This window comes from Suncus etruscus, chromosome 6 (assembly GCF_024139225.1).
Source record: "Suncus etruscus isolate mSunEtr1 chromosome 6, mSunEtr1.pri.cur, whole genome shotgun sequence".
Classification (NCBI taxonomy): domain Eukaryota; kingdom Metazoa; phylum Chordata; class Mammalia; order Eulipotyphla; family Soricidae; genus Suncus; species Suncus etruscus.
This window is the reverse complement of record NC_064853.1, coordinates 67012866-67155545: the sequence shown is the minus strand read 5'-3', so window position 1 is coordinate 67155545 and position 142680 is coordinate 67012866. Positions and strand designations below refer to the sequence as shown.

Below are 142680 nucleotides of genomic sequence, written 5' to 3'. Positions count from 1 at the left end.
ATGAGTGCAATCAGTGAAACAGAGAGAGAGAGAGAGAGAGAGAGAGAGAGAGAGAGAGAAAGAGAGAGACTCAGGGAGAGAGAGAGATTCAGGGAGAGACACACAGAGAAAGAATTCTAGCAGTTATATGTGGAAAATAAAAAAATAATACCAGAATAGAATAGAATAGAAATGATAGGTGGACAGTAAGTTAATACAGAGACATAATAACTATGACAATTAGTGTTGGAAATAATCACTCTGGAATAAAAACAGGGCATTGTAAGAGAAGTAATGTACTATGTATGTTATACCTACTACAATAATAAAAGAATAAAGAGAGACTACAGGAATAAAAGAATAAAGAGAGAAAGAGAGATATAAAAAGTAAAGGAAAAGTATCTGCCATAGAGGAGGAATGGGTATAGGGATGAGGTAGGATGACAGAGAGGAACTGGGGAAATGAATGTCAGGAAATAAGCAATGGTGAATGGATGGGTATTGGGATATTGTAGGACAAAAATAATCAAGTATCAACTACTTTAATTATATTTATCTCAAAGTGATTTAATAAAATAATTTTGAATTAGAATAATATACCAAGAATATCTATGACTAGATATTATTCATTCTAGAATGATAGGGTTCTTCCCAGGAAGCTCCTCATCAAAAGGGATGACACATTTAGTTATTTTATTTTATTTATTTATTTTTGGTTTTGGGGCCACACCCAACAGTGCTCAAGGGTTACTCTTGGCTCTGTGCTCAGAAATCTCTCCTGGCAGGCTCAGGGGACCGACCATATGGGATGCCAGGGATTGAACCCAGGCATTTCTGGGATCAGCCGCATGTATGGCAAATGCCCTACCACTGTGCTATCACTCCAGCCCAAGGATGGAACATTTAAATGGCTGATGAGACACCTCTGTGGAGCAGCAAATAGGTCACACAGGCAGAAACCCATACTTGATCCCTAAAACATCCATGCCCATACCCACAGATCAAGGTGTACCTCTAGTGGTGACAAACAACACTAGACCTCCATAATATTTGGTGCACTGTCTCAAGAAAGCACTCAACTTCAACCCAGCTAGCAAACAAACACCACTGGGAGTAGCCACCAGGTCCATGAGCATTTCTCAGAACACTAATGGGAAAAGGGGAGACAATGATCACAGTCAATAGTGGTGGGACCCAACTGGATCCCCTACATGGCTTACACAAGATCAACTGTAAAGGGGCACAGGAATATATGTGGGAGCATTGTTCAAGGCAAACTGAAGAAATAAACATCATCAAAGGTGAGTCGTGGAGATGGGGGTAAAATGGAATAGGCAGAGGAACTTCTAAAGAATTCAATGACATTCAAATTGAAGATGGTTTGATCTCTCATATGATCCAGCTATATTACTCCTAAGGATATACCCTGGGAACACAAAAACACAATACAAAAATGCCTTCTGTATGCCTATATTCATTGGAGAGCTATTTACAATAGTCAAAATCTTGAAAAAATCCAGATACCCAACAACAGATGAGTGACTAAAGAAACTGTGGTACACATACACAATGGAATACTATGCAGCTGTCAGGAAAAATAAAGTCATGAAATTCTCCTATACATGGATGGTCATGAAAATTATTATGCTGAGTGAAATGAGTCAGAGGGAGAGAGATAGAAACAGAGTAGTCTCACTCATCTGTGGTATTTAAGAAAAATAAAAGACAATATGATAATAATACCCAGAAACAATAGAGATGAAGTTTGAAAGGACCAGCCCGTGATATAAAGCTTACCACAAAGATTAGTGAGTGCAGTTAGAGAACTAATCACACCAGCAATTATCATGACAATGTTAGTGAGTGAGAGAAATAGAATTCCTGTCTCAAATACAGGGGAGAAGCTGGGGGAAGGGGATGGTGACCATTGGTGGTGGCAATGTTGCACTGGTGAAGGAGGGGTGTTTTTTTATGACTGAAACCCAAATACAAGCATGTTTGTAATCATGGTGCTTAAATAAAGGAAAAAATGAATCTGGCATTAATAATCTTAGATTTTTTTCAATCCTAATCAGTTCCTTTTAAAAGTAGAATCGCTTTGTACTTTGAGTAGCCAGTAGAGGGCGATCAAATCCTAGTCATTTGGCATGAACAGTTGGGGAAAAAAAAAAGTGAAGATAAAATGGAGTGGCTAATGTGGAACCACATAGCTCCTAATGAAAATTAGAAAATTTTTCTTATTTTAATGTAAATTCATGAAGCAGATTTAAAAATCAAAGTCGTTTTCAATAGTTAGAAAATGTATAATTATTTTATATAACAGCAGACTGTGCCATTCAGACAAATGTCTTATAAGCAAATATAGAATAAAGCAAAGCAATGAATTTCTCAAAAGGATTGAAAGTCATAGCCGTGATTTTGAAATGGCTACCCGAGTATCAATTTTAAAGTCAGGGTCCTTTTGGGTAATAGGGTCCTTTTGGCTTCACTGATTTGTGACATACCTGGTGGCCCTTTAGGACTTTTGCATAGCTGTTCGTTCCAGGATTTCCATTGGCTGGGCTTAGGGGACAAGGTGGAATGCCAGGGATAGAGATCAGGTTGGGCATGTGCAAGGAAAGCCTTAAACACTATGTTATCACTTCAGACCCTGATAAAAAGTAGTTCTAAGTAATAGTAAATGAAGGTGGGATCATTGTATACAGGACTCAATAGATAGATCCATGGCAGATGAGAAGAATAAAAGAATAAAGAAGAATAAAAGAGTGCATGGCTTGATGTGCCAGGAAGCAACAGGTGTTTCAGTCCTGAAAAGGTCAAAGGTAAGGTCAGAGTAAATCACATTCACTATGTACCAAAAGCTTGGACACAGTTAGTGGCTTAGGAAGCAGATCATGATTCAGAGTGAACTGATAGACCTGATGATTTTCAAAGTCATCTGGAAGGAATAGAGATGCGTACACATTTCTGGGGATGCATGGATGGACGGATCAATGAGAGGATGGTGGATGAATAAATAGAAGGACCCAAAACTATCAGGTGCTGACATTGGGATACACTCACCACTAATACGAACATAACTTATTCTCTACCCATTTCCCAAAAAGGTATTAGGTATCACAATGAACAGGTTTGAGAGTAACTCATAAGTCTTTGAACTAGTGAATAAGTTGTTCTCAGTTCTAAAATCGGTGTAAGGAACTACCACGGCTTATGAGTCAACATGTGAAATGTACAAGTAGACCAAAATTTTCCTTGGCTTGTATTAGGAGTTTCAACAATTCAGCATTGCTTAGGGGATAGTCCTGGCTTAGTTGAACTCTACCATGCCCCTCCAGAAACACCTGAAATAATTTTTATAGTGGTAAAAACGCTACAATAAAAAACATGCTTGAGAAATGGAGAGTGAGCTGGTATCACTTCAGGATCTTCACAGCAGGATGGCAGGATCAAACACAGTGTGGACAGAGCTATAAATGGCTACTCATAGCACCAACATGGGAACCTTCCATTCTACTAAATCTTCAATCAAAAATTTTTTTTTGATTTTTCGGGCCACACTCGTTTGATGCTCAGGGGTTATTACTGGCTTCACGCTCAGAAATTGCCCCTGGCTTGGGGGGGGACCATATCAGACGCTGGGGGATCGAACCATGGTCCTTTCCTTGGCTAGCGCTTGCAAGGCAGACACCTTACCTCTAGCGCCACCTCACTGGCCCCCAATCAAATATTTTTCATCTAAAATAGGAAACACAGCAAATCTGTGATAAGCATCAATCCTAGGGGGAACTGAAATCAAAAATCCCTTCAGAAATCTGCACACACATCCTGACAGCACATGGAATGACGGTGCCAAAAATCGCACATGCTCCTTTTCCTGATAAAGTCTTAACACAGAAATGTGCCTTACCTACATTTTACTGGATGCTAAAATGGAAGATGGCAAAGAACAACTTGTAAGAACCAAGAAGATGTTGTTTATATTCAGAAGCCAACCCCAGAACACACAGTAGGTAAGGAATCTAGAATAGACTATTAAGGGAGCAAAAAATGTTATGGCAAAACAACATGGCAAGGTCTGTGGGATGTGTGTGTGGTGGTGGTGGGGTGTTAAATTACATATTTAATATTCATTAATAGATTAAATATTAAGTTACAAATCAAAAATTTAAAGGACAAAAAAAATCTATTTTGCTTTGGCTGGTTTGGCAGTGAAGACACCACCAATACTCTGGGACAGCATCTAGACCTGGGTGGGCTCAGAATCATGGAGTTAGTGCTTCGGATGAATACTAAGTCCTATGCAAATAGAGTGTGACTCCGGGTCACAGATCTGCCTGTACAGACTGCCATTCACTTGTTTAAAATAAAAAACTAGGGGCCAGAGTGATAGCTAAATGGTAGGGCATTTGTCTTGCACATGGCTGACCCAGGACGGACCCGGGTTTGATTCCCAGTATCCCATATGGTCCCTGAGCCTGCCAGAAGTGATTTCTGAGCGCAGAGCCAGGAGTAACACCTGAGAGCTGCTGGGTGTGGCCCCAAAAAATTAAAAAGAAATTTTAATCAAAGGATTAGAGAAATACAGTGAAAAGACTGAAGCAAGGAGTTGGGCACAGGCCTTGCACACACAAGATCCAGAGCAAAGTCGCTGTCACTTAGGTCCTCACCACAGCAATGTAATAAGCAACCCTGGTAGTCCCTGACAGGCACTCACTGTGTTGGTAAGTAATGCATGCCCTAAGGGATACCGTGAACCCATCTTCAACACAATATGGCACCAGAAATACGCGGATCATGACTTAGGAGATATTTCTGAACAACACCCACGGGATCTCCATGACTAACCCTGTCATTATGAACTTAGCTAGAAGGAAAATCAGGATCAAGATTTTCATGGACCGAGACGCCCTCATGTGGCCACCCTTGGTATTGCACCCACCACCTTTCTGAGGCTCTATGGAGGCAAAGGGAAGAGACAAATCCCAGGGCCTCACTGCAGCCTCACTGGCCGCCTTCATCCACACACAGACGTGCAGGGCCCTAAGTTCCTGGATCCTTCTGGGGTTCCTGGAACTGTTCTCCCCCTATGTTGGCTTTATTTTATTTTATTTTGTTTTGTTTATTTTATTTTATTTATTTTATTATTTTATTTTATTTATTTTATTATTTTATATTATTTTATTTTTTATTTTATTTTATTTTATTTTATTTTAAAAAATAAAACAGTGGGGCCCGGAGAGATAGCACAGCGGCGTTTGCCTTGCAAGCAGCCGATCCAGGACCAAAGGTGGTTGGTTCGAATCCCGGTGTCCCATATGGTCCCCTGTGCCTGCCAGGAGCTATTTCTGAGCAGACAGCCAGGAGTCACCCCTGAGCACCGCCGGGTGTGGTCCCAAAACCAAAATAAAATAAATAAATAAATAAATAAATAAAACAGTGCTAGGAGTCAATGCAGGGGACTACAGAGGTGAGACACGTGCTCTACCACTGACCTACATTCATTTCAATTTCTTAGGCCACTCCCAAGTTGCTTGCTATTGGCTCTGAATTCAGGTTTACTGAGTCCTGGCTCTAAGCTCAGGAATCAGTTTTGGTGGGAGACCCACATGGAGTGAAGGGCATAAAAACTCCGACAGTGGCATGTACGGCAATTAGCTATCCAGCTGTACTATAGCTCAGACCCCAAAAGACCAGAACAAATTCAAAGGAAGAGGTTGGGGGAATGATTCTAAAGACTGAAGTTTGCATACTAGAGTCCCAGGTTCCATCCACTGCATCATAGGTACCCCGAGCACCACTTCTTGTGACACAAAAAAGAAAAATTATTCTTAGAACTCTTTGCCCCTAAAATGCAAAGGATGCTCTGAGTCCCATGCGCCGACGTGTGGCTGGGCGCCCTTGTGTGGCCATACTCGGAATTGCACCCGTCGCCCTTCTCAGCCCAGATGGAAGCAAAGGGAAGAGACAGATTCCAGGCCTGTTCTCAGCAGCCTCACTGGCTGCCTTCACCCTCACGGACACGTGTGGGGTTCTCAGTTCCAGAGTCCCCCTGCGCTTCCTGGAATTGTCCTCTCCCCTGGTTGTCTTCATCGAGGTTTCCAAAGAGGTTTTGTTTTATATATTTTAACAGAATCTGTAGAGGCTTACAAGGGTGGGATATGTGCCAGACCCATGAGCATGTCCAATCCGTGTTCTCTCTGGAACACGTTTCTTGTTCTCTTTTCCCTCCCATCTCTCTCAACTTCATAGAAAATAATTTGCAAAAAAACTCCAGCATCGGAAACTTCTGTCTCTGGATAGCCACTGCAATTAGACTGATTAAAAGGACCTGTAGTCCGAAGAAAAACATCCTCCCAGGAAAGGGGCCAGCAGAAAATCCTCCCCCATGGACTCAAAGGTAAGCTCAAGGCCAAGATGAGGCCAAACCAGAAGGGCAAGAGACACAGGAAGGGGGCAGAGAGGTCAGGGAGTGAGAACACAAGCAGAGGACATGGAGAAACAGACATGTGGATGGCCTGGATGTAGCACCAGTTTCCCATAAGCCAGGAGTGTGCCTGCAAAGGGTGGGTCAGTCAGGAGTAATTCCTCAGTTTGGAGCCAGAAATAGGCTGAGAAATTCGAAGTGTGATATCCCTTACTCCTCCCCCACCCACCCACCCCCACACACAAATAAATGTATTTGGAGGCCCACAAAGAAATATCAGTGGGCCTCATACGCTCAGGATATGCAGAACACTATTGGTATCTGTGGCTTGATTTCTTTCCATTCAATCGCTTCCCTTTTTCCTTTCACTCTTCCCTTTTTTGTTTATGGGACAAACTCTACATGCTCAAGGGAATTTCCTTGCTCTCTATTCATGAGTCAGTCATGACACTGTTCAGGGGACTGTATATGGTGTAAGACAAGTATCTCTCCAACTACACTATAGCTCAAGCTTTCTTCCTTCCTTCCTTCCTTCCTTCCTTCCTTCCTTCCTTCCTTCCTTCCTTCCTTCCTTCTTTTCTTTCTTTCTTTCTTTCTTTCTTTCTTTCTCTCTCTCTCTCTCTTTCTTTCTTTCTTTCTTTCTTTCTTTCTTTCTTTCTTTCTTTCTTTCTTTCTTTCTTTCTTCTTTCTTCCTCTTTCCCATCCTTTCCCCTCCTCTCTCTCCCTTCATTTATAAAAATAAGATGCACATGTACAAGGCAAAAACTCTACCAATAAGTAAAATCTCAGGCATAAATCATTGAATCTTCAACACCCCCCCCCCAATAGCACTGAGGAGGCAGAACTTGGAGACAATGTCTACAGACTTCTGACTGCAGAGACAGAGCCCTGAGCAGCACAAGTTATGAACCCAATGCAAAAACAAACAACAAAATTATCAGACCACAATGCAAACAAGGACTGAATGGTAAAAGTTACAAAAGGGAGGTTAATTAAAATCAACCTAATGAAACACGGAAGAAAAAAAAACTGGGTCTGAAGTGATCTGGGTGAGTTCATTTTAGGCAGGATCACTTTCCTCAGAAAGGGCACTTGTACTAGATTGGGGGAGAGGGGCTTGACATGTGTGGAGTAGAATCAGGATCACAGTCGCCATTACAACAGATTCCTTTTGAGGTAGAGGTCAGCCAGCAGTACTCCTGGCTCTGCACTCAGTAATGACTCCTGCCAGTGCTCAGGAGACCATACACGGTGAAGGGATCAAACCTGGGTTAGTACACAAAAGGAAAAATGCTGTGTCTGCTGTACTATGGCTCTGGCCCCACCAGGAATGATTCTACAAAGCCAGAGGCCAGCCCTGAGATGTGGGTGTTGTCTCCCCAAAAATCAGGTCACTTGATAGTGCCAAACTGATAATGCAAGGTCCAGAGTGCTTGACTTGCACACAGCTGACCTGGATTGCATCCCCACAGCCCATAGGGTGTACCATGCAAAGCCAGGACAGATGACCGAGTACAGAGCCAGAGGTTAGCTTTGAGCATAAACAGGATGCCCCCATAAAAATGTCATTTGACTGATAGAAAAAATAGTAGAGTGGAATTGGAGAAATTATGGGGATAAAATGTGACTCAAAGAAATAGGCTGCCTTGCACTAAAGATTGCAGATGAGTGGAAGTGTGTAACATTGAGTCAGCTTAGGAGCACCACTTTCTGCCATGAAGGTCCTACTACTACCTACAAAATGGAGTGAAAAGATGGCACAGACATCTGCTTCAGCTCTAGGTGCTCAATCTTTGACATTGACAAAACACGTTTTTGGTTTTTTAATAATTTTTATTGGTTTTTGGTTTTTGGATCACACCCAGCAGCGCTCAGGGGTTCCTCCTGGCTCTATGCTCAGAAATCGCTCCTGGCAGGCTCGGGGGACAATATGGGATGCCAGGATTTGAACCACTGACCTTCTGCATGCAAGGTAAATGCCTTACCTCCATGCTATCTCTCAGGCCCCAATAATTTTTATTGTGACCAATGTGAATAACAAGTCTTTCACAGTGATATTTAAGGTACATAGTGACAATAAATCAGGGCCTTTCCCACCACCAGTGTTGTCCTCCCTCCAACCCTGTTCCCAGCATCCCCCTCCTTTGCTCCCCAGATTGCTAGTATAACTGGTACCCTCTGTGTATAGCTTGTTGAAGATTGGCTATCGATTCTGTTGTCATTGACTTTGGGTTTGGTGTTTAAGTCTGATAATTTTTTCTTTCTACTCAATGTTCATATGACTGTTTGATTCTGGTACCATCCATTTTCCCCCCTCAATTTTTGAGGCAGAACAAGATGATTCAAATTATGTGGTTCTGTCTGAAAAAAATAGAAAAGAAGAAAATGAAAAAAGAAGAAAAACAAAAATGAAAAATAAAAAATAAAAAACCAAACAAAAAAACAGGAGTCCATATAGAGGTTATAAATATCAATTTAAAAAGAAGAAAGGGGAAAAAAGAAAAAAAGCATAACCAAAAAAACCAACCAAACAAAAAACTCAACAACAGAAAAATAAACAAAACAAAAATTAAAAGACCAAAACCAGCAACTACCAAAAAAGCATCAAAGCAATAAATACAATAACCAAACAAAAACTACGAGATCGATAGAAAAAATAAAAAGAAAGAAAAAGGAGGGACCGGAGAGATAGCATAAAGGTAGGGCGTTTTGCCTTGCATGCAAAAGGTTGGTGGTTCGAGTCATGGCATTCTATATGGTCCCCTGAGCCTGCCAGGGGCAATTTCTGTTTTTGTTTTTGTTTTTGGGCCACACCTGGCGGTGCTCAGGGTTACTCCTGGCTGTCTGCTCAGAAATAGCTCCTGGCAGGCACAGGGGACCATATGGGACACCGGGATTCGAACCAACCACCTTTGTTCCTGGATCGGCTGCTTGCAAGGCAAACGCCGCTGTGCTATCTCTCCAGGCCCAAGTTTACCTTTCTTAATAACAATACCATGTGCTTAAATTGTCCATTTTGTAATGTCCCCTCACAGATTCTTGTTTCTTGTTTTTAAGGATCTAAATTTAAGGGGCTCTGAATGATAGTTTGATTATTTTAATATGAATTCCATATTTGTCCTTTAAACCTACACAAATTAGCTTTTTCATATCAAATGGGCATTTTGGAATAATACACAGTTTAGGGAAGTTTTAAAGTTTGGTTTATTAGAAAGGAATTTCCTTAGTGCTTGTAAAGAGAGAACACTCTGGTGATTATTTTCAGAGAGGTGGGACAGGGTTCCTTTAATTTTTTTTTGGGGGGGGGGCCACACCCGGCGGTGCTCAGGGGTTTCTCCTGGCTGTCTGCTCAGAAATAGCTTCTGGCAGGCATGGGGGACCAACCACCTTTGTTCCTGGATCGGCTGCTTGCAAGGCAAACCGCTGCTGTTCTATCTCTCCGGGCCCTAGGGGCAACATTGCCAGGTGTGACCCAAAAACAAAAACAAAAAAAAAAAAAAAAAAAAGGAAGGAGGGCTGGTGTGGCAGGGTTTTATTGGTTTGTTTTGTTTTGCATAGGCACAGTAAATATTGGGGAGATTAGAAGGGGAATTCCCTTGGCCTAAGAGATAAAGGGTCTCTCCGCCCTTGAAGCATACTGCCATGGGAACAACTACAGGTTCCATGCACGTTCCTTTTCACACCCCCAAGGAATTTTTATGATGCCAGGAATCTTTTTGATTAGTTGTGGCTGATAGAATCAGGCCTCTAACTAGAGATCTTGCTATTTACACTAGTCATAGGATGAAGCCTAGGATAGCATTCTTTCTTTACAGTTCTAGCAGTTCTGTTCTTTCACTGTTGTTGTAATCAGTCTTCTGTAATTGGTGACAAAACACGTTTTCTTTTTAATTAAATTTATTTATTTTTTAATTGTTATTGTGACCAAAGTGCATTACAAATCTTTCACTGCATCATTTATGGTACATAGTGACAATGAATGAGGGGCATTCCCACTACCAGTGCTGTCCTCCCTCCACCCCTGTTCCCAGCATGTATCCCATATCTCCTCCCTCCATTACCCCCCAGAATGCTAGTACAACTGGTCTCCACTTTACAGCTTGTTGTAGATTGAGCATCCATTCCACCGTCATTGGAGATAAAAAGGATAAGAAAAAAGGGAGAAAAAAAATTTGGTAACAACTACCAAAAAAAGAAAGAGAGAAAAAAAAAAAAGAAAATGGAAGAAAAAAAGAGAAAAAATGCACCTGGAAATTAAAAATAAAAATAAATCACCACATAATAACCACAAGAGTGAAAAAGAAAGAGAAAAGTGGAAGAAAAAAGAGACGGAAAATAAAGTAAAAAACTAACAAATTGAAACAAAACAAGAGAAAGTAGGGGTGCTAGAGTGGCAGAGTTTGGCTTTCCCCCCACTTTTTTAAAATTTTATTTAAACACCTTGATTACATACATGATTGTGTTTGGGTTTCAGTCATGTAAAGAACACCACCCATCACCAGTGCAACATTCCCATCACCAATGTCCCAAATCTCCCTCCTCCCCACCCGACCCCCGCCTGTACTCTAAACAGGCTCTCCATTTCCCTCATACATTCTCATTATTAGGACAGTTCAAAATGTAGTTATTTCTCTAACTAAACTCATCACTCTTTGTGGTGAGCTTCCTGAGGTGAGCTGGAACTTCCAGCTCTTTTCTCTTTTGTGTCTGAAAATTATTATTGCAAGAATGTCTTTCATTTTTCTTAAAACCCATAGATGAATGACACCATTCTGCATTTTTTTTCTATCTCTCTGACTTATTTCACTCAGCATAATAGATTCCGTGTACATCCATGTATAGGAAAATTTCATGACTTCATCTCTCCTGACAGCTGCATAATATTCCATTGTGTATATGTACCACAGTTTCTTTAGCCATTCGTCTGTTGAAGGGCATCTTGGTTGTTTCCAGAGTCTTGCTATGGTAAATAGTGCTGCAATGAATATAGGTGTAAGGAAGGGGTTTTTGTATTGTATTTTTGTGTTCCTAGGGTATATTCCTAGGAGTGGTATAGCTGGATCGTATGGGAGCTCGATTTCCAGTTTTTGTAGGAATATCCATATCGCTTTCCATAAAGGTTGAACTAGACGGCATTCCCACCAGCAGTGGATAAGAGTTCCTTTCTCTCCACATCCCCGCCAACACTGTTTATTCTCATTCTTTGTGATGTGTGCCATTCTCTGTGGTGTGAGGTGGTATCTCATCATTGTTTTGATTTGCATCTCCCTGATGATTAGTGATGTGGAGCATTTTTTCATGTGTCTTTTGGCCATGCGTATTTCTTCTTTGTCAAAGTGTCTGTTCATTTCTTCTCCACATTTTTTGATGGGATTAGATGTTTTTTTCTTGTAAAGTTCTGTCAGTGCCTTGTATATTTTGGAGATTAGCCCCTTATCTGATGGGTATTGGGTGAATAGTTTCTCCCACTCAGTGGGTGGCTCTTGTATCCTGGGCACTATTTCCTTTGAGGTGCAGAAGCTTCTCAACTTAATATATTCCCATCTGTTAATCTCTGCTTTCACTAGCTTGGAGAGTGCAGTTTCCTCCTTGAAGATGCCTGTAGTCTTAATGTCCTGGAGTGTTTTGCCTATGTGTTGTTCTATATATCTTATGGTTTTGGATCTGATATCGAGGTCTTTAATCCATTTGGATTTTACCTTCGTACATGACATTAGCTGGGGGTCTAAGTTCAATTTTTTGCAAGTGGCTATCCAGTTGTGCCAACACCATTTGTTGAAGAAGCTTTCCCTGCTCCATTTAGGATTTCCTGCTCCTTTATCAAAAATTAGGTGATTGTATGTCTGGGGACATTTTCTGAGTATTCAAGCCTATTCCACTGATCTGAGGGTCTGTCCTTATTCCAATACCATGCTGTTTTGATAACTATTGCTTTGTAGTAAAGTTTAAAGTTGGGGAAAGTAATTCCTCCCATATTCTTTTTCCCAATGATTGCTTTAGCTATTCTAGGGTGTTTATTGTTCCAAACGAATTTCAAAAGTGCCTGATCCACTTCTTTGAAGAATGTCATGGGTATCTTTAGAGGGATAGCATTAAATCTGTATAATGCCTTGGGGAGTATTGCCATTTTGATGATGTTAATCCTGCCAATCCATGAGCAGGGTAAGCGTTTCCATTTCCATGTGTCCTCTCTTATTTCTTGGAGCAGAGTTTTATAGTTTTCTTTGTATAGGTCCTTGACATTTTTAGTCAAGTTGATTCCAAGATATTTGAGTTTGTGTGGCACTATTGTGAATGGGGTTGTTTCCTTTTTTTGTTTTGTTTTGTTTTGTTTTGTTTTTGGGCCACACCCGGCGGTGCTCAGGGGTTACTCCTGGCTGTCTGCTCAGAAATAGCTCCTGGCAGGCACGGGGGACCATATGGGACACCGGGATTTGAACCAACCACCTTTGGTCCTAGATTGGCTGCTTGCAAGGCAAACGCCGCTGTGCTATCTCTCCGGGCCCAGGGTTGTTTTCTTAATGTCCATTTCTTCCTTATTACTATTGGTGTATAGAAAGGCCATTGATTTTTGTGTGTTAATTTTGTAGCCTGCCACCTTGCTATATGAGTCTATTGTTTCTAGAAACTTTTTGGTAGAGTCTTTAGGGTTTTCTAAGTAGAGTATCATGTCATCTGCAAACAGTGAGAGCTTGACTTCTTCCTTTCCTATCTGGATTCCCTTGATATCCTTTTCTTGCCTAATTGCTATAGCAAGTACTTCCAGGGCTATGTTGAATAGGAGTGGTGAGAGAGGACAGCCTTGTCTTGTGCCAGAATTTAGAGGGAAGGCTTTTAGTTTTTCTCCATTGAGGATAATATTTGCCACTGGCTTGTGGTAGATGGCTTAACTATATTGAGAAAGGTTATTTCCATTCCCATCTTGCTGAGAGTTTTGATCAAGAATGGGTGTTGGACCTTATCAAATGCTTTCTCTGCATCTATTGATATGATCATGTGGTTTTTATTTTTCTTGTTGTTAATGTTGTGTATTATGTTGATAGATTTACAGATGTTAAACCATCCTTACATTCCTGGGATGAAACCTACTTGATCATAGTGGATGATCTTCTTAATGAGGCATTGAATCCTATTTGCCAGGATTTTGTTGAGGATCTTTGCATCTGTATTCATCAGCGATATTGGTCTGTAATTTTCTTTTTTCGTAGCATCTCTGTTTGGTTTAGGTATCAAGGTGATGTTGGCTTCATAAAAGCTATTTGGAAGTGTTTCCATTTGTTCAATTTCATTAAAGAGTCTTGTCAGGATTGGTAGTAGTTCCTCTTGGAAAGTTTGAAAGAATTAATTAGTGAATCCATCTGGGCCTGGGCTTTTGTTTTGGGGCAGACATTTGATTATCGTTTTAATTTCATCGATGGTGATGGGGGTGTTTAGATATGCTACATTCCTCTTCCTTCAACCATGGAAGATTATAAGAGTCCAAGAATTTATCCATTTCTTCCAGGTTCTCATTTTTAGTGGCGTAGAGTTTCTCAAAGTAGTTTCTGATTACCCTTTGAATCTCTGTCATATCAGTAGTTATCTCTTCTTTTTCATTCCTAATACGAGTTATCAAGTTTCTCTCTCTCTCTTTCTTTGTTAGGTTTGCCAGTGGTCTATCAATCTTGTTTATTTTTTCAAAGAACCAACTTCTGCTTTCGTTGATCTTTCGGATTGTTTTTTGGGTTTCCACTTCGTTGATTTCTGCTCTCAGCTTTGTTATTTCCTTCTGTCTTCCTATTTTTGGGTCCTTTTGTTGAGCACTTTCTAATTCTATTAGCTGTGTCATTAAGCTACTCAGGTAAGCCCCTTCTTCCTTCCTAATGTGTGCTTGCAAAGCTATAAATTTTCCTCTCAGTACTGCTTTTGCTGTGTCCCATAAGTTCTGATAGTTTGTGTCTTTATTGTCATTTGTTTCCAGGAACCTTTTGATTTCCTCCTTGATTTTATCTTGGACCCACTGGCTATTCAGTATGAGGCTGTTTAACTTCCAGGTGTTAAAGTTTTTCTTCTGAGTCCCTTTGGAATTCACAAAGAATTTCAGAGCCTTGTGGTCAGCGAAGGTAGTCTGCAAAATTTCTATCCTCTTGATCTTATGGAGGTATGTTTTATGTGCTAGCATGTAGTCTATCCTGGAGAATGTCCCATGTACATTGGAGAAGAATGTGTATCCAGGTTTCTGGGGATGGAGTGTCCTATATATATCCACTAGGCCTCTTTCTTCCATTTCTCTCCTCAGGTCTAGTATATTCTTGTTGGGTTTCAGTCTAGTTGACCTATCCAGTGTTGACAAAGCCGTGTTGAGGTCCCCCACAATGATTGTGCTGTTACTGATATTATTTTTCAGATTTGTCAACAGTTGTATTAAATATTTTGCTGGCCCCTCATTCGGTGCATATATGTTTAGGAGAGTTATTTCTTCCTGCTCTACATACCCCTTGATTAATAAAAAAAAATGTCCATCTTTGTCCCTTACAACCTTCCTGAGTATAAAGTTTGCATTATCTGATATTAGTATGGCCACTCCAGCTTTTTTATGGATGTTGTTTGCTTGGATAACTTTTCTCCAGCCTTTTATTTTGAGTCTATGTTTGTTCTGACTATTCAGGTGCGTTTCTTGTAGGCAGCAGAAGGTTGGATTGAGTTTTTTGATCCATTTAGCCCCTCTGTGTCTCTTAACTGGTGCATTTAGTCCATTGACGTTGAGAGAAAGAATTGTCCTGGGATTTAATGCCATCTTTATATTGAAATTTGGTGTGTCTTTTGGTTAGTCTTGTCTTAAATTAGGTCTTTCAGTTTTTCTCTTAAGACTGGTTTTGAGTCTGTAAAGTTTCTGAGCTGTTTTTGTCTGTGAAACCATGTATTCTTCCGTCAAACTGGAAAGTGAGTTTTGCTGGGTACAGTATTCTAGGTGAAGCATTCATTTCATTCAGTCTTGTCACAATATCCCACCACTGCTTTCTGGCATTGAGTGTTTCTGGTGACAGGTCTGCTGTAAATCTCAAGGATGCTTGCTTGAACGTAATTTCCCCTTTTGATCTTGCTGCTTTCAGAATTCTGTCTCTGTGGGATTTGTCATTGTGACTAGGATGTGTCTTGGGGTGGTTTTTCTAGGGTCTCTTTTTGGTTTGTACTCTACGAGCATGCAGGATTTGATCACATATATTCTTTAGCTCTGGAAGTTTCTCTTTAATGATGTTCTTGACCATTGATTCTTCCTGGAAATTTTCTTCCTGGGTCTCTGGGACTCCAATGATTCTTAAGTTGTTTCTGTTGATCTTATCATAGACTTCTATTTTCATCTGTTCCCATTCTTTGACTAATTTTTCCATTGTCTGCTCATTTGCTTTAATATTTTTTCCAATCTCTCCTGCTGTATGAAATTATTATTTATCTCATCTTCCACAGCACCAAGTCTATTCTCAGCTTCTGATACCCTGTCCCAGAGCTTATCCATTTTGTCATTCACTTCGTTTACTGAGTTTTTCAGGCCTGTTAGTTGACATGTTATTTCAGTTTGGAGTTTTGTGATTTCTGTCTTCATATTTTCTTGGTTCTTATTAGTGTTCTGTTCAACTTGCTCCATGGTTTCTTTGAGTTCGTTGCCCCACTTTTTTTTTAACACGTTTTATTACATATGTTGGCTATTACAGTGGGTAAAAGGGGCATGTTTCTAGATCATGGGTTGTACCTTGTGCAGAGAGCACTATACGATTCCAATATGGGCCTTGATCCGAGCCGCCAACACTTTATAACAGACAATGAAATCATTAGCATGGCAGAGATGCCCAGAAACAAATAGCATGTTCACAAAACATGAAAGATGAAGTCTAAGACACATTCTCTCGTAGAATGAGGCTGACATCACTGAGACACTGATGATGCCCTTGATGTCCACAACATGTCAACCATCACCTGTGAAAAAGCCCAAGTGTGGAGGCACAGGAAGCACAACAGTGGGAGTCACCTACCTTCATGCCTGGATACATGGGAAACTATACTTTGGAACATGCATATGGAATAGGGAGCAATGCAACATATTGAATTAGAAGACGCAAACAGGTGAGGATGCTAGTTCCTTCTTTCTTCTTTCTTTTTAAGTTTTTGAAGCAGTGTCATTTTTATTTTATCTTTTTTTTTTTTTTTTTGGTTTTTGGGCCACACCCTGTGACGCTCAGGGGTTACTCCTGGCTATGCGCTCAGAAGTTGCTCCTGGCTTCTTGGGGGACCATATGGGACGCCGGGGGATCGAACCGCGGTCCGTCCTAGGCTAGCGCAGGCAAGGCAGGCACCTTACCTCCAGCGCCACCGCCCGGCCCCTTTTTATTTTATCTTAATTGGAACTCAAGTGCTGGGAGAGAAAAAAACCCAAAATAGCCATCTAAATATAAATATCAAGTTTGTCATAGAATAAACATTTCTAAAATTGAACTTCAATAAGTGGTGCTAGAAAAGCTGGTCAGATACATGCAAAAAAGCGAGCTCAGACTTCTATTTAATGTCATGCACAAAGATCAAGTCAAGAGGATATCAGACATATCAGACATGAAACCATAAGGAAAATGTAGGCAGAACACTCCATGACATTGAAGCTAAAGGCATCTTCAAGGAGGAAAACATCACTGGCAAGTGGAAGCAAAGATAAACAAATGGGATTACATTAAACTAAGAAACTACTGCATCTCAAAGTAAATGGTGACTAGGATACAAAGGCCACCCACAGAATGGGAGAAACTGTTCACCCAATACCCATTTGATAAGGGGTTAATATTCTAAGATAGACCAGGTACTGGTAGAATTCAGCAAGAAAATAATGTTTGGGTTTTTTGTTTGTTTGTTTGTTTTTAGGTCACACCTGATAGCACTCAGAGGTTATTCCTGACTCTACGTTCAGAAATTGCTCCTGGCAGGTTGGGGGATCATATGGGATGCCGGGATTCAAACCACCTTCCTTCTGCATGCAAGGCAAATGCCCTACCTCCATGCTATCTCTCCAGCCTCAAGAAAAAAAATTAATCCCATCCAGAAATGGAGAGGAAAAAATGAACAGATATTTCCTCAAAGAAGAAATACAGATGGCCAAAAGGCAAATGACAAAATGCTCCACATCACTAATCAACAGTAAATGAGAATCCCTTTCTCCCTGAATGCCTGCCAGCACTGGTTGTTCCTGTTCTTTGTGATGTGTGCCAATCTCTGTGGTATGACATGATACCTCATTGTTGTTTTGATTTGCATCTCCCTGATTAGTGATGTGAAGCATTTTCTCATGTGCCTTTTGGCCATCTGTATTTCTTCTTTGAGGAAATGTCTGTTCATTTCTTCTCCCCATTTTTGAATAGGGTTAGATTTCTTTTCCTTACTAAATTCTATTAGTATCTTGCATATCTTAGATATTAACCCTTTGTTTGATGGGTAAATAGTTTGTTTAGTGAATAGTTTGTGAATAGTTTCTTCCATTCCAATGGTAGTCTTTGTATCCTAGTCATGGTTTACTTTTAAGTGCAGAAACTTCTCAGTTTAATATAGTTTTATTTGTTTATCTTTGCTTCCAATTGCTTGGACAGTGTTGTTTCATTTTTTAAGATGCATTTCAGTTTCAATATAATGGAATGTTCTGCCTTCGTTCCACTATGTATCTTATGGTTTCAGGCTGCCAAATTAATACACAAAAATCCATGGCTTTTTAATATACAAATAATGAAAAAGAAGAAAGACATTAAAAACACTGGCCCACTTGGGGCCAGAGAGATAGCATTGAGGTAGGGCATTTGCCTTGCATGTAGAAGGATGGTGGTTCAAATCCCGGCATCTTATTTGGTCCCCCAAGCCTGCTAGAAGCGATTTCTGAGCATAGAGACAGGAGTAACCCCTAGAGCACTGCCAGGTGTGACCCAAAAACAAAACAAACAAACAAACAAAAACAATCCCACTTATAATTGTGCCTCAGAAAATCACGTAGAGGGGCCTGAGAGATAGCATGGAGGTAAGGTATTTGCCTTGCATGCAGAAGGATGGTGGTTTGAATCCTGGCATCCCATATGGTCCCCGGAACCTGCCAGGAGTGATTCCTGAGCATAGAGCCAGGAGTAACCCCTGAGTACTGCCAGGTGTGATCCAAAAACAAAAACAAAAACAAAAACAAAAAAAATAAAGAAAATCAAGTAGCTTGGAGTCAATTTAACGAAAGAGGTGAAAAGACCTATCAAAGAAAACTACAAAACACTGCTTCAAGAAATGAAAGAGGACACAAGAAAATGGAGATATATACCCTGCTCCTGGATTGGGAGGATTGAGATAATTAAATTTTCAATACTTCCCAAATCATTGTACAGATTGAATGCAATCTGTGACGTTTTTCAAAGTACCAAACAGTCTTGACATTCATATGGAAATATAAACCTCTGTGAATAGCTAAAGCAATCACAATGCTAAAGCAATAGATGCCTCCCATTCCCCAACTTTAAGCTGTCCTATAAAGCAGTAGTTATTAAAAAAAAAAAAACAGCATGATATTGGAATTTTATTTATTGGAATTTTATGTAGTTTGAGGATGAATACATTTGTGTTATGATAATCACTCTGGTAACACCTTTCGCCTCAAGTAAGATCCTTGCTTTTTGTTTTTAGGGTTTTTTTTTGTTTTTGTTTTTTTTTTTTGGCCACACCCAGTGACGCTCAGGGGTTACTCCTGTTATGTGCTCAGAAATCGCTCCTGGCTTGGGGGGACCATATGGCACGCCAGGGAATTGAACCAAGGTCCGACCTAGGTTAGCGCATGCAAGGCAAATGCCCTAATCCTTGCGCCACTGCTCCGGCCCCAGATCACTCGTTTTTAGTACATGAAACTGCACTTATGTTGTATATTGCATTCTATTAGCACCTTATGCTCTCAAACTAGGATCATTTCTTTCTAGGCCTGGGCATCCCATTGAAAACAATGGGAAATTGTACTTTTATATCAACTTTGTTTTCTGCAAGAAACAATCAAGTAGAATTTTCCCAAATTAAATTTGGTGTTTACTTGAAATCTATAATGGTGCTGTGGAAAGCATACTTATATCACCTTTTACTCTCAAAATAGTATCGCTAGTTGCAGGACTGGAGGGATAGCACAGCAGTAGGGTGTTTGCAGATGACCTTGGATGGTCCCAGGTTCAATCTCCAGCATCCCATATGGTCCCCAGTGCCTGAGTGATTTCTGAGCACAGAGCCAGAAGCTCTGAGTACTGCCAGGTGTGACCCAAAAGCAAAATATATATATTTGATTTGTAGGACATCAGAGCACCTGACCTGCACTGGTGTAATCTAATTGCCGGGATTAGGAGCAGTGTGGCCCTACACAACTACAGCCTGATTGCAGGGCCTAGGAGAGGCCTGGCCCCATACAGATTTGGCCTCAGGGCCAGGACTAGAGGCAGCGTGGTCTTGCAAAGGTATGGCCGGATTGTCAGGATTAGGAGCAGGTTGGTCCCCACAGTTGAAGACTGATTCTCAGGACCAGAGACAACCTGGTCTTACACAGGTGCAACCTGATACCCAGTCCTAGTTGCCTGCACAACTGGTGATGGTTGCTGGACCTAGTAGCAGACTATTCCTATACAAGTACAATCTATTTGCCCGGCCTCTATGCATCCTGGCCCTGCACAGCTACAGCCTAAAGATCTGGCCCAGTCCAATTGTGATCTGTTTGCCAGGCCTAATAGTGGACTGATCCTATACAGGCGCAGTCTGATTGGCAGATCTATGAATAGTGAAGCCATCCAAAGGTGAAGCCTGATTGTTGAGCCTAGGAATGACCTGGCCCCACACAGGGGAAGACTGATTGCTGGGCTACAAAATGGCTTGGCCTGCCTGATTGTTGGGCCTACGTGTGGTCTGGACCTGCACATCTGCAGACTAATTGCTGAGACTAGGAATAGCCTGACCCCACAGAGGTGCAGCCTGATTGCTGGGCCTAGAAGCAACCTATTCCAACAGAGATGCATCCTGACAGCTTGGCCTGGCAAAGATTCAACTAGATTTCTGGACCCAGGAGAGGCCCTGCTCTGTACATTTGTAAGCTGATGCCAAGACAAGTATAATCTATTTGCCTGGCCTCTGTACACTGTAGGAACAGCCTGATTGCCATCTAGGATAAGCCTGGACCCATATAGGTATAGCCTGATTACCTGCTGTAGGAGTGGCTTGGACCTGGATAGGTAGTTCGTGATTGATTGCCAGGCTATGCTTAGACAGGCCCCTGCACATGTGCTTCCTGATTGCTGTGCCTGGCGAGGCCTGGCCCTGCACCTGTATGGCCTGATTACAAAGCTTAGGAGTAGACAGGCCCACAAAGGTGCAGCCTAATTGCCTGGCCTGGGAGTAGCCTATTCCTACACAGGTGTGGCCTGATTTCCGGGCTTAGGAGCGTCCTGTCCTGCCCCTGTGTGGCTTGGTTGCTGGGACTAGGAGCAACCTAACTCTAACAAGGTATAACCTGATTGCTGGATATTGGAGTGGCCTGGCCAGAACAGGGTCCTCCTGAGGATCTGGTTGGACACAGGTGCAACCAATTGCTGTGCCTAGGAGCAGCCTTGACCCAGCACAGGTAATAGCCTTGCTGTAATAGCCTTGCTGTGCACAGGTACAGCCTTATTGGTGGGTCTAGGAGAATCCTGACCCACAAAGGTACAGCCTGATATCTGGGCCTAGGATTAACATTGTCACATAGGTACATCATTATCATTGGCCCTAGAAGCAGTCTGGCCCCAGAAAGGTTAAGTTTGACTGCAGGGCCAAGGAGCCTTCTGGCCCCACACAAGTACAACCCAATTGCCAGGCCTAAGAGTGGCCTAGCCACACACAGATATAGCCTGATTGCTCTACTGAGATTTGGCCTTGACCTACACAGGTGCAGCCAGATTGCTGGGTCTTGGAATGACCTGACCCCAATCAGGTACAGCCTGATGACCTAGCCTAGCCTGACATAGGTGCAACCAATCAGCCATACCTAGGAGTGGACTGATCTGCACAGGTGTAGCCTGATTGCAAGGTGTAGAGCAGCCTGGACTGAACAGATGTAGCCTGATTGCCAGGCCTTGATATGGTCTGGTACCACACTTGTGCATTCTGTTTGCAGGCCCAAGGATGGGCATAGGCCTAGGCAGATGATGCCTGATTGCAAGCCTTAGAGAAGACTGATCTCACCCAGGTACAACCTGATAATCTAGCTGGGCACAGGTGCAACCAGATTGTTGAACCTAGAAGCAGCTGGCCTTGTTGAGATGTAGACAGGTTGCCAAGTCTAGGTGCTGCCTGGCAGAGAGAAGGTGCACCTCCTGTGCCTAGGAGGAGCCTGGTGCTACACAGGTACAGCCTGACGGCCTTACTTGGCACAGGTGCCACCAGATTTCCAGGTCTAGAAATGGCTAGGCCCTTAACAGATGAAATCTTATTGCCCAGTCTAAGAATGAATGGCTGGAAACTGGTACACTATGAGGGTCAGGCCGAGGAAAGGTGTGGCCCTGCACAGGTGAGCCTGATCTAAGGAATGGCCTGGCCCTGCATTGCCAGACCAAGGGTCAGCTGGCCTCACACAGGTGCAGCCTGATTGCCAGTCCTAGGAATGACCTGGATTCACATAAGTATAGCCTGATTGACAGATCATAGAGCAGCCTGATCTCACTCAGGTAAGTGCAGCCTGACAGCCTAGCATGGCACAGGTATGAAGAGGCCTGGCCCTGCACAGGTACAACATTACGGGAATCATTAGCATCCTGGTGTCACACAGGTATATCCTGATTGCTGGGCCATGGAGCATCCTGGCCCCGCACAGATACAAACTGATTTTTTAAAATAACTTCTTTATTTAAACATCATGATTACAAACATAATTGTAGTTGGGTTTCGGTCTTAACAGGAACACCCCCTTCACCATGCAACCTTCCCTTTACCAAAGCCCTCATCTCTTCCCTTCCCAGACCCCACCTGTATTCGAGACAGGCTTTCTACATCCCTCACTCACTGACATTGTTATGATAGTTCTAAGCATAGTTATTTCTCTAACTGCACCATTACTCTTTGTGGTGAGCTTCATATCTTGAGCTGGTCCTTCTGACCCTCATCTCTGGAATTATTTCAATGTCTTTAATTTTTCTTAAAACTCATAGATGAGTGAGACTAATCTGTGTCTTTCTCTCTTCCTCTGACTAATTTCACTCAGCATAATATATTCCATGTACATCCATGTATAGGAAAATTTCATGACTTCATCTCTCCTGACAGCTGCTTAATATTCCAATGTGTATATTATGTATATGTACCCCAGTTTCTTTAGCCATTCATCTGTTGAAGAACATCTTGGTTGTTTTCAGAGTCTGGCTATAGTAAAAAGTGCTGCGATGAATATAGATGTGAGGAAGGGATTTTTGTATTAGATTTTTGTGTTCCTAGGATATATCCCTAGGAGTGGTATAGCTGGATCAAATGGGAGCTCAATTTCCAGTTTTTTGAGGAATCTCCATATTGTTTTCTATAAGGGCTGGACTAGACAATATTCCCACTAGCAGTGAATGAGAATTCCTTTCTCTCTACATCCCCGCCAGCATTGGTTGTTCTTGTTCTTTGCAATCAAACTGATTGTTGGCCCTCAGAGAGACCTGTCTCGAACTAGTGTAGCCTGATTGCCTGGCTTAGGAAATCCTGCTTCCAAATAGATAGGGCCTGATTGCCCACAGTAGGAGCATCCTGGCCCCCTGCCAGGTGCAGTCTGATTGCTGGGTGATGGAGCGGCCTGATCTCACTCTTATGCAACCTGACAGCCAGGCTTAGACAGCATGCAGTGATGAGCTTATCACACCAGCCTATGGGAATGCACGGTCAGTCCTGGAGCATGAGGGAGGGAAAATCACACTAAGGGAGAGATGGGGTTGAACTGTCACAAGCATCTTTGCAAATCATGGGGCCTAGATGAAATGTCAGGCTGAGGCACATGCCTAGAAAACCAATGACCCTGTTCCACTCCTGGCTCTATATAGGGTTCGTACATCAGCAAATGACCTAGTGCAATTATGCACAAAGATGGACTGTGTCCTCACAAGCATTCCCTCAGCAGTAACTTTCCCACCTGGTCCATGATATTTAGGATGCAAGGGGATGATCTTGTCTAGTGGTGTTTGGGAGCCTTATCACACTAGGGATTGAACTCAGGGCCTCACATATACTATGCAAATTTTCATCAGCAGAGCAATCTCCTGGGTGATATTTTATAAAAAACCAAGTGGTTATTTCAATTCATTGAACTAATAGGAGTTAAATGCAGAGATTAGGGATGTAAATTAATAATTGTTTAACATTTTCCATCTCAATCAGCATTTCAATGTAATAACAGTGTAAAGCAACATTAAATACCAAGTAAATTAATCATGTTAAAGATGCTGATTGAAATGCTAAAAGAATTTACTTGGATTCACTTCTCAAGAACAGCTGGTATTTTCAGGGCAGGAATTTGAAAATGTTTTCCTGAGCACACTTCAAGCCTTTAAACTAATTCCTTTCAGTGATAATCTTCTCAAATGTAGTATTAGAGAAAAGCTCAATTGCTTTGTATAGAGGAAGATGCAATCATTCCTATTTAATTGAGAGAAACAAACTCTCAGAAGTTCTTTGGAGGACTTTTTGGACTGGCTCAAAGGGCTGAGCAGAGACGTAGCATACAGGAGTCCCAAGTTTGATCTCCGGAATTCCGCATGGTTCCCTGATCCTCACCAGTGCCAACACCTGACCCCAGAGCCAGTAGTCAGTCCAGAGCACAGAGCCAGGAGCAACGCCTGAACAGAGAGCCAAGAAGTTGCCCCAAACACAGAGCCAGGAGTGATTCATGAGCACAGAGCCTGGAGTCAATCTCAAGAACAGAGTCAGGAGTCAGCTTTGAACACAGAGCCAGGAGTAATCACTGACTACACAGCCAAGAGCAAGTCCTGACTGAGCACAGAGTCAGGAGTCATCCCTGAGCACAGAGCAAGAAGTGAGTTCTAGCATGAAGCCAGGAGGGAGCCCTAAGCACAGAGATAGGAGAGTCCTGATCACAGAATTGTGAGTGAGCAATGGACACAAAGCCAGCAGTGGGTCCTGAACACAAAGCTGGGAGTGAGGCCTGAACACAGAAGCAGGAGTGACTCCTGAGAACCACCAGGTGCGACCCCAAAACTAAGAACAAAATGCAGAATTTGGGCCTGTCATGTCATGACCACACACCCATCATGGAGAAGTCTAAGAGATCTCAGGTCCAACAGAGTGCAGTGGAGGGCTTAGTCAGGCCGAGAGATGTGCAGAGGTATCAGCTCTGAAAGCCTGGGGTGGGACCACACAGGGTTTCCTAGAAGCGCCTTCTCCAAGGCTGAGCCACCTTGGATGGGGTTCACCTCTACTACCCAGTTTCCAACCAGAGTCAGGCCTGGGATCAGGGCTGCTATATGTCCAGGGGTCTGTGTGTGCGGTCTGTGTGCCTGATCATTTCTGTGCGTGCGTGCGTGTGTGTGTGTTTGTGTGTCTGTCTATCTGTCTGTCTGTCTGTCTGTCTGTCTGTGTCTGTGTGTCCGTGTACCCACGGAATGTCTATATGCCTGGGGAAGGGGGTTCCGTCTGCCCAGGCTGCATGTCTACTCTGACCTTGATAAATGGCCTGCCCATTATGTGGGTGTGGGTCCCTAGGATAGAGTCTTTCTTTACTGTTCTAAAAGTTTTATTCCATCATTATTGTTTAAATCAGTGTTCTGTAATAAGTGGTTTTGGTTTTTGCTCAGATCTTAGGCCAAAGCCTAGGTTAGAGTCTTCATTATGGTTGCAGAAGTTTTGATCAGTCTCAGTTGTCAAAGTTGGACCCTGGAATTAGAGATATTGATTTTTGTACAAGACCTAGGCTAAAACCTAGGGTAGGGTCTTTCTTATTGTTCCCAGGATAAGTTATGCCCAGTCAACTGAAGGACAACCTTCAGTTACATCCTACATCTCGGTCCGCTCTGTGGCCTCCTAACCCTGGTGTGTTTGTATTTCTCCTCCCCATACACCCCCTACCCCCGCAGCAGGCCCCAGGCAGGAGTCAACTCAGCCTGTCACTTCCTGTTCCCCTGTGTGACTGAGGGCCCCCCTTCTGACTGTCCTGTCTGCAGACCCAGCAGAGGGCCCAGAGCCAGGTAGAGTAAGTGTTTGGAGCTAGTGCCAGAGGCTCTTTCTAAGCCCCGGGGGCAATGCATAGTCAAGAAGCCTCCGCTCATTCAGGAGCCAGTGAGGCCTTTCTGAGGCAGTGGGAGATTCTTCTAAGAAATTCCCCTAAAAAGAAAGACTCAAAGAAGTCTTTGTTGGTGAAGGAAATAACCCAGTCATTCATTTCTCTGAGCATGCTTTCAAGTGCAGAGAAAATGGAGAACTGTGTGTTCTGCCTGATTCCCAGAGCTTGTCCGCCTCTGCACCAGCCTCTTCTTTCCCACAATCTGTCTGATGGTTCAGGGACTTGAGAAAAGCAGCTGGGAAGAGACAGTTATGGTCTTCACCTCGCCCCAAAATTCACCATGTGTGTGCATACATGTGAATGTGCAGACTCACATATGTGTGCCACATGTGTGCAAAGGTGTGACTGCATGCACCGTGTGTGGCAAATGTGCGTCCACATATGTTAGCCCATGTAAGTACACTCACATGTGTGCAAATTGCATGTCTTATCTATGGCAAAGCACATGGGTATGTATGCACATGTATATCAAGTGCCCACATATGCACCCATATGTGGGAATATAGGAAGTGTGTGTGGAATTGTGGGCTGGGGTGTGCCTGTGTGTGTACATGTGAAGATGTCTGTGTGTGTGGATATCCATGAGTGTTTATGATAATAATATGTTTGTGTGTCCATGTATGTGGATGTCTGTGTGTGTACATGGGTGTCCGTGGGTGTGGATGTCTGTGTGTGTACCAGAAGTGTGTTCTCTGGGTAACAGGATAAACCACAATACTCCTCCTATCTCAATGGAGTGAGGTCTATTAAGCAGAAATACACAGAAATGAACCGCTTAGAGACAGGAGCACTAGCAGGAGGGACCTAAGTGTCTTCAATGGTGGAATAGATTTCACTGCATCAGTGACCTTGTTCATTTCATGAAGATTTCACGATTCCTAACTAAGTATTATCTTTCCTTGCTTCTATTCTTCTCTTGGTAGAAAGCTGTGGCCAGGTAGAAAAGAGAAAAATTAAAAGAGAGAGAGAGAGGGGCCGGCGAGGTGGCACTAGAGGTAAGGTGTCTGCCTTGCAAGCGCTAGCCAAGGAAGGACAGCGGTTGGATCCCCTGGCATCCCATATGGTCCCCCCAAGCCAGGGGCAATTTCTGAATTTCTGACTGCTTAGCCAGGAGTAAACCCTGAGCATCAAATGGGTGTTTGATAAATAATAAAAAAAAGAGAGAGAGAGAGGGAGAAGAGAAGATTCTCAGAGGCCCCAGTTTCTCCAGGGTTATCTCCAGGAACACAACCATGGAGATGTAAGTCCAGCTATCACTGTGGCTTCAAAAAAACACTTCTATGCTGAGGTGGATATGGAGAGAGCAGAAGTAGGATGGCGATGCAGCACATTATCTTATCACCATCACAGAACATTGGTTCTGCTCTGAGCATCCAACTCGGCTCAGAGTGAGGCACGGTGCACGGGACTGATGCAGGAAGCCAGCTCAACCCTGAGCCGATGCCTTACAATTCCCCAGCAACATGCCAGGCTCCATTCTCAGTTTCTCTGAGGACTCAAAACAAGCATCTCCTCAGGCCAAAGAGGCAGAACAGTGGCTAAGACATGTGCCATTGTGTATGGCTGGCTTGAGTCCACTCCTCAGCAACCCAGAATGTACACTGAGTTCTTGAGCACAGAGTTCCTGAGCACAGAGCCTGGAGTGAGTCCTGAGCACCCCCATACAGAACTCGGGGGCTGGAGAGATAGCACAGCAGTAGGGCATTTGCCTTGCATGCAGCAGACCTAGGACGGACTGGTGGTTTGAATCCTGGCATCCCATATGGTCCCCATGTCTGCCAGGGGCGACTTCTGAGTGCAGAGCCAGGAGTAACCCCTGAGTGTCGCCGGATGTGATGAAAAAAAAGTCAGAACTCTTGCCTTGCACACTTGAGACCCCAAGATGGCATAGTCCCCCCAAAACTGCTTCATGTAATCCAGATTCTCTCTAGGCTCAAGTAGCACATATGGCCAGACCTGGGCACTGACCACCTTTCTGAGTGTTTCTGGGAGTGATCCCAGGCTCCCAAGTACTGTCTTGAAGCGCCCCTATTTTCAGAAGAGCACATACACTTTAATACATGATAATAATTGATGAATACAAGATTTACAAACAAAAAGCACGTGAAGTTTTTACTAAATTCTGCAGGTGGAGTAAAATGAAAAGGAAAACTACAAGTGGAATTTCTGGTTTGAATTGTTTGTTCTTCTGTTTTTGGAGAGATTATGTTCTGGGACACTCAGCTGTGGTTTTGAACAGCTTTGTTTCCAAAGGCTAGTACTCCCATTCTGCTGGAAATAGATCCCTGGTAACTGGCCATGATGATGAAGAGAAACTGTAATTTACATTTTGATGGAAAAACTAATTTACAGTTTTTCCCGATGGATTTTTATCAGATTGTTAAGGAAGAGGAGTCAGATCAATGGATGAATGTCAGCAGGATAAATCAGGAAATTGCAATGTGCAGTTCTGACTAGAAACAGCTCCTTGCACACTGGCCTAGGAGGGTCCCTACGCACTGCCCTGATAGTTCCTGAGCATCAGCCCAGGAGGGTCCTCATGTATGGATCCAGGAGACCCCTTCCTGCTGGTCCTTTGAAATGCCTGAAGCCTGTGAACACCTGTTCACATGCTGTAAACACCTGAGCCATCCACCCCTCTAAGGGGGTGTTGGAGTTTTAGGGGCCTGGGGATACTGATAAATGCTGAACTGGAGTTTACAATTGTTGGGGGGAGGGGGCACCAGCTCCAGGGCACTGGGACAACTAAGGGCCCAGCAGAGGCGGATTCTCATGTTTGCATCAGGAAGGTGTCTTGGGTGGAGAGTGACTTCCTGTTTGAGTCCATACCTGAAAGTGCTCAAGGGCCACTCCTGGTCTGTGCTCAGAGGGGACCCTGGTGGTACTTCTGTCACTGTCTCTCTGGCCATGACTGTTCTAGGTAGGGAGCAGAAGCCAGACCCATCTGGACTCTGATACAAACAATGAACTGTCAGACCTCTCAGGAGCTTTGACAGCAGAGATTTGGTATGATACATAAGAAACCAGTCAAGAACATGTGCTGGACCTAAAGATGCCTAGTACCCAGCCTGGGCTGGGGGCTGCATTTCTCCCATTCTGGCACCGCCCCAGAAAGTGGAGAGGACAGTGGTAGCTGAGGTCTCCTCTGAGGGACCCTGTAACATCATGGGCATGTGTGAGGGAGGGAGAACCCCAGACTGGCCTTCCCTTGACCCTGGGAACAAAGGCAGTAATGAGCACCTTCCTGCTTCCTGCTTCTCAGGCCAGGGTGGCCTTGAGATGCTGGAGCCCTAGGAACTCAGGTGAAGGGTTCAGCTCAGAGCTGACTAAAGGCATAGCTGGGAGCTTCCTGCTACAAGGCCTGAGGGAGCAAAGTCCTTAACCCACTCCTGCCCTCACATTCTCCTTCCCTTCCCCTTCTTTTGCCCTTACCCTCCCCTCACACTTTCTTTTTTTTTTTTAATTTACATAATTTATATTTTTCTTTCTTTTTTTTAAATTAATATCTTTTTTTTTTTTGGGTCATACCTCGTGGTGCTCAGGGGTTACTCCTGGCTATCTGCTCAGAAATAGCTCCTGGCAGGCACGGGGGACCATATGGGACACCAGGATTCGAACCAACCACCTTTGGTCCTGGATCGGCTGCTTGCAAGGCAAACGCCACTGTGCTATCTCTCTGGGCCCTAAATTAATATCTTTATTTAAACACCTTGATTACAAATATGATTGTAGTTGGGTTTCAGTCATGTAAAGAACACCCCCCCTTCACTAGTGCAACATTCTCATCACCAATGTCCCAAATCTCCCTCCTCCCCACCTCACCCCACTTCCACCCCACCCCCGCCTGTACTCTAGACAGGCTTTCTACTTCCCTCATTTATTCACATTGTTATGGTAGTTCCCAATGTAGTTATTTCTCTAACTGCACTCATCACTCTTTGTCCGCTCACACTTTCTCCTTCCTGTACCTTACTTTGTCCTGTCCTTCAGATATGGCCCGACACTGTGGTCATCATCGTGTCAGTGTGGATTTGAGCAGAGGTGACTGGATCCATTACCTTCATTTCAGAACAAAGAATCTTGTATCCTCAGGCATGGAGCTTAGAAGAGAAACCTGAAGTGTGCTGGGAGGGGAGCTCATCTGCTAGATGTGAAAAAGCCCACTGTGAACTTCACTTTGCTGGCTGACAGGAAAGAGAGGGAGAGAGGGAGGGAATGAAGGTGAGAGAGAGAGAGAGAGAGAGAGAGAGAGAGAGAGAGAGAGAGAGAGAGAGAGAGAGAGAAGAGGGAGAGAAGAGGGAGAGGGAGGGAGGGAGGGAATGAAGGTGAGAGAGAGAGAGAGAGAGAGAGAGAGAGAGAGAGAGAGAGAGAGAGAGAGAGAGAAAGAAAGAAACAGCAGAAACCCATCAGCTTCAGGGAGAAAAGCAGAACCTAGGGCAAGAACTCTAGACCCATTATGCAGAGAGTCAGCCAGGTACCCAGGGCCCTTCTGAGTCACACCGGGCATTTAATAGGAGCAGTGGGAGGAGGAAACACATCAGTCTCTGGGGGCAGTAGAGGGGCCAAATTGGGGGTACAGGGACTAGAAGGGGAGCTTTTTGATGCCCAGCCAATGCACAGCCCTGCTAAAGGTGCCAGGTCGCAGCACCTGGCACACACAGCTCTTGTGCTTCTAACTTCAGTCTCTGCTCCCCGTTTTTGTGGAAGGGGGTCCTGCCTGCAGGGCTGTCTGTGCCGGTCTTTGAGACTGACTGAAGGAGGCAGTTGAGATGGAGGCTCCAGCTCTTTCCAAGCACGTCCTGTTTCCCAGGGCAACCAAGAGATGCTGCCAAGTGACTTGAATGCAGATTTGGGAAGGGGGTCTCCCAGGGCTTCATTCTCAGGGATGACATGGCAATCACTGGCTGCAACGATGTGGAGGGTTTAGGGGCTGGAGCAGTCTGCCTGGGAACCGAGCAGTGGCTGGAGGGCAGGCTGACTCCCTGCTGCGCACAATGCTGTGCTGTGCAGAGCGCCACCTGCTTCTCAAACCAGAACCAGCAGGCCCTGGGTAAAGAAGTGGAGCCTTTGCCCTTCCAGCCCTGCCACTCTGGTTTGATCCCCTTCACTTCGAAGACCCAGAGTCACAAACAACTAATAAAGAGCAATAAATACAATAGCAAGTGCAAGGGATAAAAACGTAACTGTGAGCCCTTAGGATGCCTCAGGGGAGCTGCACATGCACTGCAGCAGGAAGACAGGGTCCAGGTCTGAGTTCCTGTGGTCCCTGACTGCTGAGCACCCTATTGTAGCTCTCAAACCAAAGCAAGATATTGTAATTATTCAGAAACAGGTGTTACTCTGAAAGCAAGGCAGATTCTGGAAAGCCTGGAGATGCAGAGCTGCTCTAAGAAAAGGCTCTTCATGATTTGCTGATGACACCGGAAGCAAAGAATTTGCAAAGCAGAATATTTATGGATATTTATGGTGGTGAGATGGAAAAGCCAAGCACCGACCCAGCTTCTTCCAAACATGAGTCGGGTTGGAGCTGCCAGGTGGATGATGTGAGCCCTGCACCCTTGCTTTGTCCCCCGCATACCAGCCCCCCTCCCTTGTAGGCGCCTTCAGAACACTCTGTGCTTAGTTAGACATTCTTCCTCCTTCTCCAAATACAGCAAACACATGTGTGAGTCCATCTGGTCGGGAGGGAGGGCCCAAGTGCAGGCTGTGTCCCCCCAGAGAGATGATCCTAAAGGATAACTGAAACAGAGAGGAGAAAAGGGAGACAGAAAGGAGGGAGGGAGAGAGGGAGAGAGAGAGAGAGAAACAGAGAGAGAGAGAATAGAGAGAGATGGAGAAAGGGGGGAGGAAGAGACAGAGTGAGAGAAGAGGAGAAAAAGAGGTAGAGGGAAGAGGGAGAGAAAGACAGAGGGAGAGTATGGAAGGGAGAGAGGGTGGGGAGAGAAAGAAAGAAAGAAGAGTTGAGAGAGTAGGAACACAAGCCTTGATGGTTGCCTCGAGTCGGTGCCAGGCCTTTCCGGTGTGGTGGAAAATGTACCTGGAGAATGACTCACTGGGCAAACTTGGGGCAGCGGCCACTCTGGAAGGAATGTATCTGTGTCAAAACAGTTCTGACCCATCTGGGGCTGGAGGAAGGAAACAATTCAGATCTCAAGAAGAGATAGGCTGATCTGCTGGGATGCCCTGGACAGCTCTCACTGCCTCAGCCCACTCCAGGTGGGTCTGAAGAGAGGGTCTAAGCTGTGTCCTGGGGAGAAATGCGGCAGGGCAAAGGCAAAGCTGTGGGATGGGAGGGGGAGCCAAGACTTCCTCCTCCTCCTCCTCCTCCTCATGTGTCTTCCTTCTACAGCACTTCTGACTTTCTAAGGACAGAAAACAGGCCAGCACTTGGAAAACAGCCTCTCTGCTCCCTCGAAACTTTCAGTGCCAAGTGCAAACTGGAATCCACACTGACTATGAGAGAAACAAGCAGGATGGGGGCAGAAAGCAGGTGTGTGTGCTCAATGTCCAAGAAGAAAAGCAAAGAAGGCAGGGAGATAGAGCAAAGGTGACAACAGGAAGGATAGTAAAGTTTATGATCCCTACAGGGATGTACTCCAGCAGTAATGTTTGCACAAGCAATACACCCCACAGCCAGGGCAATACACTCCACACTCTGTTTTCAAATGTCTGCTTGGCTGCTGGGGTCTTGGGAGATGTGGGGACACTCACTTATTGCCTTGGAAAGGGCTTGGTGCAGACATGGTGTCCACCACCCTCTGCCTCGGAGCCCTTATCCTAGCTGGAGAAGGCAGGCCCTGTCCACCTTGCCTGGCCCCAGGGCCACTCACAAGCTGAGTGCTGAGTGGGGCCCGCTGGGAGTCCCAGTCTCTTCTAGATCCTTTGGACTGAATCTGTCAATGGCTCAGACCCATCTTCCCAACTGCACTCCCAGGGTCCTGCTTGGCTGCCCATCCCTGAGAAACAGAATAGATGAGGGATGGAAGGAGAGACAAGATGCTGGAAGTCAGCGTAAAGGGTGTCCCCAGTAGGTTCCCCTCATTCAAGCTTGTCTATATGTATAATGCAGCTAAAGGTACATGTGAACCTAATATTAACTATTTTATTTGAGGCATGTGGTTTACCAAGCTGTCCATGCCAGGCTGTCAGAGTGCACAATTTCTTTTTGTTTTGTTTTGTTATGTTTTTTTGTTTTTATTTTTGGATTACACCTGGCCACGCTCAGGGGTTACTCCTGGCTCTACACTCAGAAGTCGCTCCTGGCAAGGTCAGGGGACCATATGGGATGCCAGGATTAGAACCACCGACCTTCTGCTTGCAAGGCAAATGCTTACCTCCATACTATCTCTCCGGACCTCACAGTGCACAATTTCCCCACCCCACATCCCCACTAGAGCACCTGATTCCATCAGACTCAGAGCCCTCCTGGCACCTCTGGGAAAATTCACATCAGGAACAGTTCCCAGGTCTTCTTGCCTTTAGTCATTGGTTACTTTCTACTCATGTTTTTCCTAACGCAGGTTTGGAATAAAAAGAAATAGATGGATATGCAGAGTATTATGCTGAATGAAATGAATCAGGTAGAGATACAGACATAGAATAATCCCACTCATTTGTGGTATATTGTAGAATAACAGCCCTGGATAGGGCTGGGTGATGGTGAGTTGTATGGAGAGGCCTTTCTCCTCTAGCCCTGGCCACGCGCCAGCAACTCTCTCCAGTCGGCGGGCCTTAGGGTGGCAGCGAGGAGGAAACCATTTATAGGCAGTCAGGTTTTAGGAGACATCAGCTATATTCAGGCCCTAGCCAACCCATGTGGCTCCTAAGCTTAAACCTTTTACGCTGGGTCCATAGTCAGCCCTGACATCTCAACCTCTTTCTGCCACCTCTCCTCCTCCTGTTGCTTCTTCCATCTTCCTTGCTCACTCCTCCAATTAATCCTCTTCCTGCCCCTGAGGCAAACCTTTTGATACCTCCCAAAGACCCCTCCCAGAAATGGGCAGCTCTTACTATCAGGTAAGGTTACATAGGAAGATGGGGGTGGGGTGACAGTATATAAGAAAAATAATCTCTACCTGGAGAAGCAGGACCCAGGTCTTGCTCTGCAGTGTGCCTCATCAAGTGCTCCTGGGTTTTGCTGCAATGTAGCCAAAGCCTGCACTTTCATTCTGTCCTGTAGTTTGCTACAGAGAAGGGTCTTCCTGGACACATTTTGCTACAGCTCCTTGAGGGAACTTCTGGCTTGAGCCACAGGCTGCTCTCAGGTGCCAGTGCAGGGTGGGTGGAGAGTGAGGGTGGGATGGGGTGGAGAAGGCAAGATGATGAACCTCTGGGCTGCAGGGCCTTGCTCTGGAGAAGCTAAAGGCCCAGAAGTGAGCGGGATGCAGAACCAAGGCACAGGAGCTTCTAATTCTCTCCAGCTCATACATCGATGTAGCATCATGCATGCTATGATTTGTGTGCAAATCATATATAATACAGTATATTATATATTATAATTTAATAGTGGAAATCTGATCCCAGGGTGGAAAAGCAGCTCATGAGTGGCTATGCCCTTTGTAGTCCCATATCATTGACCTTTTCATGCCACCACCCTTTCCTGCAAGGAATTATTGATGGGTCAAGGTCAGCTTTGCATGTGGCTGACCCTGGTTCCATTCCCTGCACCACACATGGTCCCTAAGCACAGGCAGATGTGACCAAAAGTAGCTAAATAAATAAGTAAATGAGGGGCCGGCGAGATAGCATGGAGGTAAGGCATTTGCCTTCCATGCAGAAGGACGGTGGTTTGAATCCCGGCATCCCATATGGTCCCCCGTGCCTGCCAGGGGCAATTTCTGAGCATAGAGCCAGGAGTAACCCTGAGCACTGCCAGGTGTGACCCCCCCCCCCAAATTAAGTAAATGAATAAGTGAATAAGCTAAAGATAAAGGAAGCTTATTGGTCCAGGTTGCTATTGATTAACCAGTAAGTTCTCAGGCCCAGCTCTCTGGAACATAAGCCAATGGCAAGAGACAAGACCTTCATCTAACAAGTCTGCTGTAAGGAGCCTCTGGCATTAGAGGGAAGGGAACTGACCTGACAAACTAATGGGTCTGGTAAATGTGTGGGGTTCCTCACAGTGTGAAATAATCTTCCACCTCCACCCTGTGATTTATCCTGTGAGCCCTTCCCCTGCATGATGATGCTTCCCCTTGCCTAAAAAGCCCTGGAGCACCTTTCCCAGATGGTCAAGAGCTGTGGGTCCATCCCAGAGTGTCAGAAGTGGTGGGTCCATTCTAGAGGATTAGAAGTCTGACGCCCAGGATGGCTCACACAAATGGGAATGCTTCTGGGTATCTGTATGTATCTAACTAGTCCTAGTCTAGTTGCAGAATTGTTTCCTAGGGATGTTGACTTGTGTCCTGCAGGTGTTGACCTATGTTTCAGGGTGCTGACTTGTGTCCTGTTGGTACTTCTGTTTTCCATGGTTGTTGACTTGTATCCTGAGGGACCTGACCTGCATTCTGGGACTCTGTGGGTTTCTAAGATGGGAGGAGAGTCCGGGAATGTCCGGCTCCCCCCTACAGGCAGCAAGGGCAGGAGGGAGGATTGAACTGGGCATTGCCAGGCCAGAGCTTGCTGCTTGGAGCTGAGGACAGTTTCATGCTGTATGGAGGGTTTAGTGTACCCTACAGGGGCCACAGGCTATACCCCACCTCCCAGTCCATCTCAGAGGAGGCTGCTATCCCTCTCCTGGATTTTTGCCTCCTACAACCTGTGGCTGGTTCTACCCCCCTCCCCACATAGCTCCCTTCTTTGGGTGCACTGGGGGTGAGTTTGGGAAGCTTTGATCCACAGAAGATCTCCCAGGCAGCCTGGGAAAGACTCTATTTGGCATTTGCTGTAGGCATCTGTGAGTGCCTCCACTCTGCGGTATCAACAGGCCCAGGGTTTCATAGATGCAAGCTCATGCCCAGTTCATCTGAATTGCAGATAAACTAGGAAGTACATTTTAGTAGGTTTGGTGCAATCTTTAATCTGTCTTTGATCTGGCAATCGCATTTCAAAACCAGTTGAGCAGTGAAATGAAACAAGCCTCTAAGAACAAAGTCCTTCATTCCACCCAACCGCCCCCCCCCCCAGCACCATGAAATGCCCACCCAGCTCAGAGCTGCCTTCCTAGCAATCTTTGGGGCCAGAGGCCCCTCAGAGCATTGCTAGGCAGCAGCCCTTGACTCTGGAAGCATTTTTCAGATTCTGTTACCAGCGCCAGCGAGGGCTGCTTGATTTTGGGCCCGGGCATGCGTGGCTGTGAATGCTCTGCTCTATTGCCATGTTTTACTTCCAACTTCAAATCTATGGCCAACCTGAGTTTAAATAACACTTCTGAAAAGTTTTGTCTTTTAGCCAAGAGCCAGAATGTCTAGGTAAACAGTGCTCCAAGCACTCATGGGTTTGATTTATTTCAACTATTTTCCCCTGCTGAATTTCTGAGATAGGTTAAGACTGGATTTCTTCCAAGAGACTCCAGGCAGGAGAGAACTTGAAAGAGTCAGGCAGTTTTAAGTATCTGCACATGAATTCTGATCTGATTTTACCTGGGAGCTGAGTCCTCACTTTCCCCTTGTCCTCTCCCAACCCCAAATTCTCTCACAAGTTCACCACAAAATTACCATGTGGTCCTTTACTCACTTCTCTTGTCCAACCCCAGACATATGTGAGGGATGAGTTGATCCCACATTCTCAGAAATGTGCAGAAAGAACAGGAAAAGACCTAAGTAGAAGGAAGAACTAGATTCAAAAATGATCCCAAAGAATAGATGTGCCCAGCCCAGCCCCCACAGAGGCAGAACGCTGCTTAGATCTCAACTTTCTGCTTATTTTGATTATTTGTTTGCTTTTTGGGCACACTCAACAGTGCTCAGAGCTCTGAGCTCAGGACACCTGGCTTTGAACTCAGGACTCACTCCTGGGTCTGTGCTCAGGAATCACCCCAGATCTATGCCAAAGACCAGCCCCCGGTGAATGGGCCTGAAGTAGGGGCACTGCAAGGATAAAGAAAACAAGACATGGGCCCGGAGAGATAGCACAGCGGCGTTTGCCTTGCAAGCAGCTGATCCAGGACCAAAGGTGGTTGGTTCGAATCCCGGTGTCCCATATGGTCCCCCGTGCCTGCCAGGAGCTATTTCTGAGCAGACATCCAGGAGTAACCCCTGAGCATCGCCAGGTGTGGCCCAAAAACCATAAAAGAGAAAAACTTGAAGTCGAACCTTGTGGACTGAGAGCCCAGACTGTCATCTTTCACATACAGTATTTATGATTGAGAACTAGTAAACACAGGAAGAAGAGAAAATATGAATAGACAGCTGCCTATCTATGTTAATAAATCCTTGTTAGGCCTTTACATGCAAGTCTCTGGATTGTCTTCTTCTGGGAGTGGAGGCAGATACAAGAGGGAATATAGAATCTTCACCAATAGGGCGATCCAGTAATTAGTAACTACGGGTCTTTATATTGCCTGTCAGATCCTCTCCTCAGGCTATCATCTCTCTAAGAGTATTTCTTTCTTTCTTTCTTTCTTTCTTTCTTTCTTTCTTTCTTTCTTTCTTTCTTTCTTTCTTTCTTTCTTTCTTTCTTTCTTTCTTTCTTTCTTTCTTTCTTTCTTTCTTTCTTTCTTTCTTTCCTTCCTTCCTTCCTTCCTTCCTTCCTTCTCCTTCTCCTTCTCCTTCTCCTTCTCCTTCTCCTTCTCCTTCTCCTTCTCCTTCTCCTTCTCCTTCTCCTTCTCCTTCTCCTTCTCCTTCTCCTTCTCCTTCTCCTTCTCCTTCTTCTTCTTCTTCTTTGGTTTTTGGGTCACACTCAGCAGCGCTCAGGGGTTACTCCTGGCTCTATGCTCAGAAATCCCTCCTGGCAGGTTCCTTACCTCCATGCTATCTCTCCGGCTTCAATTACTTATTTCTTAGATGTCTATATTTTCTTTTCTTTTCTTTTCTTTTCTTTTTTTGGTTTTTGGGCCACACCCGGCGGTGCTCAGGGGTTACTCCTGGCTGTCTGCTCAGAAATAGCTCCTGGCAGGCATGGGGAACTATATGGGACATCGGGATTCGAACCAACCACCTTTGGTCCTGAATCAGCTGCTTGCAAGACAAACACTGCTGTGCAATCTCTCCGGACCCAGATGTCTATATTTTCAATAGCTCTGTGCTCAACATAATTTCTGGCCAATGTTCAGGGATTTCCCAGTATTGTTCAGGGGACCTTATGAGGCATCAGGGATGTAGCTGGATTGAAGCAAGAGTTTTACCCCTGACTGTCTCTCTGGTCTTCAATATCATATTTTTAATCAGATTCATTAATATTCTATTCTTCCAATATGAGAAGAGCATGCTACGGCCATAGAGGGAACTCAGAGGGCTGGAGCACATACCAGGCAAGCATAGCACCCCCTACTCCATCTTTGGTATATCTTGGCTCCTGAGTACTGTTGGATGAGGCTCAGCTACTCTGCACTGCTGGGGAGTGACCTTCAAAACCAGACAAAGAAAGACCAGGCTGGAATGGAGGACAAGCTGTAGTGAAAAGTGGATGTATATAGCCTGTGATCAATTCTGCTAGCCAAAATATTTAAATTTCTTAGAATTTTCAAATAAGATGGAAGTGACATGCATTCAGGGATGGGCATTTGGACTAAGGACACAAAAAAGGCATCCTGGGTCCTGCCCAGAGAAGACACCTGAGCTATTCCAATGTGGCTAGGACAGTTTTTGGGGAAGTGAGGTAGACCCCCACCTCCAACCCGCCTGTATTTCCACAAGAGATAAATCGTTCACACATGGTCACATCCTGTCTGTCTCCTGCAAAGGGAGGGATGACCCAGCCCTGCTCCAGCTCCTTAGCCATTCCCTCTGCTAACCGAGAAGGTAGGTGGGGCTGTGAACACACCTCACAGCTGGGAACCTTGTAAACATAAGCACCAACCAGTCACAGAACTAGTCACAGTACGCTGGGCAAGAGTGCAGATGAAGAAAGGAGCCGTGAGCAGGAAACGCACAGCTCAGAGGAGAGCTGGGTAGGAAGGGAGCAACCCAGAGGCAGATTCTGAGTGTCACAGGTGAACCTGTCTGGCCTGAGTGGCAGAGGATGGCAATCCTGATCTCGGAAGCCCACGTACATCTGGAAACTGGTGCATTGGATTTGCCATTTCAATGGCCCATCTTTACTAGTTACAGGATAGAAATAATGCACTTTCCGCAGAATGAAAACTCTTCAGCCCTCCATGAGATGCAGAAGGGCCTCAGCCCCTAGCACTCCACTCTCCAACAAACCAAGATATTTGAAGCTTTGAGGTTTGGACTTTGGGGTTCTAGAAATTAGAGTGGACCAGGCTGCCCGCTAACACCCCACGCTCCCACATTCATTCCTGACCTGCCAGGAGGCTCCCGTACCATGCTCAGCAGCAAGAGATTAGTATTGGCCTGGCAATGCCAGAAGGAGCCCAGGCCCACGGGGCGGGTTAAACCGGAGGAAGGGCTGGACCAATATAGGGGCGGGGTACCTCTGGGGGCAGGCCCGAGAGTATGGATGGGTTCCCGGGGAAGGATGCGGGCGGGGCGGGCCTGGGGCGGGACCTGGTTCGGGGAGTGGCTTCTGGAGACTGGGCCGCGCGGGCGGAGCTTCTGTTTCCCGGGCCCGTCCGCCCGGCAGCGCTCCCGCCTCCCGCGGCGTCCCGCACCGGCCACCCACGGGGGTCCCTGCACCGCAGTGGATCAGCTCGCGCGGGCACCGACACCGGACCACGCCGCTTGGCCTCCTGAGCTTTGGGTGTCCCGGAGCGCATCGCGAAAGTGGCGGGACCGTGCGGCGACCCTCCAGGGCACGGTCGAGCGGCCACTAGGTCCGGGCCCGCCGCCTGCGGCCCGGCGGAGACTCATGTCCACTCAGCAGCCGCTGCTCTAGAGGGGAGCTCCCCGGGCCCGACCTGGACATGCACGGCGGCCGAGGCGCCCTGGACTCCGCGGGACGCAGCTCCGTGCTCCCCGAGTCGCCGCCGCGGACCGGGAACAGTTTGAGGCCGCAGTCCTACCTGAACCCACGCGGGGTTCTGGTCACAGATTTCCCGGTGCACGACGGCCCCGCGCAGGTGCCTGTCGGGGGCCTCGACGGCGGCCGCGCAAAGCCGCGGGACTCCGCTGGGGAGGGAGACCCGGAGAGCCCGTGCGCGCCGGCGGCTCTCGCAGACGCCCAGTCTAAGCGCTGTCTCCCGCGCACTCCGGGCTCCCCGAACCCCGGGGCTGCCCCTTGGGAGGCAGAGACCCCCGAGTCTCCCGAGCCAGCGACGGTCGCGCCGAGCTCGCCCAGCCGGGGCCAGCAGCAGCAGCAGCAGCTTATCCCCAGGGCTCTGGCGTCTGAGACCAAGGCCAGGCCGGAGCCCCACCGGCGGCTGCAGAAGGTGCGCAGCCTGGTGGACACGCTGAGCGCCCTGGGCGCCGCCGACGAGGCCCCGCGCGCACACGCCGACCCCGAGTTGGACAGCCCCGGCTCGCTGCGCAGGGGCCTGCGATCCACGTCCTACCGCAGGGCCGTGGTCAGCGGCCTGGACCTCGACAGCCCCAGCACCTCTAAGAAGAAGAACCGCATGTCGCAGCCCGCCCTGAAGGTGCTAGCGGAGGACAGGGAGAGATTTGCCAGCCTGGGGAGGATCAAGGTGAGGGGGCCTGTCTTCTGGCCCTCCCGGGGCTCGCCCAGGGCTGGAGCTCACGACTGGACCCCACTCCTGCCCTCCAGGAGGCGGTGTGCATGGAACCAGCAGGAGGAACTTTGGGGGAAATAGAAGCAGAAACAGCGCTAACTAGTTGATGGCCTGTGAGTCTTGAGCATTTCCAATGTGGGGTGCAAGACCATGCTGCCCCTTGCTGGCAGTCTCACTGCCAGCACTCACAGGCAACCCCGAGTGAACCTGGCTTTCTTGGCTTTTTGGTTCACATGAGCTGTCCTCGGGGCTTACTCCTGGTTCTGTACTCAAGGGCTGTCTCCCTACTCTTTGTTCAGGACTCCTTGTTCCAGGCTCTTGTGTTTAGGAACCACTCCTGGCTCAGTGCTCAGGGCTCATTCCCGGTTCTGTGCTCAGGGATTACTTACTCCCAGTTTTGTGCCCAGGGATGGCTTCTGGCATGGCTCAAGACCCTCTGTCATGCACTCGCTGGAATCCGGGTTACCTGGTGCAAGTAAGCGCTTTCTCCCGTGGCTATCACTCTTGGCCTTAATAGCCGGCTTGGATGACACACTTTTTAAAAACGTATTTTAGAATAAGTTTGTCGGCAATGTTTGATTTGCAGACCTATTTTATAGAACCAGAGCTTACAACAAAATTTCTCATGTCAAAAATGGGTCACAAGTGGAAAAGCTGAAGTGCTGGCCCAGACAGGCACCTGCATCACTAGGTGATGGTTTGGGGGTGGTGTCTGGTGAAATGAGAACTTAGGCGGCAGAGTTTAGACTGGGTTTATTGCCAGCATCCCACAGGGTTCCCTGGAAGGCTGTGTTTGATGCCTATCTGGGTCCCCAGTGTGCAGTGCATGGCAGTGCATTGGTAAGGCAGCATGCAGGCTTCACTGAGTAGGACTCTGGGTTTTGGTTCTGGGCATGACTCAAGGAAGCCCTCATCAGCACAGCATGTCCAAGAGCTAGCAGACACTGGGGATGGGGGTGGGGCCTGTTTTGTCTTCCCCAGAAAGCATGACCTTCTGGGGGATTTCATACCTGCAACTACAGAACTCTAGTGCAGCAAACAAGGCTTGATCTCTAAGAGGGTGGAGACAGGGACACAGTCTGCTCTGTCCGCACCCAGCTCAGCCTACTAGTTTTCTGACCCCAGGAGGGAGAAGGGGACACTGCCCATGTAGGGTCCTCTCCCTTTGGACAGAGAGGGGGTCTGTTCATTCCCTTTCACTGACTTAAAGGAGCCACATGTGTGTCCTTCCCCATCCCTCGTGCTCATGGTTTTGGAGACAGTGACTCTCACAACCACAAAAAGTGCCTTTTCTTCCCTCCCCTCTTAAATTGCTGTATTTTTCCATTTGACTCATTCATACATGGTTCCCCCCCCCCTTTTTTTTTTTGTTTTGCTTTTCTCATTTCCTAGAAAAAATTGCTGAAAGGATCAGGAGCATTTGATGTGGAAGGTAAGTGTCTTAATTTCCAGACTTTTACTTCTATGTCAATGTGGAATATCACTTATAAATTGAAATCTGACTGCAGTAACAATACTTAGAATGAGAAAAACGTCCAACGAGTCCCAAATTACACAGTGCAAAGATGTGCATGTGTGTGGAGCTGAATTTCCAGGGAGGGCATGGGAAGTCATGGCAGTTCATCTGCAGGCAGCTCAGACAGCCCTTGGTAGAAATGAAGATTCATTTTTTTCTCTTCTGCCCTGTGTGCTCTTTCACAAAGTTTGGCCAGTGAGTGTGAGTGGGCCAGCCTGAAGTGGAGAGTTAGGGATTTTGGTCTGAAGTCATCTTTTCTTGGCTCCATCATTCTTTCTCCTGTATTCCCACATTTCCAGTGTCATTTCTGTTTTCCTGTTTCTCACGTGAAGGCACTAACTGTCTCCCATCCACAGAAGCAGCGGCCCACAACCTTGTAATCGATATATATTTTTTTTGGATTAGGAAAAGAAAGCCACTTTGCCAAGCGCTCAGATCAGCAGATGCCCTGTTTAGAAGTGGGTCATGCCTCCAGCTGGAGGAACTCCTGTAGGTTGGGACGGGGACTTTCCTTCCTGTTCTGGAAAACCAGGGTTGCTCACCTCTGCTGACCAGTGAAGAAGGTCATGTCCCCTTATACTTGAGTCAGATGTGGGACCACCTGTAATCATCATTCAAATTGCTTCCTCTACAGTTCGATTGGTTAGTTGGGTTGGGAGCCGCACCCGGCTGGGCGGCTCAAGAATCACTCCTGGTGGTGCTTGGGGGATTATATGAGATGCTGTGGATTGAATCTGGGCCAATGATCTCCCTCTATACAATCGCTCCAATCCCTACTGTTTTGTTTCGCTACCCTTCCCCTCTCATTGTGGCTAACATATGTGCTTCATTATAGTGTTAACAGGGGCTCACACACGGGCTCATGTGTTAGTACATTCTGCCATGGTGCCTGCGAGGGGACACCCCTCAGGTGTGATGTTGGCCGAGCTGCTGGTTGGGGTGATGGGAGCTGTGCTATCCACTCCCCTACAGTGTTGTGGTGCTTTCTGAGGTTCTGCTTTAGTCATGGTGCTTTCACAGCCCCAGGTGGGGTCAGCATGAGGTCGTGTGAAATGATCCACAGGCAGTCAGGTGAAGTTTCAGAAGACATCCAGCTTTATTACAAGGCCCTAACTGCCATGTGTGTATTTCTCACATGGCCTCTAAGCTAAGACCCCTACATCCGACCTGTCATCTCTCCTTGCAGCATCTGCCCCTCACCCTTCCACCCCCCCCCCGCCCCCCCACCACTCTTAATTACCAGCCACAGACCTCTCCCAGCTGTGGGAGGGTCTCACCATCCAGGTAAGATTAGCTTTGGGGAGGCTATGGGGAGGAATAACAGTCCTGCACACTTCTACCTGGAGTCCTAGGTGCCAGGACCTTTGGATCAGGCATGAGCATGTGGGTGGCATTAGGGATGAAATTCCAGGGTTTGACAGATGCACTCTCAAGCCACCGCCGAGCTCTCCCCGGCCCTCCTCATACAGTTCCTAAAGACCCAGTTCCCTGATGTGAACTTGATTCTTGTGTTAGTGTTTTGGTTTGAACCCCTACCAGCGCTCAGGAGACCATATTCGGTGGTAGCCTCTTATATCCCACTGAGTGTTTGGACTGACCCACATCCTAGATCCCATATTTACGTGGTGTGGCTGAGATCATGCCTGATGTCGTGAGTGAGGTCTAGGGTGCAGTTTTGCCAAGTCTCTTGTCTCAGTAAGACAATTCTCGGGGGGAGATCTGGCTTCAGGTTTCCTGGGGCCGGCGGCATGAATAGATGGACTCCTTCCTGTCTCCTGGAATCACTTGTGCCTTCTGATATGTGCCGCTGAATTTCAACTAAGTATAAAGATTTGAGTTTTCTCCAGGTCAGAACACAGCTCAGAGCTTAGGAGAGGGGAGCGGTCTCCTTTCATGCGGTATTCCTGGCTCTCTCTTGTATCTGGTGCAAATGTGATAAGTTTGGAATCCCCTTGCACCTGTTTACACCTGAGGAATGCCGCTTGCCTTCTTCCAAGCAGGTGGTGGGGCAGGCTTGGGATGGGAACCTGGCTGCCTTCCCGGAGGCGGGACCTAGCTGCCTCAGGGCTGGACTGGAGCTGGAACTAAATGCTTGCCTTGGAGTGGGACCTGTATCTGCTCCAGCTGCGGGGCCTGCTGTCTATACCACCTTTGCCTCAGCTGGCTATAACTTGCTTGTGTGGGTTGCCAATATGCCTTCGCTACGGATATCCACATAGATGGTGGGCCATCCAGGGGAGCAACAGTAGGGGATCACCCATCCTCCTGGTGTGGAAAAGGCCTTTCAAATCCATAGGGTCACCCCATTGAACTAAGTCCTTCCCCTGCACCCTGCCAGGCCTTCTTGCCCAACACCCATACAGGCAGACTGCTCGGCAGAGCCAGCCCCAGGGCCTTTGCACTAGCTTCTTTCCCATCAGACCATGATGCCTAATCATTGGGACCTTCCTCACTTCTGCCCAGTGCTGTCCCTGCTCTTCTTGGGTCCTTTTTATTTCTCACTCTGAGTGATTGTTTCTCTGTCCACTTCTCAATGCGGTTGACTCCCAGAGAAGTTCATTCGCATCCTTAATGAAGATCACACCCCAGGGCCTGCCCACTGCCCATGCACGAGGCAGCATTGAAACACTAGCTTCAGGGACCCGAGGATGAAGAATGGGTTATATTTTTCTTGTGATGGTTTGGCTCATTTCTCTACAAAATGTCTTAGTTTCATGCCCAGGGTTCAACCCTGGGCCTAGTGTAGGGAAGTGTGATGCAGGGAGGGCAGGAAGTGAGGGGAAGTGTGCATGTAACAGCAGCTCAGCCCCATCAATGAGCTAGAGATTAAGATGTGTGAGAGTGACAGTCTGGGTGGTTGCGAACTCCCATCCACAGGTTACCAGGCAGCCTCGTGGCAGGTAGTGACTTTTGCTTCTGCAGAAAATGCTGTCCTGTACCAGAACTATAAGGAAAAGGCCCTGGACGTGGACTCTGAGGAAGAGTCAGAGCCGAAAGAGCAGAAGGTAGACAAGAAGCCTGTGCCGTGCTCCTGGAGCCAACTGTCTGCTGTGAGTTCCCCTGGGCCCTGGGATGTGGAAGTAAGGGGTGGGCTTCTCAAGAATTGGATGTGCTGCTTGGAAGTTGGCAGTCCTGGGCGAGGGCATGAACTCAGGTTCTGGGGAGCAGGCTGCTCCCCAATTCCAGAAGCTTTTCCTTGTCGGTGGTTTCTCTGGCTCTTTCCATAGCACAGAGGTGGACTTGACTATAGTCCCGGCTGTGTGTGTTTAAGGGCATGTGCTGCTCTTTCTCACCAGCTGCATATGAGTGTGTGGGGGCCAGGACAGATGACCCAACCCCTGCCTTGGCAGGCGGCAGGTAGTAGGCATGCTCTGGGCAGTGCTGAGTGAAGTCCTGCCATCATCAACATCACTATGTCCCTCCCACTCAACTTCTTCTGCCCCCCGCCCGGTCATGAGGGTACAGGGATGTCCAGAGTTTAGACCCTCAAAAGCAGTGTTGATGTGTGTGTGATGGTTTGGGAGAGGGGGACCTGTTTGACATACAGTCCCTGGAGCATGAGTTACACCTTTCTATGAGCCTGGCCTTGCATGTGACCAATCCAGATTCCACCCCCAGCACCCCATATGGTTTCCCAAGCACTGCTAGGTGTGTACCCCCAAAGATAAGTGAGAGAGTTGAACCCCTACCCTGGCTGATATTTGGAGAAACTTACATTTTAGCAGTACCAGGCAGTGGATATTTGATTTAAAGCACAGCCTTTAGCTTGAATTCTTCATCTGTGAAGTTATTTACAATCATTGTTGTTTGAATTAGAGTTCCATCGCTAAATTTTAGCATTGGTAGAATACATGCTTTGTTTGTGACCCTGGATTCTATTCCAGTACCCCAGAATGAATGACTGGATGGATGGAGGGATGATGGATGGAAGGATGGAGGGATGACTGATGGGCAAGAATAGATGATGGATAATGATGATGATGAAGGGGTAATAATTGGGGAACATCCAGTACCAAGACTGGAACACTTGGGCCTGGAGAGATAGCGTAGCGGCATTTGCCTTGCAAGCAGCCGATCCAGAACCGAAGATGGTTGGTTCGAATCCCGGTGTCCCATATGGTCCCCTGTGCCTGCCAGGAGCTATTTCTGAGCAGACAACAGGAGTCCCCCTGAGCACTGCCAGGTGTGGCCCAAAAACCAAAAAAAAAAAAAAAAAAAAAAAAAGACTGGAATACTCTGGCCACATCTGATTCTACCTCATTCCAGATTCTTTTTAGTTTCTTTTGACTTGTCCACAGGGTTGAGGGTTCACATGAGGCTATGGGGCATGTGTGAGTGGAAGTGATCCAGGCCATGGCCCTGGGCTGGGACTGGCCACCCTGAGCTCACAGCTGTGCTCTTCAGGTGAGAAGAAATGGACTGTCCCAGACTGCAAGCCAGGAAGAGAGAAAGAGGCAGGAGGTAGGTCCTAGAGGATTTGGGTGCTTGATCCAGGCAAACCCTCCACACTCCCCTTGGAAAACTTTCCACCCTGTTTTGTACACAGACTGGGTGAAGTCTTGGTCAGTAAGAGCAGCTGTCACCCAGGAAGAACATTTGCTGGACCCCACCACTTGGTTATTTCATTTTATTCTCAGTTGAATTTGTTTTTCCAGCCATAGCAGTGGCTTCCTGTTGGTTCTGTGTGGGGTGATTCTTTGGGGTGTTGGAGATGGGACCCCATATCACTAATTATCCTTCTGACCCCTGATGCCACCATACCACATGCATGCATGGCCCCATTCCCCAGAGGGATCGCTCTGGGTTTTCTGAGTTTGGGAACCAGGAACTTCCTAGTGTTGGTATCCACTGTCCTGGGGATAGGCCAGGGTGGGTACACGATCTCTCATCTGTGGTTTTAAAAGATAAAACCATCATGAAGCATCCACTTTGCTTCTCCTCTTCCCTGTTTCTGAGGAGCCTTGTGTCCCTGCTTTGTGTGTGAGGTCAGTGGTGCCTCTCCTAAATTCAGATGCTGTTTGTTGATAGCTTTGGGGTGCTGCAGCTTAGTGGAAGACCCAGGATGTGCTTGGACTATGGAACTTACAAATGGGGCCTCCAGACTGGCATCACAATTACAATTGGGTCGCAGTGGGGGCTAGTCAGGGGATTACAGCAGGAGGTGATAGGGTTTTTATACAATTGGAAGCATCTGATCAGGGTCAGAGTTGGGGTTACAATTGGTGGTCACTGTCATTGGTTATAAACTGAGGTCACAGCAGGGGCATAGTTGGCAGAGGAACTATGAGGCATCTTTGATGGCTGTGACAAACCCTTAGTTTCTGGCAGTGACAAGACTGCTTAGACGCTGACTTCCACACAGCCCACTTCTTCGACTCCCTTCATCCATCTGCACCCTGCTCTGTGTGGAAGCAGCTCAGGGATGTCCCGATGCTGCTCTCTTGCTCTGTGTGGGCTCAGGGGTGTCCCTGCTCTGGGATCAGTGGTTCCTCCCCTGAATCCAGGTGCTGTTTGTTGACAGCTTTGGGGGGCTGAAGCTTCTTGGGAGTTCTGGGCCCCAAAGCTCTCTGCTTTCTATCCATGGTGGAAGGACAGATGTCTCCTCTCTGCCCTCTCTCAGGCCATCTTGGAGGTCATCTCATCAGAGCACTCATACCTGGCCAGCCTGCATACACTCATCCGCATGTTCAAGAACTCCCCGGAGCTGGGCCGGACCATGACCAGCACTGAGAGGCATCACCTCTTCTCCAACATCAGTGATGTGTGCGAAGCCAGTGAGAAGTGAGTGCTAGCTAGTGCTGCAGTGAGTGCTGGGCCGAGGCTGGGATGAGACCATGTCAGGGTCCTAGTCTGAGTGCTGCTCTGAGTGCCTGTCCGAGTGCTGACTGAGGGGTTGTGCTTCCTCAGACGACCTCACCTCTTCTCCCTTTCACCTCACCCAGGCTCATGCTGCTCTCTTTCTTCTAGTGCCCCACCGCTCCATCCAGCTCCATGTATTTCTGTTCTTATTTCCAGCTTTGTCTTGCACATGGTGATTATTTCTGAAATTGTAGTCATGTGACCAGCATAATTTTTTTTCCTAGGCTTTTAAAATTTTTTTTGGATCACACTCAGGGCTTTACTCCTGGCTCTGCACTCAGGAATCATTCTTGGCAAGGCTCAGGGAACTATATGGGATTTTAAGAATTGAACTGGGACCGCTCGTGTGCAAGGCAAATGCCTTCCTTGCTGTACTACTGCTCAGGGTCTTTTCTAGGCTTTCTTGATTTAAAATGTCGTGGGCACTAGTAGAAGAGATTTTGTTCTTGTTAATTGAAGGTATCCTTAATTGTGCTTAGGGTTTCAGCCCCTCCTGGCAACGCTTCTGGATCTGTCAAATGCTTCCTTGCTAGGCACAGGTTCGGACTGTTCTGGCTGGGTTCTGCACCTGCCCCCCCATTATTTTTTACAGAGACCCTGAAGCTCATTTGTTTCCTGTGCTGTGGGCCTGGGCTGTGGGTACAAGCTGAGCAACAGTCTGGGTGGTGGTGGAAATGATTTGATTCTGTTTCCACAGTCAGAGGACCAGGCCACAGCTGCATCACGACATCTCAACCAGTATTTGGTTCTGGCTTGTGGGTTGTTTTTTTTTTTTTTTTTTTGGTTTTTGGGCCACACCCTGCGGTGCTCAGGTGTTACTCCTGGCTATCTGCTCAGAAATAGCTCTTGGCAGGCACAGGGGACCATATGGGACCCCGGGATTCAAACCAATCACCTTGGGTCCTGGATCGGCTGCTTGCAAGGCAAACGCCGATGTGCTATCTCTCTGGCCTCATGGCTTGTGGGTTTTAGGATACATACGAGGCTCCCTCCCTGAGGTTGATTGGACATGTGGTAGGTAGTCTGGCCTTGGCCACATCAAAGGAGAGTAGGCCTCTCAGAGTGCCAGGTTCTCCTCTGCATCCACCTGCCTACCCTTCCTCTGAGAGGTCCTTCCGCCCATCCTGAAGCTGCAGTGACATCTCTTTAACACCCACATTCTCGGGACAAACATCCAAGCTTTGGTGTATACAGTCGCTGTGGGAAGGAACGCTGAGGGCCATGGTCTGCCCTGCCCTTGAGGGGTGTGTCAGCTGGAACCCTTGAGTGGAGGGTACACTTAGGCGACAGCCCCACAGTATAGCCCCACAGGCTACACGAGCCTAGCCCTGCACCCACTCCTGAGTTTGACTCTTGCTCCCAGGAGCCAGCTTCCTTTGGGGTCATTCTTAGGTGGTTAATCCGATCACAATCACAGGTCGGGCCACTTGGGTTTGCTTGTGCAAAACAATGAGATGTAATTTACGTTTAAATTTGAGGGATTTTTAGTAAAAGGCTGACAGTAGGAAAGAAAATGCTTATAGGCAAAAAAAAATGCTTATAGGCTGGGGAGATAGGATGGAGTAGGGGCACTTTCCTGACTAAATACTCATCCCCTCAAAAGCTCTGAAAGGGTTGAAGAAATCTCTTAGTATAGTGGGAAAGGCGTTTTGCTTTGCTTTGGCTATTTGAACCCAGATTTGATCCCTGGCATCCTATATTGTCCCCAAGCCCACCAGAAATAATTTCTGAGAGCAGAGCCAGGAATAATCCCTGAGCACCACCAGGTGTGGCCCAAAACAGAGAAAGAGATAGATAGATAGATAGATAGATAGATAGATAGATAGATAGATAGATAGATAGATAGAGAGAGAGAGAGAGAGAGAGAGGAAGAAAGGAAAGAGAGAGAGAGAGAGAGAAAGAAAGAAAGAAAGAAAGAAAGAAAGAAAGAAAGAAAGAAATAAATAAAGAAAGAAAGAAAGAAAGAAAGAAAGAAGAAAGAAAGAAAGAAAGAAAGAAAGAAAGAAAGAAAGAAAGAAAGAAAGAAAGAAAGAAAGAAAAGAAAGAGAGAGAGAGAGAGAAAGAAAGAAAGAAAGAAAGAAGGAAGGAAGGAAGGAAGGAAGGAAGAAAGAAAGAAAGAAAGAAAGAAAGAAAGAAAGAAAGAAAGAAAGAAAGAAAGAAAGAAAGAAAGAAAGAAGGAAGGAAGAAAAGGAAGGAAAGGAAGGAAGGAAGGAAAGAAGGAAGGAAGGAAGGAAGGAAGGAAGGAAGGAAGGAAGGAAGGAAGGAAGGAAGGAAGGAAGGAAGAAAACAAGAAAACCCTCTTTTGTCTCAGACTCCCCATCAGTCTGGGTCTCAGTGCTCCATCTTGAGTCAGGATCTGTGTGTTCAGATGTTTGCTGAAAAGGACCTAGAAGATCTTCAGCCAGTCCCCAGCTCTGGACTGTCCCACTGCCTAGCTGAGCTCTGCTCAGGGGCGCCCATTGGTGTTTACAGAAACAAGAGCGGCTGTGTCAATGCAGGCAGCTCTTTCTCGAGCCATCACAGCTCAAAAGCTGTGTTCCTAAGGAGAGGGTGGAGACGGACCATCCTGCTTAGCAGAGAACAGGGTGCTCCTGAACCTCCAGGCACTTCTGAGCCCCAAAGGGAGCTGGATTCATCCCACCAGGAAGCCCAGCTGGGACCCTGTTTGGCTCCAGCAACCCTCAGGAAAAGCCAACTGTAGAACAGGGACCCCAAGGACTCAGCTACAATAGGTTCCATCTTACATGTACTCATGTACATGTAAGAGGAAGTGTCATGGAGGCAGACCTGTCTGGAATATACAGGCTTTTGGTTTATTTTAGGAAGTGACTTCTTCAATCTCTCGGCTCTGCTGTCGATGCCCTGTTAGACTAATGCTGTGCTATTTGGGGACAGGGATTCCACCAGGGTCTCTTGCTCTTCAGGGACCTGATAACACTTCTACATCCTTTCCCATCAGTTTGCTTTTTTTGGGAGCCATACCTGGCACAGCTCAGGGGCCCACTCCCAGCTCTGTGCTCAGGACTCCCTCCTGGCTCCCTAATCAGGAAGTACTCCTGGCTGAGCTTGCTGATCACTCATGATGGGCTACAGGGGACCCTATGCACTGCAGGGGATATCACGCAGTTGACTGCTTGCAAGGCAAGTGCTTTATTCAATCCCTGTGTTACTCTCCAGCAGTGGTCCTCAAACTATGGCCCGCGGGCCACATATTGTATTTGTATCTGTTTTGTTTCTTCATTGCAAAATAAGATATATGCAGTGTGCATAAGAATTCGTTCGTTCGGGCCCAGAGAGATAGCACAGCGGCGTTTGCCTTGCAAGCAGCCGATCCAGGACCAAAGGTGGTTGGTTCAAATCCTGGTGTCCCATATGGTCCCCTGTGCCTGCCAGGAGCTATTTCTGAGCAGACAGCCAGGAGTAACCCCTGAGCACTGCCAGATGTGGCCCAAAAACCAAAAAAAAAAAAAAAAAAAAAAAAAAGAATTTGTTCGTTCATAAGTTTTGTTTTTACTATAGTCAGACCCTCCAATGGTCTGAGGGACAGTGAACTGGCCCCCTGTTTAAAAAGTTTGAGGACCCCTGCACTCCAGGTTCCTGATCTATTTTTGGCTATTTGGACCCAAACCCACAGTACTGAGGGGTCACTTCCAGGTCAGTGCTAGGAGGTTCCCCCATGGCAGTACTCAAAACCCTGCAATGCCAAGGATGGAACCCAGGTTCCTATGTACAAAGCCTTCATTTAGGCTGCTCTTCCTCTCTCTGGTCTTTGAGAATTGGCTGAAGAACACTCTTTCTCGGATGCTCTCTCTGGACTCTGGATTCCCTGTAACAGAGAGGGAGGAGTCTCAGTCTCAGGCTGCCAGGATGGGACATGATCACAGTGGGGTTCTGAAGAATTGCTCTGACTCCCCTCAGAGGTCCAACTCCAGAAGTTGATGAGGAGGCCAAGTGTGGAGGTTTCCTTGGAGACAGAGGCACCTGCCGTGGGTGGGGCAAAGAAATGTGCAGAAAAGGGCTTTGGGTTTGGGAGCTGGTCTCTGTTGGTGTCCTGGGGCTAGGCTGGGGCTGTAGTGGGGCTTTCATATCCGCAGCTTCTCCCCCTCACTTCATCTGCTCCCCTGTGAACGTGGGGCTCAGCTGGGGTAAAGCTCTATCTAATGGGGCAGCATCTTAGCCCCATGCGAGGCCCAGAAACTTTTCCTAAACCTCAGGCCCAGCTCAGTCTTCCCTCCTGCCCTGCTGCTGGACTCCCTCCCAGTCTTGGGAAGGTAGGCAGTTCAGGGGTGGATCCCCAGGACCAGAGTTCCCCTGCCCTGTTGAAGCTTTGCTCATGCCTGGTCTCCAGCTTGCTTTATGCAGTCACTGAGCCAAGTCTGTCCTTTTGGCATTGCCTTAGCAAACTCCTGTCATGGTGGGCTCCAGCCCATCCACAGAGACTTAAAGGAAAACAGCAGCCATGTCAGGCCCCAGGGAGGAGCCAGTTCACCAGCCCTTCACTCTCACCAGCAGCTTTGTGGAAAGGGAACAGACTTTGGGAGAGTCACAGCAGGGAGGCGGCTGTGGAGCATTTTCCCCCTCTGCCTTTGCAGTGTGGAGCGGGACCACGTAGTTCCTGGTTGAGCAGATGGTTTCAATAGAAACCTGTGATGCCGCCAAGTCTCGGTGCAGGGAAGAAGGCGGGTGAACGAAGCTGCAGACACAGCTCCTGGGGCCACTGGCTGGCCAGCTCTTTCTTTGGAATCTGAGATGCGCACCTAGAAGGGCCCTTAGCTGCAGTGTGGTGGGGTTGCCATGGGGGAGGCACATGTGGGCTGAGACTGGAAGGAACTCTACTCTGGTCGCTCCAAGTTCTCTGAGCCCGGCTGCTTCTGTCCTGAGGGTGGCTTGGTGTCTCCCTCAGTCCCACCGCCTGCTTGGGCAGGGGTGTTTAGCTCTGAAAAGAGGCACCTCTGAGTGCAGTAAGCCTGCTCCTCTCCCAACAGCTCTGTAGTACCCTCAGATGCCCCTGTCTTGGAGCCAGTCTTGTGCCTCCCTTGTCAGATCATATGGAGTTATCCAGAAAGAAGAGAATCAGTGCGTGATGGCTGACGGAGCATTGCATAGCTGCACTCACAAATCTAGGCAGCCTTCACAGTGTCTCCTGCATGCTCAGTGATCACTGAAGACAGGCCATGGTGCTAGGATGATCTGAATGTGCCAAATACTCTCCCAGCAAATCAGTTTGTTCTCCTTGAATGCAAGAATTCATTTTTGGAACCAGAGCTATAGCACAGTGGGTAGGGTGTTTGTCTTGCACATCGCCAACTCAGGTTTGATCCCTGGCAACCCATATGGTCCCTTAGCCTGCCAGGAGTGATTTCTGAGTGCAGAAAAGGAGTAATCCCTGTGCACTGCCAGGTGTGACTCCTCAAAAAAATAATTCCTTTTTGGGGAAAGGACACACTCAGTTGTTCTCAGGGCTCATTCCTGGTAGGGCTCAATGAAACTCATATAGTGGCAGGGATGGAAACGGGGCTGTCTATATATGTACAGTGAGCACCTTCACCCCTGTACTGTATCTCTCATGATGCTTCAATGCAAGAACTCTGGGTGCCATTGGTAGCAGCAAGAAAGCCGAGCGACCCCACAGCAAATATCTGGTGTGTGTTGAATGAAGCTGAGAGCTCACAGGTTTCTGTAAAACTGAAGCTCTGGTGTGTGTGGAGCTGGTTGAGGCTGCCTATTAGCAGCTGTCACCGCACTGTCACCAGGCCAGGCCTGATGGGGTTACTTGGGAATGATTTGAGTGAAACCCTATGAGACTTTGGCCTTTGGTTCTGCAGGCGTTTTTATTGGGAACAGCAGGAGGAAATGAGGGTGGCATGTGCAGTGGTTCAGGCTTATCTCTGAGGTGTTGTTTTGGGGTTTGAGAGTAGCTTCGGGAAATGGTCTAAACTCAGGGAAAATGAGGTGAAAAGGCTCCATGGAAACCCAGGGATAGCGGGAAGCAGCCTCGTCAGTGGCTGGATGCAGACAAAGGACCCTTTGTGACTGGTGCCGTCTGCTCGGCAGTTCATGGGCACTGTGCTGTGCAGGAAACAAGGGCCATGTCTGTCTTGGTGCCACCCTGTGTGTAAAGGGTCGGTGGGAACCAGCTTCCAGGCAATCTTCCCCTCCTTGCAGTGCCCCAAGCACAGAGACCCTGTGAGCCCTCTGCACTGGCATTGTCACACTTCCTGTTCCTTGTATGGGTGTGGGTGTGGGTGTGTGGTGGTGGTGGTGGTGGTGATGGTGGTGTGGGTTGTCCTACATTTTGAGAGCAGGACAGGCGGAGCTGAGGAGAAGTGGGGCTGGGAGGGGCAGGACTAGGGAGGATATAGGGCTTTGGAGAGGGTGGAGGGTGAGGGTTTTGGAAAGTTCTGATGCCTTTGCTATCCCTTTGTCTCCCTGAAAAGCAAATACTTCCTGTCAGATCCCTGCTGTGACCAGGGATGTGTGCCCTGTCCCCTCAGTCTTCCTAGTCCCTTCCCCCCCATCATCATCACTGTTGTGTTCTGGAGTGTGTGTGTCTTGGGGGTATCACTGTGAGGGATGAACAGGTGTGTTGTACATCATCACTGCTACAATCAGATGTATATGTGTGCTTATGTCATCCTTACTACAACTAGACTATTGGTTAGTGCCAACCAGAGTGCTCCTTCCTCAGTTTCTAGGGCACCCCCTGCTGGTTTACTTGTTGCTCTCAGATGGGGAGGGGGTGAATCAGACTATTGCTCAGATGTCAGGACTCTCCAGGAGGGAAGCTGACATTAGAGACCCCTCTGGATGTTGTGGAGCCCTGGGTGAGAACTGGGAGGGACCAGGTACCCTAAGATGGGAATAAATGCCTCAGGTCCTGGATATACAGCTTGCAGAGCCTGACCGGATGAAGCAATCCATGAGCCGCATCTGCCAGGGTCACTGCTGCAGAGCAGGGGTTGGCCCAGGCCCCAGGACTAGTGGCCATGTGGGGTCGATCCCTTATCCTCACACCTACCACTCAGGTGCTGTGTCTGCACAGTTGGAACTGTGGCCTTTTCTCAGCTGTACTCCTCCTTCTCAGAGGCCTTGTAGGAGAGAGGTTGTTGTTGTTTTTTTTTTTTTTTTTTGGTTGGTTGGTTAGTTTTGGTTTTGGAGCCACACCCGTTTGATGCTCAGGGGTTACTCCTGGCTATGCACTCAGAAATCGCTTCTGGCTTGGGGGGACCATATGGGATGCTGGGGATCGAACCCATGGTCTGTCCTAGACTAGCGCTTGCAAGGCAGACACCTTCTAGCACCACCGCTCCGACCCCAAGAGAGAAGTTGTTAAGAGCCACCACAGTACTGGAGCCTTACTTTGTGCTCAGGGTCCTGTTCTGGGGCAGGGTGTCCCTGGTCAGGAGTCTGGGAAGAGAGGGGCTTCACTAAGAATATGAAGTCTTGGGGTTCCACATGTTCCCGAACCTCCACTGCCTTATACCCCTGACAGAGGCTTAAACTGTCCTTGACAGTCATGCCACTGGCTGCCCCCATCTGGGAAGATCAGGGGATGCCACTGAGGGAGGGATGAAGGATGTGAGTGAAGTTCAGTTCTGAGCACCCCAGGCTCAGGTCATCCTGGTTACTGTGTCCTTCGCTTCTCTATACAATTTGGGGAGCCTGAGGGCCACAGAGGCATGGAACCCTCAGAGCTGGGGACGTGTTCAGCAGGTGAACTCTGCAGCCTACCCAAGGCCCATGCCCTCTTCACTATCTAGAACTATACTGGGGCTGACCCTGAGAAATAGGAAGCAGTTTGGGGATATTGTTTGTAGAATAACATGTTAATTATAAAGTCCTGGATGGAGGTGGATGATGGTGAGATGGATGGATGGAGAGTCCTGGGCCACGTGCCTGCAATCCCTTCCAGCCTGCAGGTCTGAGGGTTCAGGATAGCTGCGAGGAAATGATTCACAGGCAGTCAGGTTTCAGGAGACATGAAGCTTTATTCAAGGCCCTAGCCAATACAGGTGGCTCCTAATCTTTAAAAACTTTTAATCCATCTCTATTATTAGCCCTGCATTCAAGCCTGTCTCTTCTCCTTCCATCTCTCTTGCTCCTTCCTTGAATCCCTCTTTTATACCCTTGAGGCAATCCTTTTGTTATCTACCAAAGACCCCCTCCCAGAAATGGGCTGATCAGGTAAGTTTATGCAGGAAGATGGGGGTGAGGTAACATCTACCCCTCTTTGAATAATGAGAAAGGGTAATAAGCTTTTGTTTTCCTGATTTCTGCTGGCCAAAGGCAGGAACCTTAATATTCCCATAGCAGCCAAGTTTAAAGTGTAAAATTAAAATATCAGCCTTTTTCATAAACATAACTTTTCTGCAAAATATACCTGTATCTTAAAATTTCTTTTTTTTTTTTGTTTGTTTTTGTTTTTGCTTTTGGGTCATACCTGGCAGCACTCAGAGGTTACTCCTGGCTCTATGCTCAGAAATCGCTCCTGGCAGGCTCAGGGAACCATATGGGATGCCGGGATTCGAACCACTGACCTTCTGCATGAAGGGCAAACGCCTTACCTCCGTGCTATCTCTCCGGCCCCCAAATTTTCCTTTTTTTTTTTTTTTTTTTTTGGTTTTGGGTTTTGGGCCACACCCGGCAGTGCTCAGGGGTTACTCCTGGCTGTCTGCTCAGAAATAGCTCCTGGCAGGCACGGGGGACCATATGGGACACCGGGATTCGAACCAACCACCTTTGGTCCTGGATCGGCTGCTTGCAAGGCAAACGCCGCTGTGCTATCTCTCCGGGCCCGCCCCAAATTTTCTTAATGCTTATTTACCAAGCACTATCCTGGAATGTCCTTGTTCCTATTAATTAACCTTTCTTAGTTAATGCTATTTAACCAAGCATTTTTTCCTGGAACTTCCTGTTCCTTCTCATTAACCTTTCCTAAACACACAAGAACATTTATACAGAAAATACATTTTGAAAACAGGCCACTACATATACATATACAGGCTATACACAGTAAAACACTATGCAATTGGAAACATTAATTATGGAAAACTATAAAGCACATTTAAATCAGCAAGAAAATGACTTAGATCAAGAGATACACCTGAAACAAAGTTAGATGCAGGTGGTTGTAAATCAAATTTTTCAGCTAGGCTTCACTGTTTTCTCCCATTTTATATATATATATATATATATATATATATATACATACACACATATATATACATATATATACACACATATATGTATGTGTATATATATGTATATGTATATATAATTCCATAACCAAAACCAATTGTCCAAAAGTGAAATTGTGAAAAGTCTGTAGGCTTTAGCTCCATGGAACTCAAACCCCGCAAGCGGGTCCTGGCAGGAGCTGTGAGCACTGTTCCACTTGCCTGGTTCAGATCTTCTACATAGCTGCAGCTTGTCAGGACGCTCAGATGCGTCTAAGCTGCAGCTTGTTGCCTGCCTGGAGACGCTGCTTCTGGCTCTTCTCTGCCCTCCAGGCGGTATTTGGAAGCTGCCAACGTTGCCACAGCTTCTCTGCCCATAGCTTTTTGCCTCTGCAGTCCGCACATCTGGGTTTTTAAAGTTCAAGGTGGTCCGAGCTGAGAGTCTGAAATTTTGAAAGTAGAATCTTTGTTCGGGCTGAGGTCATCATTCAGAAAATTAGTCCTCTATCAATAAAGTCTTTTCTTTCTGGCCTTTTTCCAAGTGGCAAAAATCTCAGTCCTGGGCCTCGGATGGGGGTGATCCAAGTTTTCATCTTCCCTCCTTCACTGGCCCTTCTCCCCTCAGAAGGGAACTCTGCCATGTTTAGCAATGGCTCCATGTGGTGGCAAGGCTATTGGGCTCACTCCAACTGAAAAGAGCAAAATCAAACACAAGAACAAGAATCTCACCATTGTTGTCTTCTTGGATCCAGGGTTCAAATCCGTGTTGGATGCCAATATGTTGTATTAAATATTAATTATTCAAAGAGGGGGAGATGTCACCCCACCCCTATCATCCTGTGTAACCTTACCTGATGGTAAGACCAGCCCATTTTTGTGAGGGTTCTTTGGTAGGGAACAGAAGGATTGCCTCAGGGATGTAGGGGAATTCAAAGATTGATTGACAGAGATTCAAGGAGAAGCAGGATGGAGGGAGAAGAGACAGGTTGAATGTGGGCTGATTATGGAGCCAGCATAAAATGTTATGAGAGAAGCCACACCTGTTGGCTAGGGCCTTGAATAAAACTTCAGATCTTCTGAAACCTGACTGCTGTCTTTTCCTTGTGGCTACCCTGAACCCTCAGATCTACCAACTGGAAGGGGTTGAAGGTGTGCTGGCAGAGAAAGGGCTCTCCATCTATCCCATCACCATCCACCTCCATCCAGGACTCAATAATTAATATTTTTCTATACTGGTAGTCAATGCCAGTACACATTAGAGGAAAAAGAGTAAGGTCGCAGATTCAAGGTTCCCCCAGACTGGACTGAGTTCTAACTAGTGTGTTCTAGGTATGACCTTGGAAAGTTCGATAAGTTTCTTGAAGGTTCTAGAATATTCTGGAAGGATATGGACGTCATGACCAAGAAGAATAGTGTTATTTCCCACTCAACTTTCTTCCTGAACCACTGACTGCCCAAGGCCAAGGGGTGTTGTTTTAATATAATTTAATGGTCCTAGTTTGTTGTGGGGATGGTGAGGCCCTTTTCGGCTCGGTCTGGCTCCTGCAGCCTCTACAGCCTGGCTGGTCTGAAGGTTGTAGGATGAGGGCAGAGATTCACAAAGCAATCAGATGAAGTTCCAGGAGTCAGCCAACTTTATTTCATGGTCCCTACCACATGTACACCTCCTCACATGTCCTCTATATTAAGCCTCTTCCTAGCAGCTACTTCTCTACTCCTTTTAGCTCTCTTGGCCTCTGTCTCCCTTTCAGCTGCTTCTTCAAGCTTCCTTGCTGACTAACTCCCTTTGCTGAAGCTATTGCTGTTGCTTCTTTGATGATGCTCAACTGCTGGTGCTGAATTGCTGATACTGAATCTGATGCTGAATCTCTGTTGAATCTCGCCGTGATTCTTGCTTCTGCCATACTTTTCTCTCTAACTTTCCTTCTTAATCCCTCTCTCCCCCACAAGTGAGCCTCCTCTACCCACCCATTCCAGGTATGGGCAGTTCTGATAATTCAGGTGGAATAAATAAGAAATTGGGGGAGAAATACCCACATTCAAGGAGCTTCCTTGTGGAAAGCCTTTTCTGTTGATGTTGGCCTTGTTCAAGTTTATTCTGCACAAGCCTTTTGGTGCTGGGTCCGAACAGCATCTGAGATCTTAGTTTTTGCTGTTTGTTTATAATATATATTTTATGCTGCAACAGCACCCCCAAGGCCCAGGCTGCTTTTAGTGAGTGGTGACCAGACACTGAGGCTCTTTCCATGGGGATAGCAGTAGCTATGCCATGGGCCCAGCCTCTTCACAGAGCCCTCCCCAGCCCTGAGAGACTCTGGGCACCCCTATACCTCTCTTCTGGAGGTTGGTTCCCCATTTCTGACAGCCTAGCAGACAGCACTCATGTCGGGCCTGAGTTCTTGACCGCTATGGTTGGGGTAGAGGTGAGGGTCTACGTTTCTGCTCTGTTTCATTGTTTCACTCTGCATCTATCTAACTGAGGTCTGGTAGCCCCATCGTGTTAAGCGTAGTGTTAAGTGTTCAATGTGTCATGGAGGATCAGCCACATTGTGTCTGACCACATCAGGAGCATACCAGGTCCAGCTGTCCCCTCGCCCCCGGCCTGATTATGTGTTTGTTCTGTAAGCTCCTGCTGTCCAAAGGTCTGATCCTCACTCTTACACAGTCTTACACATTCAGACTCTCCCACATATACATGCTGACTCACTCACACACACACACAAACATACACACACATTCTCACACCCTCATACTCAATAGCCTTAAGCTGGAATGATGGTCCTTATGCAAACATGCATGTGTATGCCTGGGGAGTGAGTCCATTCTGCAGGAAGGATGGTAATGGGTGGCCAACCACTCCTGCCCATCAGGTACCCAAATTCTTTCCCTGAGCCCTGTTAGGCAGAGTCTGTTTTGAGCTGCCCCAACCCACTGTGTGGAGCCTGATGATCGGTCATTTCAGGTTCTTCAAGGAACTGGAAGCCCGTCACCACAGCAGCAGTTTTGTTCACGATATCAGCGACATTGTGGAGAAACATGCGGCTGGCACCTTCGAGCCCTACGTGCGCTACTGCACCAATGAGGTGTACCAGCAGCGCACGCTGCAGAGGCTGCTGTGAGGGCTGGCTCGGCTGGGGGTGTGGGGGTTCAGCTGGGGGTGCGTGGTCCAGGATGATAGTGTAGGGGCCATGAGATGATGGATGGTATGGGGAGCTGGGATAATGGTAGTGGACACTGGGGTGATAATGGGGGCCCCAGGATGATGGAGTGGGGACCCATATTGGCAGGGTGGGGTTCTGGGCTGGTGATGTGGGGTAGAGGTTGATGTCATAGGGGCCTGGACTGGACAAGAGGTCCAGGGCCTTGCATAGTTTTTCATACCCAGCTGTAGTCACCATAGTCCCCAGCATCCCGGGTGTGGCCCCCTAGACCTAGAGTAGCAGAGCTGACCTATCTCCCCAGAGCCACCAATGCAGCGTTCAAGGAGGCACTGGCCCGCATCGAGGCACACGCAGACTGCCGGAACCTGCCCATGATCTCCTTCCTCATCCTGCCCATGCAGAGGGTCACACGACTGCCACTGCTCATGGATGTGAGTGCCGGGCACCACTGCTACCATCCCACTGCTACCCTGTGGCCTTTCATGTCAGTGCTGTCACTCTCCTCACCCATTTGCAAAGGGGGACTCAGCCTTGGGGGTGCTGGGCAGCTGCCGGGCTGTGATGTCCTCTGGCATGTGTGTGAGACTCTGAGCCCCTGCCCCCACAAGAGCTGTCATCTATACCTCATGATTATATCATGGGCACAAGGAACTGCTCTGCTTCTAGGATGCCCCTAGGGACTGGGCTGGGGCAAACCTGACCAGGAGAGGTAGGTGACAGGGACTGACTCCTGGTTTTTGGGAGTTAATTGGCAGTGCAGTGTCTGTTCCCATTGACCCGACCTTCACCACTCACAACTGAGGATGGAGATTCAGTGTACAGAGGGGAGGAAGCATTTCATTGGTTCGGGGAAGGAGCTTTTCCAAAGCCCCATCTCAGGCACCTGTGCAGGGAGGAAGGGAGGGACAAAAGGAAGGAAGAAATAGAATCTTAGACTCTCAGACTCACGGACTCAGACACTCAGATCCTCAGAATCATTGGCTGACAGGCTGTTTTAGACACACTCTCAGATTCACCTCTTAAACTGACAGACTTGGACTCTCAGAATCACTGATCCACAGACTGACTCATTGAGTCAGGTACTCAGAGTCAGACACTTAGACTCTCAGAGTCACAGACTCTTCACAAACTTTCTGAGTCTCTGACTTGCAGACTTGAGCAGACTCAGGATCTACCAGTGATCCCCAGGAACCACTTTTTGGCCCAGAGACTCCAAATGGAAAGCCCAGAAATTGCGAGCAGATCCTCGGGACTGGACCCATGTGTTCTGCAGCCATGGAGTCCCCTCCCTGACTTTGTCTGCTTGTTTCCCTGGTGTCACTCATGACTATTGGGTAGAACTAACAAGGCTGGGTGAGCCAGGACTACCTTTGTTGTCTTTTCCAGTCACCCGAAATCCCCTTCACATGTGACTATGACCCCCTTTCATACATGAGGAGACATGTGGGTCTACGAGCTAGGGGTGGGATGTGGCATGTGAAATTTCATGCTTCACTCTGAGGTGGCCTGACTGACCTCTCACTTATTCACAGACCATTTGCCAGAAAACCCCTAAAGACAACCCCAAGTATGATGTCTGCAGGCGGGCTCTGAAGGAGGCCAGCAAGGTGGGTGCCTGCCTGCTCCTGACCCAAGTCCACCCCTCCTTCCCTCATTCTGTCTAGTTTCCTTTCTCTCCATTCCCATTCCCACTCCCTCTTTCCCATCTGTCTCTTGTCTTCTGTCTGTCTGTCTGTCTGTCTGTCTGTCTGTCTGTCTGTCTGTCTGTCTGTCTGTCTCCTCTTATTGTGAAGCATACCTTCCCTGGTTGTCCCAATTGTCCAGAGCTGATCTCAGGGTCTCGGGCTCACCCTAATCTGTACCCCCAGCTTGTCCGTCTGTGCAATGAGGGTGCCCGGAAAATGGAGCGCACGGAGATGCTTTACACCATCAACTCGCAGCTGGAGTTCAGAATCAAGGTGACTGGCTCTGTATGGCACCTTTCAAAGAAGGGCCATGGACTGGGGAGGTGGTGGGATGGGAGATTCTTCTATCCCAGACCCAGAGGGAGAAAAGCAGGGAGACAACACAGATGGGGGTGGAGTTTGAGAGATAGTTGAGAGATCCCATTGCAGCACTCTTTCTGCACTCATACTTGCTTAATTCTGCCCAGGCGCTGTTGAGAAGGAACAGTGAGATGAAGGTGGAGGGAAGGGCAGGTTAGGATGAACAGTAGTGCCATCCCCAGGACTTGCTGGACATACTAGCTGCCACTGACCTGTCCCACATCTGGGCTGAGATAGGCAACCGCTGGGTGTGCTGTGCCACATGCCCTGCTCATGTGTAGGTCCGCTCATGCCCCCTGTCTCCGCAGCCCTTCCCTCTGGTCTCGGCATCCCGATGGCTGGTGAAGCGTGGGGAGCTGACGGCCCTTGCTGACTCGGGGCTGTTCTCCAGGAGGTCGGGCCGGCAGCAGTTGTACTTCTTTCTTTTCAATGATGTGCTCATCATCACCAAGAGGAAAAGGTAGGCAGAGGACCTTAGCCTCCACAGGGATATACCCAGGGCCCAGGACACTGTGCAGAAGCTTTCTACAGTGGGGTGGGTGCCTACATGATCCGAGTCACCACATGGGACATCCCACTCCTGCAGCTGCCCAAATGGTGGCTCTCACAATGCACAAGACACTGGAGTCATTTGGGGTGGGCCTGGACACAGCTACACCCCCTCACTCCATAGTGGCCTTCAGGCTCACATGCCCTATGCTAAGATCACTTCCCCCTCCATGCTCCAAGGTGCACGGTCCGGGGTGTCCAGCCGGGGAGAGCAGGTGTGGATGGGTGAAGGGCTCTGACCCATGGACAGGTGTAATGGATGGATGGAATGAGTGGGTATGGCAGGGCAAGCATCTCTGGTCTGTGGATAGTGTAATAAGCAGGTGTGGATAGGTGAAGGTCACTGGTCTAGGAACAGGTGTAATGAACTAGTATGAACGGGTGGAGGTCTCTGGTCTATAGATGGTATAATGGGCAGGTTTCATGTCCATGAGAGGGTGTGGATGGAAGGCCACTGCTCCAATACTTTACAGCAACCCCTTTCTCCTGCCCCCTCATGACCTCCCTGTCCCCTTTTCTCCCAGTGAGGAGAGCTACATTGTTACTGACTACTCACTGCGGGACCAGCTGCTGGTGGAGAGCTGTGAGGAGGAACTAGCCACATCCCCTGGCAGGGGTGGCTCAGGGATGCTGCATTCACGTCTAGGCTCAGTCCATCGCCTCTTCACACTCACGGTGTTGAGCAATCATGCAGGAGAGCGGGTGCAGCTGCTGCTGAAGGCTGAGACTCTGTGAGTGTAAGGGATGGACAGGCATCCACCAACACCTGTTGTCCATATGTGGGTGTGTGTGTGGGTACCTGTGTGTGTTCATGTGTGACAACCATCGAATTAACTGCAAATCAAACTCTGGGGTCAGGGCTAACAGGTGTTTCCCTGCAATATTTGAAGCATGGGTTCAATCATGACTGTTTTTTTTTGTTTGTTTGTTTGTTTTTTTGGTTTTTTGGGCCACACCCGGCGGTGCTCAGGGGTGACTCCTGGCTGTCTGCTCAGAAATAGCTCCTGGCAGGCTCAGGGGACCATATGGGACACCGGGATTCGAACCAACCACCTTTGGTCCTGGATCGGCTGCTTGCAAGGCAAACGCCGCTGTGCTATCTCTCCGGGCCCTCAATCATGACTGTTCTTAAAGTTACAGCTAGAAGCTGTGTAAAACTTGGGGCGGGGAGGGTTCCTTCATTTTATTCTGTCCTATTGAGCCACACTGAGCATTTGAGAACAGTCTAAAAATGGGCAAAGAATTTCTCTCAGTGAGGCTCCTATTTGGCAGGCATCTTGTCTGAGGAAGAAAACAGCTTAAAATAGGTCAAGATTCAAGGCTGGGAGATGCTCAGAGGCCTGCGTCTGGGCTGTGTGAGGACCTGGGTACCATTCACAGCACTGCATGGTCCCTGATCACAAGTGATTCAGAAAATTAAGTAGAGTTTCTCATGTGGGGTCAAGTGATTGAGAGTAGATTTATGTGTGTGGAAGCATTTTGGAGCTATTAACCCTCCAGCTGTCTCCACCCAGATCTTGATTAATGAGACATGATACCCACATGCAAAGCCCTGACAGGAACTGGCTACTGGCCTGCACCCCTCCCTGGGAGTGTGTCTGGGGTGGAGTCTATTCTGACACTGCCCTTGCCCACTCAGGAGCGAGCGAGCCCGCTGGATTGGGGCCCTGGGACAGAACAGTGGAAAGCCACCCCCAGACAGGACTTGTAAGTAAGCGGGGGAGGGGGGCAGTTCTGCCCTTTCCTGCTGGTCCCTTGGCAATCCCTCCTGTACTGGGTAGTCACACTGGAAATGAGACGCAGGCCTTCCTGGAGAAGACGACCACCCCTTTCCTGGGCTCTGGTGGAGGGTGGAAGCTGTGCTGCTGCTTCCTGGTGCCTCAGCTCCATCCCTAGGCTTTTCATTGCCTTTCTGGCTACAAACTCCTGGGACCCCAGTCCAAGGGGCCCTGCCCTGTAGGGAGCTGAGGCCCCAGTGAACCCCTGGTAGGGACACAGCTGATGGGTTGTGGTGGGTTAATATGAATGAGCAGCTAGCTTGCTCCTCCATCTTCAGACCCCTTCCCTGCTGCTCCCCTAGCGGGGAATGGGGACTGTGCCTTGCCTTGCCTCCTCCCCTCCCCCCCTTAACTCCTTGCACAGCTTCTCTTGCTATACTTCCCACGTACCACATCCTAATCCTAATGGCTTCTTGATAAGGGGCAAAGCCTCACTGCTCCAGGGGGTGGGGGCCAGAGCCTGGGCTGGCAGCTGTGATGTGGTGGTTGCTGCCAGGCCTCTGTGGTACAGCTCAGACATGTCTTGGCAGTGCTGACCCAGGTAGAGATCATCCGCTCCTTCACAGCCAAGCAGCCTGATGAGCTGTCCCTGCAGGTGGCAGATGTGGTCCTCATCCATCAGCAAGTGGGCGATGGTGAGTCAGGGTGGGTCTGGGGGACCACCACCGCAGAGTTGTCATGGGGCTCACAAATTGGGAGTGCATGTGGCTCCTGGTCCCCCCACCTGGCATCAGGGTACTGGCACTCCCTAATCCCAAATACAAACTCAATGTCTCTAGATGGTAGCAGCACACACACAGGGAGTACACAGTCTGTGAGCACACAAACATGCATATGGTGCAGTGTAGGTGAGCACACATGCAATGTACACATAATATCTGCATGTGCATATCTGAGTGCACAGCGTGCACACATCACAAACACCTCACACGTGTGCCAAGGTGCTGGCAGGACCCCATGGGCTGCTCCTACCCACAGTCCCCACGTCTTCCTCTTTGGGTACCAATGGCCTCCTCTGCCAGTCCCATCTGCTTATCCTCACAAGCTTTCTCTCCCCACCTCCCTCCTGCAGGCTGGTGTGAGGGAGAGCGGCTGCGGGATGCTGAGCGGGGTTGGTTCCCCACAGAGTGCACCAGGGTGATCACCTGCCAGGCCACCATCGAAAAGAACATGGAACGGATGGGACGGCTGCTGGCATTGGAGACCCACGCACAAACCCAAGCTCAGACTACCAGCCCCTGCACCCCTGGACGGTAGCGTCCACTGCACTCAGCCTGCAGGGCCCTGTGTCCTAGGATATTAGTGCCCACAGCACGCTCAGTCTTCTGGACACTATCCCCAAAGGTAGCCCAGCATGGCTTTCTGCTCAGCCTACTGACCAGCATGGCCTTCAAGAGCCCCACATTGACAGGAGCTGCCTGGCAGGCCTGTCCACATGGAACTGAAGCAAAGAGCTGCTTGGATGGGGGTGTGGGTTAGAAGGACCCTAAGACCTGTCCTATGATCCAGAGGGTAGGAGAGCCTGTGGTTCCTGCTGCCTCCTCCAGGGAAGAAGCTCCCTTAGTTTAAGTCTCGGTGGTGCTCATCTAGTCTAGTCTAGCCCACTGGCTGCTGTGTGAAGCAGACTGGGTTGCTGGGGAGCAAGAAGGGGACCCTTGTCTACAATGTGGCCAGGGGCCACATTGTGGCTGAGAGAGCTGGGGGGAGGGGGCAAAGGCATTGTAAGTGTCTCCTTATAGCAGGATCAGCCTGCCGAATGTTCTTCCTGACTAGCTGGCCCTGGGAGACCCATCGCATAGGGAGGGATGTGGGACCTGTGCAGGGCCAAGCATCCGAAGGCTGGCGGGCAGCAGGCCAATGAGGGGCTATGTCCACTGTTGGGGTGAGGGCAAGGGAAGAGCTAGCATTCAGGGTGGTCCAGTTGTGGGAAGGCCTAAAACAGCCTTGGTCCCACTCATGAATCTGAGAAGCCAGAGAGCTGATGGGACACATACTGTGACCATTCAGAGTAACAGGCCAGGGCTTGCCTGACTTTGCCCTGCCATACCACCCAGATGCTCAGGCATATTTGATGAAAAGATATAAAGCATTTTACAGATGTGCTACTTGCAGCTTTGTTCCGTTTGGCTGGGACACGCTCAGGCCACATGTCCCCTGGGCACTGCCTAGCCACTGCTGACTGTGGAGACTCAGCTGGCAGGAGACATGGGGGCCCAACAAGGGGAGACATTTGTAGGAGCGGGAGCTGAGACGAATGAGACATGCAGGAGGCCCCTCTCCCCAGCACAGAAGGTCCCAAAGAAACAAGAGACCACCCTCCCCAACTTGGGAATAAGAACCCGATACTGAAGATTTGACTGTACATGCCACCAACATATTACATGTGTGTGATGTTCTGTGATGACATGGTGCCTCTCAAAGGGCAATGCCAAGTGGCTCCTTACCCCAGAGCAGGGGCTAGAATAGAAATGGTCCAAAAGTCTAAGCCTAACATGGGGATGAGGTCTCTCTCACCAGAGAGAAGTGGGACTGATACCCTACAGGAGGGACCCAAATGCGGTGGACAGAGAACAAGACACAGGGTAAAATAGAACAGAACACAGGGTCAGAACAAGACATGGAGTCAGACCGGTCATTTATAAATTCAAACCTGATATTCAAATGAAATCCAAAACACCATCCTACAGTTTACCAGACAGGCCAGTGAACAAGGATGGGCCTTATTTAGACAGGTCACTCTCAGAGATCAGGGGGTCCAGTCAGTTTCATGAGGTAAGGAGGCCACCTGTTGCAAGAGGGCCAAGGAGGCCAGAAAGTCTTAGGCTCAAGGGGCACCAGGTCAGTCTCGAGGTCAGGCACTAGAGGAATCCATGGGTAAAGCACCAGGATGGGGAATGTTCAGCTTCCCCCGATGAAGCTTCTTTTACTGGTTCTCCAGAACACTTGGGGTCCCCAAGTGGATACAGGGTCAAGTCCCCTCAGGCTGGACTGACAGGCCTGGCTCCATGGGAGGCTCAGGGGAGGCAGAAGGGAGCTGAGAGGACTGCGATCATTCAGGGTAGTGCAGGCAAAGGCTGACTCACTTCACCCGGTGTCTGAAGGCTGTTGAGACAGCTAACAACGGCAGGAGGGAAGAAAGTCAATGTGACGGTGGTCCACCAGGCTCATGGGCACCAGACATGTCCTCAGTGTGCCTTTGCATGACTAATCTAGAGCTTGGGGGAGAAGAACCCACAGGCCACCAAAGGCCAGAGTGAAAATAGTGGTAAGGGCAAGCAGACAGACACAGGTCCACTAGTGGCGCTTAGCACAAGCACTGGCTGGTGGTGGACTCAAGTAGAAGCACAGAAAACACATGGCCCTTTTCCCAATTCTTGCAGCGAGCAATGGACAGTGACGACTCCAGAAGGCTACTCCAATGCTACCCTGGTCTGCTTGGCCTTTCTTAGGACAGTGAGCCCAAAAGGCTTATTAGCCAAGAGTCTAGAAAAGGTCCATGAGGGACGATTAAGGGAGGAATCAAATGTTCTTGGGCAGGATGAGCACAAGCAACTGGGACAACACATGAGCAAAGGCAATGAATTATACTTATTTTATTACATATAAAAATGAAATAAAACTTAAAAGGAAACAAAACAAAATAGAAGAGCAAGAACATGCTTTTCTTTCTGTTTCATTTCCAAGCAGTACAATGAAATTATAGTTGTACAATCATAGAACAAAGGGCCTGAGCACAAAGCTTATGGTAGCGGCTGGTCTTGGTTACTCAGGAAACTCAGGCACGTGCCTTCCCTGGGCCCTTGAGGTGAAGGCGCTGGTGCCCGTATTTTAGGGTGGACTCTTATTTAATCGCGTTAAGAATGCAAAACCACCTGTCGAACTGCTCTAAGAGCTTCTGCCAGCAGTGTTTCCAGGACCCCCTCTCAGAAGTGCTTTGGGAATCCCTGTCCTCCGAGGTGGTGTGGAACCATCTTCCTCATCTCACCGAAAGCCCAGCAAGACACACGCCTCTGCAGGAACCTCTGCCTGGCCGTTACCCTGGTGGGCAGCAGGGAGGACATGGTGGTATGCACTTCATAGTCCTTTACTTCCCAGTGCAGAGCCCACAGGGTTCTCCAGGTCCTCTTTCATGCCTCCCAGTCATGTGAAGACAAGGACTACGCTGGACCAGGGGCAGGAGATGATTTGTGCAAGACAAGGTGAGGTGTGTGTGCCCCTCGAAAACAGGAGCCTGAAATGGGAAAGCTTCAGCCCATCCACTCTCACTCCACCCCCAGGCATTGTGCCTGCTCCAGCTTTGCTCTCAGACAGTGGCTGTTGGTGCAGGAGGTTCCCTTGGCTGTTCTAAGAACAGGACTTTGTGAACTTAGCAGGTGTCAGTCCTGGGCCGGAAGTTGGAGGGGTGACTGAACTGCTTAGCTGACTCTTACCAAAGGCTTTACGACTTCCACTATGCCCACAACCAGAGAGGTTCAGATGGGACAGTGACAGAGGACAGGTTCAAGTCAGGAGTGGCTGGCCTCTTGTCACCTGCCATCTATCTGACACTTGCCCCTGGGTCTTGTGCTCCCCAGAAGCAGAGACTGGGAGCAAGTGTGGAGGCAGTGGCAGGCAGGGCTATAGGGCCTCGGATAAGGGAGCAGAAGTGGTCTGGGAAGGCTGTCGTCTGGGCCTGCCACAGGGCAGCAGGCACTCAGCGGGTGGTATGTAGGGATGAAGCACAACTGAGGGTAAGGGTTGCACAAGAGCCCTATAGTGCACCCCAGTCTCTGCTGGGTCAGGAAAGGGGAGCCAAGGAGCTTGCTGCATCCACTGAAGGGAAGGAAGGTCTGGCACCTTTGACGGAGGCTACATGGCTATGGAAGGAGTGGAAAGGCCTTCTGCAGAGACAGTGAATCCAACAGCTAGGCCCAGGATGGGCAACATGCAAAACAAGCCAAAGCTAGCTAATATTTGTGGGCTGTGCAGTTTATTAAATACGGAGCGGCATTACAACATATTAGTTCACTCCTGCTGCAGCTTACTTCGTTCTAAGGACGAGACAGTGCACAAATCCATCCCTGACACTGCCTTTTGGACGCCCAGTCAATTCTGATTGGCTCGATCATGGGTCATTCTGGGCAGGAAACGAGCATTTAACAGAACACAGGACTTTCTTGAGTGACCAACCATGCGTACATGTGGACTTGAGCATGGATGCAGCCATGGTGGTGCTCACCTGAGACACAGTGTCACCACTGGCTGTGCATGTATTGTACCAGGGCAGTGTGCCACTCACATGCACTCACAACCCACTGCACCATGAGTGCCTCCTGTCCCACATCCCAACCCAGCACTTCACTAGACACTAACCTATGTGGGAGATGGCTACTGACAGGCTTCGCAGAACATGGGTGGAGCTGTCAGCTGTAGTAGCTGCTGTCCTGGAAACGAGATGGACCATTCCTGGGTGTTGCTTTCTCCTGGGACTTGATGAGGTCAGTGATGGCAGATAGCACAGCACAGTCCCTAGACTCTGTATCCTTCCAATCCACAGGGTGGGGATTCTCTATCTTCTCCCGCAGAAGGGCATCCAGCTCCTTCCTCAGTTCCTATGGGGAGAAGCACATACTCACACAATGTACCCAACAGGACAGAGAAAAGACTCAGTAAGACGAAGATTCCGCAAAGGCAACAACATGGAAGAGTGAAATGTCTGGTGAGCAAGGAAATGATTCTGAGTAAATAGAAGACCTGAAATTTAGAGGCCAGAGAAATAGTAAGCATGTGGTCAGCCCAGGTTTGAACCCCAGCAGCTTACATGGGTATGGCAAGCACAACCAAGAGTGATTACAGAGCCAGGTCAAGCCCTGAGCACTCCCAGGTGTGGTCCAAAAATGAACTCATAGAAAGTTCTAGAACTTAAAAAAAGAAAAGATTTTGGAAAACAAATTCATTCTTCAGCCCTATTCCCTGTGATCAATAGACAGAGAAGAATTTCCAGTTTTCACACCTGAAGAAAAGAACAAGGCAACGTGTGTGCAAGGACAGATATTTATGTGTGGTCATGCTCCCTGTGTGGATAGTCATGTGAGTACTCATTCACTCACCTTGACGAGATGTGCGATTCTTGCTGGAGACTGGAAGACAATCCACTGATCCACAGCAATGGTCTCCTGCTCCTTGTCTTTCTGGATGGAAATGTCACCCCCAAAGAACAAAAGGCAGTATGGGGAAACTTCTGTGCAATCATACAAATAGATCTAGGAGAGATCAAACAGTGTGCAGGTGTCAGGCTCGCACACTCACACCCCAGCCCAAGGCCAAACAGCATCATGCCGAGAATATTACTTTAAAGCAGCTTTTCTCGTAATTTAGGACATAGGCGGTACCTATTTTTGTTTCAATTCAAACAACTAAACTGTTATTAAAGAAAGTATTTCTAACACGTCAGAACCAAAACCCTAAAGATGGTGAAATGTCTCTTATCTACAGAAGGGTTTGCAGAGTCCTACTAACTCTTCCATACACTAGCACTTAGAAGATGCTATTCTCGGCAGAGCACATTTAATTGCATCACCTGGTCCAAAGCACTGACCTACAGAAACCCTCATAAAAACACCTGAAAGCGACAGTTACTCGTTTCAGGAGGTGCTAACTGAGTGGCAGGCGCTGTCCGAGGCGAGGAGCCTGAGGACCCGTCACTCACACTGCTCGTCCGCATCTTCAAATGGTAGATGAGCCAGTTGTAGTGGAAGTCCATCTGCTCCACGTTCACAGACTTGGGGTGGATAGCGACAAGGCCGTCTGATTCGGTGTATACTTTCACCCTTCCAAAAGTTTAAAGGGAGTTTGTTAAGAATAAAGGCCACAGTGATAGCACAGTGGGTAGGATGTTTGCCTTGCATGCAGCTGACCAGGTTCAATCACCAGCATCCCATATGGTTCCCCAAGCCCGCCCAGGAGTAATTTCTGAATGCAGAGTCAAGAATAAGCCTTCAGTGCCGTTGGGTATGATCACAAAACAAAAACCAAACAAAAAGAATGAATAATTCTGGGATATTCTGAGCTAACGCTAGAATCTAAAGACTCTGAGAGCAGTGACCAAATAGAAAGTTAGATTCATGGTAGGAATTATATGTATTTATATGTTCACATTCATATGAATATATAACTATATTCAAGGAAACAACAGAACTTTATTTTAATCAAACATGAAAAAGTATCAGGTAAGAATACTCTAAATTAGTCACCATAGTACTGATGGGGATAGATCCCATGCATGGCACTGATGGAGAGTCACCCTTCATGGCTATGATTTAGAGGCTCAGCAGGTCACTCATCTACAAATATCTACATATGTAAGAACAGTTTGGTTATAAAACTATTTTACTCTGCTTATACTTGAAACCTGTGTCTAGTTTTTGTGGAACCACGGACAGCCCAGCCAACACAACAAGTCTAACCATGGCTGAAGGGTCCTCGGAAGCACTGAGGTAGATGACGTCCACTCACCCTGCCCCAGACAGCAATATCTGAGGACAAAACCTCTGGGCACAGGCAGTTCAGCCTCTTAGCCCGGAAGTTCTGTGCATCCCACATCTACTCCCCGAAATTCCAGCAGTAGGGCCATGTACAATCAACACAGTTCCAGCACTGACTGACAGACTGAAAGCTGTGTGTTCCCAAGGTACAGGTACTCCCTGTCCTTGCAGCAAAGGTACCATTCCTCAGGATTCTTCACTGCATAGCAAGGCACTGACCAGCTAGGTCCACCTTAGCAGGCGGACTGTTTGGTTCAGTGTGGCCATGGAGCTCTCACATGCTGGAATCAGCCTACGTACAAGTGTTTCCATACCACCACTATCACCACCAATGGCCACATTCTCAAATGGAGCCTGACTCCAGCCTACCCTGGCACAGAGGACAGGAAAGTCTTTAATCACCACGGCATGTTCCCTTTATCCCGGGGGTAGAGACTTTAGCAGAAGCTACAGTTGAAGGACGTCCTTATAGCCTAGGCCCTGAACCACACACTCCACCCTCAGTCTCCTTTCCTCAGCAGCAGCCACACATGCCTCAAAGACGTGTTCCTGGCTGCCACCTGCTCTAACCCAGATCTCACAGCTTCTGTGATCCTCAGCTGTGTGAGGTGGTTGTCTCTGTCACTTCACTGCCAAGCCGAGGATGGTCTGCAGCATGGCATCCTTATTGGAGTACCACACAACAGGCCAGCAGAAACCAGTTTCCCAGAGCTCTGTGCTCTGTGCTGGCTATGCAAACACAGTCTCCAGAAAAGGTCAGAATTCCTTCCAGGGATAGTTTTTAGCAAAAGCTTCCCTTAGGGATCCTGGCCAATGGCTAGGTTGGTGATTCTGCCACACAAGTATCATCAGTTAGCCTTCAAGAAGGCACAGGTCCACCCAGGGGACCAGAAGGTCGCAGCCCCCTAAGTGTCTCTCTACACTGGAACATGTCCACCAGGCAGAGACGCACATAGGTAACAGCTCCACCAGACTCTCAAGCACACCACAGCTTATTCTGGCCACTGCCTCCTAAAATTAACAACCTTCTGAGAGAAGAAATACAGAACAAGGGTAAGGTATGGCCCTGCCCATAGCTGAATCAGGTCCTATTCATGGCACCAGAGTCCCCCAAGCAGAACTGAATGTAGCTAACTCCTGCTCCAGCCTGTAAGATATATCCCTTCCCCCAAAGCCCTATGTTAATCCCTCCTGGATGGTTGGACCTGCCCACACCTGAAATGGGCAGGTGATTTTGAATAAAGAATAAGAGAATCTACCTGGGGGAGGGGGGAGGTAGGGGAAAAAAAAAAAAGAGAGAAAGCCAGAGAAGCAGCAGCAAGAGGAAGCTGCTTGGAAAAAGGCTTAACATAGAGGTCATGTGAGGAAATACACATGGTGGATAGGGCCATAGAATAAATGGAGCTGTCTCTGATGAAACTTTTAACTGACTACTTGTGATTATTTCTCCATAGTTATCTTGTGTCTTCAGATTTGCTGGCTGAAGGACCTAGAAGTGCCATGTTGAGGGAGGCCACACCCAACCCAAGGACTTTAGACTTTATATTTTATATTAAATCAATACCCACCCTCCCCACTAATCCCAATAAAAGAAGAAAAGAGCCAGAGCACAGTGCTCAGCTTTAATGCAGCCACTGCTCTTTCTGGCACTGCCACTCAGCAGCTCTCCACCCTCCTCAGGGGCTGGGCCCAGGGCCTGGGAACCTTACCCTAGGGATGGAGAAAAACGAGAAAATGGGCAAACGCAAACAATGAAGTACAAGAAAGGCTCAGATTCTGAAAGCTTAAGACAAATAAAAATACTCCAGGGTAATCTTCAATGCTTACGTTTTTCGTTTTTTCCCAGAGTTTAGTCGAATTTTAGCAACTTTGGGATATAAACCAGCACAGATCACAGCTTTGATTATCTTCTCGTTATCTATTGGGGCAGAAAAATAAGTCAAAACGCAGATTGGGGGCTGGAGAGATAGCACAGCGGTAAGGCGTTTGCCTTGCATGCGGAAGGTTGCTGGTTCAAATCCCAGCATCCCATATAGTCCCCTGAGCCTGAGCATAGAGCCAGGAATAACCCCTGAGCATTGCTGGGTGTGACCCCCCCCCCAAAAACAAACAAACAAAAAAAAACCACGCAGATTTAAGTGACCACAAGCAAGCAGAGGCCAAATACAAAATATTTACTTCACCTGAATTTATGTTTGATTTTGGATCTTTTGGATTTCTGCTGCTCACGAACCCAGCTCCTAGGAGATGCTCGGTGAACTGTGTCTTCATGTTGTGCAGCATCTAGGGACAGGAAAAACGTGAGGCAACAGGCAGCCTCAGGCTTCTACTGCTTAGAGCTGCTGATTCACAAAAGAGGGATGGGTGGAAACTTCCAGTGGTCAGGTGGTCCCCCCAGGTCTATCAGCCCATCCTTTCTGCTCTCCATGCCTTTCCATCCCTGGGATACTATTGGCAGGACCAAGCACTGAAGTCTAAGAACCATTCCATTGTGAAAAGACCAGTGAAATTTTCCACATAAGCCAGAGGAGAGCAGGGCATTGCTGACCTGAGCACACAACTTGTTCCACAGGCCACAAATGCTCCTGCTTTGTTTCTTCTGGATAGAGAAAGGGGTAGGGACAGTCCCAGTGAACCAGTTCTGAGCGGACTGGCAGAGCAGAACCAGGCAGCTGCTGTTTCCTCAGGATCTCAGCAGAGGTGCCAGGCAGAAGAGCTACATGTAGTTCTCAGCCTCTCAGGCTCTGAGAGCCTCCCGCTTCTCCTAGACCAGGTCCTTCCTGCTCTGACCTCATACTGTTCTGTTCCCCCTCAGGCTGGGACCCCAGTGCTGTTGCTCTGGCCTGTAACTGCTCCACCCCCAATAACCTTCCCTTTCTTCCAGAGTCGCTCAGGATTGCCCTTTCTGGCTTTCCTCACTAATTCCCAGGTGCTCCTGCTGACCACATGCTCTGACGAAGTCTCCAGGCAAACAGTGGCAGCACAGAACCTCCTGTAGCATGTGTCAGCCTGGGGAGCCTGGTTAGGTGTCCTGAGCAGGTCTGACAGTCTACTGTGGTAGCAGAGAGGACACAGCCATGTGACTGCAGCCTCACTAGGATTTTGGCCTCCTCCTGGCCGGGTCCACAGTCCCATACCTGCAGAGTGTTGGAAGACAGGAAGTATTCCCAGCAATAGTCCTTCTCAGAACGGAAACCTCGGCGCCTGGCTTCTTCCCAGCCCTGTGGACAAAGAAATTAAGACTATTCCTACTGCTCACTGGTCTGTCCGTGCTCTGCTGGTGGCTCAAACTGAGATGGTAGATGAGCCCCTGTACTGAACCCCTCCTCCTGGCTGTGTGGTCCTCTCTAAACAAGCACAGTGCAGTTTCATGTCCTTTTACAGAAGGTCCTAGCAGTCTGGCCTCCAGGCCCACATGCTCTGCTCACCCCAAATCACCCTCTCAGCTGAGGCATCTGCTCTGTGATAGCCTGGACGGAGGGAGCAAAAGTGTCTGTACCTCGAATGCATTCACAACAGTCAGGTGGTCACTTTTTGTGTCCTTTGCCAACTCCTTTCTCCTTGCATCGGCGATCTTTTCTTTTCCCTTTCGAACAGAGAAAGGCGACATGACACCCTGCACTACACAACAGAGAAGGAAGTGCCTTGCCCCAGGACATATGCTTGTGTGGCCCTTCCTCACCAATGGAATGACAAAAGGGTCCTTGAAGCTGAGGCTGGCAGCGATGGTGAGTACAGGGTCTAGACAGCAGAACAAAGCTCCAAAAAGAATCATCTTCCCAATGTGTGGCTCCACAGGTAACCGGGCCAGGTGCACCCCCAGGGGTGTCAGCTCTTGCTCTTTGTCTAGAGCGGTCTGTAAGGAAGGAAAGCCATGTGAGCTGCACCTGGGCAGGCCTGGCATGCTAGTTGCGCCACTGGCGTGCCATCAGTAACAAAACTTGTCACTGTTTGGTAAAGGCCAAGCTTCTGATAACTGAAAACATTTTTTTTCCTCAATGGAACACAAAAATTAGCAACAATGATGAGCTAGCTTGCATGTTCAGAAAATCCAGGGGAAATTTTATATAAAAAATACACTTACCAGTTCAATCAGATGCCTGATGGCAAGTGACACTGCCTCATTGGATGGCGGATCCATTAGTCTGCCCAGAAAGTCTGCAATACCTCCGAGCTTTAAGATCTAGGGAGAAGATCACAGTGAAGACATGCTCAGGACTGCCTCATAGTTCATACAGAGTAGCATGCAGCATCCGAGTTTCAGGTCTTTCACAAAGTTCAAGTCTGACTTTGAGTCAGGCTGTACTAGTGAGAAAACTAGCTGGTGAATTGCTCAACAAACAAGCTGTTCGGCAACCACCTTCAACAGAAGGCGAATTCAGAGTGAGCAGGGCTGCCAAGGAGCTCCCTTGGCATGCATGCAGTCCTTGGGAGAAGGGGCTCCTGACAGGGCGGCAGCTGCATGAAGGATGCCACAGGCCCCAGGCCCTACTGAGACTAGTGGAAACAGGCCACTGATGCAGCAACACCAATTTGTCAGGGTGGAAGCTGGGACTAGGTTGCAGAAAAACACAGGAGCAAAGCCTGCCCTCAGCACACCTAGGGGAGTTTCCAGCACACCAATGGGTAGCAAGAGGCATGGCTTCCCAGGGTGCTGCCTGAGCACTGAGGTGGGAGTAGGCTTCAGTCCTGGGCACACCTTGATCTGCAGGCAGAGCTCCTCCAGAGGGGTTCTGAGAATCTCTGGCAGCTGGTAGTCATCCAGCAGGCTTGCTCGGAGGCCATTGTACAGGTGATAGCAGTGGCCGGGCTGGACCCTGAGAGAACCAGCAGTGGTGACAGGTCAGACTGAGGCAAACGCAGCAGAAAAAGGGGCTCACTTCTTCTGTGACACACACAGCAAGGAACCTACTCCTTATTTCTTTACCCATTCCTCTACCCTCCTCCTCATGTCTGCAGTGACTTAATCTCACCACCAATGTTCTGGGCCCCCATTTTACCCGTGTGGCCGATTCACACATCTGATGGCTCAGCCTGACTCAGTACTGGACACCAAGTTCTCTCAAAGGACCCCATCTACTACTCTACTCTACTGGATCACGACAGTCCTACTCCAACAATGTCAGGGTCTTGTGTGTGCTGAGAGCACTCTGAACCAAGCAGCACAGCACATCATGCTTGGAGGACAAGAGGGTTAGGACAGGTTCCCCTCAGCCTGATAGAAACTAAAATGCAGGGACCAGTGGGAACTACTGTCCATATGAAGAACTAAGCCCATCAGGAAATGAAGCAGACACCCCAATATGATGCCCTAACTGATGTCCTTAACTATTCCAGACTCAGAGCCAAGCTCCCAGATCTGAGGTTAGGCATGACCCCTCATCTGTGAAGGTTTTATCAGACTGGACGCTGTGGTCAGAGGCCTGCCTAGATCTTTAGTCAGGCTGGTTCTCACTAGCAGAGGTGCCTTAGAAAATGCAACAAGATAACACTAAACAACACAACTAGTCTGAGTGAACTAAGCCTAGTTAATGAAATTAAGCAAACTGATTTAGAGGTAGAAAACCCTAATAGTGAACAAATGGAAGTTTTCCCCAAGAATAAGGACTAAAATGGCTTTTCCATGTAAAAATGTGCCAGAGCCAGAGAGCCAGTTTGGCAGCTCACATGGAGACTATTCCTTCAGGAACCTGGGGCCAAGAGCACTGGCAGGAGGAGGAGGAACTGAGCTGCACGAGGAACCTTGAGCACTTCTGTGTTCCCCAGAATGAAGCAGTGGAAAGGAAACAGTGGCAGCATGCTCAGAACCACTGCAGGTTACTTTGAGAGAAGCAGCAGCAGCCCAGGCAGGGGTCAGTCTCAGATAGTGTGTGCTCACCTGCCAGCACGGCCTTTCCTCTGTTTAGCGTTGGCGTTACTGACCCACTCTGCAGACATGATGCTAATGTTGTTCTGGGTGTCAAAGTGCGTCTCCTTGATCTTCCCACCATCAATGACATAAACAACATCATCTATGGTGATACTGCAGTGAAAACGCAGGGATAATATATACTACTCCACATGTTGCAAGCTCATAGCAAGCACACAGGGAATGGTAAATCATGCAAAAGTTGTGACTTTACCAGCACACAGAAACAATCCCTGAGCATGTATAACTGAGCATGATCTCTGAAGCTCTCATGGACGATGAACACAACACATATACACACACAGCTGCAGTTACGAATGGATGCGCACACGCGCGCACACACACACAGCTGCAGTTTTATTGCTCTGCCTACAATAGAATGGGGGGTGTCCAGGAGGGGCTGTCTGCTACTGTCCTGCACCACCCCCAGGGCTACATAGTGACATTATATGCAGCAGACATCAGTCCAAAGCAGTCCAATGACCTGGGTCCCTAGAACTGGCCATTCGGTTGGGGATAAAGAACTACTGAATAGGGCCCGGAGAGATAGCACAGCGGCCTTTGCCTTGCAGCAGCTCATCCAGAACCAAAGGTGGTTGGTTCGAATCCCAGTGTCCCATATGGTCCCCTGTGCCTGCCAGGAGCTATTTCTGAGCAGACAGCCAGGAGTAACCCCTGAGCAACACTGGGTGTGGCCCAAAAACCAAAAACCAAAAAAAAAAAAACAAAAAACTACTGAACAGGCTCTCTTTCAGAGGCTGGAGCAATAGAACAGCAGGGAGAGCACTTGCACATGTCTGACCCTGGTTTGATCACTGACACCCCATAAGGTTCCCTAAGACCCACCAGGCCTGATTCCTGAGTGCAGAATCAGAATAAGTTGTGAGCACTACTAGGTGAGATCCCCAGACAATAACAAAAAGGCCAATAAAACGAGGCTGTCTGCAACAAAAGCCTGAACATTAGCACAGGCCAGGAGAAAGCTTGGATGGCTGTGCATGAAGCTTGGCACAGAAGGCCTGGGTCTATTAGGTGGAATTAGGTCTATTAGTGGAATCCTGAAATTGCAAAGCAGTCCCCAACCATGTCAGATGTGGCCCCAGAAGCAGCTCAGTGTTTGACTGTACAAGAGCACAAGCTTATCATTAAGTGGACAAAGGCATGTACTGGCAGGCAGGCAGGATCAACGTTTATTACCTCGTCTCTGCAATGTTGGTCGCAATGACAATTTTCCGAACACCAGGAGGAGTTTTTTTAAACACCTGTAGGGAAAGACCCATCAGAATCCCTGCGGAACATGTTTCTTCACTGAGGGAGTGGCACTTAAAATTGACCAGCTCATCTTAGTCTGTGCTCTGAGACCAGTACCAGGCCCCATCAAGGCTCATATCATGTCATTTAGGACAGATATGTCCATCATCAACCCAAGGAAACCTCCCAGATGCCAGAATCTTATTATTAACCAGTGTCCAAGTAAAATAGGTTCATCTGGATTTATGCAATGTCTTCAACAGAAAGTGGAGGAAAACTGGAGTTTAAAGGTGAGAAAAATAAATTTCAGCACCTAGAACAAAGCTGCTTTGCCTTCCTTAGACCTAGTCTCCAACCTGTGCCCATCCTGTGGCTGAGTCCTACTGCTATACCATGAATCTCTATGTATACAAATTTCACCTGAGATCCTCTTGAAGTATCTTGATCCCCAGATATGAAATAATGGACTAGAGGGTACTGTGCAGACTCCCCCAACATCAGTGTTGCCTGTGACGCTAGCAGACAGCAGCATGATGCCACCCCAAGGCCATAAACTCCTGCTGTCAATGGTAATACCAACTCACTCTGCCCTGAGAAATGTGGCCATCACAGGACTCACAGCCCCACTGGCTAATGCTCGAAAGCACGGTACCCGCCAACCCCCTGCCAGCTATGCCAGAGTGAAAGAATCAGTGGTCATGTGAGACACTCTCACTTCTCATCCATATCATGGTCTCAGCTGAGAATAAAGGGGTTCTGTCAGACATGCAGATCCTAGCAGGGGTCCAGGAACAAATTCTGGGCTGGACCCTGAATGTGGAGGTGGAGAGTGAAGTGAGAGTGGGAGATGGGGAGAGTGGATCCATTTATTCTCCTCAACAATAACAAGCATTCCAATAGAGAAAGTCTACAGGATCAGAACTTTCCAATCACCACATATCCTCCATAAGAAAATCCATCTTAGAAAATAGACTGTTAAAAAAAAAAAAAAAAGAAAGAAAGAAACTAGACTGCTGAATCAAAAATCTCTAATATTTGGGCTTGAGAAATATTCAATCACTGGCATCCCATAAGTTTCCGAGCCCACCAAGACTGAGTCCTCAAGTAAGAAATAACAATAAACTCTCCACATTTAGCAAGATTAGCAGTTGCACTACCTGGTGGGATTGTGTGATCAGTGCTCACACCTTTGTATTTTATTCAAAAATCCCAATGAGTCATTGATGAAGCCATTCTTAAACTTGACCTTAATGTTGACAAAGCTTGTCTGATATGAAAATCACCCTGAATTCAAGCCAGGCCTAGCCTAAAGACTTGCCTGCAGGGTTCTCAGATGAAAACATTTTAAAATATGAATTAGAATGAAAATTTGCCTTGAAAACTAAAGCAATATAAGCACCTCTTAAAGCCTTTCTCAGTTTGAGTCAATTTAGTACCTACCTGGGTCTGGTTAACTGTAGGCATCAGTGAATGTAAAGGGATAATAAGAAACTTATCTGAAAAGCAGAAACAAAAAGAAGGTTAAGATGAAAAAGATGCAAACTCCAATATAAGACAATGATGCTCAACTATGGAATTCCTGACTAACATAAAACGAATTCTCAAAGGGGTCAGAGAAATAATACTCTGGGTAGGACACTTGCTTTGCACATGGGTTCAATCCCCAGCATTCTATATCGGCCAAGAGTTATTCCTGAACGCAGGGCCAAGAGTAACTCCTAAGCACTACCAGGTATGGCCCAAAACCCCCCCGAAAGCAGCAAAACCTTCAAAATGACTTTTAGTCTTCCAAATGCCAGAGTTATTAGGTCAGAGTACTCACATCTCCTTTAAGGAACCTTCTAAGTAGCTATCAATGAAAATAAACACAAGATTTTCCTAACCCGCCCACAGCACACCTCCCCGGTACATTTCTCTCTCTCTCTCTCTGTGTGTGTGTGTGTGTGTGTGTGTGTGTGTGTGTGTGTGTGTGTGTGTGTGTGTGTGTGTGTGTGTGTGTGTGAGAGAGAGAGAGAGAGAGAGAGAGAGACCTTTCTCAGTGGGTAGGGGTGTGTGTTTACACAAACATACACATTTACAATTAAAATCAAAGGTTATTTAGTGTTATATGAGGGGGAAAAGCAGCCATTGAGTCATTTCACAGTGTTCAGCTCTACATGTCAGTTGTGACAACTGTCTCCACAGAAACATGCTCTAGCAAGCAGGGGGGATATGGTACCTCAGTCTGGGAAACCAGATAGAAACAAAAGCCCCAGTCAAAGAGTACAGGGTCTCCATTATCAAGAATGCCTCGAGGCATTCCAGGAGATCAAACAAAATGATAGATCTTTCCTACTTTAGCTGACATAATCCTAGCAAAAATATCCAGTCTAGGAAGGTGTCCAAAGCGCTTCAAGAGTAAAAGGGTGCATTTGCTGCCATGCCAAGGGTTCCACAGAGGTCTGGGTCACAGGGAGACCTGCACATCTCAGTGCTGGCTCTAACTTCTCTCTTGTCCAGTGGATAAAGCATCCTGGAGAACCAGCAGCCCAAGCCCAGGCTGCCTGTCTGGGCTCACCAGGCTCAGACCACTGGCACACTCCATAATGGCTGTCAGCAATACACTACCTGGGAGAAGGAAGCTGCTCACTGACTCAAGTACCGCTGCACATGGCAATAGGGTTCTACATTACCTGATTTAAACATCACTTGTGACATCAACAGGTCATGTAAAGTGCTGATATTGTCCCAGCCAGGCAGAAAGACCAATATTGCACCATCCTGTTGGGAAACAGCTGTTAACAATGCCCTGGGCACCCAAGTCTCTGGTAACACAGAAAGTCAGAGCACTCACTGTAACTAAAGATCAAACTCTCTTCACAGAAACAGCATTTAGAATCTCCTTCTCTATATTTGTGCAGTGTTTGGGGGACCACATGAAGTACTGGGGATAAAACTCAGGTAGGTCATGCACAAGTTTTTCCTCCCAATAATTACATATTTTGGTATATTGATCTACTTATTTCTGGTATCAAAAATTGCTTCCAGGGCCAGAGCAGTGGCGCAGCAGTAGGGCGTTTGCCTTGCACGCAGCTGACCTAGGACGGACCTTGGTTCGATCCCCTGGGTTACCATATAGTCCCCCAAACCAGGAGCGATTTTTGAGCGCATAGCCAGGAGAAACCCTAGCGTCACCGGGTGTAGCCCACCCCCCCCCCCAAAAACCCAGACAAACAAAAACAAATTCTCCCATAGGTTATTTCTACAGGCAGCTACTTAAATTATTTTTCACCTTTTTGTGGCCCCCACTATCTTCTGGTGGTAGGAAACCAACTAACCTCTTCTTCCAAAACAATGTATCGAATCAGTTCAGAGATCAAGTTCAGATCAACTTTCTCATCATCCATCATTTCCAGAACCCCGACTGTACTTGGAGAATATCTTGCCAGAGAGAGAGACAGAGAGAAAGAGAGAGTCACCATCAAACACACGAAGCTGAGCCCAAGCTCAGGTGAGCCTCATGTACAGCTGTGGGTCTGGCCTTGAGAGAATTATTGGGAAGTGAAGGCTCAGAGACCAATCTACAGCCAAAGCCCAACCCTCACCTTGGCTCATTGCACAATCCTCGCAACTTTTTAATTTTTCTTTTGTTGAAAGTTGGGTGTGACCATTACTATGAGATTCTTTTTTAAAAAGACTGTTGGTATTACTTAAAAATAACTTATTACTAAACAGACTTTGATGCAAGACAAGGGTTCATGAAATGTTTGTGAATAACAGAACAGTCCAAATCGATGCAAATTAATTCTTCATGACAACTGAGTAAAGTTTTCTGATCTGAAACAGAATAAACATGAGTCCTAATCTGTGCCTCAAGCAGGAATATCCCAGTTAAGCAGCCTTGGGCTGTGGGGGCATCAGAGACTCAAGCTGATGTGCCATCCAGGCTCTATGCTACAGCTCTGCCCTCCTTAGCACTGATCCCAGAGGACATAGCTCCTTCCTTATTTGACAGCATCTCTCCACATCATCTGGTGTACTGGGACCCCAGTACCCAGAAAGTTGGTAACATAGTGCCATGTGATACCAGTTACATTGTGGACACAGCTACTTCTGTAGCTACCCATGAGAGTCCCACTCATTTGTACAAATGTGCAGCTCTGCAGGGTGTCCAGGAATGATTCACTGTTTCTTCTTTCAGGGGCACAATGGCCTGATGCTGTCACAATCCAAAAGGCTGTTTTGGAGCATCAATGGCTTGGCCAGCGTAGGCAGAGAAGAGTTTCACCATTGTGGGAGCTGCCTGCCCATTGGCTCCCCTTGTCCCAGAACTCTCCACTGGTGGAGGGCTCAGCACCAAGCACTGAAGGGTTTTAAGTGCTCACATCCCAGTTCAGAAATACCAATTAACACATCATGGGTCACTGTTCACTCTACCTCTAAATGGGGCAGCTACTGCACGAGTATAAAATCAGGATGCAAGGATTAGAGGTGTAATGCCAGGGTAATGAAATAGAGGAATGCCTCCACTGTAATCACACATACAGCATGCGAGATCAACTCACTTTTTCTCCAATTCTTTCAGGTAGCTGGGCCAGCGCTCTCTGTACAGGGCTTCCTTCTCTTCCTTTTCCTGTCTGTGAACATGCCCTTGCATGAAGCCCCTCTTAGATTGGGATCTGTGCTCCTTCTGCTTGGGGATGTATCTGAAATACAGACACTTCAGCAGCGTCACTCCTGAGAAAATCATCTCTGACTTTTTTTTTTTAAGGTTTGGAAGTGAAGCTAAAGCCCAATGGGCAACATCAGCAATAGAGTCAGCAAGGACGGACCTTGGAAGGACCTGAGCCCAAGGCTCTGCACCAGGACCAGACCAGATATCAGCATCCAAAATGTTCTAGACAAAAGCTGATGAGCTGATGAGCTGCTGAGGAAGACAGCCAAGGACTACACTGGTCTGTCCTAGTTCTCCTGAGCCAGAGCTGGGCCAAGAAGAGCCCTTATAAAAGGTGGATGGTGCCCCTAGTAGACAGAAGCAGCAATAAGCAGGATGGCCCGGCCAGTAAAGCTGAGCTGAACATGCTGGAGATTGTGGAGGCTGGTGCTACCCAGCAAAACATGGGCATCTTGAGACTGTTCATACACATGCAGGGCCATGTGTGACTGCCTTAAAGTTGCATCACACACTTGGACCACACTGCTGTCATTCACAGATACACCCAAATTGGAGTGACTGGGGGCGGGAGGTAACTGGCCATGGAGTGGGAGAGGTACACCCCTCTCTGTATCCGTCTGCAGACTTGATGTTCTTCACTGACAGTTCTGGAGAAGCCCATCCGGCCCCTTTATAGGTGACCAGTGGTCAGATTGTAACTGGCAGATGGATGGTTCTGCCCTCAACACACACTGCCTATGTGAGCGTCACGTGCCTCTGGATGCTGAGCTATCCCATGACTGCTCTCACCTGCCCTAAGCTCCAGGTTTCTTGATGACAAGCAGCTTAATAAAGCTAGATGCACTTTGGCTTGGGGGAAAAGGACTTCGAGTAAAGCTTTTAAAGAAGAGTTTGTGTTCTGTTAAACACCCACTTTCTGGAGATGTCATGAGCGAGCATCATGCCTGACACTTCAGACAAAGCTGTTCCCTCCACACACCCCAGAATAGTTTTCACCTTCTCTCAGGCTTGCTCTAGAACAGGTTAGAACAGACAGAAAACAACGAGGTCTCTGAAGGCTCTATGAGAAGCTACAGAAAGGGGGACCCTGCCCAAGCCCTGGCCTGGCACAGGACTGCAAGTAAATGAATGGAGCCCCATGGTGCAATCTTAGTAGAAATCGCAGAGGACTAAAAATGACCGTTTGTCAGGACAAGGAAAGATTACAGGAAGATGATGACCTGATCCCCTCATTTCTTTTGTTCCTCAGAACTACTTACCTTATTTTTTCAATGATGTCCTCCAAAAGATACTCAACCACTGGAAAGGTGAAACCTGGGATGTGGATCATTGGACAATTACCTGTCATTGAGAGCAGGCATGAAGTCAGAGGCAGAAAACCAGCTCCAGAATGTCTAGGTGGCCCAACCCTGCTGGACCTGTCTGCTGGGTGAACCTTCCCAGGCTATGTCAGACAAATGCAATCCTGTCTGTAGGTTCAAGCCTCTGGGAATGACTAGTTCAGAGCACACCCACCTGCCTCCATTATGCACCACAGTCTCTAAGTCTCTCACCGAAATATTCAGAGAACTTCTCAGCATTCAGTGTTGCACTCATCAGAACCACCTTCAGGTCAGGCCGGAACACGAGCAGATCTTTAATGACTGTCATTAGCACATCAGACTGCAGGTTCCGCTCATGGATCTCATCCAGCACTACGTGGCTGACACTGGCTAGTCGCCTGTGGGGGAGCCCACCACATCAGTGTAGTCCCTGGCCACACCTGCCCTATTGTGTAGGGGCCCCAGGACCAGAAGAACAGACTCACGGATCTGACTGGAGCCACTGGAGGATGATCCCTGTGGTGCAGTACAGGATGGAGCCCTGCTTCCGGGGCAGCCGGCTGCAGAGACAGGCGTTAGAGGGAAGGGCTGCTGTGCTAACACAGCCTTGGGAAACACCTCGCTCCTGCCCTGAAATGAGGGTGCTGCCTTCTGTTCTGGCTCCTTAGGGTGCCACCCCCTTAGTGCTGAGAGTCACAGGAGGAGTCAATGTGGCCTCCACTTCTGCTTGGTGACAGCGGTGGGAGCCTGGAGAGTGCTGCAGAAGAATATGTGTGGTGCTAGGGTGCAAACAGGGCGGTTGGTGGCCAAGACACTACTCTGGAGTCAGGAAGTAGCACCCCAGCAGCTCTGGTCACTGCTTCAAGTCAGCAGCTGACCCCCACGGGCTGAAGAATGGACGAATATAGGGCTTAGAAGTGTGGATGCCCATACCCCTCACCTCTGCAGGCGAATCTGGTAGCCCGTGCTATTGCCACCTCCACAGGATTCTGCACGTTCTGCAGCCACCCTCTCTGCAACCTGGTGAGAATCCAGAATTTGTGACAAAGGTCATTTCCTCAAGTAGACACCTTCTCCAAACATAGCATAAATGCTTGGGAAGCCCAAAGCCTCACTTGTCTTATATGAAAAGGGAAAGATCAGCACTGGCAAAGGAACCACGTCCCTATGCACTTCTCAGTTTTGCTTTTCAGTTCTATGAAGGCCCTGGAGGCCAAATCCTCTCTCTAGGACTCTTTAAAGGCCTTCTTCTAACTTTCATTACTCTGCACCTTGCCTTTTCTAAAATAATGAGAAAAATCATGGCCTAAACTTTCAAAACTTAAACTACACACTTTTTAAATTTCAAGTTTTCAGGGGGCCCTTCCAAAAAGTAGCCTGAAGTTCACTCCCACCAATAAAAAGCTTGAGGCGGCTCAGAGCTCAGGCCTGCAATGCAGCAGGGTTAAGATAGAAAGGCATTCGGTGCCAGGGATCATCTTCAGGGCCTCCACGAAAGTGTGTGTGTGATGTGTCATGAAACATGTTCCAGCCTTTGAGTTTCGATTGTCAGAGAACAAGGGCACTGACCAACAGGTAGAAGGTGGTGTATGCCCTGAAGGCCTGGCTAGTACTGCCTCATTTTTTTTTCCTCATGAAAAATACACTTATTGATGAACTGCATTAAAAATATTCTCCTGGGGCCAGAAAGATAGCATGGAGGTAAGGTGTTTGCCTTTCACGCAGAAGGTCATCGGTTTGAATCCCGGCGTCCCATATGGTCTCCTGTGCTTGCCAGGAGCAATTTCTGAGCATGGAGCCAGGAATAACCCCTGAGCACTGCCGGTGTGACCCAAAAACCAAAAAAAAAAAAAAAATTTCTTGGGGGCCGGAGAGATAGCATGGAGGTAGGCGTTTGCCTTCCATGCAGAAGGATGGTGGTTCAAATCCTGGCATCCCATATGGTCCCGAGTCTGCCAGGAGTGATTTCTGAGCATAGAGCCACAAGTAACCCATGAGTGCTGCTAGGTGTGACCCGAAAACCAAAAAAAAAAAAAAAAAAAAAAAAATTCAGAGGGGTGTTTGCCTTGCACGTGGCTGACCCAGGTTTGATCCATATAGTCCTCCACGCCTGCCAGGAGTAATTTCTGTGCACAGAACCAGAAGTAACCCAAGTGCCACATGGCATGGACCCAAAAAGAAAAAAAAAATCCAGATTATGCTGAAGAATATGTAGTACAGCATAGTGCATGTGCTTGCACTCAGCTGATCCAATCTCTGCACCAGAGTCCCCTTAGAATGATCCCTAAGCATAAAGCCAGGAGTAAACCCTGAGTTCCACCGAATATGGCCAAAAACACAAAAGCAAAAAAAAAAAAAAAAAAAACAAAGAAAAGCAAAAATGGGTCCTTTTCATTTATGCAGTTGTCTACTGCCAACTGCCAGGATTTCTCTTCAATTCCTGACTTCCCTCCCTCTATCCTGAGAGACACTCAGTCTTATACTCTTTCCTATGGAGGAAACTGGTTCACCCAGGCAGTGTGTCCACAGCAGCAGTGCCCACCCCAAAGAGGTAGCACTATGGACTCTGGCACAGGAACCTGGAAACACTACTCACTGAGATGGCACTGATCCTCCGGGGCTGGGTGCACACAATGCGGCACATGGATCCCTGGCCGCGCTCAATGTAGTCATCCAGGATGAACTGGGTGACCTGAGTGGTCTTGCCACAGCCCGTCTCGCCACTTATTACTGTGACCTGGTGGCCACTGATCAGATTCACCAGCTCCTGTTTCAGAGGGAAGAGCAGGGAAGGGTACCACGTGTTGACTCAAACAGCCACAGGTCAGACTTATAACAGATAGCTACCCGCTGTGCAGCTCTTAAGAGGCTCAAAGTGAATCAGTCCCGTACCTTAAAGGGACAGTGGAGATGTAGTTGAGTCTGTGACACAGCCTTGGTCTCAGTGGAATGATGCACTTAGATGGAAAAAGAATAACTTCCAGGTGGACAGAGGAAACTAGGGGCAGTAGGGATTTACATCATGGCTCAGAAATCAGGCTGTGTGTAGAACCAGTTTTATATTCGATTTTAGGGAGACAGTATAACAGGGAAGACTATGGAACTGGGTTTGATCCCCAGATCCCAATATGATTTCAAGCCCACCAGGAGTGATCCCTCAGCACAGAGCCAGAAGTAAGTCCTGAACATTGCCAGATGTGGCCCCAGATCAAAGAAAAAAAGAATAAGGAAGAGTATAGTTATATTAACCTTTCCTTTGAAATCAATGAAACAATTTTTAAACTAAATAGGCAAACTTCAAAAGTATCTGAACATATGCAAACATCAGTTTGCAAAATATCTTCAGCTCAGATAAATGCTAACAGTTTTAATATTTGCCATCTCCTACTATTGGGAGGGTAATGGGCTAGTAATACCTACAAAAAAAAAATCCATTCCAATGCCACCTTCAAAGCATTTCCATCTACACTATTCTGGTGTGTACCAGGTTTCTAGCTATTCCAGAGCTGGAAATGAACAGTTGGTGACCTGAGTGATAGGTGTATGACAGAGGTACAAGAGTGATAGCGGAGGCAGGGCTGTGCTAGGCACAGAGGGCCAAGGGGGAGAATGGGCTGTGCTGGGCATGGGACTGGCCACTGGGACTCAGCAGCACTTCAATTCTGGTGGACAGTTTTGCCTCAAAGTGAGAGTGAAACTATTGCCAAAGGATTTATTCAACTTAGAGATTATGTTTAAATATCTCAGCAAATGATCAGTGTACATTTATTTACCTTCCGCATCCTGAATGAAGGCAGCTTTTCTCTAAAACGCTGAAATTAAAAAAAGAAAATCAGTATTCATATGACTTCAGAAACTAAGTTGAAATGACTGTAGAATCTGTATATATCAAGCATAGGTTTCGAGCACTTTTAGAATCCTGCAGCACGTAGGTTGGTCATGACTTAAAATGCATCTAAAAAGGCCCCAACGATCACCCATTTTCCTTCTTTTGGGAAGCCTGGCAGCCATACCAGACCTACAAACTCAGTCACCATGTTCACATCGGGTCAATTCCATAGATCCACTCTTTTCTCGAATGAGATGTAAACCTATGAAAAATGAGTACAGCTGGGGCCAGAGTGATGGCACAGTGGTAGGGCATTTGCCTTGCACGCGGCTGACCCAGAATGGACCTGGGTTCGATCCTGGTGTCCCATATGGTGCCCCAAGCCAGGAGCAATTTCTGAGCGCATAGCCAAGAGTAACCCGAGCGTCACTGGGTGTGGCCCAAAAACAAAAATAAAACAAGAGTACAGCCATCATGCAGCAGAAAACTAGATATCTCAGGAGAGGCCAAGCACCTCTCCCACCAAAGTCAAACCTGCCATTATCCATCACCAAGAATCACTGTTTTGCTGATGGCCCTGCCTTAGCACATCTCTATAATTCTCTCTGGGGACAAAATTCTGACCAAACTTCAGGTACACATTTTTTTTTCTTTTTTTGGTTTGGTTGGCAGCACTCAAGAGGTTATTCCTGGCTCTGAACTCAGAAATTACTCCTGCCAAGCTTGGGAGGACCATATGGGTTGCCAGGGATTGAACCTGCAAGGTAAATGTCCTACTCATTGTGCTATAGCTCCAGTCCCATTGGTACACTGAGTTTTGGGTTGCTATGATTGAGAATTTTTGGAGTGAGGGCATGCCCCACAAAAGTTGCAGTATCACTCCAAAGCAGTGCTCCTGGGGATATGGGCTACCCCCCTCTCAAAACAAGGTGGTAAATCTTTCGTTACACCCATCTCTACAACAATATCACATATATGCCTTAAGTGTTGCTAGGAAAAGAACTGAAACTAGAACTGCATTTATCTTAAGTAAACACATCCCAGTGTGTGCTACCAGTGGAGAGTGGCTCCAACAACTTGTTCAAATCTTCCTGCATAACACAGAGCACTCTGGAGAAGTCCAGCTCCTGTCACGGTCCAACTAAAGCATCAGTGGTAAAGAATCTAGACATGTGCACTTTCATTCTTAGGGAGAGAGAAGGATATAACACATGATCTGGGAAAACCAACCCTAACCTGCATTTCTCTGAAGCCAACTAGAGTGATCTGAAAGTTAACTCCAGGAGTGCTGTGTGGCTGCTTTCGCTGGGACTGGAGCAGTGCATTTTCTTTTTGGGTTGTGCTGCGGGAACACAGCTGCCCTGTCCCGTCTCTCCACTGTAAATACACATACTCCACATCCTGCTTTCCATTACCTGCATCTCAATATACCGAAGATCTGTCTTCTTCTTTTGCAATTCTTCCAGCAACTGTTGGTCCAAGATTCCATCGGGTTCATTTTCTTGGCAGATATACTCGGAATCACGGTCTCTATATTGGTCCCGGATCTGAAAGGGACGTTTTTCTGGCTTCCCGGGTCTCTTGTCTTGGTTCTCAAGCTTCTTCTCTGAGGGTGGTTTGCTCTGGGCAGGAGCCTCGGTGCCATACCTAAATGAGCAGATGGGAGTGTGGAAAGGGTTGGTCAGAAGCACGTTCCAGAACCAGTGCATCGTTTCCTCGGAGTCAGCGGCGCTGGTTCATTTCCCCATGTAGTGCATGCACAACAGCACATGCAACCTGTCTTAACACACACAAACTGTAAGCCAGCTACAGGGCAGCTTGACCCATGCTATGGCCTCTTTCCTCCTGCATCTCTACTGTTCTCTCCAGCAGAGTCCTGGGACTCTGCCTGGCACAGGACAGTTTTAGGAAACAGGGTGACTACACTCAGAGAAGACTCCTCAGCTCCCCAGTAAATGAAACCCTGTCCTCAGGTGATGCACCTCCCATGCTGTCAGCCCCGTGCATTACCCATGATCCTCAGGTGAAAACCAGGAGATGTGTTCCTCAGTGCTGTCCTTCTCACTCTTAGCCTGCACTGAGTGCAACAGCTGCACGATCTGCTCCTCCCGGTGCTCGTCCATGTGTACTACAGCCCTCTGGGAGAAAGAGACATACAGTGAAATCAATATGACAGGGACTCCACACAGGGATCTAAGAGCATACACCTTCAAAGACCTCTTCTGAGTGAAAGCTATGTGGTCCAGAACAGCATGGGTTTAGGCCACACTCAGACTGTGGCCCCTAACCGCCCATCCTCATATTCATTAATATAGTGTTGCCCATCTTTGATTTTCAGACACTTGCACTGAGTTATTAAAACAACAGTCTGAACTGGAAGTACTGCTCAAGAAATATTCCGGGACAGTAAGTGGTGAGAAGCAGGCCAAGCTCTGAACCATGGGGAACCTGACTATGTACGTGCACAGGAGCAAAGTAAAATACCAACAATCACAGGTCAGTGCAGGGACTACAAACTAGAGAGCAGGAAGAAGGCTGTACAGTACAATGGGCCTTGGTGTGTGTGACAGACTGAAAAAAATAAAGGCTATGAGATCTTTGGGAGAATTCCAGAAGGCTTTTGTTGTTCATGTCTTTCAAAGTGGGTGACAGGGTTTGGGGCCTCACCTGGCAGTACTCAGAGAGCCCTTCTGGTGGGGCTGAGGGGACCATGTGGGGTGCTGAATATATGCATGCAGTACCCTATTCCTGTACTATCCCCTAGATTTTAGATAGCTATTGCACATGGAGCAGGTCCTGAGTTGGTATTTGCTCCAACTGGCATTTCTATCAAAAGCCTAAATATGTCCTGCCAGAATCGGGGGTGCTGAGATTCCACACCTGGCTCCAGCCCTCCTACAAGTCCCAGCATCTGGGCTGGAAAGACAACCACGGCTCAGGGTTGACACATTCCACTGTAGTAAGCTTTTCCGGATCTCCTCAAATACTCCTTCTGGGCCCAAGAGATCCAGGAGGTAGCAACAGATCGTCCACTCAGATTCTCATCCCTCTCCCCAACTTCTGCAACAACCATTCTTGGGCTCCTCTCAACATGTCACACCAGTGTTTCACAAAACAAAGCCCCAACAGAGACAACTCTTAGCATCTCCTGGCCAGCCTCTCCCACCCTCACCAAAAACACACAAAGCACCTGTCTGTGAAATAGTGAGTTCCCAGCTGGCAGGCAGAAAGCTGACCTAAGCCACAGGAGTTCATTGCACTGCAGGGTCCAGTGTCCCTCAGCAGCCACCAAAAGTAGTAACTGTCAGATCTTTTCCTCCACCCACATCACCCCCATCATGCACCAATGCAACCTCCTCACACAGCAAGTGCTGGCAGGCTCCTAGCCTATCTCGGGCGGAGGGGAGCAGCTGTCCGAGGTGCTGATGCCTGGGTGAAGGGTCAGACTTGGTCTGTACCTTTCACAAACCCTCCTTCCTCTGACTGCTCCTTCTTTGAGTCCTCTGCCTGAGCAGTCTTCCCAGACCCCTCAGTTTTCCCTCCTATACTGTGCAGTGCCTGGGGTACCAGAATTGCATGGGCCCTGGCCTCCCTGACTCCCTCCCTGGTCCAGGAGGGTGCTGGGAAGCCCACATGAAGGTCTCACCACCACAGTCCAGGAGGAAGCCGGAGCTGGCCTTGCTACCAGCTCCCCACCCTTATCCAGCAGGATACTAGGTTACTGCTGTGCCAAACTTAGAACTGTGGCTCCATCTCTCTGAGACCACACCAGACACCCCCTAAGCTCATCATTTGTCTGTGCAGCCAAATGCCTCAAAACTACTTCTCTGTCCCTGCCCAACCCAAGGTTCTCATAAAGTGATATCTTGTAGTCACTTCATAACCACCTTCATGACCCGATGTTCTGATTTAATCCAAACAGGTCCTGCAGGGCACTCATCAATTCTGGTAATGCTAGGGGAGGCAGGAAACAGGCCAGCAGGCACTCCAGGGTCGGTCCCTAAGGTCTAGCCCTTGACAAAGACAAACTCTCAGAACCAACAAACCAGGGCTGGAGTGCTAACAAAGTGGTAGGGCATTTGCCTTGCACGTGGCCGACCCGGGACCAACCCAGGTTCAATCCCCAAACATCCCATATGATCCTCGGAGCCTGCTAGGAACAGTTTTATGAGCGCAGAGGCAGGAGCAACCCGAGTGCCTGCAGGTGTGGCCCAAAAACCAAAACCTAAAGAACAAACCACACACCTGACCTCAGCGGTCGAGGAAGCCTGGGTTCGGCCCACCAAACAGCAATGGGAATAAACCCATAGTAACCTCTGAGCATCACTGGCTGTGGCCTCCAAACGGAAACTTAATCAAGGGCTCTCGAGGCTGGTAGAAGATCTTAGAGGCAAAGTCAGAGAAAGTCAAGGGGGCTGGCTTACTTTCCTAGCCCTGTAAGTTCCCCATGAAAGGATCAAGGAGCACCAGGTAAAGCGCAGCAGCGGAGATGGTGGGGTGTAGTAGGGCAGGCTGTGAGGTGTAGGACAAGACCGAAGGGTTTATACCGAGCACTGCACAAAACAAGGCGCCTGCCTCGCAATAACAGGTCTGGGGGCAAGAGCCACAGTGCCGCGGGTAAAGCACTTGAGTATGCAGCAGACCCGGGTTCAAGCTCGTGCATCACAGGATCCCCGATGTAGACCCGGAGTAAGCCTTGAGCTCTGGCTCCCAAAGCACAACTCGCGATAGGAAAAAGGGGGAAAGGCACAGACACCCCCTAAATCGGCCTTTAGTGCACCGGGCGGCCAACGCCCCCAAACCACACGTGGGGCCGGGAGCGGGCGGGCTCGGGGGCGGGCTCGGGGGCGGGCGGGTCGCCGCGAGGGGTGCGCCCGGGCTCCGCCCGCTCACCTCCCGCCGCTCGGCCTCCTTGTTCTTCTGGCCCTGCTTCTTGGCGTACCACAGGCCGATCTCGCGGCCCTTGAGATGCCCGGGGTGCCGGCCGCGCCCGCCGCGCCCCCCGCCGCCGCCGCCCCGGCCTGGCCCCCGGCCCCCGTCATAGCTGCCCCCGTAGCCGCCGGCCGAGTCGCGGGACCCGCCGCGGTCCCAGCTCGGCCGCTGCTCGTAGCTCATGGTCGGTCCACGCCGGGGCAGCCGCGGCCGTTGCAAATGGCGCCGGGGCCGGAAGCGGTTACGGCCGCTTCCGTCGACCGTGGGCGGGGCCACGGTGCGCTTCCGCTACGTCATCGATCGGCGACGGCGCCGCCGCTCCGGGCCGGTTCGAGTAGGCCCTGCTCCGGGAATTTCAGGGCAACAGGAGTCACGACGTCACTCCCAGGTCTGCGCCGCTTCCTTTTGTCAGTGGCAGCGCGTGGCCGTTTCCCGAAGCTTCCCGAGGCGCAGCTCCACGGGGCGGGCTGAACCCGTTTTTGTAGGAGGAAGCCTGGGATGCCCAGTGGGCTTTTTCCTGAGCTCCGTGGGATCTGATAAAGTTTACACCCCCAGCACCGCAGTAGACTTTCCCCAGAGCCCCTCTGGATGCCTTTCCCCCAAACCCCAAATGATAAAGTTCGGAGGTGGGGCATCTATCTGCCTTGCGTGCAGGAGACTGGCATGTGATCCCCATCCACCCCATATGGTCCCCCAAGCCCTGCCACTCAGGAGTGATCCCTGACTGAGCATAAAGCCTGGAGTAAAGCTGAGCACTGTCATATGATCCCCCAAAAATAATAATAAATTCAATTCAAGGTTCCCCAGCACTTAAGTAGGAATAGCTCCTGAGTACTATGGGTGTATAAATCTCATCAAACAATGCGATTTTCAGTCAAGGTATCTGCTCTTCTGATGTTTTTATCTCTTAAATTCAAAGTCTCCCTCACAAACAACTAACCCCCTCCAACTCCTCTCCTAAACTTCCTTAGACATGGAGCCAGAGAGATAGTACTGGAGGCCAAAAGTGAGTCCTCTCTGGACAGATGCCCCCCCCCCCCAATTTCTCCTTCCCCAAGAAGATGGTCCCTGGGTTGTGTGGTCCTGGGTGCAGTTTCTCACCTTGCCCTCACTAATACATTCATGCCAGTTTAATTTGTAGGGCCCCAAAACTAATGGGAGAAGGTACTCCCTTGTTCTCCAGTGGCCTTAAGATGCCACCCAAGATAATCTGGTGTGGGATTATCCACCAGGTAAATCTGATAGAAGGACCAACAGTTTACAGGGTCTTTAGAAGTTGCCTGAGCGTGCTCGCTTCGGCAGCACATATACTAAAATTGGAACGATACAGAGAAGATTAGCATGGCCCCTGCGCAAGGATGACACGCAAATTCGTGAAGCGTTCCATATTTTTTAGAAGAAAATAAAAATTAAAAAAAAAAAAAAGAAGTTGCCTGAGCTGCAAGGCAGGGAGAGGTAGTGAAGGGGAGAGGCAGAACAGCTGATGGGCATGAGGTTAGGCACAAGGACTGATAAGATTACGATGCTGTGGTAAAATCTTCCAAATTTGTGGCCAGGGAAATAGCAGTTAAGGCACTTGCCTGGCATGCTGTGTCCTGGTTCAATCTGTTTCCGTATATGGTCCCCTAGTACTGCTGAATGTGTCTCAATTCAAACCTCACAAAACAAAATCCTCAAAATTAGGTGATCTTTGGCTAGGCAGTATTAAAGGGTTCAGTGGACCTCCCTATTTAAAATCTGAATATCCCCAGGAAGGCACATTTGCCCCCCATGGAGTGACAGCCCAAGGAGGCAGCCACTTCGCTCATCTGTGCAGAATTGGGGAGCTGAAGAGTGTCAGTTCAGGGTGTCTTCGGGAGGTGTCAAGGAAATAGATATTGGGGTGGGGGGGCTATCTGGAGCAGCATTTCTCTGCCTTTTACTGACCCTTCTGACTTTTTGCCTTTCTGTGCCCTGTTCCCTCATCCTACTAGTGGGTTGTCTTGCAATAGTCCCTCTATACAATTTTCACTTGTGGCCTCCTTGGAATATCCTGGGGTCCCACAGGGGGCCACTGGCCTCTTTTGAAAGATACTTGTCTACTTTATAAAAAATGAACCTTTCCACGGAGTATGCAGGGAGAAGGTGTGAGTGTATGTAGTCAAGACCGAGCTTTTCCAAGGATTGTCATGGGGGAAGCAGAGCCTTAGGAAGGGATTGAATCTCCTCCAATCGGGTGAGTGGGAGACTGCAGGGGAGGGCCCTGACCTGATGGGTCAGTGCCCTATAAGGACAGGCCCAGAAACCTCTTTTCTCCTGAGAAAGGCCCAGTGAGAACTTGGCTGTGCACACTCACCAGAAGCCAAGATGCCCAGCCCCTGACCAGGGAGAAGTTGGATGAAGTGTGGTTGGCCTATCAAGGCTTCACAAGGGGTGGGGTGGGGGGAGATAGGTGACTGCCTGCACAGAGTGTGCAAGTGGAAGTCCAGCCTCAGTGGGTCTGCACATACTCCCCACCCTCAGACCTGGCCCTCGACTGTTTCTTAGAGGAATTTGACCCTAAAGTGGAGTGTAGCCAGGGGGAGCCCCTGTAGTGGTAATGCTGTTTAGGGATCCTATGTTGCTTTTTCTCCTCAAGACCCCAATCTCATGCAGCAGCTCTTGGTCCAGCATCCACAGAGGACCAGGAGGGAGATTTTTAATGTACTGGGAAAGAGTCCTTGGTGGCAGTTGTGACTTCCTGGGCTTGGAACAGGACATCCAGAGAAGAGAGGCTCATAACCACCATAGGCAGATCTCCAGATCTCATTTCTTAGGGACAGTGAGGAAATCAGTTTGCTGGAGCTTCACCTGGGAAGAAAGTGGGGTGGTGGTCACAAGGGACAGGACTGGTTAGGGAGAGGATGATGGGAAGAGGCAGCTCTGAAGGAAGCATGTAGGTACCCACCCCCACACAGCACTATCTTCTGGTATCCACAGCTTATGATGTTCTCAAGACCTCATCTACTCCAGTGGGCTTGGCTCTTGTTCTGGCTGAATTGTGCCTGCTTGGACCATGAGCCACATGGACACTGCCTCAGTATTGACACCCAATTTTGCCTCTGGCTTCATCATTGGGCCAGCCTGGCTTGATAGGGGCAAGAATTCCTGCAGGTGATGGTCTCCTGAGGTGATGCCTGGTAGCATAGCGAAGTCTGCATGCTTTCTTAGGTGTGCCTTGCTGCCCTCCCACTTGTGCACATCATTACATCTCAGAGCAGCAAGCAGCATGCGAGGGTCTGGGGAGGTTTATTTATAAGAAGTTCCTGGACACTTAATGTTGCTGTTCTATGGCAGAGATGCATGTTTCCTTTGAGGCTTCTTTCTTCTGAAACAATGATTATTTCTGTTGTTTTGTTTATGGGCCACACACAGTGGTGCTCGGGGTTACTCCTGGCTCTGCACTCAGAAATCGCTTTTGCCAGGATCAGAGGATCATATGTGATGCTGGGAATCGAACCTGGGTCCATCCCGGGTTGGCTGCATACAAGGCAAACCCCCTAACACTGTGCTATACTTTAGCCCCTGAAACAATGACTGAATATGTTTCTGAGAAGGTCCTTTGTAATTGTGATCTGAGGTGAAATGACTTCAGGGAAAAGAGATGTTCTGCTGTCCACCAAATGCTGTCCCCACCATCCTTTCCTCTGGGCATTTCAACTTCCTGCTATGAGTTGTACTTTTTTTCCCCCTGAGCACTAGACACAATTCTGCCTGTGTGAATGGGTCTGTGTCTGCTCGTCATGGGTGTTGGGACCAAGACCTCACATCTATGGGGAAGACCTCTGCCTCAGTCTTGCAAGGCTGAAGTCATGGGTGCAGGAACAGAGTGTGTGTCCCAAATCTAGAGACAATGACACTTGTGAAATGGGGTACACAACCCTAATAGGTTCCACATGCCACCCCTCATACTTGGTAGATATACCGTTGTATGACAGCTGACACCATGTGGCCCAGGCTTTTGTAGATGGCATATAAATCATGTGACTGACCACTTCATTCCTTCAGTGTCACAGATCTTATCTAGCAGCTCAAGTTGTTATGTTGTTACAGCCAAACAGGCAGAAACCAGGCAGTAGGCTCAGAAGTAAGTGGGAAAAGTGGATTTCCATACACTGATCTAGGCTTGCATACCTTTGTATACCTTACATATTCAGCCCCTTTGTTTTTTGTTTTGTTTTGTTTTGTTTTTTTGGTTTTTGGGCCACACCCGGTGACGCTCAGAGGTTACTTCTGGCTATGCGCTCAGAAGTCGCTCCTGGCTTGGGGGACCATATGGGACGCGGGGGGATCGAACTGCGGTCCGTCCAAGGCTAGCGCAGGTAAGGCAGGCACCTTACCTCCAGCGCCACCGCCCGGCCCCATAGCCCCTTTGTTATATCTGCTCTCTGATTGGCTACACTCTATAAGGTCATTCAATTGGAACAACCAGTCATTAGCCTGTGCAAATGAGGTTCCGAAATGGGACAACCAATCAGAATGCACTTATCCTTATATAGGCTCCTAAAATGATATCATACATCCTTACAGGACAAGGCCTATCAGATCACACATGCCCTCAGAGGGGTATATAAAATGATTTCATCTGTTCTCATGCAAGTGAGGTCTGTCTGACAATCAATCCCATCACCTACTCAAATTAGGACCATGTCACATGAATCACTTGTCTAGCCTCTCCTTGCTCATTGGGGTCTCTGGGCTGGGATTCTTTTTTTTTGGGTAGGGGGCCACACCTGGTGGTTCTCAGGGGTCACTCCTGACTCTGTTCAGAAATTGCTCCTGGCAGCCACGGAGAACCATATGAGATGCCGGGATTCAAACCATTGTTGGTCTTGGGTTGGCCACTTGCAAGGCAAATGCCCTTACTGCTGTGCTGTCTCTCTGGTTAATGGGCTAGGATTCTTACGCTGACTGCATCAGCCTCTTTAGGCCTCAGTTATGCCCATGTCCAGCACAGAAGCTGCAGTGAAAGGCAGGCAGACCAGCTGAGAACATGTCCTTTGGGGGGAGTCTGGCCCTGATCTTCTCTTAGAGTGCAAAGTCCCACCTGGTCATGAGGGGCAGTGTCCTATCTACTTCTCCCCGCCACCTGACTTCAGATGTTGGGGCTCCAAACACCAGCTTTCTGCTTCCCACTTCCTATATGCACAAGATTGAGGGCACTAAAGACCTCACAGGAAAATAAGAGGCAGACCTATGCATAAGCCCTATGAGACAAGAAAAGAAGTAGGTCATTTACTTAACTCACCTCTACAATATCCAGCTTGAATTGGGTGAAAGTCCCCTCACTGCCCCTGAACTATTGCCACATCCAAGATTATCCAAGTGACAAGAGGATAGGACTGTCTGTTTGGTGTGCATACCTATGGGGAGGGAAGGGGCTCGGGGTGAAATAGATGGGCTTAAATTCATACCAAGGATAATGATTCAGAACTAGTCCACTTAGTCTGGAGGGGCACCTCTGAGTGAAGTGAAGTAAATTTAAGACCATATATAATGTCACTTCAGAATAAACATTTAAATTAAACAAACACTTAAGACACAATATATGTTTACAGAAAGACCCACATAACACAGTCTGAAGAAAAATCTGAGATATGCAACACAGTATCCTGCCATTTTTCTATTCCTGCCTTTTCTCATCAGAGCCCATTTGAAAGTTGGCATTGAAAAGTACATATTTCAATCATTTCGCAGAACAAAGCACAGTGTATTTTGCTTGGGACAACAAGTCTCTGGGAAAGAAACTGGAAGCCCCTAACTTGTAATATTTTATACTGCCAGAATAGTAAAGATAGTTGGGTAGAGCTATGAAAACACACTTTTGTTTTGGAATAGTGATTTCCTCAGCTTCAGCCAGATGTTTGTTTTTCTCATCAGGTGCACCTCACTTAGCGTTTTGCCCAAACCAACCATTCCCAATCATGATAGGTTAAGAATTAGTTTCACTTGAAACATGTAACATTTGTTGTCTGGACAGGTTCTTTAAGAGAGAAAAAAGCACTCCACTGGAACAAATGATAAGACAGCTTTGCATGGACCAGGGACATTCATGTTTGGAAGTTGGAAGCTGACTGCTGTTTTACACACAAGTGACTTTCTCAGAGTCAGTGAGAGATCAGCTGTGACTGAAATCTGTTGAAGGAGCTGAGCCAAGGAGGTCTGGGGCTCCCCTGTGTAGCAAAGGGCAGCACAGTATGGGAACAGCATATTTTGGAGTTATGCAAGTTTCTGCTGACTGGTCAATAAACACAGAAAGAAACAAATTGACCCTCTTTGCCACAACTGGACTTGAAAGGTTTTGAGAAATCTGGTGTTCATCTCCACAATGTATGATCTCTTGCTGGCACTTCTGTGCTTGCCCTCATCCTACTTGTGAGAATAAGCGATCTGTGAGTCCATCAGGTGCAAGAGGGCATCTGACTGCCTCAGAACTATGCTGTGGGGGATGCAAAGATGCCTTGCTGCTTCAGTTTGTACCTGAATCACCTGCTGCCCTGGGTGTCCTCGTCCCTGCGCCGGTAGGCCTGGTTCAGGAGCTGGATCTCCTCCTGGTAGCCATCCTTCTCATGGTGCAGCTTCTGGCTGTTCTGCCGGTGCGCCTCCACAGTGTCCGGGATGGAGATATTGATGTTGTTGACAGGGTTGCTCGTAGGTAGAAAGAGAGAGTAGGAGGCGCTTTCCCCCAGCTCGCAGGACACGAACCTGTTTTCCCTGCGCGAGTAGCGCAGGGATGGGGAGCGAACCTGTGCCGAGGACTGACTGATGTTGCTGATGATGGAGACGGTGTCCAACGCTGCGTCATTCTCACAGATTTCCAGCACCTCCAGGTGTATCTTTACACTGGTGTTGGCTAAGGCAGGTGATGAGTCTCCGGAGCTGGGCTCATGACCCACACTTTTGGATCGGTAGACTTCAGTCTTCTTTGAAGCTGGCGTGATTGTTTGTCCTTCAGTACTCACCTCATAGGTGGAAAGGGAGAGGGTTTTTCCTGTCGGTGTGTGGAGAGAAACTGTTCCCTGGAATGCACACAGGGGTGTTGCCAGGGTTCCTCCGGAGCGCTGGAGACAAGAACAAAGAGTTAGGTGGCGCTGATTCCTGGGATGAGCCTCAGAGCTTCCCACTTTCCTCCCAGGGGAACACAATCCTCATCTAGACCTGATGCCCTGAAAACCTTCAACTCTACCAGCAAAGTGCTGCTGTTCTACAACTCAAATACAAGGTCTGAATGAGACTGTCTGGAACCTTCCTTGAAAGCTCAACATAATACACATACAGATGGGCAATGGTAGATGTTTCTATGGATTGACTTTGGGTATAGAATGTAGATACAATTTCAATCTGAACTTCTTTTGGGGGGCACACACTGGTGCTCAAGACTTACTCCTGGCTCTTTGCTCAGGATCACTCTTGGTAGAGCTCAGGGGACACATATGAAATGCTAGGGATTGAACCTGTGTTTAAAATGTGCAAGACAAACGCAGGAATGAGAATACCCAGGAGTGTCCCATACTTAGGACACTATTGGACCCTGGGAACCAGGATGGTTACACACGTCCCATCATGAGGCTCCTTTACAGCACACAGCCCAGCCCCAGTGACTCAAGTGACTCAAGAGGAGCTTCACAGTGGGTACACAGCCCATTTCACTGGGATGTCTGCTCCACACCTGGAATTCAGGGTAGAAGTTGTGGGCATTGCAGAGACTGCCCCCCTGTGGTGTCTCTTGAAGTCTCATTATCTGCAAGGGGGCCTTATAGTCCAAACCAAAGGTGGCTAAAGTCCAGCTCACCCTTTCTTGGGTCAAAGAATGCTGCCTTTCCAGAGTGCTAACCACCAGCCTAGAGCACAGTATGTACTGAGACCGGGCCATGGTCTTTGCTCAGTTTAGTTCTCAGGTGTCCATGTGGCCTCTTAGATGAGCAGTAGTTCTGCACAAGGGTGGAGCTTATGTGGGTGAAAGGGTAGATCCCCTCTTGACTCAAGGCCCCACAAGTGATTGGGTCTGAGAAAGAAATGCAGAGAAGCAAAATAAAATTTAAATTTGAACTGTAGAGAGAATAAAACCAAGATTCACTGGCTCAGGGAGGGTTCAAGTAAGTTCAAATTGGCCTTAAAGATTAGGAAGTTTACAGGTTGGTGGCCAGAGACAATACAAGGGCTGGGTTGCTTGCCTGACTCACGATAGCAGCCGTGGCTCTAGTTCAAGTCCTAGGCCACATGAGGGCACCTGAACTCAGAGTCAAGCATATGCCTCACCAAGAGAAGTGTATCAGCTTTGAAAATACTTTCAAAAATGGTCTTAAGTTAAAGGACCAAACTTTAAGACTTTGAAAGTTTCAAAAACTTTCATCTTGAAAAACAGTTTGTTAATCAAAGTAAAAACACTCATTGCTATTTCAAGTTCAATGGACTGAGAGACCTGTCGGTGGAAACATTGCAGCAAAGTGTTGTGAGTTGCAGACAACCAAGGACTGGTGAGTCTGCACCCAGCTCACTGCCCTCTATCTGCTACAGAAGGGGCAGAGAGTAACCTCCATGTTTCTCTCTGACTTAATATACTGAACCAGTGCCAATTTACTAAAGAAGCACAAGGAGCTGGGAAGTGGCTGGTCAGACAGCTCTAGAGGGGTGGCCTGTCCAACCACCTCAGAAGCCTCCATCAGCACAGCATAAGGGAACCACATCTAAATGTATGTTATCAGCATCACGGATGAGTCATTCATATAAAAGAAAATCTGATAAAGAATGTTTTGCTCTTTTAATGCAAATTTCAATGCAATTTCAAACTCTCCCCCATGTAACTCTTATCTTCAAATAAAAACAAGCTCTAGTGAGTTGCCAGATGACAGCTCATTAAAATTGGCATTTAAGAATTGCAGAGTGCCTGAGTCTAGCTAAGTTTAAAGTCTAGTTATACTGGAATATCACAAACTTGTCTCATTATTATGAAAAACATTCTTTTTTGTTGTTTTTTGTTTGTTTTGGGGTCACACCTGGCAGCACTCAGGGGTTATTCCTAGCTCTACGCTCAGAAATCGCTCCTGGCAGGCTTGGGGAACCATATGGGATGCCAGGATTCAAACCACCATCCTTCTGCATGGGAGGCAAATGCCCTACCTCCATGCTAATTCTCCTGCCCTCTATGAGAAACATTCTTATTCTAAGGAATAGTTTCTTTTGAGGTCACCTGAGTAAAAACAGGTTATATAGGTAGTACATACATCTACATAGTATTAACACAAAGTTGGCAAATTAGTTTTAAAGAAATGATACTGTCATTGGTTATGAAAATTTCAGTGTAGGCAGAACACTCCAAGATTTAGACCTAAGAGGAGTCTTTAATGACAGGATATCAATGTCAAGGGCTATGGAGTCAAATCTGAACAAATGGTTCCACATCAAACTAAAAAGTTTCTGTATGGAAAAAGAAACACAGGCTAAAATTAAAAATCAGCTGAGTGGGAGAAAATATTCTCACTCAACACACCAGATAAAGGGTTGATATCAAGGATATACAAGGTACTCACAAAGGTTAAACCCATAAAAACCTAAAAACTCCATCAAAATGGATAGAGAAAATTAACAGACACTTCTCTGAGGAAGATCTATAAATGACCAAAAAGCACATAAAAAATGCTCCTCATCTCTTATGTTTAGGGAAATCCAAATCAAGACAACATGAAATATCATTGTACACCAGTGAGGATGGCACATATGAAAAATATTGGGAACAATTTTGTGTTGGGGGGATGTAGTGAGAAAGGAATTCTCATCCACTGCTGGCAAGAATGCTGCTTGGTCCAACTCCTATGGAAAATTGTATGGAGGGTGCTCAGTAAACTAAGAATTGATCTGCATTTGGCTCAGCAATCCTACTTTGGGGTATCTGCCCCCAGTACAGAAAGACACTGATCTAAAAGGATGTATGCACACTGCTATTCATTGCAGCCTGCAGTACAATGGCTAAGAGTTGGCATCAACCTAGATGTCCAAAAACAAATGAGTGGATTATGAGAAGTTGGCACATATATACAATGGAATAATACAGAGTTATAAGGAATGATGCAATCATGCAATTTTCTGCAACATGGATGGAACTAGAAGATATTAAATGAAGTAATCCAGAAGAAGAAGAAGAAGAAGCATAATACAGAATGATAACATCTATATGTGGTATTTAGAATAACTTCATGAAGAAATGCAATGGTTTAAATGGGAATTGTTGAGAACACTGTAGGCCCCCAGAGTATAGTGAGGAGAAAGAAAGAAATTGAGTAGAGAAGGAGAAACGCAAGCATGAAAGTATGGAGGAGAGAGGCCAAGGGTCTCAGGTGAATTGGTGTTGTTAAGAAAGGACAGAACTAGATATTCAAGCCAGAATCAACAACAGTAAAAACATGAGACCCAAATGTTAACAATCAAAACTTAAAATGGTCCTGTTATGCTGTTAGGCTACATTAAGGGTAGGGAGTTTTGACATAGAATGTACTCTGGGAACACTGGTAGAGGGAGGTCAACACCAGTAGTCGGTTTGGTCCTGAAATATTGTATGTCCAAAACCCAATTATAAAGAACTTGATTAATCACAATGTCTTCAATAAAAAAAATTCAGAAAGAAATTAAATGTAAAACATTTGGCTTTAGACTTGTAGAACTAAAAAATACCTTAAATTGTAAATCTTCAATTAAATTCAGACATTTTATTTGACGGAATTTTATTCACAAATTATTCATATATTTGTGAACTTAAATTTTTTCCAGAGTGACATATATATGTGTGTATATATAGATTGTTTTTTGTTTGTTTTTGTTTTTTGGGGGGGATCACACCCAGCAGCGCTCAAGGGTTACTCCTGGCTCCACACTCAGAAATCTCTCCTGGCAGCCGCATTAAAGGCAAACGCCTTACGTCCATGCTATCTCTCCGGCCCCCAAAGTGACGTATGTAAGGAGGAAATAGTTGCTTGAATTAATGATGCAAGAATAGAGGTAGGTATTCAGAGAGTAAGCTCACAGAATTTGTGTAAAATCAACTTAATTCTCCACTTCTTTGAAGACTTGGAGCAGAAGACAAGACAGAAGAGTAATGATCATTATTATGCAGATGGACTGAATTAGCAGGTAAATGGAAGGCACTGGGGAAAAAAGCCCCTATCTTTGAACCCATAGGCTATAGAAAATAACTGGTTCATCTGCAATTATGTTTCTCAGTCATACTAACAACTGGAGTAATATGAGAATCAGAGCAGCTAAACTAGGTGTAGTGAGGTAAAAGAGCTTCTTCCTGAAGCAAGGCTCATATCTTAGACTGAAAGGAACTACTAAGTTTTACCTTTGTTCTCCAGTCCAGGCTGGGCAAAATCCATGATAAGGACTATAACGACTAGAGATATTGAGTATGAAGAGACAAAATTATGATTTACACTTGAAAATATTAAAAAAAATAGAGATGCAAACCTGAAAACACTAATTCAGAAGTTTAAGAGGATGACTAAATCCTAGATAAACATTGAGAAGTCAAATGTGGGGCCAGAGCAATAGCACAGTGGGTTGGGCATTTGCCTTGCATGTGGCTGGTGCAGGTTCAATCCCCAGCACCCCATAAGGCCTCCCTGAGCCTACCAGGAATAATTTCTTAGAGTAGAGCTAATAGTAACCCACGAGAACTGATGAATGTGGCACAGAAACAAAAACAAAGAAAAAAATTAAGTCAAATGCATGGGCCTGTGAGATATAGTACAGCAGGTAAGGCACTTTCTCCCTGGCACCTCATGTCCTTGGCTGCCTTTTTTTTTTTTTTTTGTCCTGGGCCCTGCCATCCTATATCTATCCCAGTTCCTTTGGTCCTATATAAATGTTATTTGAATGGAATAAAGTGTCTCTGGTCACCAGCCTTGGACCCATTCTTTCAGTCATCAGTTGGGGCAATGTACTCAGTCCCAAAGGTACAAGGAGGATGGGAGTGGACCTTCATTGGGTGACTTATACAAATTCTTTTTTTTTTTTTGGTTTTTCGGGCCACACCCGTTTAATGCTCAGGAGTTACTCCTGGCTAAGTGCTCAGAAATTGCCCCTGACTTGGGGGGACCATATGGGACGCCAGGGGATCAAACCACAGTCCTTCCTTGGCTAGCGCTCGCAAGGCAGACATCTTACCTCTAGCGCCACCTCGCCAGCTCCAATACAAATTCTTGTTTTTAAGTGAAGCAAGGTAGTTTTTATTGAATGAGACTTGCTTAAAAAGATGTGAAGGGAGGGAAAGCAGGGGAATGTGTTCAGGAGAGAACACAGGCTTTACCAGAGTGGGAATAAACAGAGACAAACAAGCAAGAAGTGTTTTCAAGGGACAGCACAGGCTTGACGAGCCTAAATTTCAACAATTCTTTTAAAATCCTCCATGAAGGAGAACTTTCTAGAAGGAAATCAGAAATGGCAAAGAAATATCAGTGGGGGAAGAAAAAGAGAATTAGAATGTAGACACACATGTTTAAAGTGAAAGAAGCACAGAGGAAAAATGCAAGACCAAATAATAGTGAGATAGATACTTTGTCACATCAGTGAGATTGGAACACCTAAAAAGGAACACAAAGGGCCAGTGCTGGTGAGAACATGAGGAAGCAGGAGATCATATCCACTGCTCATGAAAATGTTGACTGGCTCAACATCTTCACAAAACAGTATTGGGGCTGTAGCAATAACACAGTGATAGGGCATTTGCCTTACACACAGCCGTCCCGGGACTGACAGTTTGATCCCGGCATCCCATATGGTCCCCCAGCCTACTAGGAGTAATTTCTGAGTACAGAGTCAGATTAACCCCTGATCACTGCTGGGTGTGGCCCAAAACCAAACTCCTTAAAAAGAAAAGAAAACAGTGTTGATGTAGTTAAAAAAAAAAATAAGATTGAGCTTCCATATGACCTAGAGATTCCATTTTTGGAGCGCTCATAACCAGCGTTGCCCAGGGTTTGCTCCTGGCTCTGCACTAAGGAGTCATCGTGACAGTGCTGGGGACCATTTGGGATTCTGGGGATCAAACCTGGGTTGGCAGCATGCTGTGCTATTGCTCCAGTCCCAGAAATTCTACTTTTTGGCATCCACCCTAAACATTCCAAACTCTGTTTTGAAACTGGCATCTGCACTCCTGTTTTCAGTGCTGTACTATTCATAACAGATCTAAAAACAACCCAAGTAACAAAAAAACATGAATGAATAAAGAAATTGTTGGGTTTATATGTATGTACGCATAAATGTATATATATGCAGTGAAATTCTTCTCAACTATAAGAAAAGATGAAATCAAGCAATTTTCTGCTACACGGTAGATCTGGAAGGTATCCCACTGAGTGAAATTAGTTAAAGGGAGAGGGTCAGATAGACACAGAATGGTCTTTCATCTGTGGAATATTTAGAAGTATAGAAAGGGATAACAAATGTCCAAAGGCAATAGGACATGAAAATTGGTCTACAGAATTGGCTTCACTATGGTAGGAGACTGGAGCCATGAGAGGAAGGGAACACTCTGGTGCAGGCTGTAGTGTTAGAACTTTGTGTGCCTGAAACCCTGTCATTAACAATATTGTAAATCATGGTGCCTCAAATAAAATTTGTTAAAGGTTCAGGGGAAAAAAGCAAAGGAGAAAATATGTATAAGCAATAGGAGACCAGCTTTGCAGTGACAAATTATTCAGTTTCTGAAGCAGCAGGTTATATGTGCTTGTAGAAAACTGATAAAGAGAAGTGGACACAGCAAGGCAAGGAAGGAATGCTATGTGTGATTGAGTGCTTACACAGAAACTCAGTGGTACCAAATAACCATACAAGAGTCTGTAAAAGGGCCCGGAGAGAGATAGCACAGCGGCGTTGCCTTGCAAGCAGCCAATCCAGGACCAAAGGTGGTTGGTTCGAATCCCGGTGTCCCATATGGTCCCCCGTGCCTGCCAGGAGCTATTTCTGAGCAGACAGCCAGGAGTAACCCCTGAGCACTGCTGGGTGTGGCCCAAAAACCAAAAAAAAAAAAAAAAGAGTCTGTAAAAAAAATAGAGCATGTTTTGTGGCACATGCTGCTTGTCAATTGGATTTCTAGGCTTGTGTTTGGGCCATATCCAAGCTACACTCAGGAGCTACTCCTGGCTCTGTACTCAGGAGTACTCCTGGCAGGATCTGGGGATAATATAGGGTGCTGGGACCAAACCCATGTCAACCGTATGCAAGATAAGCATTCTCCCTGCTGTCCTATTGCTCTCAGGTGGAGTTGTTAACTTCCTCTATCCTGAGTCATTCATCCACCCCATATCAATTTGTAGGAACATTTATTTCCCATCTACCCCCAATCAGAAATACCCTGAAATGTGTACAGTTTAGAAAATGAATTCTTGTAGAGTTACACACAGATACAGTCCTCACTGCTTATAAACAGTGTTCTTAGTAAACGTGCACATTGTGCAGGTGCAGTAAAACCCATGATACTGTGTGTTCAGCACCGGCCAGGAAGTGACACTACTGATGACACCTTCTACTCAAGGACCTGCACACAGCAGAAAAACTGAAAGAATAAGAAGCTCTACGTTCTGTCAGTGTAAACTAATCAGCACATTGCAAGTCATGAAGCAATAGCTAAACAGGGCTGTAGAATAAGACAATTTCTTGTAGAAACACCCACTAGAATCAGCTCAGCAAGTTACTCAGGAACAGTGTGAAAAATAGACGCTATGTCACTTAGGTCTTATTGGCACAGAAGCAAGCTTGGAAGGTCTACACTGTTTGTTTGGGGCTAAAAGGTGTTCAGCTCAGCGGGATTTTATTTCCTTATTGAAGAAGATTTTGTTGTGGAGGTCAATAGAGAAGTACCAGAGGAGGTGAATGTGCAGGAAGGACTTAGGGCTGTCAAGGATGAGGGCAGGATGGAGGTGGTGACCTGTGGCCTCAACTTCTTCAGCTCAATACTTTAGGGTTTGTGCCCTGTGTCTGCTCACCTGGATCTGGTGTATGTGAACCAGCTCTGTGTTAGCCACTGGTACTGGACACAGGCCAGTGAGGGCCAGATCTCTAGTGTTTACCCTGATGCTGATTAGAAGGAGGTTCTGATTTAGTGCATCAGAGAGGGACTTCCTCATATTGTCCAGGAAACTGGGGGCTGCCTCTAGAAAAGCTGAGGCTCAAGATGTATTTCATGCTTAGGACCAGTGGGGCTCAAACCAGGTCTCAAATTGGGGCCACAACTGCACATAACGTACTAAAAGAACAGAGGATATCATACGTAATAAGAACATTTACACCCATACCAGTCTAGATGGAACAGTAAGGCTCCTTAGAAAGCAGCCATAGTCTAAAGGAGATTTTCCCCACTAAGTTTATAGGAAACTATTTATAAACATTTGACCAAACCGGCTATTAGTGTAAAAGTTTAGTTTGAATAAACAGAAAATCTTACTTTAGGAAAAAGAAAATAACCAAGGATCTAGTAGTCCAGAGCTCTGAAAGCCCTTCAAAAAGGCTAAGAATCATGTCAAAAGGAGAGCAAAAGTAAGAAGCCATAAATCTTAGAGAACACATGGTTGCTGTAGAGGGCTGCTGATACCAAAATTGATTTGAACATCCTTCACTAGAGCTAAGCCTGTGGGGGAGACTTGGAAATGCGATCTTTGTTTCTGCCAGTCTGATTAGAGGCTGTCTGTCACATGGTCAGTGAGATGAAGGAAGTTTATGCTCAGTTGGGTCTCACTGTCTTGGAAAGGGACAGGTTGACCCAGGACCTTGGAGGAGCCATCCTGAGGACCCTTACTCTGAATTTTAGGCTTCCTGAACGGAGTCCTAATACTTTTCATGCCCCAATGTCCTGCAGCCCCAGGACACAGGCACACGGTCACCTGCAGATGGGAAACCATATGCAAACAAGCATCTTGCAAACTGCCCGTTTTCTTCTGGAGACTGAATTCTGGCCACAACCCTCAATCCTACATGTGTGATTTCAGGGCAGAAGCATCTCTCAGTGCACTTTACTTTCTCCACTGCCCACAGCCTCTCGACATCTGTCAGTGAGCAGTGCATGCCCGAATAAAGGGACATGCATTACCTTCTCCCTAGTCTTTCAATGGCATGGTTTTTAACTACTAAAAGCACAAAAATAAGAATACTTTTTAAATTGCTACCTCTTAAAAGGTGTGCCTTAAATTTTAACAATCCTCCATACCAAGTGATAGTCGCGAGGGCATTTGAAAGTCAAATTGGAGAATATTCTTTTTATAAAATTAAAATAGAGTGTTAGGGGGCTGCATTGTACATGAAAGCTTACTGCACGAGGAAGAATGATAGATTCAAAGCACATAGAACTACTCGTTTTGTAAACTGCTTCCCCTCCATTTAAAAGTCTAGGCATTAGTATATGCTGTCAGTATTAATGATGATCCATTATTGTAACGTTCCTGAGCGTGGGTGGCTTAGAGCCACTTTATCTGGGAAATGAAAAGCACATCTCACCCTTCAGCTACTCTGGGTGGGGAGCCCCGCCAGAAGTGCATATTACACAGGGTGAAATCAGTCAGCGAAGATTTGGCCATGGCCCACTTCTTGTTTTCCAATCTATGGGGTGGGGTAAGTTTAGGTAAATAGAGTGAATGCTCTGGACCGTCTGCACTTTGCACACAAAACCAAGTCACATATGATCCATGAGGCACTTAAAATTATTTCTATTTTACAGAAGAGCAGAAATGTTAAGTGATTCACTTGCTCAGGTTGTGTAGGAACTTGAACATTTGATGGTGATCTAAGAAAGCTAAGCTCAGACTGCAGACGTTTTCCTGTGGGAACCTGTGAAGACTGGGCTGGAGGGAGAAGAACTTGGTGGCCAGGGCGCCAGCTCTTCTTGTTTGGCTTGCTTTGTTTTGAGGTTATACCTGTGGGCACTAGGGGGTTACTTTGAGCTCTGTGCTCAGGAATTACTCCTGATGGTATGGGAAACCCATAAGGGATGCCTGGAATCAAACCCGATCGGCCAAGTACAAGGCAAACATCCTCCCTGCTGTCCTATCACCACTCCCCATGGACAACTGCTCTGAGGCATTAGCAATTTGAGTGTGCAAAAAAGCCACACCCCAGAACTAGAAACATCCTCAAGGACACCACGTAGGGTATCCCCAGCATTGCCAGAAGTGACTGTTAAGCACAGAGTCAGTAGTCAACACTGAGACTATGAGATATAGCTCAAATCTTAGCCCCCAAAGGATTTTACTTTTTTTCAAAAACAACATTCCATCCTCTGGCACTCTTATTATGATACCTCCAAATTAGTGTGTCATTTTTCTCTGTTTGGGCAGGAATTCTCTAAGTTCTTTACTATTTTCTACTTGAAAAATTACTGTCAAGTCTGATTTCATGCCTTAAGGAAATACTTGGTCTGTGCTCTGCAGTGGTATGGAACTGGGAATGGTGTTTTGCTCAACTCCATCCTTGCTGGCTTGCAAGGTGGAGTACTGAGGTCTGGAATGGCTGTAGGCTGGCCTGTGGGATTGATAGCATATCTGTAGCTATTTACTGTGCTGTCTCAGCAGCTACAGGCAAAGGAATGCAGAGATGGGGCTGGCAGATATGGTGAGTGGCAGGGATGGCACATAGTGATAGGAGCCTTGATTCTCCAAGCCATTGCTTCACTTTGTCACAGCACAGGCAGGCCTGGATGGCTTTCCATCCCTGAAGGGTTTGTTAAGATACTTCATATCCACTGGCTTTGTAGCCTTTGAAGTGTGGCTCTTTGTTGAGCCTCTGGGGCTTTCTGTCCTGGTGTAGTGGAGACACACTTGCCTTTCCTGCAAGACTGGTGACTCCTCTCTGTTGTCTTCACTGATCACTGGTATGAGGCAGACTTTCCCTCATGTGGGGTAATAAAGAGAGTACTGGCCTTCAGAGGAAGACTGTTGTCGTGGTTTTTTTTTTTTTTTTTTTTTGTGGTTTTTGGGTCACACCCGGCAGTGCTCAGGGGTTTTTCCTGGCTCTGTGCTCAGAAATCGCTCCTGGCAGGCATGGGGGACCATATGGGACACCGGGATTTGAACTGATGACCTTCTGCATGAAAGGTAAATGCCTTACCTCCATGCTATCTCTCCGGCCCCTGTTTTTTGTTTTTTTAACATCTTCATGACCTCATGATGTGTGTAGAAGGACATGGTGCTGTGTGGTCTCAGCCCAGAGTATTCCCATTCAGAAATATTTTCTTTTTTTTTTTTTTTTTTTTTTTTTTTTTGGTTTTTGGGCCACACCCGGCAGTGCTCAGGGCTTACTCCTGGCTGTCTGCTCAGAAATAGCTCCTGGCAGGCACGGGGACCATATGGGACACCGGGATTCGAACCAACCACCTTTGGTCCTGGATCGGCTGCTTGCAAGGCAAACGCCGCTGTGCTATCTCTCCGGGCCCATTCAGGAATATTTTCAAAGGAATGGTCAGCCATGCATCAAGAACCCTGAATAAATAGTGAACTAATTCTTGTGAAGATGCTTCCAAAGAGAATGGCCACCAGAGCAAATGGGACCTGAGAATGAAAGGATCTGGAAGCTGAGGATCAAGAGTGGGTGAGGTGATACAGGAAATATCGTGAAGTGGAAAAATGAGCAGGGCCTGTGAGCTCTGTGCACGCTCCATGGTGCTATCAGCTATCTTCACAATTGCACCATTCCACTGTGTGGGATGATCACAAGGATACAGGAACAAGAGTAGTGCCCCCCAGTTCTACCAGCAGTCATGAGAGGGTTCAGCGTCATGTGTGTATGCACGACGGGTATACATACACACACACACACACACACACACACACACACACACAGACTGGCGTCAATTAAGAATGTCCATTACTAAGATATCATTCCATTCCCCACTCCTAATTTCACCTACAACTGACAGGCAGCTGGGTCTCTGTTCATGTACCAGTACAGGAGGTTAATCCAATCTCTGATCACTGCTCACGTCTGAGCTCTTGCTGGTTTCACACCCAGCTGAACTCTAACTGGGAATTTCCCTCCCAGAAAACTAAGATCTTCTTATCCCTGCTTTAGAGATGAGCTGAGATGCACATGTGGTCCCCTTCCGAGTTCAAACAGAAACAAATGGTACATCTGAGATTCTGAGTTGGTGGGATGAATAAGGGGATGAGAATACACTGTTTTCTCTATCCATTATATTGTTTCTTACTTCTTAACATGATCCAGGCACCAGTCCAAGGACTGGGTGTCTAAAGTGATTTCCCACCCATTTCTGCTTCCATCACCTATCCTTCTCCATGTATGGACTCAGTTGCAGTTCTTTCTGGATAGAATGACCTGAAGTTTTATCTCTTCTTGGTGCTTCTCTCTACTGCTAGAATATGTTAAATGGTGGGCACATGTTATTTTTATACAAGTTATTATTCTTAAGACAAAAGAGAAATGAGTTGTATTACTGTCGAAGAAAATACAAAGTAAAATTCAAATCTTAAAGTCATATGAAAAGACTGTTCAATTCTTCTCCCTCTTTCTTTTTTTTTTTTTCTTCTCACTTTTTACAAAGCATGAGACAATGTGAGGAAATTGTTTTCTAAGACTGATTTGGAAGTCAAAGTTTCCAAAATCCCCCCATCCCACACAGCAAATAATAAAGTGACTCTTTTAAAAAGCACATCACAAAGATTCCTTGGAAAATAATAACTAAACATCTTACTGCATAATTAAATCTCAGAAAAGAGAATGGTAATGAACCAGTCCTGCATAGAGCAGCACCCCTTTCTGCTCTCTCTCTATAATTTAACCACTTGTGGTCAGAGGGCTGTTCCCGTGAAGGCCACACATTTACATGGCAAGATGGACAGAGCCATCCCACGATAGGGACCCTTGGGTAGGACAGCCATTGGGGCTCAGCAAATGGGAAACCCGAATAGAACAGTGATGTTTTCACTCTATACATAGTCACTTGCCTGGGGCACAGGACAGCTGTGTGAGCCTTGTACTTCTGGGGAGGACATTGCTGAAGTTGCTCCTAAAAACTTGGGGTGCATGTCTGCATATCACTGGTGGCATCATGGCTTCAGAATTGGAAGCTGCCCTGCAAAGGTGTCTTAGGGGTATGTCTGAATGGTACTTCATCTCAAAACCGATGGTTCTCCCTATATAAAGGGCTTTGAAGATTGTTGGTTCCATTGACAGAGACTCTTCTGGTGCATCAGTCTCCCCCCATCCCCAATGCTTTCTGGCTTGCATCAGGCAATTGCTTCTGAGGGCAAGTCCTATGTATGGTGCTCCTGTCACCCCACCCCCACCCCCGAGGTTGGCTAGAGAAGATTTTTACAAGCAGAAGGCTCAAAGTTTGAATCAGAATGTGTCTATGAAAAGCTTCTGGTTCATGCTGGGTTGTGAACAGATTTGGGTGTCGCCCCACCTCCATCTTCTACATAACTTTACCTTAGGGTAAGATCTGCCCATTTCTGGGAGGGGTCTGGGGGAGGTCTCAAAAGGTTTGGTCAGAAGGCTAGAGGGATAGATTAGAGTACTGATGGAGGATAGAAGCAGCAGGAGGAGAGATGGCTCAAAGAAGCTAAGATGCTGGGCAAACTGAGGAGAGCATGCTTAAATAGGTTTAAGATGATAGGCCACACATGTTGGCCAGGGCTGAATAAAGATGATATCTCCAGAAGCCTGAATGCATGTGAGTCCCCCCCTCCCCTGCTGCTATCCTAAAACATCAGACTCAATGGCTGGAGGAAGTTGCATACACATGGCCGGGGCTGGAGGAGAAAGGCCTCTCATCCCTCCATCACCATCCACCACCATCCAGCCCATCCAAAGGGCTATTATGCAATATTTGGACTCAAAGAACCCAGAGCAGAAAGTGTGGCTGGGTGTCCCCTCAGGAAGTGACTTCCCACGGGTTTTCTGAAGAGAAATGCCCTGATATCCAAGGCTCCACTGAGTACCCAGGTGCCTTCTTGGAGCCAGGCTAACAAACAGAGGTGGGTGGCAGAGCCACAGAGCAAGATACCACTGGCCTTGCCTGTCTTGCTTTGGTGAAGCATAGTGGAAGCTGCATTGGAGGGGCATTAGGCAGGGGCTCCTGGCTAAAAGCTCAGCCTTACAGCTTAGCCTCCCCTACTAGATCACCAGGGCACCCTGGGTAACTTCCCTGGGCCACTTGCTGCTCTTACTATGTGGCACCACGTGAATGCACTCTTGATGGGGCTGGATTCGGAGTTACATGATGGCAGGTGTGAGCACTGCAAGGAGGAGCCCTCCACCCTTCCCTGTCTTGTATAATGGGGTGAGCAGAGAAATAGTCATGATTGACTCAGCTTGGAGCAAAGCTCACACTTGGGATCCCAGCGTTCTACAACACTATGACACTACGACACTGTTGTAAAATGCGGTATTACACTATTGCATTACTCTGTGCAGCTCTCTGTCCGTACCACAGGAAAGGTTAATTCCCACATTCACCTGCAAGCTAGGCTGCATAGCACTCGCTTGTCCTTCTCTCTGTTCACATGCAATTCGCGCTAAGTAGGAATCATTACTTAAAAATATTAACATGGGTTGAGAACATTTTGTTCCCAGTAGTTCCATTCCAAAGTATTATATTGTGTATATATTGTGTTTCTTATTAAATGACTCATCTTTGTAGAAGTTTTTTTTCCCTCAGCACTAAACTCTCTTCACTCCCATCCTCAAAGCTTGCCCCACCTCCCACCCCCACAGAGGGGATCTCTGTGTGGTTCAATCCCAGGTGAATTCAGGCAACTCTGCCAGTCTAGAACAAAACTGTTTGCACCTGGGTACCATGGGCCAAAATGTTTCTTTCTTTATGCTAAGTGGATCCTGATTCTGACAGTTGCCACGAATCAAATTCATTTTCTCATAACTCAGAGCCACAGTAACAGTCAGATTTCAGAGCAAACCTCATAAAAGACCAATTGTGCAGAAGCTGGTGCTGCTCATATCCCTGCTTCTTTTATCTTAGTCACCCGACCATCAGTGCAAGAAAGATATTCTTCCTCCCATGTCCAGTTATGTTTCTCAGTTGTTTATACATCCCCTTTCTCCATCGTCCCTTCCCTAATTGGTCATATTATTATACAAATCGTTTTTGATTTGGAAATCAAACCCAGCAGTGCTCAGTGTTTACTTCTGTCTCTGTGCTCAGGGTTCACTCCTGTCTCTGTGCTCAGGGTTCACTCCTGTCTCTGTGCTCAGGTATCACTGAGGAGCTGGCAGCGCTCAGGGGACTAGGGATCAAACCTGGGCTAGGCTGGTTGCATGCAAACAAGTGCCCAAATCCCTGTTCTATCTCTCTAGCCCATGTCCATTTTTGCTGTATTTTATTCAAAAATTTGTCACCCCAAAAATCAGTGAAATCAGGTTTATCTTTCTCACCTGACTTATTTCACTAGACATAACATTCATTTCTGCTCTCCTATGGAAGTTTCTAAAATGGCATCTATGGTAACTATGTGTTTGTGAGCAGTTGTCTCTGTTTACACTGTTCCTCCTGATATAACTCATCCACATTTGGGTGAAGCTGTATGTATCTAGAGATGAGTTGTGAAGGCAAGCAGTATCCTATCAGATCAGATAAGTGATTTTGGAACTTTACTCAGGATTTGTGTGTACCTGTAGTTTCTCTCGTGACTGACACCCACTAAATATTACCTTGGGGAATTATGAGTGACACATTTATACAATGACCAGATGTCCCACTTTAACCTCTAGAGTGGAGGGAGGAACAACATACATAGCAGGAATTTGATCTAGGCTCTTTCTAGAACACAGCAGTCAGGATGTGACTGGTATCACACAGGACTTCCCCTCAGTGCTCCCAAGCTGCCCTACTTTGGGGTTAAGAGGCTGTACCCCTAACTACATCTCAGCCCATACTTTAGATCTGGGGTCCCTGATAGCTTTTTTATGCTCCAGTTTCATTCAGCATGATGAGGAGATAATGTCATAATGAGAGGAACATCAGCAAGCACAGGTGGGGCACAGGCTCTCAGCCTTAGGCAGGGAGTGGGGCTCAAGTGGTTGATCAGAGAGGGTCAAACAAGAGAACATATAGGAAGGGAGAATGCAGAATAGTTACAAGGCCATGGGGTAGTTACCAGGACAGCTAGCAATGGGCTGTGGGGCACAGGTACTTCAGGATTCTGTTTGTTGAGAAGCTGGAAATCTGTTTGCTAAGTATTATTGAATGACTTGTTTCGTATTATTGGGAATTACTGAAATCCCATTTGCTGTATTTTTAAGTGACTGGAATTCCGCTTGCTGAGTATTATTGAGTGGTCAGAATTTCTTTTGCTGAGTATCCCCCCATTTTTTGCTTTGTTTTTAGGTCATAACTGGCAGAGTGTAGGGGTTACTTCTGGCTCTGGGCTCAGAAATCACTCCTGGCAGTCTTAGGGACTACATGGGATGCCAGGGATCAAACTCAGGTTAGCTGCATGCAAGGCAAATGCTCTATCCACTGTGCTATTGCTCCAGATTCTTTGCTGAGTATTCTTGAGTGACTGGAATGTCCAGAAAAATCCTAGGAGTTCCAAAACAATGCAGAAAAGGCATCTGCACTTATGTTCATTGCAGCACTATTCACAATAGCCAGAATCTGGAAACAATCCACATGCCCAAGAGCAGCTGACTGGGTAAAAAAAAAAGCTATGGTATATCCACAAATGGAATACTCTACAGCTGTTAGGGAAAATGAAGTCATGAAGTTTTTTTATACAGGGATGGATACGGAGAATATTATGATGAGTGAAATGAGTCAGAGGGAGATGAACAGATATAGAATGATTGCACTAATTTGTGGGATATAAACAAGGATAGTATGGTATTAATATCCAGAGACAATAGAGATAAGGGCCAGGAGAGTCTATGGTAAGAAGCGAGGGATTGGTGATGCAGTCAGGGCAGAGTAGAAACCATTATGAAAATGATAATTGGAAATGATCACTCTGGACAAGAACTGAGTGTTGAAAGGAGATAATATGATATGCATGATACATGTTCAGTAACAATATTGCAAACCACAGTGTCTAAAAGGAATAAAAGAGAGAGAAAGAGATAGAAAAGAAGAAAAGGAGGAGAGTTAGCATGGAGGTAAGGTGTTTGCCTTGCATGCAGAAGGACGGTGGTTCGAATCCCAGCATCCCATATGGTCCCCTGAGCCTGCCAGGAGCAATTTCTGAGCATAGAGCCAGGGGTGGCCCCTGAGTGCTGCCGGGTGTGACCCAAAAACCAAAAAAAAAAAAAAAAGAAAAGAAGAAGAAAAATGTCTGCTACAAAGGCAGGCAGGGGAAAAGGAAACAGGAGACATTATTGGCAGGAGGTGTGTGCTAGTGAATGCTGTTGTACACTGCATGACTGAAACTCAATCATGAACAACTTGTCACTGTGTATCTCACAGTGATCCAATTAAATTATTTATTTGCATTTATTTATGTATTTAAATTTATTTAAATTATTTATTTAAAGAAAGAGAGACAAGGGGCAGGAGCGGTGGTGCTAGTACCTTGCAAGCACTAGCCTAGGAAGGACCGCAGTTCGATCCCCTGGCATCCCATATGGTCCCCCCCAAAGCCAGGAGCAATTTCTGAGTGCATAGCAGGAGTAACCAATGAGCATCAATGGGTACAGCCCAAAAACAAAACAAAAAAAAAAGAGAAACAAAAATATGTACAGTAGGAGCTTGGAGGCTGGTGCAAGCTAATGTCAGCTAATGGGTGACATAGCTGTCTCCTAATGAGATTGTCTTAGGAAGCAGTGACAGGTTCAGCAGAGTGACCCACCTCCTTTCAGAGTAATCAGAATGACAACTGTGGAATATTATGAAGTGTTCTCTTTGATTCTGGGTTTTGCAAGATTGAAGAAATGTGAGATACGTTAATGCATTTGTTGTGAGGAAGACAGACAAAGCACAGATAAAGAGAGACAGCAGCACAAGGAACCAAAAGGCACATCCCAGAACTGCACCTAGAAATCTACACATCACCCACTGGAATTGAGAACCACCACTACTTGCTATAATAAGACCCATCACTACTCACTAGTGAGAACCATCACCACTCACTAGAACAAGACCACTACCACTCACTGCAGTGGGCCCACCCCCATTCAGTGATGCCCAAACCTGTACCCTGAGCCTCTCCTATAACTGCCCTGAGAACCACACTCTGGAAGCAGCTGCAGTGGGACAGGGCTGCTTCCCAGGAAGGACATGGGCACCAGCAGGGCCTGGTAGCTCATATACTGGGCAGCTTGCTGCACCTTTCACTGAGACCCTGTGGACCCTTATTGGACTTATCCCCTTGTCAAGATACATCCTATTCCCCATAGTTCTGCCAGCTCTGTCTGGGTTTTGTCTCTCTATGCCCTTCTCTGCATTTCCCAGTACCTCTATTGATGCCTGTGCCTCCTCTGTGCTGCCCCCTTGGGCCTGTAAGCCTCCTTCTATATATCGAGTTGTAGAACATTCAGTTGCATTCTGTTTTGTTTAGGGGAAACTCAGACTTCCAGGGACTGGAGTTTAGGTTGTATTGTTAAAGGAACATAATTTTTAAAAAGCTTTCTTGCTTGTCTCATGATTCCTTTGTTCTGATGAAGCTGCCACTGGGGCTTCTCCCAGCCTCAATCAGCTGTATCAGCTTCATGGAAAACATACATATGTGTGCTTGTGCTGGAGCTCTTGGTAAACCATTCCTTGCTGCCTCCATCCAGCTGAATGCCAAGGCACTTTTGGTGGATTCCTGAATTCTGGCATGATTATGGGCAGTTTCCGAAGCAGGCCTCTTGTGGGCTGGGCCCCAAGCCATGTGCTGTGAATGTATCACATCTGCCCCTCAATAGGCAGCCACCATGGTTTTGTTCTGACACTCAGCCATCTCTAGCAGCAGTGCCACTAAGCAGCTAGGCTTTCTATGCAAGGTCTGTCACTACTGGGTATCTGTGACCAACAGCTATTTAGATAGATAGTGCAATTCCAAGGGACCATGCTCGAGTGAATCCTGACCAACACACTCATATTTTGGATATGTCACTGACCCTTGGAGTCACTAGCAATCTATTCTTGAAGGTGTTTTTCACCATTTTCTCCACCAGCAGTTGGCATGTGTCTTGGTGCTTCTACTGCTATCAGCTCCCAGCTATGTCAGAAGCCTTCATTTTAGCTTTCCCCGTGGGTGCTTTGTGATCTCTCCTGCAATTTTAATCAAGAATAAATTTCTAGAGCTTTAACAAGGTGGCATACCTTTATGTATGTCTATGACTGCTCTGTCTTAGAAATTTCCTCATATACAGGCTAGAGCAATAGCACAGTGGTAGGGCATTTGCCTTGCATACGGTTGACCCAGGACAGACCTGGGTTTAATTTCTAGCATCCCATATGGTGCCTTGATCCAGGAGCAATTTCTAAGCGCATAGTCAGGAGTGACCCCCGAGTGTCACTGGTGTGGCCCAAAAACCAATAAATAAATAAATAAAAAGAAATCTTCTCATATGATATGTGAGTTCACATATTTTGCTAATATTCTCTTGGGCTGTCTGTATTTATTTCCTTGACTTACTCATAAGTTACATATTTCAAATACACAGTTCTCTGTGTATCATATACTTCACAGACAGTTGCACACATAAATTTTGAAAAGAAACAAGAACATACTGATTCCAGAGTCTTCGCACCCACAAGAGTAGAACTTCTGGGAGAGGAATTGTGGTGTCTTCCAAGTGACTTGTGTCTGTGCCCATGAGGGAAGCCCTCTGGATCCATAAGCCCCCATAGCATCTGTGAGGCACATGAGTCAAGACACAGAGACTAGAAGGCATCTCAGAGTGAGTTGGGGAAAATGGTCATCTGGAGCTCAGCCAGCCCTGACTCTCACCACCCTTGACCCCGACACCTGAGGCTGAGCCTTTGGTACCCAAGCAGACCAATCTTTGCTAGGGGAAAGCCCAAGTTTACTAAGGTAGGCAGGACCCAGGGACCCCGGCATCTGGGAGGAACTGCTAAAGCACATTCAACACTATGAGGCAGAGGCCTGGGAGCACTGCTCAAAATCCTAAAAGAGAATGATGATGCCAGCAAGACAGTGAAAGGCAGAAGTCAGCAGTGTCATCATTGGTGAGGAGCAGGTGGAGATTACACACCACTTCACAGGGACCATCACCAGTCACAGAGCAGAAACAGAGGACTGAAAACCATGTTCCTGAGTCCTTTCCTGAGAGGCTCTGCCAAAAGATGCCTAAAACCCTGTATCTTCCTTAGTCCCGGCTGTCATACCCTGATGCCCTGAAGGAAAAAGGCTGCCCCTGGGCCTGCTCAGGGGGTCAGGAGGAAGCCATGCTGCCCTCAATGCAGAGAGTGAATAAAAGCCAGTGAGGACGAAGATGGCATGAGACTGACGCCCAAGTGTTAGATACTCATAGTGTGACTTCTGGCCTGGAGCTTAAATGAATATACAGAAGCCCATAAATAAAGCCAACAATGGACAGGAGAACTTTGGCTGATGGAAAAATCCTAACAGTGAATGAACACAAAGAGAACAAAGAAGCAGAAAAGTCACCTTCCCATGAAGTTGGTGATCACAGGATAGTCACTGAGTATTAGACTCAGTGGGGGAAAGTCACAAAACCAGAGGCTTGGGAAGTGCCTGCCTGTTTCCTCAGTACACTCACTACTTTCAGATGGACAAGTATGTCCACCGATCTCAGTCTCTGAAAATGTCAGTCCGCCCTGCCCCGGTAGTGCCCTTTAACTATCATTTTCTCACCATTCTATCAAGGTACTAAGTGAATCAGTACTTAACAAGCAGAGTCCTGTAGCCGAGAAATGGACAGATGGATCAAAGGATTTTTTTTTTGTTGCTATTGTTTGAGCCACACCCGGTGATGCTCAGGGGTTATTCCTGACAATGTGATCAGAAATCGCCCCTGGCTTGGAGGGCCATATGGAATGCTAGGGGATAGAACCGTGGTCTATCCTAGGTTAGCATGTGCAAGGAAAATGCCCTACTGCCTGCGCTACCGCTCCGGCCCCTAGATCAAAGGATTTTATCTAACATTTTGCTGTTTGATTCAGAGGTTGATGGGTAAATGTGCTTCACAATTGCTTCACAATTCTCTTAGAGGGAATTTTCCACCTGTTTCTGGACTTATGAGATATGATATATTCAGCTCTGATAGTCTAAGTGGTAATTTCCCATGTTTGGACAAAATACCATAGAAAGCAGAATCATTTAAAGTCATGTGGACAGGGACAGTCAAGTTCAGAGAATCACTCAACAGTAGCTTCCATCTGTAGAGAACTCAGAATAGCATCACTACACAGCATGTGATGTCAGAGACATGCATGAGCCTTATTCAGGCTCCAAATAGCTCAGACCTCTATAAAGATGGCATAAATATCGAGGTTGAATTGGAAAGAGTTGTCAGCACTCAAACTCTGTCTCTCACACACACTCTCACAATCACACACATAATCTCTTACACTCATATTCTGTACTCATAACACACCATCTCAAACAGTCTCAGACTCACACTCATGCACTCACACCATTTCTTACATACTCATACATACAGATATACTCTCACACACCCTCTCTCACACACACAAGTAGAAAATCCTCTCTCACACACTGTCATGTATATTCTCATATACCCTCTCACACACTCACATATATATTCCCACACTCACACTGGGCTCATGTGGGAGAGCTACAGTTTTGCCTCATTTGGGAAGGAAACCTCTGCTGGGAACTGGCAGGGCTTTTTGATGAGAGGAAGCTACAGCATCCTCTGCATGCTTGCATTCAAACCTGTCTAGAGTCTAGGCTGAGTTCCTGCTACTCTGCTGGAGCGCCTACCTCCTTTTCCAAACACCCACTAGACGCAGCATTTCCAAATGTACATCAACCCGAAAGCTGTATCCCCATAGTGCCGAACAGCTATAGCCTTTGAAGAGCATCCTGAAATGACAGTGAACCAGGGGAGGCAGTGGGAATGATGGATGGGCTGGAGTCAGCCAGTCACACTCACAGTACCTGGCGAGCAGCTCTTTCTGACTTGCTCCGGCTCCATTCCCAGTCCCCCAACTCAGGCTTCCGACTCTCCTCTCCAGAGAGTCTTCTCTGGGAGTCCTTGCTGTCAGGGGCCCTGTTTGCTCTGGGGCTCCCCTGGGTGCTGCCTGCAGTGCTGGCCAGAGATGGTGCGGTGCTCATCTCCACCTGGACAGCCTTGAAGATCTGGCCGGGGCCTCTGCCAGCCTCCTTGGTCCACTCACACTCATAGCTCATGAGATTGTGATAGGACACCGTGTTCTCGGTGCTGCCATCCTCCCGTGCGATCTTAAAGATCCCATAACTCCGTTGAAACGACAGGTTGAATTCGAAAGTTCGTCTCCTGGCTGCATGAAAAATCAAAATAAAATACCCTGGTTAAGGAGGTAGGTAGGAAAAACAGTCACTGACTATGAAGTGAAACACTATTACATTTACTCCTCATCTTGCAAAGACATCATTGTCCCACTAGCCCTGATCTTTCTGGCTGCCACAAGAGGCCCTTGAAGTACGTCCAGTTCCCTAGAACCTTCCATCTTTCGAGTAGCTTGATGAGGGACTGGAGCTAGTACAGGGTGAGGCTCTGGTTGGATCCCTGGTGCCTTAGCACTACAGGGTCCAAACAACTCCTACCTTCAGGTCCTAACATTGAACTGTCAGTCCAGCCCCGAGGACCTCTGAACTCTACAATGGACACGGCCAAAGAAAAGTGGAAAAGAAAGGAAGAAAGACTTAATCACAGATTAATAAACTTTCAAATCCATTGTTTCCATTTGATACCTTTTACCATTATTTGATACCAAATATTTGCATATTTCTCTAGGGGTAAGACAATTAAGGACTTTGATTTTGCTAGGGATGAATGACTATTCATTCATCATTAAGTAGCTCTTTGAATTACATGGTTAATGAATCTGATAATACCACCAGTTCACAATATTGCTTTAAACATTTTGATATCATTCCTGGTGTTTAAATACTTACAGATGCATTCATTAAAATCAGATGATACTTCACTGGCATTTTTAAACATTTAATGGCAATATGTACATTTATGATACAAAGAAACTCCGAAAGAATTATAAAAAGAGTGAATAATTTTATATTTTTGTGAACTGAAGCATTTTGCAACATTGCTGTAACCCCTTTTAATTGCCATTTAAGTCTAGCAGGAATGCACAAGATATATTAGAACTTAGATGAAGTGAAATGTGATACTATCTTTGTGTTACATGCTGGATGGAAAACTCAGGTTTAGTAGAATAACAAGGGAGAATGTGGTGCTATTTGTGTGTGAATGTCCTTAAACATTTAAGGTTTCAGTTTGGTCTCAGTTGTGTGGCCACACCAAGTGTGCTCAGGGCTTACTATTGCCTATACTCAGGGATCAACCTTGGAGTTGCTCTAGGGGCCCCCATTGAGAGCAGACCCTTGTTTCTGGGGCCATTGGGGGCTGTTTGGTTATAACCTGCTGCCCTGATGCTAACAATTATTAGCATCATTGGATTTTTTTTGTTTTTGTTTGTTTGTTTGTTTGTTTTTGGGCCACACCCGGCGGTGCTCAGGGCTTACTCCTGGCTGTCTGCTCAGAAATAGCTCCTGGCAGGCACGGGGGACCATATGGGACACTGGGATTCGAACCAACCACCTTAGGTCCTGGATCGGCTGCTTGCAAGGCAAACGCCGCCGTGCTATTTCTCCGGGCCCAGCATCATTGTTAATATTTGCTTTGAGGTACATACTGACTCTGTGCTCAAGAGTGACCCGGCCATTCAAGGGACCATCTGTGGTTCCAGAAAAACAAGCCAAGGGTGGCACATGCATGGCCAGCACCTGACCTCTGTGCTTTGTCTCTGGTCTGTGAACCAGAGACATTAGGGGACAGGAGACTTTGGGCCACACATGTCAGGGCTCAGAGGCTACCCCCTGCTCTACTGAGGCTGGCTGGTGGGGAACCAGGGGAGCCAGAGGTCAAATCAGGGAGAGTTGCATGCAAAAAAAAAAAAAAAAAAGTGCCTTAACCTCTGAACTATTTCTGGCTATTCCTGCTAGATTTTGTGAAGACCATTATCAACATAAATTTTGATGTATTGGTATATAATTAAAGTTCATTTAAAATAACTGTGAGATGGGGCTAGAGAGATAGTATATCAGGTAAGGTGCATGCTTTGCATGTAGTGGACCCAGGTTTGAAACCTTGCACCCCCAGAATCCCTCTCAGGAGTGATTGCTGAGCACCACTGGGTATGACCCCTCAAAATAAAAAATTAGAAAGTAAATAAAATAACATAGGATCATAGAATTTTGGTATTTTGAGCCAAATCCAGCTTCTGGGTTCTGGCTTGGTACCTTCTCTCTTCTTTCACACAGTCTGCAGCTCCCAGTAGGCCTCTGCTGGAAACAGAGATGTTTGCCAAGCAAGCGAGCAAGCAAGCAAGCAAGCAAGCAAAGGGAACAGCCTGGGGAGTGGCTCCAGAAACAGAGGGTATGGGTGAGGTGTTCTGAGCATAGTGGCTTAAATTCTAGGAGAAGGCTTTCCAAATCACCCAGAGACAGGATGGAGCTGGAGCATAGGCTTTTCATTTGATCCTGGCACTGCATGGTTCTCTGAGCACTATTCAGCAGTGACCCTTCAGCACCCAGCCTGGAGTGATCCCTAAGTACTTCCAGATGTGGCCCCAGTACAATAGCAAAAAGCTTTTCGTGAGAACAGGAGTCTAGGCTGACAAACTGCTTATAGACCAAGAGCACAGCTAAGATTGTGTGGATACAGTATTTATAAAATATGAATATGTTTGTATTTGTGCTGAAAACCAAGACTTCCATGCTACAAATCCCTGAATAAAACAGAGGGTCACCCCATTGCACCCATCCACAGCTTGTTGCAGTCACAGACCTAAGAAGAGATCACTGCTTTTAAAGAAATTTTTAGGGTAAATTGTCCCTGGTGTGGCCACCAGAACAAAGGAAAGAACTGCAGATGCTGATGCTTCCTGAGATCCTAACCAGGCAAGTCCTGTCTGGACCACACTGGCAAACTGGTATTGTCCTCTGGCAGAGAAACAAGATTGTCTCTCAGCTTCCTTCCTGTGGACCCACCACTCCTAGGAACTCAAGGTTAGGCAGTACTGACGAGACCAGCCAGGCACACTAGGCATGGAGGCACCTGGATCCTCTCTGGAAACAGAGGCCCTGGGCTCGTGTGTGTGTGTGTGTGTGTGTGTGTGTGTGTGTGTGTGTGTGTGTGTGTGTGTGTGTGTGTGTGTGTGTGTGTGTGTGTGTGTGTGTGTGTGTGTGTGTGTGTGTGTGTGTGTATGTCACCACCCTCAGTGGCTTTCCTAGGTTTCTTGGCCCAGCTCTGAGCCTACCTGAGGGACCCTTCTGGGGATATCACTGTGCCCTTCGTTGCACAAACTCTCCCGTTCCAGTGCCCCCACCCTACAGAAATCTTCTGTTCCATTGCTCCACCCCACCCTGCTCTCCCAGTCCAGTGCCCACCCACCCCCCAAGCTATGCATCGATGACTTCCCCTTGTATCAGCACCTTGTGGCTGCCACACTCACCCCCCTTCCCTGCAGGGTTCTGCTCACAGTCGATGGCACAGCCGCAGGGCAGGTGGGCCCAGTGTCTGGACAGGACAAAGGTGGGCGTCAGCATGGCAGCCAGCAGGGTCAGCAGGAAGCTGGGTGTCTCCAGAGAGAGGCTCTGGAAGCCGACCACGTGTTGGGCCAGCAGGTGGGCCTGCAGAGGACATGGGGTCAGGCCTGCATGCACCCACTAGGTCCCGCACAGACTCACACTCCCACCGGGCACCACTGATGCCCAAAGTGACTTAAGAGACTCTGGGCCCCCATGTCCTACCCACTGCCTTGCTGCACCCCCTTTTTGCTGCACTTTGCATGGATCTGTCATCTTCTGGGTCCTTTCCTTTCTGCAGCTTACCTCCTGCCCTCTGGCCCTCCTGGTCCTCTCTCTTCATCAGTCCCCACTCCTCTCCCCAGTCTCCACATTCCCTCTCTTCCTCTCCCCTCTCTGCTCTTTATCTCGCTCCCTCCCTCCCTCCCTCCTTCCCTTCATATCTCTCTCTCCTTCCCCCTCCCTCTCCCTCTTTCTCCCTCCTTTCTGTCCTCTCTTCTCTGTCTCTGTTTCTCTCTCTCCGGAAGACAGTAACATAGTATTGGGGGTGACTTTCTCTGTCTATCCTCCTCTTCTGAGCTCCCCGATCTCGCAGTGTGTGTGTGTGTGGGGGGAATAAACACACCCTGGCTAGCGCCCATCTGGACCTTCCCGCCCCGAACCCCAGGCCTGTGGCCCTCTAAAGGCCTCCACGTGCCCACGTGAAAGGCAGGAGCGCAGTTCCCAAGCGCGCAGATCCTGGACGCGCCCTCAAGGCACACGCCGCAGGGTCCGTCCGTCGGAATCGGAGCCCGCTATGCCCCCAAACCCTCTGCGCGCTGCCCGTTACCATCATGGGCAGCCAGAGCGCCGCCTTGCTAAGAGCCAGCACTAGGGAGAAGCGCCTCTGCGCGGTGCTCACGGCGTGGCAGCGCGCGCCCTCGGGGTAAGGGCCGCGGGGCGCAGCGGGCTCCGGGGCGCACAGCAGGCGCGGGGCCAGCGGGACCGCCAGGCCCGTGAGCCCAGCTAAGCCCGCGGCGTAGACAGCGCCGAGCAGCAGCGTGTAGGAGCGAGAGCGGCCGGGCAGGCAGCCCCAGGCAGTGCGCACGAAGGCACCCCAACCGCACAGCGGCAGGGCGGCCAGCAACAGCCCCGCGGCGCCCAGTGCCAGTGCGGCTGCCAGCGCTCCACCGCGCCCGGGGCCCGTCGCGCCCCGCGCCGCCCGGCGCAGAGCGCACAAGTTGTGGCAAGCGAGCAGCGTGGCCTGGAGGCAGCTGGACAGGCCCTGGCCCAGGTAGAGCGCGGCCGAGGCGGCACACAGGGGTGGCGGGGCGCGGGGGTCGCCGTGCGACCCGGGCAGGAGCAGGAAGGCGCCCGCGGACAGAGAACCCAGCAGGTCGTCCCCGGCCCAGGCAGCCACCAGCAGTGACACAGCGGTCCTGGGCGGCGTCCCCAGCAGGGCCACCAGCGAGAAAAGGCTGCCGGTTCCCGCGGCTGCAGCCAGCGCTCCGGTCAGCCAGAAGAGCAGCGGGTCGGGCGCGGCCGGCTCCGCCTCCGGTGCTCCGGGGCCCGCGGGCCATGAGGCGTTGGGGGGCAGCGCGGACATGGTGGAGCGCGGTCTCTCAGGGGGCCCGCGGGAGCAGGGGGAGTCCTGCCGGGAGGTCGTCCCGAGTCTGTCCCGCGAGCTCCGGCTGGGGCGCAGGGAACGATTCCATCCTGGGAGCCGCCCGGCTGAGCCGGTGTGAAGGCGCAGCTAAGCTACTCCGCCCGGCACCTCCTCTCTTTAGGAACCCCCAACTTTGCAAGCTGGGGAGTCCCGCGCTCCGTGCCTTCCCGGGAGGAGCCCGCAGCTTGTTGCGCCGGAGGCTCGCGCACGAACCACTTTATAAGGTGGAGACGCGGTGCGCGGGGTTCGGAGAGGGGTTCCTGGTGGGGTGCAGCGGGCTGGAAACTGAGCATCTCCCCGAGGGCCAGGTGCTCGGGTGCGCGAGGCGGAGTCAGCGTTGTGGGAGGCGGTGGGCGGGGTCGGGAGGTGGCGTGGGATGTGGGGCGCTTTCCAAGGCTAGAGGAGCAAGTGTCCCAGAAGGTTTCAGCAGGTCCCTCTCTCTGGCGGTGGATACACAGCTTCTGGGGAGGCTTCTCCTGTCTAGGTGCGAATCCGCGGGATGGAGACTTTTCAGGGCTGTTCTCCAGGGCCAGAGCACAAGGAAAGCCACTCGCTGTGGGACTGTTTCTGCAACCCAACCAAGTCTGGTTCCATGCCCGGCACCACAGGGTCCTCCAAGCACCTCCAGGAGTGATCTCAGAGCTCAGAATCAGGAGTGAATCCTGAGCATTGCCAGGAGTGGCCCCAAACTGAAAAATTGTGAACTAGAACTGAAAAGCACCTACTGGCAGCAAATATCAGGGTACAAGGAACAGGCCCGGGGAGAAAGTGGACGCCATGTGTCTCTGAGTCAAAGTCAGCTGCGGCCTCTGTTGTTTGGAGGTCCAGAGCCCAGATTGGGGAGAGAGAGAGAAGGCCTGTGCTTTGGTTTTGTGCCCATTAATGAACTGTCTGCTGGGTTACCCCCAAGTGTGTGGCTTGATAAGGAAGAGACAGGTGTAGGATGTGCTGGGAAGGCCAGACTGCAGAGCCCAGGGATTTCATCCGAGTTAGCCCTAGTGGACAGTGGGTGACCCAAACTGGTAGTACCAAGGTGCAAAGTAGTCATCATGGTACAGAGGTCACATGGTGCTGAAGCACTTCCAGGCCAGGGTCACACCCAGTTCCAGAGCACATATTTCGCATCCCAGAATCTGGGAGCATCTTTGGGAGAGCCTAGAATGGAGGGGACTCTGAGGCGTGTCACTGCACAACCTCTATCTTCAACACCAATAGCTCAACTTATCTTTACTTTCATCTTCCTTCCTACATCAGCTTCACCATCTGGGACTGTGGGGAGTGGCTGTGGTTGATGTGGGTACTCCCCTCTGTCCTCCTAGGGTTCCCTAGAGGTCTCAGCTCAGGGAGGAAAATATGGGAGCAGGAAACCTACATATCCAGGAGACCCTAGTGAGCATTCAGACCCAGGAGTTGGGGTTTTTGGGGTGTTTGTCTGAGTATGCCCACCCGAGTGGATAAGTATGAGCTCTTGGTCCTGGGCAGACAACTGAGCTTAAACCTGAAAGTCCCCCTGATAGGATCTTTAGCAAGTGTGGAGGACATGCCATACGCCTGAAAGCCCTATGACAGGATTCTCAGTTAGTGTGGAGACCACACTTCAAGCATCTTCTCTAAAGGAGCCTTTTCTGGCCTATGGGTCCTTACTTGGATTTTGTGGTAAGGCCTCGTGCATGAGACATGTGATTGCTTAGTGTTAGCACAAAGTCTCCTGGCTCTGTCAATCTGGCTTTGCCATAATCTCATTTTCTTTACAGTGTCTTTTCGACCTAAAACAACAAACCAAAATGTGCAAATCAACCAGTGCAATTACTCTAAAGGTTTTCCAACAAGCCAGAAAGAATTTTAGAGTGCCAGAAGGGTTGTGAGAGGCCAAGAATCCCCTTCCTGCCTCTAAAAAGACAACGACAAATAAAATAGACAACAAAACCTAAATATGCTTGGTTCTCAAGCAGGAGGTGGTTTCCATTATTCAGGCTCTGTCTTCCCCTGACTGGATATGAGACAGGACTGAGGTCCCTCTAGAACCAACTCAGGAATAAAGCGTGTCTATTTGCTCCTTTGGGGACTGGGCCATGACAGAATGAATCCCTGCTGTGACCTGGCAGATAGCTGGCTGTCAAGTCTGTCAGGCATGTAGAGTATAAGGTCCAGATGCTATAGTGCCTGTACTGGGCCCTGCAGATCCTTTGTGTGTCTGAAAGTCAGTGTTCTGTCTGATAGTGTTTTGTGTGATAGTATTTCGTTAGACAGTGTCCTATGTGACAATCAGTGTTCTGCTGGCAGTACTCTCTCTGATATTCAGTGTTCTGTCTGACAGTGTTCTCTCCAACAATAGGTGTTCTATGTGAGTCATGTTTCGTGTGACAGTCGTGTTTTGTGTGACAGTCATGTTTGACATGACAGTCACTGTTCTGTCAGATAGTTGGTGTTCTCTCTGAAAATCTTTATGGCCCAGGGGATAACCCAAAAAGTTCTAATTGAATGTGGCAGAATGTGAGGAACAAACTGGAAACTTTTAGCCTTATTTTATGAAAGAAACTTTTGGGAGACTCAGAAAAGCAGCCAAAAAGGTGATCTGCCCCAGTGCATCTTTGAATTTGAATTTTGGTTTTGTAGTGAACATGAGAGCTGAGGACCACTCCCAAAGTACCCAGGCTCAGCTGGATGTTTGCATAAAATCAGATCTTATCCACATATGGATCTGCCATACATGGGTCTGCAAAATGAGCTTATATGAAAGTGACCCCTCATAATATAAACACACATGGCCCATGCTTCAGCTGGGCTTTTGGAGTGTTTGGAGATCCCAACCCTGTTGTGGGGCTTGTTCTTCTCAGGATTTCAACCATATATGCCACCTGAAAGTCCAGTGATGTGAGCGACAACCACAAGTCTGAGGCTTGACTTTGACATTATGATTCAGGAACCTGCTGAGTCAACTTAAAGGCACCCCTTGATATTTGTAGAGGCTTGTTCAAAGGTCTCTCATTGGGAAATTCCCATGATATTTTTAACCTATTCCTGTGATGAGACTCTGGAGGTGTGTGTATATGTGTGTGTATGTATGTGTGTACATGTGTGCATGTTCATGGGGATAGGAGGACTTGCACCATATGCTGGTGCAAAATAGCTAAAGAGGTAAACAGAGTTTGCTGCTCCGACTACTGCTTATTCCTTCTCACACACTTGGGGCCAGGCTCTTGCCATGGTCGCCATGGAAACGAAAGCTCAGCCATACAGTCAGAGATGGCTGAGATTTCTGATTTCCTGCAGAACTGACTGGAGCCCCGAGTGCATTAATCAGGAATCGAGCCATTGGCCATCAGAGTAGAAATAGAAAAGACAGCTGTTGAGAACACAATTCTGCTGTCAGCTGCCAAGGAAGCCATCTCAGGGCTGTATCTCTGAGGAGAGAGTACCCCTCACTGTTCCTGTATCAGGCTGACTTCTGAGTTTCTTTCTGAGCTTCCCTCACTCCAGTGCTGCAATAGCTCATGGCTAGTCAGAAGGATAGTTTGGGTTCTGGCCCACTGCAGGGTTCTCCAGACCCTCCAACTCCATGTCATACTAAGTGTGGTCCCTTTTTCTCTTGTGCCCTTGTTCACTTTCTCTGGGTGGAACTTGACATGAGCTGGCTGGCCTCAGTCTAGACCATATGTAGGCAATCTAAAAGTCTAATTTCTTCCTTATCCCTCACAGTTTTTGCTATCCTTCTCAGTAAGGCCTTTGTTGACCTTTGCAAGCATGCCAGCATCCCCTGTAGGATGCTATTTTGTTTTAGGGGACTTGCTCTTCTTAACCCCGTATCAAGAATTGGCCATTGACCCTGGCCTTGATGTCTTTCTGCACTGAGATTGATGCCTGCAGGGGCTTCCTTATCTCACCTGGAGCTGGTAGTAGGAACAATTCCAAAGCTTTCCTGTTTCTTTTTTCTGAGGTAGAAGAACCGTGGTTTTAAATTTTTAATAAAGTTTGTTGGATCAAAGCACCCATCTTGGGGATGTTTTCAAGCTACAGTGAGAGCTAAACCAAGTCCTTGTGAGTCAGGCAACATAGGACAGTGTATGAGAAAGGAGAGCTGAGAAGGACCTCAGTAACATGGAGAGAGTGTCTGAATAAGGAGTACTGAGTCTCAGTAACACAGGACAGTGTCTGAGGAATGCCTGAGATGATATATAGTTCACAGCAGGGTCTTGAGTCACTGACCCAACAGTCCCCCATGCTCCCTCACTACCTACCTGACATGTTATTGGAATGGAGAACAACAGATGAGCCTCAAAAAAAAAAAGGAAGTCATTACTTGTGGATTTTATAATTTAATAAAAACAGGCATATAGGCCCATAAAATAGGAAACTAGAGTTGACAAATTATTATCACTAAAATCTAGTTGCTTGGACAACTTCAATTTGTAAAAATTAATAGCAGTAATAGCTAACTAAGAAAGGTAATGAAATATTTAGTTTTACAATTTCATGCCTTGAGACTATAAAGTTTATAAGCTACCTGAGAAGTATGGCCTTGAATATATATTGGATATATATATATATATAAATATATATGTCATGATTTTTCTAAGTGTATATTTATACTCAGTGTCATCCCACTGGAAGCTCTAGTTGATTTTTTTTTTTTTTGGTTTTTGGGTCACACCTTGCAGTGTTCAGGGGTTACTCCTGGCTCTACTCTCAGAAATCTCCCCTGGCAGGCTCAGGGGACCATATGGGATGCTGGAATTGGAACCATCCTCCTTCTGCATGCAAGGCAAATGTCCTACCTCCATGCTATCTCTCTGGCCCCTCTAGTTAAATTTTTGAAGAACTTGTCAATCTAAGTTCAAGTTTATTTGGGCCCAGAGAGATAGCACAGAGGTGTTTGCCTTGCAAGCAGCCGATCCAGGACCAAAGGTGGTTGGTTCGAATCCTGGTGTCCCATATGGTCCCCCGTGCCTGCCAGGAGCTATTTCTGAGCAGCCAGGAGTAAGCCCTGAGCGCCGCCGGGTGTGGCACAAAAACCAAAAACCAAAAAAAAAAAAAAAAAAAAAAAAAAAAAAAGTTCAAGTTTATTTGGGAGAACAGAGTTTTGGAGGACCAGATCAGCAGTGAGTGGAGTACTTGGTGGTGGGAAGGGAGGGATAAGAGCATGGATGAATGTGGGATGGATATGATAGTGCCTGTCACAGACATGGAAGTCTGTGATGGAGGGACCAGATTCAGGGGTGGAGAACATTTACTTTCTGAAAAAACAGAACATGAAGAACCCTGACTGCCACACAGAAAACTGGTTTGACTTCTTTTATTTATACATGTGTGGATAATTTTGCTTGAGTAGAGTCATATGTAGTGGAGCTCAGGATCACTTCTAGTCTTGTACTCAGGGGTATCTCTCTCAGTGGTGCTCGGGGTCCCTCTGTGGTGCTGAGGATCAAACTAGGTGTTGGCATATGCACAGATGCCCACCCAATGTACTTCTCTCTGGCCCAAATATTATTTTTAAATGGGTTGGAGACCTAAACACAAGAGGAAGAATGATCAAGTTCTTTGTACTAGAGCAGTGAAGTTCTTATTAGAGCAGGAACTGTGCTTAATAGAATCATCCAGAGGAGAAGGAAACCAGATTACCCCAATCGTGGAACAGAGATGTTCCTGGAAACCAACCCTGAGACTTAAGAACAGACCCAGTGCTCCAGTCTGGGGATAGGAGAGGGAAAGAGACACTTTGGTGGCATTTGTGGGGTGACATTGTACCCCTCAGACTGCAGCACATGCTCATCTTGAATACCCATTAAAAACCCTACAACTTCCAGCATCTGGGCAGGATTTGTATTTTCCTAAGTGCTCCCCCACTTAACTCTCCCACCCCTCTGTCCTTTGACTTTCTCAACTGCTTCTTTAGTTCCTGTCTACATAAAAGACTGTTGGAGCCCATTGGCTCCCTGTAAGGTGCTTTGACCCTGACCCAGATTCCCTCCCTGGGCTCTTCTATCACTGTCCCATCCCCTGATCCCCTCCCCACTCTGTCTTGTTCCTGTGTCCTCCCCTTTCTGTTTTGTCCCTGAGGCCTTCCCCAGTTTGCCCCATCCTTGTCTTTTCAGTATGTGTAAGATGAGACCCAGCTATTAACCAAAAACAAAGGCATTCACCCTTCTTCCTCTTTTCTATAAACCTATCCCTTTGATATGTAAAAATCCACCTACATAGGTACTTTTGCTCTTGATATTCCTCTGCCCTGGTGAAATTTGTACTGGGGTAATCAAGAAAGGTCAGTTTGGCTTGGCACACAGAGAGACCACAAACAGAGAAGCAACTGACTTCATGACTCTCCTGACTGTCTTGGTTTATTCTTCAAGGCAACCCTGTTTCTTCAGACCCATCCATCTGAAGGTGAAAATATGGTGTGTGGGGTGATTTCACAATGTGAGGATCTATTTTACAACTGGTACCAGAATAGGGACCCAAGGACCCAAGAAGAACCCAATGATGGTGAGTGACTTGACCCTCCAGTGGATAATCACCATGATGGTTTCCTCGAACTGTACTGGGTTTTCAGTGCCCTTCTCTAGAACAACAGTGCTTATGGATCCTGTTCTGAATGTGGCAGAGGCCCCTTAGACAGGACAGAAACAGGCAGTGAAGGGGAGAGAGCTAAAGACTCTGAGCAACAGTATCCCAGAGGCTGATGACCACCACCTTTCTTCTACCAAAGGTACTTTGTGCAAGAACATCTGTCCCTCCCCACCTGCAGCAGCTTTATTGAGGTCACTGATGGGGTAGAAGCTAAAGATCCTTATTGGAGGATATCCAACAGAACCTCCTGCAATTTTTTTCTAGATTAATATCTTGACCCTACTTGCATCAGTTAAACTGTGTATTCTACCTGTATAGATCTTAATAGCTACTCTTTTGTTCTATACCCCATTGCAAACAGATAATTTTGTATCCAACTTTCATAGTCTAATATTTAGTTTGCACATTTCTAGGGAAATACATAATGTTGTTAGATTTTTAATTATTCTCAGCTATCCTAGTGAATGTTTCCCAATTGCTATGATGTTTGATTGTGTGTATTATTTAGCAACTTATCTCTAAATTATGTCTGTTAAAAAGTTCTAATATTTTTGCCAACAGAAATCAATGAACAAGGAACTTGGATACTATTGACTCTTATTACTGTACTCATTATAAGAATGTATTAGCAAGGGGGCGGAGAGATAGCATGGAGGTAAGATGTTTGCCTTGCATGCAGAAAGATGATGGTTCAAATCCATGCATCCCATATGGTTCCCCGAGCCTGCCAGGAGCAATTTCTGAGCTCATAGCCAGGAGTAACCCTTGAGAGCTGCTGGATGTGACCCAAAAACAAACAAACAAACAAAAAGAATATATTAGCAACCTATTTTTGAACTGTATATATCTGCAGAAATGTTTTTATGATTTTGTTTAGAGAAGTTTATGCAAAGGAACTTGGATGTTATAGATTCATATTGCAGTGCTCAGTGTAAGAATGTTTAAGAATTTTCAAATGTAGTGTATCTGCAGAAAGTTTCTAATGTTTGTGTTCAGAGAAGTCTATGAAAAAGCTTTGTGATATATATAAGACAAAGATTTGGAAAAAGCCAATTGTTTTGAAAATGTTGGATGCACAATCTAACCTTTGACACTTTTACAGCCATTCTTTACTGTGCCTGTGCAAAATAACAACCACTTTTATAAGTTCTGACCTGGGGTTTTCACCTCTAATAGAAAAATAAAGCTTTTGTATGTAACCTTTCTCAATTTATATTTGAACAAAAGGAATAAAATTCTATGATAACACCCAGCTATTAACCAAAACAAAGGTGTTCCCCCTTATTTCTCTTTCCTTTAAACCTATTCCTTTTTTTTCTTTTGTTTCATTCTTTGGGTCACACCTGGCAGAGCTCAGGGGTTACTCCTGGCTCTGCGCTCAGAAATCGCTCCTGGTAGGCACGGGAGACCATATGGGATGCTGGAATTCAAACCACCATTTGTCCTGAATGTGCAAGGCCTACCACTGTACTATCTTTCCAGTCTATAAACCTATTGCTTTGATATATAAAAATTCACTTGGATATCTAGTTTTCTCTATCACTCAACTTTCCCCCACCCTGGTGAAATTTGTTTTGGGATAAAAAAGAAATGTCAGTTTGACTTGGTGCACAGAGAGACCATGGAGTGACTCCATGACTCTCTCCTGACTGGTTTGGTTTATTAATTATTCATGGCTACCCTGCTTCTTCAAACCTGTCTGTCTGAAGGTGGGAATATGGCCTTAGGGTGATTTCATAATGAGGAAATCTATTTTACAATCTGTCCCCTCCCTCATCTGTTCTGTTCCTAGGTTCTCTTCTGTCCCGTCCTCATCTCCTTCTCAGTCTGTTGCATCCCAGAGTCTCTTTCTCTGTCGTATCCCTGCTGTTTGATGGAGAATGTGGTGCTGTTTGATCCATGCTGTGCAGGTCAGATTATGCACATTGGCTACCCATATTTCCCTTAGTAGTTGGTATTTGGCTTTAGGAAGCTGCTAGGATCCTGGCAAAGTGCAGTTGGGCATGGTTGACACTGCTCCCCCAGGACTCCTGTCGTTTCTGCCTGTCTGCCTTCTGCAGATGCTGTGTGTTTGCAGAGAGCCTGGGAGCATTGTAGGATCCTGGAGTTCATCTTTTTCACGTTCAGATGGACTTCTGTAAGAAAAAAGCTCATCTACCTCTGAGTTGGCCTTTTGTCGGTTGAGTGCCTTCCTAAACCACAGGTCCAACTTTTGACTGTTTTCCTCCCTTTGATCTCAGACTGGTGAGTTGACACCCTCAAAGGTGGTCAGTGGCAGTCTTTAGAAGAGTGTTAGGGACTCAGAGGTGCAAACCCCATTTTTCATTAGTGATTTTCTTTGGGGGGGGGGTGTTTGGGTCACACCCAGTGATTCTCAGGGGTTACTCCTGGCTATGTGCTCAGAAATCACTGCTGGTTTGAGTTGACCATAAGGGGTTCTGGGGATTGAATCACGGACAGTCCTAGGTTAGCGCGTACAAGGCAAAATGCCCTACCACCTGTGCCACTGCTCCGGCCACAATTTTATTTCTTGATGCTTCCGTTTCTGTCTGGCTGAGAGCCTCTTCTGATTGACACCTCTTTGAATCCACCCCAGCAGACTTTGGAGAATCTCCTGGCATTCTGGCAGGACAAGAAGTAACTCTGGGTTCATTGTTCATTGTGTCTGCTTTCTGTTTTTTAGTGCAGGAAACTTTAATGTCAGCCTGGAGGGTTCTGGGGGCGGCGGGTGCAGTGCTGGTGGGAGCAGAGGCAAGGAAACGAGCTCTCCAAGGGCCCATGTTCTCCTGCCTGTTTCCCTGGCGGATCTATGCTTCTAAGCGCTTTGTTCCTGCCAGAGGCAGAGCCCAGAGAGGGAGAGATGAAAATTTCCCTAGGTTCTCTTGGCTCCGTCAGACACATCCTGCCCTGTTTACAAACCTGGGATAACCCTTGGCATTCACTATCAGAACCCCCTACACAAATGTTCTTTTCACCCCAATTTCTCAGTGAGGCTGGTCTGGCAGACCCTGGTGAGAGTCGCAGGGGCTATGTACTTTCACAGAGGAACTGGAGCTTTCTCAGTGTCACCTGGTAGCCCCAGACAGCAGTAGCGTGTGAAAGTATGACCGCATCTGTGTAGATATACATGCATGTGCATACAGGTGTGTATGTGTGTGAATGTGTATTTGTGTGCAAGAGCATGAGTGTACATATGTGTGGTTGAGAATACAGGTATGTGTGTATGTATGCATTTGCATAATACATATGTCAGTGTATGTGAGAGTATATACATCTGTGTATGGAAGTGTGTGTGAAAATGTGAGTGTGTGTTTACATGTGTGAGTGTATGTGTGAATGTGTAAGTGTGCAAGCAAATGTGTATTGACGTGTGACAGTGTATCTGAGTGTACTTGTGTGAGTGTATGTGTGCACGCGTGTGAATGTATTTTAGTGTGCATATGTGTGTATGAGAGTGTGTTGAAGTATATGTACATGTGTGGTTGTATTATGAGAGTAAGTGTGCACGAGTGTGTGCACAAATATATTGTGACAGTGCTTGAGTATGTATGAGAATGAAAATATAAGCCAGTTTCTGACATTTGTTTTATGACTTGCTGAATAGTAATAGCATAGTGCTACCCTTCAAAATAAATTATTTCTATTCTCTGCCACAACATTGATTCTAGTATGTTCTGCCCTATCTGAAAGCATCATTAATAGGTGTGTTTATAGTTCTCTAGTGAATGTTGTTGGCCACATTGAAATGCTTTCAGAAGAGAATACAGTTGATGCCGGACCAGGGCAGGGTGATGGTGGGTGGGTTCAGGGGTAAGAAGACAGCACGAGGGTAAGGCATTTGTCTGTACATATGTGGTTAAGCCCAGTTCAATCCCTACACTGAGCAACCCCAAGCCCACCAGGAGTGATCCCCGATTCCCACCAGCAAATCCGGTTTGATTCTTAGTACCACGTATGGTCAAATCCGCCAATAGTGTTCCTTGAACACAGACTCAAGAGTAAGTCCTGAGCACAGCTAGGGGTGGCCGGCCCCAAACCAACCAACCCACCCCCAAAAAAGCAACAGACACTGCAGACAGTTGCTCTGATAATAGAATAATATTTCTCAAGCTGTTAACAAATGAGAAATCAGGAATGCATCCAAGGGATTATCTATCAGGACCAAGTGGGTTTCTCCCAAACATAGCCAATAGACAGATGTCAATCAGTGAGATGCAGAGTATTCATGAGAGGAAAGATAAAATTTATGCAGAATAGCAATAGGGCTCATACCCATTTATGACCCACACTTTCAATAAAACAGGATAAAAGGGCCATATACTATAAATACAAGGCCATCATCTTACTTGCTGATGCCAAGCAGAAAATTTGCTTTAAAGTCAGGAATGGCTGGAGTGATAGCTCAACAGTAGGGCATTTGCTTTGCACATGGCCAACTCAGGAGTGACCCTTGTTTGATCCCCGGCATCCCATATGGTCCCCCAAGTCTGCCAGGAGCAACTTCTGAGCATAGAGCCAGGAGTAATCCCCGAGTGCTGCCAGGTGTGGCCCCAAAATAACAAGAAAAAAGTTAGTAACAAAGGGCTAGAGAAGGTTCAGTGGACTTAGCACCCAGCACTCACTTTGGTGAGACCTTGAGTCAGCCACCGATTACTGAGATGATTCTTTGAGCTTAACCTCACATACGTCCAGATGTTCCTCGTAATCTCTCTCTGGGCACTCCTGGCAGGGCAGAAGGAATTGGTGATAAGACTAAGATCTCCACAATTTCTAACTTAGTACTGCCAGTCTAAAGCAAATGCAATTATACAGTTCAGTAAATAAAAGGAATCTAGATGAGAAAAAAAATAAGGCAATCATTATTTGCAGATGATGTAAACGTTCAAGAAAACCTTGAAGACTTTTTGAGAAAAAATATAATAAGCAATTGAGTGCAAAAGTAATTGGCTACAAATTTAATATACCAAAATATATTGCACTCCTACATGCAAATAATGCACAAGGTGAAGGGATCAAGAGAGCATTTCCATTTACAGTCACGTCCAAACACTGAGTGCTTAGAAATGATTTTGGCAAAAGAAAGACCTATGGAATAAAAGTACAAGACAGAAAATATGAAAATGAGTCAGAATTTGACATCAAGAGATAGAAAGATACTTTACTTCTTTAGATGAGGATAATTAATGCAGTACAATGTATTTTACCAAGTATATTTAGTATTTTTCCAGAATTAATGTATAGGTTTGATGCAATCCAAACAAAATTTCCAGTTACATTTTAAAAAAGATAGAACATTATTTGAACTGAGCCAGCTCCATAGACTTTCTTCTCAAATGAGGTGTAAACCAAGCTGGAAAGATTATGGGTACACCAGCCTATGCAGCATAAATCTGGGCAACTCGGGAGGAGACAGTGGGCCAACCCCAACCCTGCTGAAGGTCTATTGCCTCCATCACAGAAACACCATTTTCCTGATGGCCCAACCTCATCTTCCTTCTATGAATCCCTTCAGGGACACCAAATGACCAAACTTCAGGTATGCCGGTCTTTGGACTAATGTCATCCAGGCTTTATGGAGTAAGTGCAGGCACCCTTCTCCCTATCTTCTTTCAGCTAACAAGAGTTTACTAAACCTCCTGTCATTGTATTAATGACTTAAATGGAGATACAATAATTTTCACAAATGTGCTTGCTACTGTACTTTTTTTTCTTTTTTTTTTTGAAGAACTTTCTTCTCTTCTGTTTTCTTTTTACTTTTTCTTTCTAATTTTTTCAAAAAGTTTGGTTTCACTTATCTAGAAACAAATGTTTTATGGTCAACTATGTCAACTATGCGATGCATTTCTTTAAATAAGGGGAAATAAATAGAACAAAACATACCATGGTTTATATAAAATCATAAAAAAAATACTTGGAAAGCTATAATAATCCTGAGAAAGAAAAAGAAAAGTAGAAGAAGCATAAAAATATTTACTCTCTTCAAGCCGGTAAAGGCATAAGTTAAATCTGTATGATCTTCTGTGATCACTGTAGCACCTTCACAGAGGCCAAAATCTGAAAACCGCCAGTGCCTAGGAACAGGTGGCTGGACATTGTACACAGTGGAACAGTACTCAGCAATAAGATGAAATCATGAAATTTGCAGCTGGTTGGCTAGAGAGGGAGAGAATCATGCTAGATTTCTTTAGCCCAGCACTTGAGACCTTCCACTTCCAGTCTTGTTGCCCTGTACAACACAGATGAGGGAGAAAAAATGATACTTGTCCTCCCATCACCAACTCACTTCACTTGACATGTGTCCTCCGGTCCCATTCAGATCACCACGAACTGTGATTCCAGCTCTTACAACTGCCAGGTGTGCCAGTATCTGTGCTGACTACAACTTTGCCATCTACAATTGGACATCTGAGCATCTGGGTCACTTCCATATCTTGGCTATTTTATGCAACACTGCACAGATAATTGTGTACATATATCTTTGCAAATTAGTGCTTTTGTGTTTGAGGCAGATTTGTCAAGAGGTAAAATAGGAAGAGCTTGCCTACATGAGTTGCTTCAAGTATTTTTTTGGATATGTGACATTCCCACTGGTGTGAAGTTCTATCATTTTCTCTTGCATTTCCCTGATAATCAGTAACAAGGAGCACTTTTTCAGATGCCATCTGGTCCTCTGTCTGTCTTTGGGAAGTATTTATCTCTTCTCCCTATTTTTATTTGATGGAGTTATTGAGATTTTGCTATTGTTGAGGTTTGGGAATATTTTCTTTTTTGTTGTTGTTTTGGTTTTGGTTTGGGGTGCTCAGTGGTTACTCTTGGTTCTACATTCAGAAATCACTCCTGGCAGATTCGGGGAAAAAGATGAGATGCCAGAAATTGAACCTGGGTTAACCATATTCAAGGTAAACATCCTACCTGCTATATGCTATTGCTCCAGCCCTTGGGAGTATTTTCTATATGGTTGTCAGGTGTATGTAATGAGATTTTTCTCTGTCTTCTTGCCCTAAAGGCCTGAGTTTCTTTTGTTGTACAACTCCAGGTTCTTATTTGATGCAAGGATTCTTCATGTCTTTCAGATTTACAGTGAGGAGTAGGGTAATGCTGCTTTGAGTTTTTCTTTATCAGCTATGGACTTCAGCTGCCTCACATGAAGATGGAAGCACCAAAATTCATGGCACAACTTTTGTTTATTATGTGCATAAAAGGAAAATAGTGCAATGAATTCCTATATAACTGATGTACTATAATATTTGGCCTTGAATATTGGTCTAGTTTTGAAAGCTCATTCAGATATTTTAGTCATTTTTGATATAGCAATAGTCAGAGTTCTTTTAAATGAATATCCTTGACTTTTAGAGTTCATGGATACAGCAAAAGCTATTATGGTAAAGTAAAAGAACTCATTTGAGAGAAATCAGACAAGGAGGCATTTTAAAGCCATCTCCTTTTTATTCCATCCTAGTCTCTGCACAGAAAGGGTATGTAGAATTGAATAGTTACCATATTTTTTTTTATGGATGACTGAAATCAGAGTCCCAAACTTCGGTAGTCTAATACTCCAGCCTAAAAAGAAATTACTGAGAATCACTAATAATCCTTTCCCTCAGAAATCTTCCTTCTTTCAGATCACAGACAGAAAACACCCACATTTACTCCTGAAGCTGCCTCTATCCACTTGGGATTGTTCTAGCATTACCTTGGGAGGCACCACTTGCTTTGGGGAATGTGGGCTCAGAGCTGTAATCTGTGTTTATTATGCCATAACCAAGTGTGACCCTCTAGTGGCACACACCAGCTTCAAACAAATGTGCAATATGGTTTTA

General features: G+C 47.1%; 3 protein-coding genes and 1 non-coding gene across 8 annotated transcripts; 2 read left to right on the top strand and 2 right to left on the bottom strand.

Moving 5' to 3' along the window:
- The first annotated feature begins 39432 nt into the window (after positions 1-39432).
- Positions 39433-66619, top strand: ARHGEF26 (Rho guanine nucleotide exchange factor 26). Its single transcript, XM_049775807.1, has 14 exons — positions 39433-40398; positions 41836-41875; positions 44882-45009; positions 46364-46420; positions 47580-47740; positions 59957-60109; positions 60457-60586; positions 61688-61762; positions 62024-62113; positions 62509-62660; positions 63274-63480; positions 64389-64456; positions 65058-65162; positions 65600-66619. Exons 1-14 carry the CDS (start codon positions 39679-39681, stop codon positions 65782-65784), a joined length of 2271 nt encoding a protein of 756 aa, XP_049631764.1. The 5' UTR covers positions 39433-39678; the 3' UTR covers positions 65785-66619.
- A 1725-nt stretch (positions 66620-68344) lies between these two features.
- Positions 68345-94129, bottom strand: DHX36 (DEAH-box helicase 36). 5 transcript variants are annotated; one of them, XR_007496776.1, is made up of 26 exons: positions 93908-94129; positions 91025-91152; positions 90430-90661; positions 88959-88997; positions 87782-87952; positions 86126-86205; positions 85671-85745; positions 85417-85583; positions 85123-85204; positions 83754-83894; positions 82527-82629; positions 81882-81969; positions 80650-80705; positions 79156-79220; positions 77929-78072; positions 76750-76867; positions 76135-76233; positions 75733-75906; positions 75550-75636; positions 75188-75271; positions 74234-74333; positions 73878-73968; positions 71216-71336; positions 70617-70769; positions 69880-70118; positions 68345-68758 (listed from the first exon to the last, which is right to left on the bottom strand). XR_007496776.1 is itself a non-coding variant. In XM_049775671.1 (25 exons), the coding sequence occupies exons 1-25, from the start codon at positions 94127-94129 to the stop codon at positions 69930-69932; spliced, it is 3009 nt and encodes a 1002-aa protein (XP_049631628.1). In that variant the 3' UTR covers positions 69780-69929. The 5 variants fall into 5 exon arrangements, 2 of the variants coding, with proteins under 2 accessions (XP_049631628.1, XP_049631629.1); XR_007496777.1 differs by having other exon boundaries at positions 68345-68565; XR_007496775.1 differs by lacking the exon at positions 68345-68758 and adding an exon at positions 69475-69643.
- A 1103-nt stretch (positions 94130-95232) lies between these two features.
- LOC126012836 (U6 spliceosomal RNA) lies at positions 95233-95339 on the top strand. The gene has a single exon (XR_007497191.1). It is a non-coding gene; the product is annotated as a U6 spliceosomal RNA (small nuclear RNA).
- A 4970-nt stretch (positions 95340-100309) lies between these two features.
- On the bottom strand, positions 100310-128236 carry GPR149 (G protein-coupled receptor 149). The gene is made up of 4 exons (XM_049775583.1): positions 127481-128236; positions 126579-126756; positions 123001-123362; positions 100310-101025 (listed from the first exon to the last, which is right to left on the bottom strand). The coding sequence occupies exons 1-4, from the start codon at positions 128234-128236 to the stop codon at positions 100450-100452; spliced, it is 1872 nt and encodes a 623-aa protein (XP_049631540.1). The 3' UTR covers positions 100310-100449.
- Between the last annotated feature and the right edge of the window lie 14444 nt (positions 128237-142680).

Excerpts from the sequence above, each read along its gene's own strand:
- GPR149 (XM_049775583.1), bottom strand. The coding sequence starts at position 128,236 with ATGTCCGCGCTGCCCCCCAACGCCTCATGGCCCGCGGGCCCCGGAGCA. Across the intron at positions 126,757-127,480 it reads CGCTCTGGCTGCCCATGATG|GCCCACCTGCTGGCCCAACA; the intron begins GTAACGGGCAGC and ends TGTCCTCTGCAG. Across the intron at positions 101,026-123,000 it reads CAGAAAGAGCTGCTCGCCAG|CGCTCCGGAGGAACCCTGGC; the intron begins GTACTGTGAGTG and ends TCTTGTCTCCAG.
- DHX36 (XM_049775671.1), bottom strand. The coding sequence starts at position 94,129 with ATGAGCTACGAGCAGCGGCCGAGCTGGGACCGCGGCGGGTCCCGCGAC. Across the intron at positions 88,998-90,429 it reads TTCGGTATATTGAGATGCAG|CGTTTTAGAGAAAAGCTGCC; the intron begins GTAATGGAAAGC and ends TTTTAATTTCAG. Across the intron at positions 86,206-87,781 it reads GGAGGATCAGTGCCATCTCA|GTTGCAGAGAGGGTGGCTGC; the intron begins GTGAGTAGTGTT and ends GATTCTCACCAG.
- ARHGEF26 (XM_049775807.1), top strand. The coding sequence starts at position 39,679 with ATGCACGGCGGCCGAGGCGCCCTGGACTCCGCGGGACGCAGCTCCGTG. Across the intron at positions 40,399-41,835 it reads CCAGCCTGGGGAGGATCAAG|AAAAAATTGCTGAAAGGATC; the intron begins GTGAGGGGGCCT and ends CTCATTTCCTAG. Across the intron at positions 47,741-59,956 it reads GTGTGCGAAGCCAGTGAGAA|GTTCTTCAAGGAACTGGAAG; the intron begins GTGAGTGCTAGC and ends CGGTCATTTCAG.